Source organism: Bombina bombina, chromosome 1 (assembly GCF_027579735.1).
Source record: "Bombina bombina isolate aBomBom1 chromosome 1, aBomBom1.pri, whole genome shotgun sequence".
In the NCBI taxonomy this organism is placed as follows: Eukaryota; Metazoa; Chordata; class Amphibia; order Anura; family Bombinatoridae; genus Bombina; species Bombina bombina.
Window position 1 is genome coordinate 1,390,682,297 of NC_069499.1, and position 144,179 is coordinate 1,390,826,475.

Genomic DNA, 144,179 nt, shown 5'->3' on the forward strand with positions numbered 1-144,179 from the left:
GTTTTACGCATTTGAATTAAATATTACTAAAATGCCTTTTGTAATAAAACAGCATTTCTCTAAATATCCCCACTATGTCTTACTGCTACATTGTATACATAGGTGGGTTTGGCTGACCAGTTACCAATCAAATTGAACAGTAAACAGCTTGTAAAATCACACCGTATGGTCCATCCTAATTCTAGATCCTGCCCAATGACTGTTCTGGCCAATCAGAAGAGAATACACCTTGACGCGCCTGCGCCCTGGTAGCCGCCTGACCTCTTTCTGTTCCCCGGTAAAGATGGCGGCTACAGCCACCCCGGCAGTTCTACATGGGGCAGTAGTTAAAGTTCACCCCGTGGTGTTAGCCTCTATTGTTGACAGCTACGAGCGCCGAAATGAGGGAGCTGCGCGTGTTATCGGGACCTTGCTTGGTAAGGGTTTATGTTTGCTTGAAATCGTACCAGCTGGTGGAGAATCTCTTGACAGACTAGGCCGCAGGCAGGCTTATCAACAGAAGCTGATCTGGGGGGGATTTAGAACTCGTAATATAGTGTCAGCTTTTACTCTTTGCTGTTGTTTTTCTGTAGCAAATTGTTTATACGGATTGGATATATCAGCGACTGGATTTAGATGTTTGCAGTAGCAGATACCTCCAATTAATACGCTTACTTTTTGCTGAGGTGTTTTTTTTTACACAAGTTAACATCCATTTTATTGCAGTTAGTTTTCAATAGCCAAACTACACCCACTTATATTATTTTGAGGTGCCAGTCTGCTTTACTCCACAGATAACACAGCTGCTGTTTTAACGTTAGTATACAATGCGGTTCTAAGAATTAGAAACTACTAAATTTTCAGAGCTAAGTTACGTTAAAAGGGGCAAAATAAACAGTTAAAATTATATTGCACAGTTTCATTAAAGGGACACTAAACCCACATTTTTCCTTTAATTCCGATAGAGCATGACGTTTAAGCAATTTTCTAATTTACTCCTATTTTTTTTCTTTGTTCTCGCTATCTTTATTTGAAAAGAGTGAATGTAAATTTTGATGATAAAGTGCCCGTTTTTTAAAAATTCATTTAAAAACAGGGGCACTTTAATTCATCAAAAATTTAAATTTCACTCGTGTTGGGAAATACCTTTTAATCTAGACAGCCGTTGCATCGCTTCCTCTGCCCGTCGCAAAGCCTCTTCCTGGGTTTAAAATGAGGAATTCGGCTTCCTCCAATTACAGCTTCGAATTAGACACTCTTTCCCCTGGGGTGGAAGCCGTTATTGGAAGATGACCGATCCATCATTTCTGACATAGGAAGGGTCTTGTGACGACCGGGGAAGCTGGAGCGGCTGTCAAGATTAAAAGGTATCTCTGTTTTTAATCAAATTTTTAAAAACCGGGCACTTTGTCATCAAAATTTACATTCACTTTAAGTGGGTTTCACTTTAACAAGAAAAAATCTGGTTACGGAAATTGCTTAATGCTGCTTGTGGCTGCCATCTTCAGCATTGGGATCAGCCCAAAGCTCATGAATGTGCATCCCTAGCCATTAGTGTTAAAATTAAAAGACCCAATTATGTGACTAGCGCTGTTGATTGGATTAGCAGCAATTTCCACTTTGGACCAGCAGGGGTTAAACACTCAGCATTGCTAGTGTTATGGAATAGTCTAGTCAAAATTAAACTTTAATGATTCAGATAGAGCAGCAACTTTCTAATTTACTCCTATTTTCAAATTTTCTTCGTTCTCTTGGTATTTTTATTTGAATGTAAGCTTAGGAGCCAGCCAGTTTCAGCACCTGGGTAGCACTTGCTGATTGGTGGCTACATTTAGACACCAATCAGAAAGTGCTACCCAGGTTCTGAACCAAAAATGGTCTGGGTCCTATGCTTACATTCCTGCTTTTTCAAATAGATACCAAGTTAACAAAGAAATTGATAATAGGAGTAAATTAGAAAGTTGCTTAAAATTGCATGCTCGATCTATCTGCATGCATTAATTAATACATTTTTGTTTTGTAATATATTAAGGTCTAATTCTCTCTCTCTCTCTCTCTCTCTCTCTCTCTCTCTCTCTCTCTCTCTCTCTCTCTCTCTCTTTCTCTTTCTCTTTCTCTTTCTCTTTCTCTTTCTCTTTCTCTTTCTCTTTCTCTTTCTCTTTCTCTTTCTCTTTCTCTTTCTCTTTCTCTTTCTCTTTCTCTTTCTCTTTCTCTTTCTCTTTCTCTTTCTCTTTCTCTTTCTCTTTCTCTTTCTCTTTCTCTTTCTCTTTCTCTTTCTCTTTCTCTTTCTCTTTCTCTTTCTCTTTCTCTTTCTCTTTCTCTTTCTCTTTATCTTTCTCTTTATCTCTTTATCTTTCTCTTTATCTCTTTATCTCTTTATCTCTCTCTCTCTCTCTTTATCTCTCTCTCTCTCTCTTTATCTCTCTCTCTCTCTCTTTATCTCTCTCTCTTTCTCTCTTTATCTCTCTCTCTCTCTCTCTTTATCTCTCTCTATCTCTCTCTCTCTCTCTCTCATCTCTCTCTCTCTCTCTCTCTTTATCTCTCTCTCTCTCTCTCTCTTTATCTCTCTCTCTCTCTCTCTCTTTATCTCTCTCTCTCTCTCTCTCTTTATCTCTCTCTCTCTCTCTCTCTTTATCTCTCTCTCTCTCTCTCTCTTTATCTCTCTCTCTCTCTCTCTCTCTTTATCTCTCTCTCTCTCTCTCTCTCTTTATCTCTCTCTCTCTCTCTCTCTCTTTATCTCTCTCTCTCTCTCTCTCTCTTTATCTCTCTCTCTCTCTCTCTCTCTTTATCTCTCTCTCTCTCTCTCTTTATCTCTTTCTCTCTTTCTTTCTCTCTCTCTCTTATATCTCTCTCTCTTATATCTCTATCACACATTATCAAAATCAAGCAGTGATAAATATAACAAAAAGAGACATACTAATAAGACTGTTTTGAATTGTTTCTTTAACAACTAGTATTCTAAGGATTACCATTAGGAATGAATCCTTCTCAAGAATAACAAGGGTCATATTACTATTTAACAGTGTTCTCCGCAGACAATTTTGCTAGCCGGGTGGCATTATGAAGTAGCTGGGTTTGGGCAGTGTAATATTTTCTATTATAATATAATTTTATGATATCCAAAGCACAAATTAATTGCATAATTTAACAAATTTGTTTAATGATTAATGTCTGCTATAAAAATTGAACATTTTTAATACTGGCTAATTTTACTCACCGGATAGTCAGTATAATTAGCCGGGGGGGCTAAAAAGTTCCCGCGGAGAACACTGATCTGAGTGTGCATAAAATCTTATTCACCTTGATTTTTTTTTTCTCTATATAAGAGTAACAATTATAGTTGTCAGCTAGGTAAATATATCAGGAATCGTACATCCTAATATAAAGAGAATTAGAATGAAACCCGTACCATATTTCCTTCTAATATTATAAATGCCACTTTTTGGGTCTTTTGCCTATTTGCAATGCTGTTCTATGTTGGCTTATGGGAGTAAAAATTAAGTGTGAAATATACGCGCCGTGTTTATATGTTGTACCAAAACCGCATTAAAAAAACGTCATCACCATCTTTTGCAGGCAATGCCGCATATGTAATCTTGCCCCAGTAGTCTAACATTACAAGGTAGAGATAAAGTAATGCAAAAGGTGCATTGCTCTCAAGAACATCTGACATTTATAAGTCACAGCTTTGCAGACCAGTAAAGGCTAAGGGGCAAGGTTGCAAAAATCTTTGAAAACCAGTCAATATTAAATGCACTTCTGCTTTGCAGCGCTGCTCCGTATTTGATTGTTCTCTTCAAACAGCACTTTGCTTTGATTGCAGTGTAAGTTTTTTTTTTTGAATACTAAACCCAATTTGTTTTTTTTCTTCTTTCATGATTCAGATAGAGCATTTAATTTTAAGCAGCTTTCTAATTTTTACTCCTATTAATTTGTTTTATTTGTTCTCTTGCTATCGTTCTTTAAATAGCAGGAATGTAAAGCTTAGGAGCCAGTCCATTTTTGGGTTAGAACCTGTGTTAAAGGGACAGTAAACAAAAAACTTTCATGATTTAAATAGGGCATGTAATTTTAAACAACTTTCCAATTTACTTTTATCACCAATTTTGTTTTGTTCTCTTGGTATTCTTAGATGAAAGCTAAACCCAGGAGGTTCATATGCTAATTTTTTTTAGACCTTGAAGACTGCCTCTAATCTGAATGCATTTTGACCACTAGAGGGCATTAGTTCATGTGTTTCATATAGATAACATTGAGCTCTGTTTGGCTAAAATGCAAGTCTGTCAAAAGAACTGAAATAAGGGGGCAGTTTGCAGAGGCTTAGATCAGTGCTCGGCAAACCTTGTTCAAAATTAGGAGCCAGTAAGAATATTTAGGAGCCAGACAGTGGTAGCTATATATATAGATATATGGAGAATAACCCAAAAAGATAGGCGCCAGGGGTAAAATTCTAGGAGCCAGTGGCTCCCTGGGTTTGTCAAGCCCTGGCTTAGATACAAGGTAATCACAGGTAAAAAGTGTATTTCTATAACAGTGTTGGTTATAAAAAAAACTGGGGAATGGGTAATAAAGGGATTATCTTTCTTTTTAAAACAATAAACATTCTTGAGTTGACTGTCCCTTAACACAGTGCAGCCATAGCTGCTTGAAGAGTACATTCAAATATGGAGCAGTGGTGCAAAGTGGCAGATCATTGATTACTGGCTCTCAGGGATTTTACAAACTGGCCTCCTAGCCTTTCCCAGTCTGCAAAGCTGTGACTCCTGTGTGTAACACATTCTTATGAGCTATGCACTTTTTTTTTCATTTTATTTTTTATTACTACATTTTTACCTTATGATTATGTAATGTTAGACCAAGAGCCAAGGAAACAAAAATATTGAAGGGACATTCTAAAAACGTAGCTTTTTTTTTTCTTTTCTACAGCTAATCTTCAGTGCAATTTTCATTTGCTGCACTATATTATAAAGCTTTAAACAATGCTTTATTTTCCAAATAATAATCAAAGTGCAATTAAAGGGATATGAAACAAATGTTTTCTTTCATGATTCAGAGAGCATGTAACTTTCTAATTTACTGGGTAAATGTAGCCACCAATAAGCAAGCGCTGCCCAGGGTGCTGAGCAGGCTCCTGAGCTTACATCCCTGCTTTTTCAAATAGATACAAAGAAAAACAAGAAAAAAAATTGAGTTAATTAGAAAGTTGCTTAAAATCGCATGCTCTGTCTGAATCACGAAATAGAATCTCATCGCAGAAAGTGAAAAAAGTTCTGCCTCTGGGGTGGCATGGCAAAAAGATTTATTACATTGCATTTAGATGACCCTCTATGTTCAAAATAAGTCCTCTCTTGGACCTTAATTGAACGTATCAGCAAGCAATTATACAATGAGTGGAATTTTATATTAAAGGGGCATGAAACCCAAAGTTTTCACATTCAAATTTACTTCTATTTTGCTTCATTCTTTAGATATCCTTTTGTTTAATAAATAGCAATGGACACGAGTGAGACAATCACACAAGGCATCTATTTGCAGCCAACAATCGGCAGCTAATGAGCCCATTTAGATCATGAAAGGGAAAAAATTGGGTTTCATGTCTCTTTAAAATAGGCCACTCTTGGGTCGCAAATCTTGAGCTTCAAGACAGGTATAATACTAAAGACAACCTGGATATAGGCATTTAGCGTGGAGAAATATAGTAGATCTAGAGTATATATGGGCAGTGAACTTTAATATAGACTCAGACAGATAAAACCAGAGTATCTTATTAAAGAGGAAGTAATTCGCCAGTCAACTTTAAGTATATCTGCTGCATTATTGTAGGGCGAGCATAGACTCTTTGTATATAAGCTAATGGATAGTATGGACTATTATTCAACTGTAACGTCTCAAGGCAGCATTAGTCATAGACTGCAAAATATTAGCGTAGACTATGCTTGGATACTGTAATAAGCTAGACAAACAGCAGAAATATATCCTCATCTGGAGGCTTATATGTATAGGCACTATTACTAGTACGAGGTATAACACAGCAAAAATAATTAGTGCTGAATACAATCTTATCTAAGCCAAGAATAAAGCATAAGGGCAATGCTAACTTAAACACCTATCATTTATAAGTGGAAGTGTGGGATCCTCATTAAAGGGACAGTTCACCCAAAATTCTTCCCCCATTTAAATTGTTCCCAATGATCCATTTTACCTGCTGGAGAGTATTAAATTGTTTACAAGCAGCTCCTTTACCCCTATTTTGGCCTTTGAAATGGCTAATTTAGCTAGTGGTTTCCCAACCTATACGGAAAGTTTTGATAATGGAGTCTTAACCTTTGAATAGCCTAAGTAAACACAGTCAGCAGAAGAAATTAAACTCACAGTGGGGTGCAGGATAGTTAAAGGACCAGTCAACACAATAGATTTGCATAATCAACAAATGCAAGATAACAAAACAATGCAATAGCACTTAGTCTGAACTTCAAAGGAGTAGTAGATTTTTTTTTCTGACAATTTTAAAAGTTGTGTCTTTTTCCACTCCCCCTGTACCATGTGACAGCCATCAGCCAATCACAAATGCATACACGTACCATGTGACAGCCATCAGCCATTCACAAATGCATACACACTTATTCTTGCACATGCTCAGTAGGAGCTGGTGACTCAAAAAGTTTAAATATATAAAGACTGTGCACATTTAGTTAATGGAAGTAAATTGGAAAGTTGTTTAAAACGGCATGCTCTATCTGAATAATTAAAGTTTAATTTTGATTGAGTGTCCCTTTAAGTAATATATTTTCTATTGTTCTATCTATGTATTAAGCTTTAGTTTTCCAGTAAAATATAAGATAAGGAAGTAAGTGTGTGTACACAGTGATAACATAATGATATATTACCTGAAGCTCAACTCATTGTAATAGTCTGGTTTAAAGGCACAAAACCAGCTACTTCATATACACAAACCTAAAAATGCAATTTCTCACATTTTATGCTCTGCAGCTGGTATAACAAGTCATTGAAAATACATTCATATAAAAACAATTTTACAGTGTACTGTCCCTTTAAGGTTAACCAAATACTGAGCAACACCAAGGTTGCATGGGGTACGTCAGATAGTCTGGCCCGTAAGCAAATACCTCCAATTGTCCCAGAAGGGTGTTCTAATGCTACATTTAGAGCAAACAATGTCTCCATAGCCAGCAACCAATCTCTAGTTACAAGAGGAGTGCTTTGACCTCCATTCAGTTGCATTCCCCTCAAGCACAGGCCTGTCATGCTCTGCAGACTGAGGCTCCTCTTAGTTGATAAAAGCTCCCAATAAGCTGACAGTTTTCTCTACTGTGTTCCTTCCTCTTTAAATGTTATAGTAGGGAAGTCTGGGTTGAAGTTCAGGTGGCATAATGCTTCAGGATCTTTCTAGCTCACAAATACTCGTCTGGTAAAGTGACTCAGGATGAAGGTATGTTGTGTATATACTTTGGGTTGAGATAAGAATCGTGAGTGATTCAGTAGTATTGCTGCCTACGGAAGGTCTCCCCTTGTGTGCACTACCACATCACAGAAGCTTGCTGCTTCAGGCGCGCAGCGTGTAGATGCAGCTGTGCGCGCTCAGTGTGTCCTGCCTTTACATCTCTGAGCACTCTGCTGCATCAGGTCGCGTAGCTGAGCACTCAGAGATGAAATAATTGAACTTCAGAAGCGACGCGGTGCGAAGGTGCTGCATCGCCTCGCGCCGCATCGCTTGCTGTGTGTCACAGCCTTTAGACCACGTAAACAGCATAAAAGTAGGGTGTTTCTCTAGACTCAAGAAATGCTGAGCATTTATGCATTGCATATTCTCCCAGGCTTCTAATGTCTGGTGTATGTTATTCATCTCCCGGTACATCACTCAGTGGAAGTTCACCTTTGGCAAAGTAACGCTACAATATAGCTAAGTGGAGCTCATGTCTAGCTCTGACAGTACTACCGTGTTTTGGGGGGGTATTGAGAAATTTGTAGTGAAGCCTCTGCTGATATTCTTAATGGTCCAGACTAGGGCTTCAGGCAAGAAGATCATTACACTATTAATGCTTATCTTCTGCAATATCTAGCATTGATGGTGAAGGATATCACAGATTTCTACTAATAATTGGCAGATTATCAGAACTTTGCAAGGAGTTTTCTAGTCTTGCATTAGAAACATAGAATTTGACGGTAAATAAGAACCAAAAAGGCCATCAAGTCTACCCATATTACATGTTACTTTTTCCTTAGGATAGCCTCATGCATGTCCCAGACATTTTTGAATTCCTTTAGTCTGTGTTTACCACCTTAAATGGAAATTTATTACATGAATCCACCGCCCTTTCTGTAAAAAAAAAAAAATGCTTCCTCAAATTTCTCCGGAATATGCTACCCTCTAACTCTAGATTGTGACCCCTTGTTTTGGCTTTTTTTTTTTTTTTTTTTTTTTTTTTTTTTTTTTTTTTTTTTTTTGAAAATTGCTTTCAGCTTCTATTTTATTATGTTTAAATATTTTTTTTATTAGGTTTTTACAGCATTCATAGAACAAAACAATAATAAACTGTTATCAAAAGTAGATTGGGGTAGCAGTTATAATAATCACCTAGTTACATCTCTTAACATAACAGAGAAAGTAAAAGGGAAGAGTGTTGCCCTGAGGTGTCAAGCATCAGCTTGGGGATCACACGGGCAAGGCGAAATATAGCTATATAAAAGAGTAATGTGAGGAAATAGTCTGATAAAAAGGAAAGAAATACGAGCATCACTCCCACAACTCTGTACTATATATAAACATTGTACATCTAACAAGGCCTGATCTTCTGATACACAGGTATGGGTTGTATAATTCCTATTGCTAATAAGAAAGAGAGTTGTCATAATGTATACAAAGAAAATCAATTAACCACCAGCAGATTTCCTAACTCGAATCCGCCTATTTAAGGGTTGGATGCCTGAGACTGGCCCCACAGCCGTACGGGGGAATAGTTAAAGCCATTTCTATAAATCCAGTAGAACCACACTTCATCATTCTTATCCTTGGTACCCATTGACCATGCTGCTTGGTCATACATATTATATATGTGTTGAATCTTAGTTAATTTCTTGCCATGTCGGCACGCCTACTTTCCAATACTTCGCTATGCATGGTCTCACTACTGTGCATAGTATTCTGATTAGGGTGTTCACTGGCTTACTGTACTTTGTGTTTTTGTCATGGAGTAGTGCTTGTGTCATGGTAATTTGTACTCGTTCTTCCAATAAGTGGCTAATTAGAGAGGAGAGTGATGTCCATATATCCTGGACCTTTGTACAGTCCCAAATCATGTGTCGGTATGTACCCTGTTCTTTGCATCCCCTGTAACATAACCCCTTAGTTAGGTTGTGCCATATGTGAAGTTCTGAGTGGTGTCAGGTACCATCTAAATATTGTCTTCAGAGTGTTTTCCCAGAGGTCTGCGCTCAGTAAGCCCCTAGTAGCTTTTGCGAAAGTCTCGTGCCATACATCAGGTTCCAATGTTTTTCGTAAGTCTAGTTCCCACTTGAGTATGAGTGTTGTTTTGGTCTTGGTCCTAGGCATTTGTATTTCTAGGTATAGTTTGGATATGGAGTGTTTTGGTCTATAGCTTCTATTTCTCCAACATTGGTGTGTCCGGTCCACGGTGTCATCCATTACTTGTGGGATATTCTCCTCCCCCACAGGGAAAGGCAAGGAGAGCACACAGCAAGAGCTGTCCATATAGTCCCTCCCAGGCTCCGCCCCCCCAGTCATTCTCCTTGCCGCTCTGAACAAGTAGCATCTCCTCGGGGATGGTGAGGAGTTTGTGGTGTTTAGTTGTAGTTTTTTATTCTTCTATCAAGAGTTTGTTATTTTAAAATAGTGCTGGTATGTACTATTTACTCTGAAACAGAAAGAGATGAAGAGTTCTGTTTAAAAGAGGTGTATGATTTTAGCAGACAGTAACTAAAATCAGTTGCTGTTCCCACACAGGACTGTTGAGATGAGATAACTTCAGTTGGGGGGAACAGTTTGCAGACTTTTCTGCTCAAGGTATGACTAGTCATTTTTCTAACAAGACTGTGTAATGCTGGAAGGCTGTCATTTTCCCCTCATGGGGATTGGTAAGCCATTTTCTTAGTCTCAAACAGAATAAAGGGCTTATTATGGGCTATAAACTGGTAGACACTTTTAGGGGCTAAATCGATTGCTTTATTTAAGTATTATATGCAGTTTGAAGTTGAATTTCACACTTTTATAACATTGGGGAACGTTTTTTAGCACCAGGCACTTGTTAAGACACCTTCCCAGTCAGGAAGGGCCTTTCTCTGTAGTAGGCAGAGCCTCATTTTCGCGCCATTACTGTGCAGTTAATTTTGAGTTCAGTACATGCAGCTGCATGTGTGAGGGTCTGGAATCCACTAAAAACGTTCCTAGATGGCTTCATTTGGTATCATATACCCCCCTGGGATTGGTGAAGTTGCAGCAAAGGCTGTGGCTGGGACTGTAAGGGGGTTAAAATGAAAAACGGCTCCGGTTTCCACATTTTAAGGGTTAACAGCTTGAAAATTGGGGTGCAATACTTTGAATGTATTAAGACACTGTGGTGAAAATTTGGTAAAGATTGGATAATTCCTTCATAGTTTTTCACATATTCAGTAATAAAGTGTGCCCTGTTTAACATTTAAAGAGACAGTAACGGTTTTGTTTTAAAACGGTTTTTGTGCTTTATTAACCAGTTTAAGCCTGTTTAACATGTCTGTACCTTCAGATAGATCATGTTCTGTATGTATGGTAGCCAATGTGGTTCCCCCTTCAAATATAGTGTGATAATTGTGCCATTGCGTCCAAACAAAGTAATGACAGAACTGTCACAAATTGTAAAGTTGCCCAGGATGATTCCTCAGATGAAGGAAGTAGACATAGTTCTACATCATCTCCTTCTGTGTCTATACCAGTTATGCCCGCGCAGGCGACCCCTAGTACTTCTAGCGCGCCAATGCTTGTTACTATGCAGTAATTGACGGCAGTAATGGATAACTCCATAGCTAATATTTTATCCAAAATGCCAGCATTTCAGAGAGAGCGCGATTGCTCTGTTTTAAACACTGTAGAGCAGGAGGGCGCTGATGATAATTTTTCTGTCATACCCTCACACCAATCTGAAGTGGCAGTGAGGGAGGGTTTGTCAGATGGGGAAATTTCTGATACAGGAAGAATTTCTCAGCAGGCAGAACCTGATGTTGTGACATTTAAATTTAAATTAGAGCATCTCCGCGCATTACTTAAGGAGGTGCTATCTACTCTGGATGATTGTGACAATCTGGTCAACCCAGAAAAATTGTGCAAGATGGACAGTTCCTTGAGGTCCCGGTGCACCCTGATGCTTTTCCGATACCTAAACGGGTGGCGGACATAGTGAATAAGGAGTGGGAGAAGCCAGGCATACCTTTTGTCCCTCCTCCTATATTTAAGAAATTGTTCCCTATGGTCGACCCCAGGAAGGACACATGGCAAACAGTCCCTAAGGTCGAGGGGGAGTTTTCTACTCTAGCCAAGCGCACGACCATTCCTATTGAGGACAATTGTGCTTTCAAAGATCCTATGGATAAAAAATTGGAGGGTTTGCTTAAAAAGATTTTTGTACAGCAAGGTTACCTCCTTCAACCTATTTCGTGCATTATTCCTGTCACTACAGAGGCGCTCAGTAGGGAGACTCTGTATGAGGAAGTCATGGACAGAATTTACGCACTTAAGTTGGCTAATTCCTTTATTTTGAAATAATTTTATTAGATTTTGTGATAATAACAATAACATACTCAAGCATGTACAATCAACAGTTCAGTGTAATCAATATATTTCCTTACTAATCCGATCTCTATAGACCTTAACTTTTCTGCAGTAAGACAAGAAAGAGAGAGGAAAAAACAAAAAAAATTTAAAAAATAAATAAATATGCTGTGTACAGTATTAGGCGGTAGGTGGTAGGCCCCGGCTCCTCATTGTGTGCTCGGCTCCATATCGTAAGAACTCTTAGGGGTTGTCATTTCTCCCTACTCTAGCTTCGTGGTGCATGATGTATGGTTCCCATATTGCAACAAAATTTTCTTTAGTGTTTAATGTTTCTGCTGTCAAGCTTGCCATTTCATAATGGTGTGCTATCTTTTTTTCAATGAATCTAAAGCTAGGGGGTGTAGATTTCCAGAACTGCGCAATACTAATTCGTACCACTGTACATATTGTCATAACTAGTTTATGATGTCGTTTCGGTATTTGTGGTGATGGGAAGTGTAGTAACGCATGTTCAGGTTGTAACCTAATTTCTTTCTGGAATATGGTACTAAGAAGAGTTGATGTTCCCTCCCAAGTCTCTCTAATTTTCTCACAGTGCCACCACGAGTGTAGATATGTCCCTCTATCCTTGCATCCCCTAAAGCAAAGCCTCGGGGGAGAGTCTCCAGAGCTTCCAAACCTAGTCGGGTGCAGATACCATCTGAAAGCCACTTTGAGGAAATTTTCCTTAAGTAAAGCATTGGGTGAGAACGACAGTCCCCTGGTCAAGTTTGAGTTCCATGTCTTTAAGGGCCACGTTTTGTCAAGTTCCTGTTCCCATTTCATAATGGTCGGTGATTTTGCCTCTCTAAAATTGTTATTAAACGTGGGGTATAACAAAGAGATTGTACCATGTGTGAGTTCTTTAGTTAAACACAGGGATTCAAATATAGTGGGTGTCGGTGTCTTAAAAGTGCCCGTCGCCTCTTGGATTCTAGATTTTAATTGTAAGTAATGATACCATATGTTTCTATCATCAGGGTCTATAGCTTTGTACTGCTCATAGGAGATGAAGTTGTCGCCCACCATTACATCTGCTATTCTATAAAGCCCCTTATTAGCCCATTTCTGTTGTGTAAGTGAGTCTATTGAGGTTTGTGGTAGTATCAGAGGTGTCAATTTTGATTTCTCTTGCACCAATGGAAACTTGGTGGTCAGCTTATTCCAAATAAAGATAGTGTGAGAGATCGCTACATGTCTGTGCATCAAAGGCTGTTTGTGCTTTTTTGAGGCCCATAATAAATTGTAAATTTGTCCTGTATCAGCAACTGTCGATTCAATTTGTGTCCATAGAGGTTGGTTTGCCTCATTGAACCAATGCAGTGTTTGGGCCATACGCGCTGAATAATAATATGATGGCAGGTGTGGAAGACCCACCCCTCCATCTCTTCTGTGAGTGCTCATGATTGTTTTATTAATCCTAGCTCTTTTCCCTTGCCAGACAAAGCGCAGCAGGTCTTTTTGAAGAGCGTTAAGCTCAGCTATTGGAATAGAGATCGGTAGGGATCTAAATAAATATAGTACTTTTGGTAGGAGAGTCATTTTAACGGAGACAATCCTTCCATAGAAAGATATCTTCAGTTGTAACCATTTGTTAATTAAATTTCTAATCTGTTTGAACATTGGGAGATAATTTGCCTGGTATAAAGAGTATATGTTAGCAGGGAGGTATATTCCTAGGTACTTAAGTTTTTTATGTGCCCATTTGAAGGTGAAGTTGAGCTCTAGTAATTTTTTCGTGTGTTGGGGTAAATTGAGGCCGAGCGCCTCGCACTTGTCCTCGTTTATTTTATAGCCGGATAGCCTTCCATACTTATTAAGTGTTGCATAAAGTGGTGGGAGGGAGAGTAGTGGTTTAGTTATTGATAATATTATATCGTCCGCGAAAAGCGAAACTTTGTATTCTTTAGCTCCCACTCTCAGACCAGCTATATCTGGGTCACTTCTAATATGGACAGCTAGTGGTTCAATACTCAGAGCGAACAACAACGGAGACAGAGGACAACCCTGTCTCGTTCCATTCCTAATCTGTATTGATTTAGACTGATATCCTGAAAGTCTAACGAAGGCCGAGGGGTGCGAGTACAGGGTGGTAAGAGCTTTGTGGAAAGCTCCGTCAATACCCGTTCTCTCTAGTACCGCGAACATGTAATCCCAATTTATTCTGTCAAACGCCTTCTCTGCATCCAAGGAGAGGAACAGAGAAGGCGCTTTTTCTACAGTAGCCACATTAATCAAATCAATAATCTTTCGAGTATTGTCTGGGGCCTCTCTATTTCTTATGAATCCTACTTGATCTGGGTGAATTATTTTTGTGAGAATGGGGTTCAGTCTATTTGCTAAAATTTTTGTAAATAGTTTTATATCCTGATTTATCAAGGAAATGGGTCTATAATTTTGGCAGTGCAGTTTATTTTTTCCCGGCTTAGGTATTACTGCTATCCTGGCCATAAGCATTTCTTTGGGGATTTCTTTACCTTGCATTATAGTGTTAAATACCAGAGAGAGTTGGGGTATGAGAATATCTTGCAAAGATTTATAAAAAGTACCTGAGTACCCATCTGGTCCCGGAGCTTTAGAGCTTTTCATAGATTTTATAGCTAATTTAATCTCATTTTGAGATATAGGAGCATTCAGCTTGTTACGGTCTTCGTCTGAGATTTTAGGGAGTGTGTTGGAACCTAAAAATGTGTCTAAGTCTTCAAGGCTGTTTTTATCTTTCTTATTGGTTGGGAGGTTGTAGAGGTCATTGTAGTAATCTGCAAATCTATTTGCTATACTGAGGGGATCATTGGTATTCCTATTGTCAGGTAGCTGGAGTTGTGGTACGGTAGTATTTCTAGTGATCTCCTTAAGTCTATTCGCCAACATTTTATCGGGCTTATTCCCATATATGTAGTAATGGGTGTCGACCATTTTAATAGACCTAGATACCTCTCTATTAAGCAATTTATCTATCTCTTCATTGATATCTCTAAGTTTTTTTCCTGTTTTTCTTACTTGTGTTGTGGGTGACATGGGAGCGTAGTTCATTTGCCTCAGATTGTAATTGTGACAATTTAGCCTTGTCTTGTTTATTGCGCTTACTGGTCTCTGCTATCAGAATGCCTCTCACAAAAGCCTTTAAAGCCCCCCAAACATGCATAACATTTGATGTGCTACCTTCATTAAGCCTTATAAATTCCGCTATTTGTTGTTGGAGTCTTTGTACTACTGTGTTATCTTGCAAGAGATTGGCATTAAGAGACCAAGATTTAGTTCTGTTTGGATTTAGAATTCTAGATAGGGTTGCTTCTACAATGGAGTGGTCTGACCAAGGACAATTTAAAATCTTTGCTGTAGTCAATAGGGGTAACAGTATTTGACTCATAAAAATGTAGTCTATTCTAGATTGTGTCTGGTGCATTGGGGAGAAATAAGTATAATCCCTATCATTTCCGTTTTTGGATCTCCAACTATCAATCAGGTTATGATCTAAGGAAAAATCCTTTAAAATGTTCTGGGAGGAGCTATGGGATCTAGAGTTTACTGTCCTCACTATCGTTCTGTCAAGTGTCTGGTCCAATGAAAGGTTAAAGTCACCTCCTATGATGGTTTTGTATCGTTTCCATTGGGTCAGTAATTTGCTCAGTTTGGTTAGAAAAAAGGCTTGTCGTTCGTTGGGGGCATAAACATTAACTAGTAAAATCGGTGTGTTTTGGATTAAACCCCTTACTATTATAAATCTCCCTTCTTTATCCCTAATTATTTCTTCCTCTTTAAAATTAAGGGTGGAGTGGAGGAGTACTGTGACTCCACATTTCTTTTTCCCGCTAACTGCATGGTATTGGGTAGGATACAATCTGTCCCAGTATTTCGGTGTGTAATTTGTTGTGAAGTGTGTTTCCTGCAACATAACTATATGGGCTTGCAGTGATTTATAGGTGGTGATTGCTTTTTTCCTTTTGGTGTCTGAGTTTAAGCCTCTGGCATTGTGTGAGACTATTTTAATGGACATATTAGAAGGTTGGTGAGAGAATTATCGTGTAGGCGATGGAGTATGGATAAAAAGGCCTAAGGCCCAAGGCAGCTTTGTTGTGAACCTGCATGACAACTCAGAACATGGTTTACGTGTAGTATGAGCCTGTGGAGGAGAGCCGGGACCTACCTTATACTGAAGAGCATTAAATATAGGGACGCAGCATACAAAGCGCCTGACTCCCTGCAGTCCAGAGCCAAAGAATACAGCATCTATAGGATGTAGAACAACATATATTACACTTTGAGTTTTTTCTATAAATTGAGAACATACCTGAGTAAAAAAAGTGAGAATAATAATGGACAAAATAACTTTCTTATTTATAGTAGTGTCTTCCCACATAGAGAAGCGTAAAAACATAAGAACATGAGGGGCGGCAGGCCCCTACAACACTCATAATAATGCTTTTTCGTGTCACGCTACCTCTGAGTAGCCGTCTGGCTACAAACCTGGAGGGGGAGAGGGGTAGGGGAGACGAAGGGGGTAATAGAGAAATTGATGCTGGAAGAAAGGGGGGATGGGAAGGTATGAGAAAAAAAAACAAAAACCAAGAACATCCGCCCCTAAGTAAGGTAGAAAATGCTGTTAAACTTGCAAACATATATGGATAGGTTTACAACTCTTAATATCTTATAACTTTTAACCAGAGAACAGTAGTATAAGTAGGCTGTTTATGCTCATTGTTAAGTATAACAGTCTCTAAGTAAGGTGGGGGCTTCAGCCCAACTTACAGGTATAACTCAATAGACAAAAAGCGCAGAAGCACCCATATCCCACAGCCTTAGTCCAGGGTCATACGTGTATAGTCTCTTGTCATGGAGACCGGATCCTCATCGGTCACCTAAAGGCAAAATCAAGTTAACTTGAAAATAATACCCAACAGGTCGCTCTCTCTCTCCCCTCCCCTCCTCCCTCCCCTCTTCTTTTCCTGCGTTCTCCATTTCTATTTTCAAGTGGGAGGGGCCTCCTCTTCCCTTGGAGATCCCCCCTCCGTAGAGCTGCTTGGGTTGTTCCTCAGCTTTTTTTGCTTTTTAGAGTTTCCCACTGGTAACCACTCTCTTTGAATGGAACGTCTCTGTGAACTTGGAATGGGTGATGTGGTGGGGAGTTCAAGTTGAATTTGTAGACGCTGTAGGATGGCTGCTCCTTCTGCCAAAGTGGAGCAACTGTAAGACACATTCAGATGTGTGAAAACCAATTTGAAAGGGAAATTCCATCTATATTTTATTTGGGCTTTTGTGAGGGCAATGGTAATGGGCTTAAGCTCTCTTCGCTTCCTAAGCGTGGTAGGTGCAATGTCTGCAAAGATATGTATTGAATGACCTTCAAAGTTAATAGCTTGCTGTTGTCTGGAAGCTTTGATGATGAGTTCTTTAATGTGAAAATAATGTAGTTTGAGGACAATGTCCCTTGTAGTAGACTGTTGGGGTTTAGACAAAGATCTGTGGACTCTGTCCATTAAGAATTGATCAGGTTCTATATCAGGAACAAGCTGTTGAAAGAGTGCTAGCATAGTCTCCTGTAGATTCTTATATGATTCTGGAAGATTTCTAATTCGTAGGTTAGATCTGCGTGATCTATTTTCGAGATCTTCAATCTGTTCCTCTAATTTGTGGATGTAATCTTCCTGATCAGACATAGATTTTTGTATACGTGGGATTTCTTCAGCGATGTCATCTACTCTCTCTTCTAGTTCTGCTGTGCGAGTGCCAATGTCCTTGATATCCTGTCTTAGGTCAGACAGCGCAGACTTCAATTCCTCATGGAATACCGATTTAATTTGAGATAGAAGCTCCTTATTTTGGACATCTGTAATAGGTTGAGTGTTTGTTTCTGAGATGCTAGTATCTATGTTGCTTCCTGAAGCAGAGGGGTCTTTGTCTATTTGCTTTTGCTTAAGCTGAGATTTAGAGAGGCATTCTTTGACTGTTTGTGTTTTGTTCTTCATTTTTGGTTGATGGAGCCAAGAATTTTAAGTGCTGTGAATGTATTGAGGCAGAAATTAGCTTAGGACTTATGGAGAACACAAGGATTAGAATTCAGAGGCTACGTGTCTGTTTATATGTCCATTTCAGTGTTATATTTTTTCTTTCAAATAGCAGTCGGAAAGTATTAATCAGCCTGCCGCTCCTTACAATTCAGTACTTATAGCTCGCCCATTATAAAAATGAAAATTAAAATTGGGGGCTGTTGTGAGCTAGAGAACATTGCAGGATTTTTCAAAATTTCCTCTTCTGAAGATGGAAGGCAGTTCCCCTGTCTTGTGACTATATGCCTCTTAATGAGACTCCTGGGATAGTTCCCAAGTCGACACCAATCAGGCTGTCTCCTTAGGTCCAGGAGCTATAGTTGTTGATCTTTGTTGAGGCTAACTATGAAGGGGGAACTGCTTGTCTTTATTTTATTTCTGCTGCATATTAAGTTTATTTACTGATATATGGCCCTTTCTATCAAGTGTATTCCTGGTGCTGATACAAAGAAAAGCAGGGCCTGTGCCAAATAATATTTCTTTATGTGTGTGTTTCCTCAATAGCTTTCTGCCCCGTAGGGTTAATATGCGGCCACCAAGAGTTCCTGTAGTTACAACGTAGTGACACAGCACCCCAGTCCAAATACCCCTTTTATTCAGCTAAGCCCTTGTTGTCCCACAACAGGGGGGGTTATGTCGCTCCCTTAATAATTAAACTGAGTAAATGGTTCTGCAGCACTTGTATGATGTGTAAATATTTTGCTGTTATTAGTTTCTAATATTTAATTATTGGTGATTCAATATAGGAGTAGCTGGGCCCTGATATGGGGAGAATAAAGTTCGGATTTGTAGGGGTTGATGTATAAGATTAAAGGTCTTACCCTCTAGTCAGTGCCGTGGGTCATGAATTGCTCTCACATTAGGTGGTCTGATGGTGTTTGTAGAGCCGGGCTGTGAGTAGAGCAAATGGCGGGTGTTCGCGCCAAAGGTTAGTGGCGCACTTTAACTAAATAGTTCTCTCTGCCTCCTGTCAAGACTTTCCTCCGGTAAGTCTCTAAGCTGGATCTTTTAGGTAGCGGTGGGCCCAGAGACAGGGAGGCCGTCAGTCTTGGATGTTGCCCTACTCGATCCGCTATATCGGAAGGCCACGTGGCGGTCCGTGCTGATTAGGGACTTAGCTGATTCCTGTTGCGGTGTTGCCGAGTAGGTCTATAACACTCCGGAGCGGAGCCCCGACCCTCCGGAGTGTTGCGATTCAGCAGTCCTTTGTTCCCTTGTCCCCTGGCAGCTGGGGTATTAGTGCGCTGTTTGTTTCTCTGTGGATGGGGAACCAAGTCGCAAGTCCTCTATTCTTCTTTACCTCCGGTTAGAGGTTGTGGGTTCTTTCTCCTCTAGGTCTTTCCCTGCTGTCAGTGTGAGAGTCTTAAGACACAAAGGCAGCTTTAATTGTTAAAATAGTCCTAAATTTGTTAATTTTTAGTAAATGAAATGAGGAGCTCCAACAAAACACGTCCTCTCAGGCTAACAGTTAGCTCCGCCCATCGGCTAATTCCTTTATTTTAGACGCCGCTTTGCAGTTAGCGAGGTTAGCGGCAAAAAATTCAGGGTTTACAATTGTGGCGCGCAGAGCGCTCTGGCTAAAGTCTTGGTCGGCGGATGTATCTTCCAAGACAAAATTGCTTAATACCCCTTTCAAAGGTAAGACCCCTTTTGGGCCAGAATTGAAAGAGATTATTTCAGTCATCACTGGGGGAAAGGGCCATGCCCTCCCACAAGATAAACCTTTCAAGGCTAAGAATAAGTCCAATTTTCGTTCCTTTCGCAATTTCAGGAACGGACCGGCTTCCAACTCGGCAGCCTCTAGACAAGAGGGTAACGCTTCCCAGACTAAACCAGCTTGGAAATCAATGCAAGGCTGGAACAAGGGTAAACAGGCCAAGAAACCTGCTGCTGCTACCAAGACAGCATGAAGAGGTAGCCCCCGATCCAGAACCGGATCTAGTAGGGGGCAGACTCTCTCTCTTTGCTCAGGCTTGGGCAAGAGATGTTCAGGATCCCTGGGCACTAGAAATAGTCTCTCAGGGTTATCTTCTAGAATTCAAGGAACTACCCCCAAGGGGAAGGTTCCACATGTCTCACTTATCTTCAAACCAAGTAAAGAGACAGGCATTCTTACATTGTGTAGAAGACCTGTTAAAGATGGGAGTGATACTCCCAGTTCCAACTGTGGAACAAGGTCAGGGGTTTTACTCAAATCTGTTTGTAGTTCCCAAAAAAAGAGGGAACTTTCAGACCAATTCTGGATTTAAAAATTCTAAACAAATTTCTCAGAGTGCCATCGTTCAAAATGGAAACTATTCGAACGATTTTACCTACAATCCAGGAGGGTCAATTTATGACTACCGTGGATCTAAAGGATGCGTATCTGCATATTCCTATCCACAAAGATCATCATCAGTTCCTAAGGTTCGCCTTTCTGGACAAACATTACCTATTGTGGCTCTCCCATTCGGACTAGCCACTGCTCCAAGGATTTTCACAAAGGTGCTCGGGTCCCTTCTAGCGGTTCTAAGACCCAGGGGCATTGCAGTGGCACCTTACTTGGACGACATCCTAATTCAAGCGTCGTCTCTTTCAAAGACAAAGGCTCACACAGACATTGTTCTAGCCTTTATCAGATCTCACGGGTGGTAGGTGAACATAGAAAAAAGTTCCCCGTCTCCGTCAAAAAGAGTCCCTTTCTTTGGAACAATAATAGATTCTTTAGAAATGAAGATTTTCCTGACAGATGTCAGAGAGTCAAAGCTTCTAAACGCTTGTCAAGTTCTTCACTCTGTTCTACGGCCTTCCATAGCTCAGTGCATGGAAGTAGTAGGGTTGATGGTTGCAGCAATGGACATAGTTCCTTTTGCGCGAATTCATCTAAGACCATTACAACTGTGCATGCTGAAACAGTGGAATGGGGACTATACAGACTTGTCTCCAGTGATTTAAGTAGATCAGAAGACCAGAGACTCACTCTGTTGGTGGCTGACTCAGGATCACCTGTCCCAGGGAATGAGCTTCCGCAGACCAGAGTGGGTCATTGTCACGACCGACGCCAGTCTATTAGGCTGGGGCGCGGTCTGGGATTCCCTGAAAGCTCAGGGTCTATGGTCTCGGGAAGAGTCTCTTCTCCCGATAAACATCCTGGAACTGAGAGCGATATTCAATGCTCTCCGGGCTTGGCCTCAACTAGCAAAGGCCAGATTCATAAGATTCCAATCAGACAACATGACTGTTGCTTACTTCAACCATCAGGGGGGAACAAGGAGTTCCCTGGCGATGAGAGAGGTGACCAAGATCATCAAATGGGCGGAGGATCACTCCTACCACCTGTCTGCGATCCACATCCCAGGAGTGGAAAACTGGGAGGCGGATTATCTGAGTCGTCAGACCTTTCATCCGGGGGAGTGGGAACTCCACCCGGAGGTGTTTGCCCAGTTGACCCAATTATGGGGCATTCCAGACATGGATCTGATGGCGTCTCATCAGAACTTCAAGGTTCCTTGCTACGGGTCCAGATCCAGGGATCCCAAGGCGACTCTAGTGGATGCATTAGTGGCGCCTTGGACTTTCAACCTAGCTTATGCGTTTCCACCGTTCCTTCTCATTCCCAGGCAGGTAGCCAGGATCAAACAGGAGAAGGCCTCGGTGATTTTGATAGCTCCTGCGTGGCCACGCAGGACTTGGTATGCAGACCTGGTGAATATGTCATCGGCTCCACCATGGAAGCTACCTTTGAGACAGGATCTTCTAGTACAAGGTCCATTCGAACATCCAAATCTAGTTTCTCTCCAGCTGACTGCTTGGAAATTGAACGCTTGATTTTGTCTAAGCGTGGGTTTTCGGATTCTTTGATAGATACTCTGGTACAAGCCAGAAAACCTGTGACTAGAAAGATTACCATAAAATATGGAAAATATATATCTGTTGGTGTGAATCCAAGGGATTCTCATGGAGTAAGATTAAAATTCCTAGGATCCTTTCCTTTCTCCAAGAAGGTTTGGATAAGGGATTATCAGCGAGTTCTCTAAAAGGACAGATTTCTGCTTTATCTGTCTTGTTACACAAATGACTGGCAGCTGTGCCAGATGTTCAAGCTTTTGTTCAGGCTTTGGTCAGGATCAAGCCTGTTTACAGACCCTTGACTCCTCCCTGGAGTCTAAATTTGGTTCTTTCAGTTCTTCAAGGGTTTCCGTTTGAACCCTTACATTCCATAGATATCAAGTTGTTATCTTGGAAAGTTCTGTTTTTGGTTGCTATTCTTCTGCTAGAAGAGTTTCTGAATTATCTGCTCTGCAGTGTACTCCGCCCTATCTGGTGTTCCATTCAGATAAGGTTGTTTTGCGTACTAAACCTGGTTTCCTTCCAAAGGTTGTTTCCAACAAGAATATTAACCAGGAAATAGTTGTGCCTTCTTTGTGTCCGAATCCAGTTTCAAAGAAGGAACGCTTGTTACACAATTTAGATGTAGTCCGTGCTTTAAAGTTCTATTTAGAAGCAACAAAGGATTTCAGACAAACGTCTTCTCTGTTTGTAGTTTATTCTGGCAAGAGGAGAGGTCAAAAAAAGCTACTGCTACCTCTCTTTCCTTTTGGCTGAAAAGCATCATACGATTGGCTTACGAGACTGCCGGACGGCAGCCTCCTGAACGAATCACAGCTCACTCTACTAGGGCTGTGGCTTCCACATGGCTTCAAGAACGAGGCTTCTGTTGATCAGATATGTAAGGCAGCGACCTGGTCTTCTCTGCACACTTTGTCCAAATTCTACAAATTTGATACTTTTGCTTCTTCGGAGGCTATTTTTGGGAGAAAGGTTTTGCAAGCCGTGGTGCCTTCTGTTTAGGTAACCTGATTTGCTCCCTCCCTTCATCCGTGTCCTAAAGCTTTGGTATTGGTTCCCACAAGTAATGGATGACACCGTGGACCGGACACACCAATGTTGGAGAAAACAGAATTTATGCTTACCTGATAAATTACTTTCTCCAACGGTGTGTCCGGTCCACGGCCCGCCCTGGTTTTTTAATCAGGTTTGAAGAATTTCTTTCTCTATACACTACAGTCACCACGGCACACTATAGTTTCTCCTTTTTTTCTCCTAACCGTCGGTCGAATGACTGGGGGGGCGGAGCCTGGGAGGGACTATATGGACAGCTCTTGCTGTGTGCTCTCCTTGCCTTTCCCTGTGGGGGAGGAGAATATCCCACAAGTAATGGATGACACCGTGGACCGGACACACCGTTGGAGAAAGTAATTTATCAGGTAAGCATAAATTCTGTTTTTATTAAAGGGACAGTCAACACCATCATTTTTGTTTTTAAAAGATAGATAATCCCTTAATTACCAATTCCCCAGTTTTGCATAACCAACAGTTATAATTATACACGTTTTACGTCTACCTTGTATCTAAGCCTCAGCAGACTGCCCCCTTATTTCAGTTCTTTTGACAGACTTGCATTTTAGCCAATCAGAGCTGTCTCCATGGTAAATTCCTGTGCATGAGCTCAATGTTATCTATATGAAACACGTGAACTAATGCCCTCTAGTGGTGAAAAAACTATCAAAATGCATTTAGATTAGAGGCGGCCTTCAAGGTCTAATAAATTAGCATATTAACCGCCTAGGTTTAGCTTTCAACTAAGAATACCAAGAGAACAAAGCAAAATTGGTGATAAAAGTAAATTGGAAAGTTGTTTAAAGTTACATGCCCTATTTGAAACATGAGGTTTTTTTTTTTTTTTGGGCTTGATTGTCCCTTCATATATTTGAAGGTTTCTATCATGTCACCTCTTTTTCCCTTTTATCCTCTAAACTATACATATTTAGATCATAGTCTTTCTTTGTACATTTTTATATATTAGACTATATACCATTTTAGTAGCCCTCCTTTTGACAGCTTCTAGTTTATTTATATCTCTCTGAAGATATGGTCTCCAGAACTGTACACAGTATTCCAGATTTGGTCTAACTAATCTGTAAAGTGGCATAATAACCTTGCTATTTCTGCTACTAATACCTCTTCCAAGGCAACCAAGTATTCAACTGACCTTACTGGCTGCACTGCTGCATTGTGTACCAAATTTTAAATAATCTGAAATAATTCCCAAGTCCCCTTTTCTTCTTTAGTTACAGTCAGTAATGTACCATTGAGACTATAATTGGCCTTTGGGATTTTGGATCCTATATGCATAATTTTGCTCTTGGTAATATTAAATTTCAGATCCCATTTATTTGACCAGTCCTCTAGGTTTTTTTTTTTTAATATCACAGTTCATTTGATCAACCCCTCCAGGAACATCTACCCTGCTACAATTTTTTGTATCAGCAAACCTTCCCCTTAAGCCCACTTCCAATATCACTTATAAACATGTTAAACAAAACAGGCCCAAGAACTGACACTTGGGGAACACCTCTAGTAACTGATGCCTCATTTTGAATGTACTCCATTAATTGAAACCCTCTGTCTATCTTTAAGACAGCATTCTACCCACTTAACAATCTTAGCATCTATTCCAAGGCAATACATTTTGTGAATGTTTGTTGTGTTGGACGGTTGTCAAATGCTTTGCTTAATGGACCAGTCAACACAAATGAGTAGTAGATTTTTTTTTTTTTTTAAAATTCTGAAAATTTTAAGTTATGTCTTTTTCCACTCCCCCTGTACCATGTGACAGCCATCAGCCAATCACAAATGCATACACACTTATTCTTGCACATGCTCAATAGGAGCTGGTGACTCAAAAAGTTTAAACATAAAGACTGTGCTCATTTTAGGTAATAGAAGTAAAATGGAAAGTTGTTTAAAATGGCATGCTCTATCTGAATAATGTAAGTTTAATTTTGATTGAGTGTCCCTTTAAGTCTAGATATGCAACATCTACGGCTCCTCCCTGGTCTGTTATTTTAGTTACATGGTCAAAGAAATCAATTAGATTAGTCTGACATGATCTTCCAGCAGTGAAACCATGCTGTTTGAAGGAAAGTATTTTCTTTAAAACAGTTTCCATTAATTTCCCTGCAATTGAGGTCAAACTGACTGGCCTATAGTTAGCAGAATCTTCCCTACTACCCTTTTTATGAAGAGGGACTACATTGGCAATTTTCCAGTCTTTTGAAACTACTCCTGTTAGAAGTGACTGATTTAAATAAATCCGTTAATGGAGTAGCTATTACCGATCAAAGTTCTTTTAGAACCCTTGGATGAATATTATCTGGACCTACAGACTTGTTTACTTATTTTTGATAAAGCCCTTGAAACCTCTTCCTCTGTAAACAGAAAAGTACTGCTCACATTATTATTTACAGAATCTCACTATCTTTACCATCTGTTGTAAAGACTGAACAAAAGTAATCATTTAAACAGTTTGCTATTTATCTTCTTCCACTACTTTCTCATCATTCTTGAGTCTAACTATCCCTCTGTTAGTTTCTCTTTTTACTGATATAGCTGAAGGTTTTGTCATTTTTTTTTATTTTTTTTTATTTTTTTTTTTTACAAATTGTGCTATTTTCTGTTCCGTGTCAGCTTTAGCCTTTCCGATTAACTTTTTTTTTTGTCATCTTTTGATGGGTTCTCCATTTTTCGTTATCCTCTTCTGACCCAGTGAGTTTGAATTTTTTATAGACTGTCTTTTTTCTTAAAGGGACATGAAACCCCCCAAAAAATCTTTCATGATTCCGATGGAGAATACAATTTTTTAAACCACTTTCCAATTCACTTCTATCATATAATTTGCTTCCTTCTCTTTTTATCCTTTGCTGAAAGGTTTATCTAGGCAAGCTCAGAAGCAGCAGAAAACCTAGGTTCTAGCTGTTGATTGGTGGCTGCATATATAGATCGATTGTGATTGGCTCACCAATGTGTTCAGTTAGAAACCATTAGTGCATTGCTGCTCCTTAAATGATACCAAGAGAATGAAACAAATTAGATAATAGAAATACATTAGAAAGTTGTTTAAAATTGTATTCTTTATCTGAGTCAGGAAAGAAGAAAATAATTGGGTTTCATGTCCCTTTAACTGCATGTGCTACTTCTCTTGAAAACCATATTGGTTTTCTTTAACTTTTTACAAACAAGCGTATGCAGTGATTAGTTGCATCTAGAATATAATTTTTAAAATATTTCCACTGTTCTTGTACTCCTGTAATCTGTGCCATCCCTTTTTAGAGATTCATCTAGGTATCTGCCCATGTAAGAAAAATCAGTTCTAAAGTCTAAGGCTTTTTTTTGTTTTACTATGGTTGCACATTACCTTTGCCTGAATATTAAACCATACAGACTGATGATCACTAGAACCTAAGTTCTCACCCACAGACACCTCAGATACTATATCACTGTTTGTAAGTACTAAATCTAATATAGTTCCTTTACGTGTTGGTTCTTTTACTAGTTGCTCAAGAGATTCCCCTTGTAAAGATTCCAGAATAAATTTACTTCAAGTTGATTTGGCAACAGGTACTTCCCACCCTACATCAGGCATATTAAAGTCCCCCACTACTATAACATTGCCCTTCATTGTAATTTTGGCTATTTCATCAATTAATATATTGTCTGATGATTCATCCTGTAATGTTGGTCTATATACTACTCCTATTCTAAACACCTGTTTCCCTTCAGTTTCTATAGTTACCCAAACATTTTTGCATTATTAATTTACTTAATAAACTGCAAGCATTTGTGCACATTGCACGTAGAACATTTCTAGAATTCTCATATCCTTTTGTATGGTCAATACAACCCCTGTCTACAGTATTCAAAGTCTTATTCTTAAAAGTAATATTTTTTATTTTTTTTTATTAAAAAAACAAGAATGTAAAATTTGGTTGACTGTCTTGTCATGCTCTGGGGGACAGATTGATATGTTAACACTGTGTCCCCCTTCATTAGTTTAAATTGCTGCTAATAAAGTCTTTAAATTCTGTACTCAATACTCCTGTCCCTTTTAATGTCCAAATGCAAATCATACTTCTTATACAAGTTACTATCAAGCCAAACAGGGCTTTGATGGCTAACAAAACCATATAGTCTCTCCCTGCACCCCTCTCTAACCAAGAGTTAAATTCTATAATACGCCGCTGCCCGGACACGCCTCCCATGAGCACATTTTTAACCCAATGTCCCTTTGTGGGTTTGTGGGTTTTTTGTGTGTGGTTTTCTTTTGTTGTTTTAATATAAATGGATGTGAAACCCAAAATGTTTTTTATGATTCGTATAGAGCATATGGTTTTAAACCACTTTATAATTTACTTAGATTATCAGATTCACTGTATTTTCTTGCTATTTAGTCCTCAGCAGTGTATTGCTGCTCTTTCAACAATCTGAATACAATAAGGTGAACCAGTGACCTGAGGTTTTATATGTATAGTCTTCAACTAAGGATGGCAAGAGAATGGAGCAAATTAGATAACGTGAATTGGAAAGTGTTTTGGTTTTTTTTTAAATTGCATGCTACATCTGAATCAAAATTTAATTTTGACATTAACCCTTTGAGTGCTAAGCACTTTCCCACCTGGGTGCTAAGATTTTTTTTTATTTTTTTTAACTTTTTATTTATTTTTTTCAGACCCCCAAGACTTACACTGTTGGAAAGGTTAGGCGATTACCTTTCCAATGGTGGGTCTTGGGGGGTCTGTAGCTGCTTAGATGCCTGAGATACAGGCTTCTAAGCAGCATGCCCCCTGCTCCTATACTTAACATTGTTAAGTATAAATAAAGTTGCGCAGTGACGTCCTCACGTTATTGCGCGTCCCGGCGATACCTGTCACTCTACAGGCACAATCGCCTGGTAGGAGCAGGTGGGAGCCCCCAGATCTCCCTCAAGGTGGGAGAGTGCTAGTGACGGCTCTGAGCCGTCATCAGCACCAGAGTGGGAAACTCTGTGACGGCTTTGAGCTGTCATTAGCACTCAAAGGGTTAAAGGTACATGAAACCCAAAAAAATTTCTTTCATGATTCAGACAGAGAACATTTTTAAACATCTTTCAAATGTACTTCTATTTATTCTGCTTCCTTCTCTTGTTATACTTTGCTGAAAGGTTTATCTAGGGAAGCTCAGGAGCAGCAAATAACCTAGGTTCTAGCTGCTGATTGGTTGCATATATATACTGATTGTCATTATTAACACAACCAGATTCTGTAGCAAATTCTTTTTTTCTTACACAATTGTGCTCTTACCTGAGATGTACTATGGTTCTGGTGTTAACACCAACACTAAAGTACTAATGCATTGTCTTTTAAGTGTGCATTTAATTTATACTGCCTTTAATAACACATTGGATAATTGGGGAAAAAAATTAGGCTCTTTGTCATCAAGTAACTTGGATTGTCGCAACCATATTGTCTTGGCCATAATTTAATTTTGCCACAAAATGTATTGCTAGCGATCACTCATCTTGTTGAGAGCTGAGTGGTGGTATTTTGGTAGTTAAATTTAACCCCCACCTGTGACATTGCTGCAACCATGTTATGTCCATCTCAACATTTCGGCTACAGTAGCCTTGCAGCTGTGATGTTGTGGGAGATGCCCACAATTTTTGTTTAAAAAGATAGATAATCCCTTTAACAATTTCCCAGTTTTGCATAGCCAACACTGTTACATTTAATATACTTTCTCCAACATAGGTGTGTCCGGTCCACGGCGTCATCCTTACTTGTGGGATATTCTCTTCCCCAACAGGAAATGGCAAAGAGCCCAGCAAAGCTGGTCACATGATCCCTCCTAGGCTCCGCCTTCCCCAGTCATTCTCTTTGCCGTTGCACAGGCAACATCTCCACGGAGATGGTTAAGAGTTTTTTGGTGTTTTAATGTAGTTTTTATTCTTCAATCAAGAGTTTATTTTAAAATAGTGCTGGTATGTACTATTTACTCTGAAACAGAAAAAAGGATGAAGATTTCTGTTTGTAAGAGGAAGATGATTTTAGCAACCGTTACTAAAATCGATGGCTGTTTCCACACAGGACTGTTGAGATGAAGTAACTTCAGTTGGGGGAAACAGTGTGCAGACTTTGCTGCTTGAAGTATGACACATTTCTAACAAGACTTGGTAATGCTGGAAGCTGTCATTTTCCCTATGGGATCCGGTAAGCCATTTTTATTAATAAGAATAAAGGGCTTCACAAGGGCTTTAAAGACTGGTAGACATTTCTCCAACATAGGTGTGTCCGGTCCACGGCGTCATCCTTACTTGTGGGATATTCTCTTCCCCAACAGGAAATGGCAAAGAGCCCAGCAAAGCTGGTCACATGATCCCTCCTAGGCTCCGCCTACCCCAGTCATTCTCTTTGCCGTTGTACAGGCAACATCTCCACGGAGATGGCTTAGAGTTTTTTAGTGTTTAACTGTAGTTTTTATTATTCAATCAAGAGTTTGTTATTTTGAAATAGTGCTGGTATGTACTATTTACTCAGAAACAGAAAAGAGATGAAGATTTCTGTTTGTATGAGGAAAATGATTTTGGCAACCGTCACTAAAATCCATGGCTGTTCCACACAGGACTGTTGAGAGCAATTAACTTCAGTTGGGGGAACAGTGAGCAGTCTCTTGCTGCTTGAGGTATGACACATTCTAACAAGACGATGTAATGCTGGAAGCTGTCATTTTCCCTCTGGGATCCGGTAAGCCATGTTTATTACGATTGTAAATAAGGGCTTCAAAAAGGGCTTATTAAGACTGTAGACTTTTTTTGGGCTAAATCGATTGATTATTAACACATATTTAGCCTTGAGGAATCATTTTATCTGGGTATTTTGATATAATAATATCGGCAGGCACTGTTTTAGACACCTTATTCTTTAGGGGCTTTCCCAAAGCATAGGCAGAGCCTCATTTTCGCGCCGGTGTTGCGCACTTGTTTTTGAGAGGCATGGCATGCAGTCGCATGTGAGAGGAGCTCTGATACTTAGAAAAGACTTTCTGAAGGCGTCATTTGGTATCGTATTCCCCTTGGGGCTTGGTTGGGTCTCAGCAAAGCAGATACCAGGGACTGTAAAGGGGTTAAAGTTCAAAACGGCTCCGGTTCCGTTATTTTAAGGGTTAAAGCTTCCAAATTTGGTGTGCAATACTTTTAAGGCTTTAAGACACTGTGGTGAAAATTTGGTAAATTTTGAACAATTCCTTCATGTTTTTTCGCATTTGCAGTAATAAAGTGTGTTCAGTTTAAAATTTAAAGTGACAGTAACGGTTTTATTTTAAAACGTTTTTTGTACTTGTTATCAAGTTTATGCCTGTTTAACATGTCTGAACTACCAGATAGACTGTGTTCTGAATGTGGGGAAGCCAGAATTCCTATTCATTTAAATAAATGTGATTTATGTGACAATGACAATGATGCCCAAGATGATTCCTCAAGTGAGGGGAGTAAGCATGGTACTGCATCATTCCCTCCTTCGTCTACACGAGTCTTGCCCACTCAGGAGGCCCCTAGTACATCTAGCGCGCCAATACTCCTTACTATGCAACAATTAACGGCTGTAATGGATAATTCTGTCAAAAACATTTTAGCCAAAATGAACACTTATCAGCGTAAGCGCGACTGCTCTGTTTTAGATACTGAAGAGCATGACGACGCTGATATTAATATTTCTGAAGGGCCCCTAACTCAGTCTGATGGGGCCAGGGAGGTTTTGTCTGAGGGAGAAATTACTGATTCAGGGAACATTTCTCAACAAGCTGAACCTGATGTGATTGCATTTAAATTTAAGTTGGAACATCTCCGCATTCTGCTTAAGGAGGTATTATCCACTCTGGATGATTGTGACAAGTTGGTCATCCCAGAGAAACTATGTAAAATGGACAAGTTCCTAGAGGTGCCGGGGCTCCCAGAAGCTTTTCCTATACCCAAGCGGGTGGCGGACATTGTTAATAAAGAATGGGAAAGGCCCGGTATTCCTTTCGTCCCTCCCCCCATATTTAAAAAATTGTTTCCTATGGTCGACCCCAGAAAGGACTTATGGCAGACAGTCCCCAAGGTCGAGGGAGCGGTTTCCACTTTAAACAAACGCACCACTATACCCATAGAGGATAGTTGTGCTTTCAAAGATCCTATGGATAAAAAATTAGAAGGTTTGCTTAAAAAGATGTTTGTTCAGCAGGGTTACCTTCTACAACCAATTTCATGCATTGTCCCTGTCACTACAGCCGCATGTTTCTGGTTCGATGAGCTGATAAAGGCGGTCGATAGTGATTCTCCTCCTTATGAGGAGATTATGGACAGAATCAATGCTCTCAAATTGGCTAATTCTTTCACCCTAGACGCCACTTTGCAATTGGCTAGGTTAGCGGCTAAGAATTCTGGGTTTGCTATTGTGGCGCGCAGAGCGCTTTGGTTGAAATCTTGGTCGGCTGATGCGTCTTCCAAGAACAAGCTACTTAACATTCCTTTCAAGGGGAAAACGCTGTTTGGCCCTGACTTGAAAGAGATTATCTCGGATATCACTGGGGGTAAGGGCCACGCCCTTCCTCAGGATCGGCCTTTCAAGGCAAAAAATAAACCTAATTTTCGTCCCTTTCGTAGAAACGGACCAGCCCAAAGTGCTACGTCCTCTAAGCAAGAGGGTAATACTTCTCAAGCCAAGCCAGCTTGGAGACCAATGCAAGGCTGGAACAAGGGAAAGCAGGCCAAGAAACCTGCCACTGCTACCAAGACAGCATGAAATGTTGGCCCCCGATCTGGGACCGGATCTGGTGGGGGGCAGACTCTCTCTCTTCGCTCAGGCTTGGGCAAGAGATGTTCTGGATCCTTGGGCGCTAGAAATAGTCTCCCAAGGTTATCTTCTGGAATTCAAGGGACTTCCCCCAAGGGGGAGGTTCCACAGGTCTCAGTTGTCTTCAGACCACATAAAAAGACAGGCATTCTTACATTGTGTAGAAGACCTGTTAAAAATGGGAGTGATTCATCCCGTTCCATTAAGAGAACAAGGGATGGGGTTCTACTCCAATCTGTTTATAGTTCCCAAAAAAGAGGGAACGTTCAGACCAATCTTAGATCTCAAGATCTTAAACAAGTTTCTCAAGGTTCCATCGTTCAAGATGGAAACCATTCGAACTATTCTTCCTTCCATCCAGGAAGGTCAATTCATGACCACGGTGGATTTAAAGGATGCGTATCTACATATTCCTATCCACAAGGAACATCATCGGTTCCTGAGGTTCGCATTCCTGGACAAACATTACCAGTTCGTGGCGCTTCCTTTCGGATTAGCCACTGCTCCAAGGATTTTCACAAAGGTACTAGGGTCCCTTCTAGCTGTGCTAAGACCAAGGGGCATTGCTGTAGTACCTTACTTGGACGACATTCTGATTCAAGCGTCGTCCCTTCCTCAAGCAAAGGCTCACACGGACATTGTCCTGGCCTTTCTCAGATCTCACGGATGGAAAGTGAACGTGGAAAAGAGTTCTCTATCTCCGTCAACAAGGGTTCCCTTCTTGGGAACAATAATAGACTCCTTAGAAATGAGGATTTTTCTGACAGAGGCCAGAAAAACAAAACTTCTAGACTCTTGTCGGATACTCCATTCCGTTCCTCTTCCTTCCATAGCTCAGTGCATGGAAGTGATCGGGTTGATGGTAGCGGCAATGGACATAGTTCCTTTTGCACGCATTCATCTAAGACCATTACAACTGTGCATGCTCAGTCAGTGGAATGGGGACTATACAGACTTGTCTCCGAAGATACAAGTAAATCAGAGGACCAGAGACTCACTCCGTTGGTGGCTGTTCCTGGACAACCTGTCACGAGGGATGACATTCCGCAGACCAGAGTGGGTCATTGTCACGACCGACGCCAGTCTGATGGGCTGGGGCGCGGTCTGGGGATCCCTGAAAGCTCAGGGTCTTTGGTCTCGGGAAGAATCTCTTCTACCGATAAATATTCTGGAACTGAGAGCGATATTCAATGCTCTCAAGGCTTGGCCTCAGCTTGCGAGGGCCAAGTTCATACGGTTTCAATCAGACAACATGACAACTGTTGAACAAGGAGTTCCCTGGCGATGGAAGAAGTGACCAAAATCATTCTATGGGCGGAGTCTCACTCCTGCCACCTGTCTGCTATCCACATCCCAGGAGTGGAAAATTGGGAAGCGGATTTTCTGAGTCGTCAGACATTGCATCCGGGGGAGTGGGAACTCCATCCGGAAATCTTTGCCCAAGTCACTCAGCTGTGGGGCATTCCAGACATGGATCTGATGGCCTCTCGTCAGAACTTCAAAGTTCCTTGCTACGGGTCCAGATCCAGGGATCCCAAGGCGGCTCTAGTGGATGCACTAGTAGCACCTTGGACCTTCAAACTAGCTTATGTGTTCCCGCCGTTTCCTCTCATCCCCAGGCTGGTAGCCAGGATCAATCAGGAGAGGGCGTCGGTGATCTTGATAGCTCCTGCGTGGCCACGCAGGACTTGGTACGCAGATCTGGTGAATATGTCATCGGCTCCTCCTTGGAAGCTACCTTTGAGACGAGACCTTCTTGTTCAGGGTCCGTTCGAACATCCGAATCTGGTTTCACTCCAGCTGACTGCTTGGAGATTGAACGCTTGATCTTATCGAAGCGAGGATTCTCAGATTCTGTTATCGATACTCTTGTTCAGGCCAGAAAGCCTGTAACTAGAAAGATTTACCACAAAATTTGGAAAAAATATATCTGTTGGTGTGAATCTAAAGGATTCCCTTGGGACAAGGTTAAGATTCCTAGGATTCTATCCTTCCTTCAAGAAGGATTGGAAAAAGGATTATCTGCAAGTTCCCTGAAGGGACAGATTTCTGCCTTGTCTGTGTTACTTCACAAAAAGCTGGCCGCTGTGCCAGATGTTCAAGCCTTTGTTCAGGCTCTGGTTAGAATTAAGCCTGTTTACAAACCTTTGACTCCTCCTTGGAGTCTCAATTTAGTTCTTTCAGTTCTTCAGGGGGTTCCGTTTGAACCCTTGCATTCCGTTGATATTAAGTTATTATCTTGGAAAGTTTTGTTTTTAGTTGCAATTTCTTCTGCTAGAAGAGTTTCAGAATTATCTGCTCTGCAGTGTTCTCCTCCTTATCTGGTGTTCCATGCAGATAAGGTGGTTTTACGTACTAAACCTGGTTTTCTTCCAAAAGTTGTTTCTAACAAAAACATTAACCAGGAGATTATCGTACCTTCTCTGTGTCCGAAACCAGTTTCAAAGAAGGAACGTTTGTTGCACAATTTGGATGTTGTTCGCGCTCTAAAATTCTATTTAGATGCTACAATGGATTTTAGACAAACATCTTCCTTGTTTGTTGTTTATTCTGGTAAAAGGAGAGGTCAAAAAGCAACTTCTACCTCTCTCTCTTTTTGGATTAAAAGCATCATCAGATTGGCTTACGAGACTGCCGGACGGCAGCCTCCCGAAAGAATCACAGCTCATTCCACTAGGGCTGTGGCTTCCACATGGGCCTTCAAGAACGAGGCTTCTGTTGATCAGATATGTAGGGCAGCGACTTGGTCTTCACTGCACACTTTTACCAAATTTTACAAGTTTGATACTTTTGCTTCTTCTGAGGCTATTTTTGGGAGAAAGGTTTTGCAAGCCGTGGTGCCTTCCATTTAGGTGACCTGATTTGCTCCCTCCCTTCATCCGTGTCCTAAAGCTTTGGTATTGGTTCCCACAAGTAAGGATGACGCCGTGGACCGGACACACCTATGTTGGAGAAAACAGAATTTATGTTTACCTGATAAATTACTTTCTCCAACGGTGTGTCCGGTCCACGGCCCGCCCTGGTTTTTTTAATCAGGTCTGATAATTTATTTTCTTTAACTACAGTCACCACGGTACCATATGGTTTCTCCTATGCAAATATTCCTCCTTAACGTCGGTCGAATGACTGGGGTAGGCGGAGCCTAGGAGGGATCATGTGACCAGCTTTGCTGGGCTCTTTGCCATTTCCTGTTGGGGAAGAGAATATCCCACAAGTAAGGATGACGCCGTGGACCGGACACACCGTTGGAGAAAGTAATTTATCAGGTAAACATAAATTCTGTTTTTTCTGGGCTAAAACGATTAATTTATATGCATTTTTAATAGTTTATAGCTTTGAGGAGTTATTTTATTCTTGGGAATTATGTTAAAAAAACGGCAGGCACTGTATTGGACACCTTTTTCACTGGGGGCCTTCTCTAATCATAGGCAGAGCCTCATTTTTGCACCACTAATGCGCAGTTGTTTTTGGGAAGCAAGGCATGCAGATGCATGTGTGAGGAGCTCAGATACACAGAAAAAGCTTACTGAAGGCGTCATTTGGTATCGTATTCCCCTCTGGGCTTGGTTGGGTCTCAGCAAAGCAGATACCAGGGACTGTATAGGGGTTAAATATAAAAACGGCTCCGGTTCCGTTATTTTTAGAGTTAAAGCTTTTCAAATTTGGTGTGCAATACTTTTAAGGCTTTAAGACACTGTGGTGAAATTTTGGTGAATTTTGAACAATTCCTTCATACTTTTTCGCATATTCAGTAAGAAAGTGTGTTCAGTTTAAAATTTAAAGTGACAGTAACGGTTTTATTTTAAAACGTTTTTTGTACTTTGTTATCAAGTTTATGCCTGTTTAACATGTCTGAACTATCAGACTATGTTCTGTATGTGAGGAAGCCAAGGTTCCTTCTCATTTAAATAGATGTGATGTATGTGACAAACAATTTAGAGAAAATGATGCCCAAGATGATTCCTCAAGTGAGGGGAGTAAGCATGGTACTGCATCATCCCCTCCTTCGTCTACGCCAGTCTTGCCCACACAGGAGGCCCCTAGTACATCTAGTGCGCCAATACTCCTTACTATGCAACAATTAACGGCTGTAATGGATAATTCTATTAAAAACATTGTAGCCAAAATGCCCACTTATCAGCGAAAGCGCGACTGCTCTGTTTTAGAAAATACTGAAGAGCGTGAGGACGCTGATAATGGTTCTGACATGCCCATACACCAGTCTGAAGGGGCCAGGGAGGTTTTGTCTGAGGGAGAAATTTCAGATTCAGGGAAAATTTCTCAACAAGCTGAACCTGATGTTATTACATTCAAATTTAAATTGGAACATCTCCGCGCTCTGCTTAAGGAGGTGTTGTCTACTCTGGATGATTGTGACAATTTGGTCATTCCAGAGAAATTATGTAAGATGGACAAGTTCCTAGAGGTCCAGGTGCCCCCCGAAGCTTTTCCTATACCCAAGCGGGTGGCGGACATTGTAAACAAAGAATGGGAAAGGCCCGGCATACCTTTTGTCCCTCCCCCTATATTTAAGAAATTGTTTCCTATGGTCGACCCCAGAAAGGACTTATGGCAGACAGTCCCCAAGGTCGAGGGGGCGGTTTCTACTCTAAACAAACGCACTACTATTCCTATAGAAGATAGTTGTGCTTTCAAGATCCTATGGATAAAAAGTTAGAGGGTTTGCTTAAAAAGATGTTTGTTCAGCAAGGTTACCTTCTACAACCAATTTCATGCATTGTTCCTGTCACTACAGCAGCGTGTTTCTGGTTCGATGAACTAGAAAAGTCGCTCGATAAAGAATCTTCTTATGAGGAGATTATGGACAGAGTTCACGCTCTTAAATTGGCTAACTCTTTTACTTTAGACGCCACTTTGCAATTAGCTAGATTAGCGGCGAAAAATTCAGGGTTTGCTATTGTGGCGCGCAGAGCGCTTAGGCTAAAGTCTTGGTCAGCGGATGCGTCCTCCAAGAACAAATTGCTTAACATACCTTTCAAGGGGAAAACGCTGTTTGGCCCTGACTTGAAAGAGATTATTTCAGATATCACTGGGGGAAAGGGCCACGCCCTTCCTCAGGATAGGTCTTTTTAAGGCTAAAAATAAACCAAATTTTAGTCCCTTTCGCAGAAACGGACCAGCCTCAAGTTCTACATCCTCTAAGCAAGAGGGTAATACTTCTCAAACCAAGCCAGCCTGGAGGCCAATGCAAGGCTGGAACAAAGGTAAGCAGGCCAAGAAACCTGCCACTCCTACCAAGACAGCATGAGATGTTGGCCCCCGATCCGGGACCGGATCTGGTGGGGGGCAGACTTTCTCTCTTCGCTCAGGCTTGGGCAAGAGATGTTCTGGATCCTTGGGCGCTAGAAATAGTCTCCCAAGGTTATCTTCTGGAATTCAAGGAGCTACCCCCAAGGGGAAGGTTCCACAGGTCTCAATTGTCTTCAGACCACATAAAAAGACAGGCATTCTTACATTGTGTAGAAGACCTGTTAAAAATGGGAGTGATTCATCCTGTTCCATTAGGAGAACAAGGGATGGGATTCTACTCCAATCTGTTCATAGTTCCCAAAAAAGAGGGAACATTCAGACCAATCTTAGATCTCAAGATCCTAAACAAATTTCTCAGGGTTCCATCGTTCAAAATGGAAACCATTCGGACAATTCTTCCTACCATCCAGGAAGGTCAATTCATGACCACGGTGGATTTAAAGGATGCGTATCTACATATTCCTATCCACAAGGAACATCATCGGTTCCTAAGGTTCGCCTTTCTGGACAAGCATTACCAGTTTGTGGCACTTCCATTCGGATTAGCCACTGCTCCAAGAATTTTCACAAAGGTACTAGGGTCCCTTCTAGCGGTGCTAAGACCAAGGGGCATTGCAGTAGTACCTTACTTGGACGACATACTGATTCAAGCGTCGTCTCTGCCTCAAGCAAAGGCTCATACGGACATTGTCCTGGCCTTTCTCAGATCTCACGGGTGGAAAGTGAACGTAGAAAAAAGTTCTCTATCCCCGTCAACAAGAGTTCCCTTCTTGGGAACAATAATAGACTCCTTAGAAATTAAGATTTTTCTGACAGAGGCCAGAAAATCAAAGCTTCTAAGCTCTTGTCAAGTACTTCATTCTGTTCTTCTTCCTTCCATAGCGCAGTGCATGGAAGTAATAGGTTTGATGGTCGCGGCAATGGACATAGTTCCTTTTGCGCGAATTCATCTAAGACCATTACAACTGTGCATGCTCAGTCAGTGGAATGGGGATTGTACAGACTTGTCTCCGACGATACAAGTAGATCAGAGGACCAGAGATTCACTCCGTTGGTGGCTGACCCTGGACAACCTGTCACAAGGGATGAGCTTCCGCAGACCAGAGTGGGTCATTGTCACGACCGACGCCAGTCTGGTGGGCTGGGGCGCGGTCTGGGAACCCCTGAAAGCTCAGGGTCTTTGGTCTCGGGAAGAATCTCTTCTCCCGATAAATATTCTGGAATTGAGAGCGATATTCAATGCTCTCAAGGCTTGGCCTCAACTAGCAAAGGCCAAATTCATAAGGTTTCAATCAGACAACATGACGACTGTTGCGTATATCAACCATCAGGGGGGAACAAGGAGTTCCCTGGCGATGGAAGAAGTGACCAAAATAATTCAATGGGCGGAGAATCGCTCCTGCCATTTGTCTGCAATCCACATCCCAGGAGTGGAAAATTGGGAAGCGGATTTTCTGAGTCAGACATTTCATCCGGGGGAGTGGGAACTCCATCCGGAAATCTTTGCCCAAATAATTCAATTGTGGGGCATTCCAGACATGGACCTGATGGCGTCTCGTCAGAACTTCAAGGTTCCTTGCTACGGGTCCAGATCCAGGGATTCCAAGGCGACTCTAGTAGATGCACTAGTAGCACCTTGGACCTTCAACCTAGCTTATGTGTTCCCACCGTTTCCTCTCATTCCCAGGCTGGTAGCCAGGATCAAACAGGAGAGGGTATCGGTGATCTTGATAGCTCCTGCGTGGCCACGCAGGACTTGGTATGCAGACCTGGTGAGTATGTCATCGGCTCCACCATGGAAGCTACCTTTGAGACAGGACCTTCTTGTTCAAGGTCCGTTCGAACATCCTAATCTGGCCTCACTCCAACTGACTGCTTGGAGATTGAACGCTTGATTTTATCAAAGCGAGGATTCTCAGATTCTGTCATTGATACTCTTGTTCAGGCTAGAAAGCCTGTAACTAGAAAAATCTACCATAAAATATGGAAAAAATATATCTGTTGGTGTGAATCTAAAGGATTCCCATGGAACAAGATAAAAATTCCTAAGATTCTATCCTTTCTTCAAGAAGGTTTGGAGAAAGGATTATCTGCAAGTTCTTTGAAGGGACAGATTTCTGCTTTATCTGTTTTACTTCACAAAAAGCTGGCGGCTGTGCCAGATGTTCAAGCTTTTGTTCAGGCTCTGGTTAGAATCAAGCCTGTTTACAAACCTTTGACTCCTCCTTGGAGTCTCAATTTAGTTCTTTCAGTTCTTCAGGGGGTTCCGTTTGAACCCCTACATTCCGTTGATATCAACTTATTATCTTGGAAAGTTTTGTTTTTGGTTGCAATTTCTTCTGCAAGAAGAGTTTCAGAGTTATCTGCTCTGCAGTGTTCTCCTCCTTATCTGGTGTTCCATGCAGATAAGGTGGTTTTGCGTACTAAACCTGGTTTTCTTCCGAAAGTTGTTTCTAACAAAAATATTAACCAGGAGATAGTTGTGCCTTCTTTGTGTCCGAATCCAGTTTCAAAGAAGGAACGTTTGTTACACAATTTGGATGTAGTTCGTGCTCTAAAATTCTATTTAGAGGCTACAAAGGATTTCAGACAAACTTCTTCCTTGTTTGTTGTTTATTCTGATAAAAGGAGAGGTCAAAAAGCAACTTCTACCTCTCTCTCTTTTTGGCTTAAAAGCATCATCCGATTGGCTTATGAGACTGCCGGACGGCAGCCTCCTGAAAGAATCACAGCTCACTCCACTAGGGCAGTGGCTTCCACATGGGCCTTCAAGAACGAGGCTTCTGTTGATCAGATATGTAAGGCAGCGACTTGGTCTTCACTGCACACTTTTACCAAATTTTACAAATTTGATACTTTTGCTTCTTCTGAGGCTATTTTTGGGAGAAAGGTTTTGCAAGCCGTGGTGCCTTCCATCTAGGTGACCTGATTTGCTCCCTCCCATCATCCGTGTCCTAAAGCTTTGGTATTGGTTCCCACAAGTAAGGATGACGCCGTGGACCGGACACACCTATGTTGGAGAAAACAGAATTTATGCTTACCTGATAAATTACTTTCTCCAACGGTGTGTCCGGTCCACGGCCCGCCCTGGTTTTTTAATCAGGTCTGATTAATTATTTTCTCTAACTACAGTCACCACGGTATATGATTTCTCCTATGCATATTCCTCCTTTACGTCGGTCGAATGACTGGGGAAGGCGGAGCCTAGGAGGGATCATGTGACCAGCTTTGCTGGGCTCTTTGCCATTTCCTGTTGGGGAAGAGAATATCCCACAAGTAAGGATGACGCCGTGGACCGGACACACCGTTGGAGAAAGTAATTTATCAGGTAAGCATAAATTCTGTTTTTTACCTCTGATTACCTTGTATCTAAGCCTCTGCAGACTGCCCCCATATTTCGGTACTTTTCACAGTTGCATTTTGGCCAATCAGAGCTGACTCCTAGGTAACTCCATGGGTGTAAGCACAATGTTATCTATATGGCACGCAAACTAATGCCCTCTCGTTGTGTAAAAAAGTCAAAATGCATTCAGATAAGAGGCAGCCTTCAAGGGCTAAGAAATTAGCATATGAGCCTCCTAGTTTTAGCTTTCAACTAAGAATACCAAGAGAACAAAGCAAAATTGATTATAAAAGTACATTGCAAAGTTGTTAAAATTTGAGATTGTTTCATTGTGTAAAAAAATTGCAATGCACTATCATTTGTTTTGCCCCCTTTTTTCTATAATATAAAGGGACACTGAACTCAAATTCTTTCATGATTCAGATAGAGCATGCAATTTTAAGCAACTTTCTAATTTACTCCAATTATCAGTTTCTTCATTCTCTTATCTTTATTTGAAAAGCAAGAATGTAAGTTTAGAAGCCAGACCATTATTGATTCACAACCTGGGTTGTCCTTGCTGATTGGTGGATAAATGCTGTCCTGTGTACTGAACCAACAATGAGCTGGCTCCTTAGCTTAGATGCCTTCTTTTTTCAAATAAAGAGAACAAAGAGAATTTTTGTATAATGATACAGCAGCAAGTCTGGATTGGCTTCTACAAATAAGGCAAGCGGTGAGTGGAGTTTTGCTATTGAAAAAGAAACAATTGCAGAAAAAAAAGGTGTTGATGCATTACAAATGTTGACACTCAGAGTATTTTGTAAGGCTGCAGAAAAATCTTGTAGTAAATCTTGCTCAACTACTGCTGTAGTTTTCTGTGCACTAGATGAGGTAGCGCAGATGTCACTGAAGAGCAACCAGGTGGCTGTGTTCTCCAGACATCTTTGCCAACTGGGGGGCAATATGCAGTAGCTGGGTGCGGGCAGTGTAATACTTGGCAATATTTTAACATTTTCTGTTTATAATTGTTGCTTAAGCTATTGAAAGTACACATTTATTGCATACTATAACATAAACTGATCATTTGTGCAACAAACACTAAAAAAAAATAGTGTGTATATGAGATAATGGTAATAGCTTAAATTGTAGCTGAGGTCTAGTATGCAGTTTAAAGGGACAGTCTACGCCACAATATTTATTGTTTTTTAATATGGATAATCCCTTTTATTACCCATTCGCTAGTTTTGCATAACCAACACTGTTTACCTCTGTGATTACCTTGTATCTAAGCCTCTGCAGACTGCCCCCTTATCTCGGTGCTTTTTACAGAATTGCATTTTAGCCAATCAGTGCTGGCTCCTAGGAACTCCACGTGCGTGAAAATCTTTCAAAATGACCTGAGATGAGGCAGCCTTCAAGGGCTTAGAAATTAGCATATAAACCTCCTAGGTTTAGTTTTTAACTAAGAATATCTCCCCCCCCCCCCCCCTTTTTTCTTCTCTAGTATAGCGGGTCACCCTCCAATATCACCCTTTTTCTGTAGCGTAAGGGTCCCCCCTTCTAGACGACTTGGCTCCATAGTGTAGATCAGCAATCTGCCTTCATACAGTAAGGGAACACAATTGGTGCTCCCTTACCATTAGAGCTGCAACAACTAATCGTCATAATCGATAATAATCGATTATGAAAATAGTTGTCAACGAATCTCATAATCGATTAATCGATTAGTTGGTTTGCAATTAGTTCGTCTGTGCACAACACCAGCTGCTTCACTCCAATGAACTCCTGCATATGGTATTGTGTTTTATGGTTATGTCCTTACCCTAAAGGATGTCTACAGACGTCTACTTTTCACTTTTTCAGGACAGTATACGTTTACAACTACCCCTAGCTTATGTGCAACCCAGATATAATAGTCATCATTTGGATTGTTTATATTAAATCTGGTGATTTGGAACTATGCTTTTCATGATATAGTGCCAAGCTTGTTTACACCTTGCCACTAGATTGATGGGAGTTATTTAAATTGATGTGCACTATTATCTGTTTGCACAATTATTAGCAGATTGCTTGCTATTGCTGATTATATGTACTGTATAAATAAATGTGTAAGGCTTTGTCCTGTTATTGATATACAGTCCTTAGCGCTTCTGATTTTGTTTTTTATATTTTTAATAAATTGTGATAATATGTACCCGATTCAACCTTTATAAGTATATATTCGTTATTTTTAGAGCGGACTAGATATCTCCCCTAACCTTATAGCTGGTTATTTACCATTGCATATAGATATTCAAGACATTTTTATGTTAGAATGAAGTTAAGGGTTACTTTATTGAGAGGCCCCTTGCCAAGGTAGAAAGCACTTAGCATTGGTGAAGAGCCAACAAAGATAAATATCCCACTTTGGTGAAATTGGCAAAACCTCACTTATACACCTCAACAGCCTTTTCTCTGCTGCAGGAAATATAGTTGCAAACAGAGAACCAGCCTTAGCCAGAAGCATGTGGACATGTTGAGATTTTTGCATTTCAATGCAAAGTTTCTGAAAGAGTGAGTAACAGAATGTTATTAACAGTGATAGCCTAACTCTTTCTAGTTCTACCTCTTTTCAAACAGTTTGTGGTTTTGTTTTGTTTAATTATAAAACTGTGCTCTGCTGCTTAAAAATTGAAGAAAGAGTTGTGTTAATGTAAAGTTTCTCCAACATAGGTGTGTCCGGTCCACGGCGTCATCCTTACTTGTGGGATATTCTCTTCCCCAACAGGAAATGGCAAAGAGCCCAGCAAAGCTGGTCACATGATCCCTCCTAGGCTCCGCCTTCCCCAGTCATTCTCTTTGCCGTTGTACAGGCAACATCTCCACGGAGATGGCTTAGAGTTTTTTAGTGTTTAACTGTAGTTTTTATTATTCAATCAAGAGTTTATTTTAAAATAGTGCTGGTATGTACTATTTACTCTGAAGCAGAAAAGAGATGAAGATTTCTGTTTGTAAGAGGAAAATGATTTTAGCAACCGTTACTAAAATCGATGGCTGTTCCACACAGGACTGTTGAGAGGAATTAACTTCAGTTGGGGGAACAGTGAGCAGACTTTTGCTGCTTGAGGTATGACACATTCTAACAAGACGATGTAATGCTGGAAGCTGTCATTTTCCCTATGGGATCCGGTAAGCCATTTTATTACAGACAGTAAATAAGGGCTTCACAAGGGCTTTTTAAGACTGTAGACATTTTTTCTGGGCTAAATCGATTTATATATAAACATATTTTATACTCCATAGCCTTGAGGAATTATTTTAATCTTGGGAATTTTGTAAAATAACCGGCAGGCACTGTATTGGACACCTTATTCTCTAGGGGCTTTCCCTAATCATAGGCAGAGTCTCATTTTCGCGCCTGTATTGCGCACTTGTTTTTGAGAAGCATGACATGCAGATGCATGTGTGAGGAGCTCTGATACTTAGAAAAGACTTTCTGAAGGCGTCATTTGGTATCGTATTCCCCTTTGGGCTTGGTTGGGTCTCAGCAAAGCAGATACCAGGGACTGTAAAGGGGTTAAATATAAAAACGGCTCCGGTTCCGTTATTTTAAGGGTTAAAGCTTCCAAATTTGGTGTGCAATACTTTTAAGGCTTTAAGACACTGTGGTGAAATTTTGGTGAATTTTGAACAATTCCTTCATACTTTTTCGCAATTGCAGTAATAAAGTGTGTTCAGTTTAAAATTTAAAGTGACAGTAACGGTTTTATTTTATAACGTTTTTTGTACTTTGTTATCAAGTTTATGCCTGTTTAACATGTCTGAACTGCCAGATAGACTGTGTTCTGAATGTGGGGAAGCCAAGGTCCCTTCTCATTTAAATAGATGTGATTTATGTGACACAAAATTTAGAGAAAATGATGCCCGAGATGATTCCTCAAGTGAGGGGAGTAAGCATGGTACTGCATCATCCCCTCCTTCGTCTACACCAGTCTTGCCCACACTAGAGGCCCCTAGTACATCTAGCGCGTCAATACTCCTTACTATGCAACAATTAACGGCTGTAATGGATAATTCTATCAAAAACATTTTAGCCAAAATGCCCACTTATCAGCGAAAGCGCGACTGCTCTGTTTTAGAAAATACTGAAGAGCATGAGGACGCTGATGATATTGTTTCTGAAGGGCCCCTACACCAGTCTGAGGGGGCCAGGGAGGTTTTGTCTGAGGGAGAAATTTCAGATTCAGGGAAAATTTCTCAACAAGCTGAACCTGATGTGATTACATTTAAATTTAAGTTGGAACATCTCCGCGCTCTGCTTAAGGAGGTGTTATCCACTCTGGATGATTGTGAGAATTTGGTCATCCCAGAGAAACTATGTAAAATGGACAAGTTCCTAGAGGTCCCGGGGCCCCCCGAAGCTTTTCCTATACCCAAGCGGGTGGCGGACATTGTAAATAAAGAATGGGAAAGGCCCGGTATACCTTTCGTCCCTCCCCCCATATTTAAAAAATTGTTTCCTATGGTCGACCCCAGAAAGGACTTATGGCAGACAGTCCCCAAGGTCGAGGGGGCGGTTTCTACTCTAAACAAACGCACCACTATACCCATAGAAGATAGTTGTGCTTTCAAAGATCCTATGGATAAAAAATTAGAAGGTTTGCTTAAAAAGATGTTTGTTCAGCAAGGTTACCTTCTACAACCAATTTCATGCATTGTCCCTGTCACTACAGCCGCGTGTTTCTGGTTCGATGAGCTAGAAAAGGAGATCACTAGTAATTCTCCTTCTTATGAGGAGATTATGGACAGAATCCGTGCTCTTAAATTGGCTAATTCTTTCACCCTAGACGCCACTTTGCAATTGGCTAGGTTAGCGGCGAAAAATTCTGGGTTTGCTATTGTGGCGCGCAGAGCGCTTTGGTTAAAATCTTGGTCAGCGGATGCGTCTTCCAAGAACAAATTGCTTAACATTCCTTTCAAGGGGAAAACGCTGTTTGGCCCTGACTTGAAAGAGATTATCTCTGATATCACTGGGGGCAAGGGCCACGCCCTTCCTCAGGATAGGTCTTTCAAGGCCAAAAATAAACCTAATTTTCGTCCCTTTCGTAGAAACGGACCAGCCCCAAGTGCTACGTCCTCTAAGCAAGAGGGTAATACTTCTCAAGCCAAGCCAGCCTGGAGACCAATGCAAGGCTGGAACAAGGGAAAGCAGGCCAAGAAACCTGCCACTGCTACCAAGACAGCATGAGATGTTGGCCCCCGATCCGGGACCGGATCTGGTGGGGGGCAGACTCTCTCTCTTCGCTCAGGCTTGGGCAAGAGATGTTCTGGATCCTTGGGCGCTAGAAATAGTCTCCCAAGGTTATCTTCTGGAATTCAAAGGGCTTCCCCCAAGGGGGAGGTTCCACAGGTCTCAATTGTCTTCAGACCACATTCCATCGTTCAAAATGGAAACCATTCGAACAATTCTTCCTTCCATCCAGGAAGGTCAATTCATGACCACGGTGGATTTAAAGGATGCGTATCTACATATTCCTATCCACAAGGAACATCATCGGTTCCTAAGGTTCGCATTCCTGGACAAGCATTACCAGTTCGTGGCACTTCCGTTCGGATTAGCCACTGCTCCAAGGATTTTCACAAAGGTACTAGGGTCCCTTCTAGCGGTGCTAAGACCAAGGGGCATTGCAGTAGTACCTTACTTGGACGACATTCTGATTCAAGCGTCGTCCCTTCCTCTAGCAAAGGCTCACACGGACATTGTCCTGGCCTTTCTCAGATCTCACGGATGGAAAGTGAACGTAGAAAAGAGTTCTCTATCTCCGTCAACGAGGGTTCCCTTCTTGGGAACAATAATAGTCTCCTTAGGAATGAGGATTTTTCTGACAGAGGCCAGAAAAACAAAACTTCTAAACTCTTGTCAAATACTTCATTCCGTTCCTCTTCCTTCCATAGCGCAGTGCATGGAAGTAATAGGTTTGATGGTAGCGGCAATGGACATAGTTCCTTTTGCGCGCATTCATCTAAGACCATTACAACTGTGCATGCTCAGTCAGTGGAATGGGGACTATACAGACTTGTCTCCGACGATACAAGTAAATCAGAGGACCAGAGATTCACTCCGTTGGTGGCTGTCCCTGGACAACCTGTCACAGGGGATGACCTTCCGCAGACCAGAGTGGGTCATTGTCACGACCGACGCCAGTCTGAAGGGCTGGGGCGCGGTCTGGGGACTCCTGAAAGCTCAGGGTCTTTGGTCTCGGGAAGAATCTCTTCTACCGATAAATATTCTGGAACTGAGAGCGATACTCAATGCTCTCAAGACTTGGCCTCAGCTAGCAAAGGCCAAGTTCATACGGTTTCAATCAGACAACATGACGACTGTTGCGTACATCAACCATCAGGGGGGAACAAGGAGTTCCCTGGCGATGGAAGAAGTGACCAAAATCATTCAATGGGCGGAGACTCACTCCTGCCACTTGTCTGCAATCCACATCCCAGGAGTGGAAAATTGGGAAGCGGATTTTCTGAGTCGTCAGACATTACATCCGGGAGAGTGGGAACTCCATCCGGAAATCTTTGCCCACATTACTCAACTGTGGGGCATTCCAGACATGGATCTGATGGCCTCTCGTCAGAACTTCAAGGTTCCTTGCTACGGGTCCAGATCCAGGGATCCCAAGGCGACTCTAGTAGATGCACTAGTAGCACCTTGGACCTTCAAACTAGCTTATGTATTCCCGCCGTTTCCTCTCATCCCCAGGCTGGTAGCCAGGATCAATCGGGAGAGGGCATCGGTGATCTTGATAGCTCCTGCGTGGCCACGCAGGACTTGGTATGCAGACCTGGTGAATATGTCATCGGCTCCACCATGGAAGCTACCTTTGAGACGAGACCTCTTGTTCAAGGTCCGTTCGAACATCCGAATCTGGTCTCACTCCAACTGACTGCTTGGAGATTGAACGCTTGATCTTATCAAAGCGAGGGTTCTCAGATTCTGTTATTGATACTCTTGTTCAGGCCAGAAAGCCTGTAACTAGAAAAATTTACCACAAAATATGGAAAAAATATATCTGTTGGTGTGAATCTAAAGGATTCCCTTGGGACAAGGTAAAAATTCCTAAGATTCTATCCTTTCTTCAAGAAGGATTGGAGAAAGGATTATCTGCAAGTTCCTTGAAGGGACAGATTTCTGCCTTGTCTGTGTTACTTCACAAAAAGCTGGCAGCTGTGCCAGATGTTCAAGCCTTTGTTCAGGCTCTGGTTAGAATCAAGCCTGTTTACAAACCTTTGACTCCTCCCTGGAGTCTCAATTTAGTTCTTTCAGTTCTTCAGGGGGTTCCGTTTGAACCCTTACATTCCGTTGATATTAAGTTATTATCTTGGAAAGTTTTGTTTTTGGTTGCAATTTCTTCTGCTAGAAGAGTTTCAGAATTATCTGCTCTGCAGTGTTCTCCTCCTTATCTGGTGTTCCATGCAGATAAGGTGGTTTTACGTACTAAACCTGGTTTTCTTCCGAAAGTTGTTTCTAACAAAAACATTAACCAGGAGATAGTCGTGCCTTCTTTGTGTCCGAATCCAGTTTCAAAGAAGGAACGTTTGTTGCACAATTTGGATGTTGTTCGCGCTCTAAAATTCTATTTAGATGCTACAAAGGATTTTAGACAAACATCTTCCTTGTTTGTTGTTTATTCTGGTAAAAGGAGAGGTCAAAAAGCAACTTCTACCTCTCTTTTTGGATTAAAAGCATCATCAGATTGGCTTATGAGACTGCCGGACGGCAGCCTCCTGAAAGAATCACAGCTCATTCCACTAGGGCTGTGGCTTCCACATGGGCCTTCAAGAACGAGGCTTCTGTTGATCAGATATGTAAGGCAGCGACTTGGTCTTCACTGCACACTTTTACCAAATTTTACAAGTTTGATACTTTTGCTTCTTCTGAGGCTGTTTTTGGGAGAGAGGTTTTGCAAGCCGTGGTGCCTTCCATTTAGGTGACCTGATTTGCTCCCTCCCTTCATCCGTGTCCTAAAGCTTTGGTATTGGTTCCCACAAGTAAGGATGACGCCGTGGACCGGACACACCTATGTTGGAGAAAACAGAATTTATGTTTACCTGATAAATTACTTTCTCCAACGGTGTGTCCGGTCCACGGCCCGCCCTGGTTTTTTAATCAGGTCTGATAATTTATTTTCTTTAACTACAGTCACCACGGTATCATATGATTTCTCCTATGCAAATATTCCTCCTTTACGTCGGTCGAATGACTGGGGAAGGCGGAGCCTAGGAGGGATCATGTGACCAGCTTTGCTGGGCTCTTTGCCATTTCCTGTTGGGGAAGAGAATATCCCACAAGTAAGGATGACGCCGTGGACCGGACACACCGTTGGAGAAAGTAATTTATCAGGTAAACATAAATTCTGTTTTTAGTCTGAAGTTTATATTTGTAACACTCATTATGTGGATTTTGTTTAAAACATAGAAAACTATTATTGATTCTCTTTTTATCCGATTAGTCGATTAATCGAAAAAATAATCGGCCGATTAATCGATTATGAAAATAATCGTTAGTTGCAGCCCTACTTACCATATAAAGGCAGATGCCTTCTAAACCCCACCCCCCGTGTATCGTGACAGGTCTAATATACATGAATATGTAAAATGTCTACTTTTAAAAGGGGCAACAAACACTAAGTAAATGCTAGATATATTCAAAGCAAAGATTGCCTGAGCATTGTGGGTGTGTATGTGTGTGGTATAACATAACATTTCTATAAACTAGTGGATACTTCCATGTTGTAACCTAGGTTTCCCTGGTTTTTTTTTAAAAGCAGATTTATCTCACCTACTGAGGCCAGTAAGGGAAAGTTATACATAAATTTTCCCTCTTCAGGTTTTTAAAGAATACACATTTTGTACCATTTTATAATTCTACATATTAAGTTGTTTGTCTCTTTTAGGCACTATTGATAAACATTCCGTGGAAGTTACCAACTGCTTTTCTGTCCCACACAATGAATCAGAGGATGAGGTAGGTTTGTATTATATACAGCATGTGGTGCTCTAATGTTAATGCCAGGTCTCCTTTACTGTATATCTGTAATATCTGTTCTAAGCTAGTTTTGCTGAAGATAAGAAGGGAAGGTGGTTGGGTTATCAGGAAACGGATAAAAAAAGACATTTACAGGAAATTCTGAGTATGCAAAATATGTTCTTAATGTGATACCTAGATGTAAAAATAGCTTATGTTTTAACCTGTGCACTGGTTTGTTCCATTTTATTAGCTTTATATCGGTTACCATTTTCCGTCTTGATCATGTGAATTTTCTAATGTTACTTCAAACATTCTGTAAGATTGTGTGAACATTTCGCCTGGTGTATAAGCAAGTAACTTTACAGCATAATGGTTGTTGCTGCATTTGCTATGTGTGTGTATATACAGATATATATTTGTAAATCCCCATTAAATTCTTCCAAGAACAATGTATTCATGCCCACTTTCAGACCTAGATTTTTGATTATGTTGCTAGTTAATGTTGTGTTTTTGTTTTTAAGCAACTGCTATAAATATAGAATTTCTCCAACATAGGTGTGTCCGGTCCACAGCGTCATCCTTACTTGTGGGATATTCTCCTCCCCAACAGGAAATGGCAAAGAGCCCAGCAAAGCTGGCCATATAGTCCCTCCTAGGCTCCGCCTACCCCTGTCATTCTCTTTGCCATTGCACAGGCAACATCTCCACGGAGATGGCTAAGAGTTTTTTTTGGTGTTTAAATGTAGTTTTATTCTTCAATCAAGAGTTTGTTATTTTAAAATAGTGCTGGTATGTACTATTTACTCTGAAACAGAAAAGAGATGAAGATTTCTGTTTGTAAGAGGAAAATGATTTTAGCAACCGTTACTAAAATCGATGGCTGTTTCCACACAGGACTGTTGAGATGAATTAACTTCAGTTGGGGGAAACAGTGAGCAGACTTTTGCTGCTTGAGGTATGACACATTTCTAACAAGACTTGGTAATGCTGGAAGCTGTCATTTTCCCTATGGGAACCGGTAAGCCATTTTCTTAGTTTAGTATAAGAATAAAGGGCTTCATTAGGGCTTAAAAAACTGGTAGACATTTTTCTGGGCTAAAACGATTACTTTACTAAGCATATTTGGCAGATTATAACTATTAATAGTTATTATAATCTTGGTGATTGTTTTAAAAAAACGGCAGGCACTGTATTGGACACCTTTTTCACTGGGGGCCTTTTCTAGTCATAGGCAGAGCGTCATTTTCGCGCCACTAATGTGCAGTTGTTTTTGGAAAGCAAGGCATGCAGATGCATGTGTGAGGAGCTAAGAACCACTGAAAAAGCTTATAGAAGGCATCATTTGGTATCGTATTCCCCTCTGGGCTTGGTTGGGTCTCAGCAAAGCAGATACCTGGGACTGTATAGGGGTTAAATGTAAAAACGGCTCCGGTTCCGTTATTTTAAGGGTTAAAGCTTTCAAATTTGGTGTGCAATACTTTTAAGGCTTTAAGACACTGTGGTGAAATTTTGGTGAATTTTGAACAATTCCTTCATACTTTTTCACATATTCAGTAATAAAGTGTGTTCAGTTTAAAATTTAAAGTGACAGTAACGGTTTTATTGTAAAACGTTTTTTGTGCTTTGTTGACAAGTTTAAGCCTGTTTAACATGTCTGACCCATCAGATAACTATGTTCTATATGTATGAAAGCCAAGGTTTCTCCCCATTTAAATATATGTGATAATTGTGTCATAGTGTCCAAACAAAGTAGGGACAATAATGCCATAGATAATGATATTGCCCAAGATGATTCCTCAAATGAGGGGAGTAAGCATGGTACTGCATCATCCCCTTCTGTGTCTGCACCAGTTTTGCCCACACAAGAGGCCCCTAGTACATCTAGTGCGCCAATACTTATTACCATGCAACAATTAACGGCTGTAATGGATAATTCTATTGCAAACATTTTATCCAAAATGCCTACTTATCAGAGAGAGCGCGATTGCTCTGTTTTAAACACTGAAGAGCAAGAGGACGCTGATGATAACTGTTCTGACATACCCTCACACCAATCTGAAGGGGCCAGGAGGGAGGTTTTGTCTGAGGGAGAAATTTCAGATTCAGGGAAAATTTCTCAACAAGCTGAACCTGATGTTGTAACATTTAAATTTAAATTAGAACATCTCCACGCACTACTTAAGGAGGTATTATCTACTCTGGATGATTGTGACAATTTGGTCATTCCAAAGAAATTATGTAAGATGGACAAGTTCCTAGAGGTTCCGGTGTCCCCTGATGCTTTTCCTATACCCAAGCGGGTGGGGGACATAGTAAATAAGGAGTGGGAAAGGCCCGGCATACCTTTTTTGTTCCTCCCCCTATATTTAAGAAATTATTTCCTATAGTCGACCCCAGAAAGGACTTATGGCAGACAGTCCCCAAGGTCGAGGGGGCGGTTTCTACTCTAAACAAACGCACTACTATTCCTATAGAAGATAGTTGTGCTTTCAAGATCCTATGGATAAAAAGTTAGAGGGTTTGCTTAAAAAGATGTTTGTTCAGCAAGGTTACCTTCTACAACCAATTTCATGCATTGTTCCTGTCACTACAGCTGCGTGTTTCTGGTTCGAAGAACTAGAAAAGTCGCTCAATAAAGAATCTTCGTATGAGGAGGTTATGGACAGAGTTCAAGCACTTAAATTGGCTAACTCTTTTATTTTAGATGCCGCTTTGCAATTAGCTAGATTAGCGGCGAATAATTCAGGGTTTGCTATCGTGGCGCGCAGAGCGCTTTGGCTAAAGTCTTGGTCAACGGATGTGTCCTCCAAGACCAAATTGCTTAACATCCCTTTCAAGGGTAAAACACTGTTTGGCCCTGACTTGAAAGAGATTATTTCAGACATCACTGGGGGAAAGGGCCACGCCCTTCCTCAGGATAGGTCTTTTAAGGCTAAAAATAAGCCAAATTTTCGTCCCTTTCGCAGAAACGGACCAGCCTCAAATTCTACACCCTCTAAGTAAGAGGGTAATACTTCTCAAACCAAGCCAGCCTGGAGACCGATGCAAGGCTGGAACAAGGGTAAGCAGGCCAAGAAACCTGCCACTGCTACCAAAACAGCATGAAGTGTTGGCCCCCGATCCGGGACCGGATCTGGTGGGGGGCAGACTTTCTCTCTTTGCTCAGGCTTGGGCAAGAGATATTCAGGATCCTTGGGCGCTAGAAATAGTTTCTCAAGGTTATCTCCTGGAATTCAGGGAACTACCCCCAAGGGGAAGGTTCCACAGGTCTCAATTATCTTCGAACCAAATAAAAAGACAGGCATTCTTACATTGTGTAGAAGACCTGTTAAGAATGGGAGTGATTCATCCTGTTCCATTAGGAGAACAAGGGATGGGGTTTTACTCCAACCTGTTCATAGTTCCCAAAAAAGAGGGAACATTCAGACCAATTTTAGATCTCAAGATTCTAAACAAGTTTCTAAGGGTTTCATCGTTCAAAATGGAAACCATTCGAACGATCCTTCCTACCATCCAGGAAGGTCTATTCATGACCACGGTGGATTTAAAGGATGCGTACCTACATATTCCTATCCACAAGGAACATCTTCGGTTCCTAAGGTTCGCCTTTCTGGACAAGCATTACCAGTTTGTGGCACTTCCATTCGGATTAGCCACTGCTCCAAGGATTTTCACAAAGGTACTAGGGTCCCTTCTAGCGGTGCTAAGACCAAGGGGCATTGCAGTAGTACCTTACTTGGACGACATCCTGATTCAAGTGTCGTCTCTGTCAAAAGCAAGGGCTCATACGGACATTGTCCTAGCCTTTCTCAGATCTCACAGGTGGAAAGTGAACATAGAAAAAAGTTCTCTGTCCCCGTCAACAAGAGTTCCCTTCTTGGGAACAATAATAGTTTCCTTAGAAATGAAGATTTTTCTGACAGAGGCCAGAAAATCAAACTTCTAAGCTCTTGTCAGGTACTTCATTCTGTTCTTCTTCCTTCCATAGCGCAGTGCATGGAAGTAATAGGTTTGATGGTTGCGGCAATGGACATAGTTCCTTTTGCACGAATTCATCTAAGACCATTACAACTGTGCATGCTCAGACAGTGGAATGGGGATTATACAGACTTGTCTCCGACGATCCAAGTAGATCAAAGGACCAGAGATTCACTCCGTTGGTGGCTGACCCTGGACAACCTGTCACAGGGAATGAGCTTCCGCAGACCAGAGTGGGTCATTGTCACGACCGACGCCAGTCTGGTAGGCTGGGGCGCGGTCTGGGAACCCCTGAAAGCTCAGGGTCTATGGTCTCGGGAAGACTCTCTTCTCCCGATAAACATTCTGGAACTGAGAGCGATATTCAATGCTCTCAAGGCTTGGCCTCGACTAGCAAAGGCCAAATTCATAAGGTGTCAGACAACATGACGACTGTTGCATATATCAACCATCAGGGGGGAACAAGGAGTTCCCTGGTGATGGAGGAGCATCCGGGGGAGTGGGAACTCCATCCGGAAATCTTTGCCCAAATAACTCAATTATGGGGCATTCCAGACATGGATCTGATGGCCTCTCGTCAGAACTTCAAGGTCCCTTGTTACGGGTCCAAATCCAGGGATCCCAAGGCGACTCTAGTGGATACAATAGTAGCACCTTGGATCTTCAACCTAGCTTATGTATTCCCACCGTTTCCTCTCATTCCCAGGCTGGTAGCCAGGATCAATCAGGAGAGGGCTTCGGTGATCTTGATAGTTCCTGCGTGGCCACGCAGGACTTGGTATGCAGACCTGGTGAATATGTCATCGGCTCCACCATGGAAGCTACCTTTGAGACAGGACCTTCTTGTTCAAGGTCCGTTCGAACATCCGAATCTGGTCTCACTCCAGCTGACTGCTTGGAGATTGAACGCTTGATTCTATCATAGCGTGGGTTTTCAGATTCTGTAATAGATACTCTTATTCAGGCTAGAAAGCCTGTAACTAGAAAAATTTACCATAAAATATATCTGTTGGTGTGAATCTAAAGGATTCCCATGGAACAAGATAAAAATTCCTAAGATTCTTTCCTTTCTACAAGAAGGTTTGGAGAAAGGATTATCTGCAAGTTCTCTGAAGGGACAGATCTCTGCTTTATCTGTTTTACTTCACACAAGGCTGGGAGCTGTGCCAGACGTTTAAGCGTTTGTTCAGGCTCTGGTTAGAATCAAGCCTGTATACAGACCTTTGACTCCTTCCTGGAGTCTTAATCTAGTTCTTTCAGTTCTTCAAGGGGTTCCGTTTGAACCCTTACATTCTGTAGATATTAAGTTATTATCGTGGAAAGTTTTGTTTTTGGTTGCAATTTCTTCCGCTAGAAGAGTTTCTGAGTTATCTGCTCTGCAGTGTTCTCCGCCCTATCTGGTCCATGCAGATAAGGTGGTTTTGCGTACTGAGCCTGGTTTTCTTCCGAAGGTTGTTTCCAACAAAAATATTAACCAGGAGATAGTTGTACCTTCTTTGTGTCCGAATCCAGTTTCAGAGAAGGAACGTTTGTTACACAATTTGGACGTAGTCCGTGCTCTAAAATTCTATTTAGAGGCTACTGAAGATTTCAGACAAACATCTTCTTCGTTTGTTGTTTATTCTGGTAAAAGGAGAGGTAAAAAAGCAACTTCTACCTCTCTTTCCTTTTGGCTTAAAAGCATTATCAGATTGGCTTTTGAGACTGCCGGACGGCAGCCTCCTGAAAGTATCACAGCTCACTCCACTAGGGAGTGGGCATACTCCTAATTATTCCTCCTTATACTGCAGATAATTCTACACAGGAATTCTAGGTAATATATATATATATATATATATATATATATATATATATATATATATATATATATATATATATATATATATATATATATATATATATATATATATATATATATATATATATATATATATATATATATATATATATACGTTAAGGGCAATAATGGTTTACACAAATCAACATTTATAAACGTCCTACTCATATTTTCTTAAGACAATATATATAGAGGACATGCTGTTCAATGCAGCTTGAGAAGGTTATCAAATAGTATTATGTGTGGGAAATTCTATTTATATACACACTGTGTAGATATTTCTTAAAGGCTAATTCCTTGTCTTGTTTAATATAAGCATGTACATTCTTGTTATTTATAAGAAATATGAAAATGCAGGTGACGAATAATGTGACTTAAGCCGATGTGCCATACAATAATCTACAAATGACATATGATACGCTAGGTATTAGACCTGCTAGCGAATATTGTCTTAAGAAAATATGAGTAGGACGTTTATAAATGTTGATTTGTGTAAACCATTATTGCCCTTAACGTGTGTGTGTGTGTGTGTGTATGTGTATATATATATATATATATATATATATATAACCTAGAATTCCTGTGTAGAATTATCTGCAGTATAAGGAGGAATAATTAGGAGTATGCCCACTTCCAAAATGAAGGACTCAATACCGGATATCCGGTTTAACAAACAAGAAACATTCAAATAAGACTTTCAGACATGCGCACACCATTCCTTGAAAAAGCTCTTTTGCGAAACGTACGTCGGATACATTGTTTCTTACTCTTTGGCGTCTTTCCAAGAATCTGCACACCAGCAAGGAGAGCAACATATGCTGGACTCTTAAGGGGAAGGTTGTGTGGTTAAGTTTCTGCACTCCTTACCAAGGTCTCTAGTATTGTGTATAAGCTCAATGCGAGCAATTACTTGATTGTATTGCCAATCCTATTTGTATTTGGTGGTTCTTGCAGCTCTTGTGGCGCTTTTTTATACTTGTATTTTAAATAAATCCTTTTTTACGAAAATCCGGTTCAAGCAACTGTTTACCCAACAGTATAATATTGGGTGTGCGCATAAACCTGAGCTTGGCTATAGCTCCATCCCATGTGAGTAAGCATTTGCACACACGCATTCTGCATTCTGAATAATTAGAGTTACGCTATGTGGCATCTCTTTCTTTCTTTTTATATGAGGATCAAAAGAAAATAGAAGAGTGAAGATTCCGAAAGAACACACATATCCTTATAAGAACTTTTATAAGTATTTAGTTTATATTATAGCACACTTGGTTGATCCTTTGTTCATTACTTTATCACATTTATTTCACATTTCCTTGGTTTTGTGATATTATGGTATTTGTTATCACTCCACTAGGGCTGTGGCTTCCACATGGGCCTTCAAGAACGAGGCTCCTGTTGACCAGATATGTAATATTTAGAAATATATATAAACTGGCACTACATGGATGTGAAGTAAGATAAAGAATCCTTAGATTCCAGTGCTACCCCTTGTTAACAATTATAATACACAAAAAAGGAAAGAAAAGATAGGGGCTATTGCAGCACTCATTCTTACTTAAATTGGTATTTAGTTAGTTAAAACAAACTATACTTTATTTGAATATATTTAAAAAATATGGGGTACATACCCCTACCGTTTACCACACCTACTACCAAACAGTGATTAAACTAAAAACAAGCCCACAGTCACTTCTCTGTTTCCTGGCCGATAGCAGGATACGTCGGCATCAGGTGGCTGAAGTGACTGAAATGGCAAGATTAAAAGTATATGGAGCAAACGCGTTTCGGCTACGACCTAGCCTTTCTCAATGCTGTATTTTACACTGACATTTGGTAAAACCCGAGGCTACCGGATGCGCGGACTTTAATACTCATTGGAAAGCCCCAGTTAGCCAATCACGTTGATTACAGGAAGAACGCCCCATTATTATCCAATGGTTGTACACGGAGAACAACGCCTACTAACCCGACTGTGTTGTTTGGCTCTAGGGACTAAATGATATGCCGCGCATGCTCAGTGTTCCGCTGCTAGCGTGTAAAAAGTAATTCCATGTAATAACACTGCTAATTTAGAAATAAGAATTTATACATTATACGGACAAAGTTTTATCCAAACAAGGAAGATCTTACATTTCTAAGAAATGTTTACCATACGCTATAGGGTTTATATTTCAATGGTTCATATCAATTCACAATCTAACGGTACTTACTGGAGTAGAAGAGTATAAAAGTTTTAAAGACTATGGAAATACCATTATTAACAACCCTTTAAAATTACATGCATTATATTTACCATTATGTAAATATTGCCATACTGGCATGATTTAAGATTATGATATGGATATCCAACAAAGAGTAAAATATGTTGTCCACTTGTACCTCACTCTTGTCTGTCATATTTATAAAATCACATCCAGCATGCCTGAACATATAACGGTAGTGCAGTTTATATGTGATTTAGGATTAAGTTATAATTGTCCAATAGTCAGAGTTACAGTTCTTCTTTATGAAGTATCACTACCATTTAGAAGGATAGATTACCATGAACCCACAAAAACTACCCTATAGATGGAACTTACATTATCTGGATTATGATCTATATTGCGTAAATGCATAAATATATAATATTTCTTCTGGGTCCCAATCTTTAAATATATAATGTTAACTCAAGATCTTTAATTTACTAGATCTAATATATATATCCATTATACAACGATTGGGACATAGGAGCGGACTAATAGTCCAAGGATGTATATGCTCATTAAAATAACAGTATTCCTATAATTTTAATGAAGTGATACAAGCTCACCAAATTATAGAATTGAATACAGTAGGCTATGTTATTAACTACATGGAATAAACTCTTTGCCAGTTGTAGCAGATCAGATATACACCCAGTAATTGTTATACTCATTCATGCCATGGGGCATGACAGTATTAAGATTGAAAACCCATTTGGTTTCCATCTGTAACAATTTATCCTCAGTGTTACCCCCTCTTATTCCGGGCTTCAATTTTTCAAGACCCCAACATTTTAAGGCACTGGTTTTCCCATTATGATAGCGGAGAAAATGCCTGGCAACACTAGTAATTTGTTTGGATTTGTCTACATCTCTTTGGGCTGTTCTAATATTGCTAAGGTGTTCAGTTATGCGTGTGCCCATGCTCCTTGTAGTCATTCCAATGTAATATAAATTACAGCTACAGGATATACAGTAGATAACATTAGTACTCTGACAATTTATGTGTTTAATATTCCAGGTTTTTCCAAATCTGTCAACTATTTTTTGTTTTTTAACCATGTGTTGACATACTGAGCAGTGTCCACATGCAATAGAGCCTTCATATATAGGCAATTTTTTAGCATTTCTGTCATAATGGCTACTGACCAGTGTATCCTTAATATTCCTAGCTCGCCTATATGTTACTAGAGGTTTCTCTGTTATTAACGGTTTAAGCAGTTCATCTCCAGTTAGGACATGCCAATGTTTGGTCAGAATTTTAGTAATTTGATCGCTGTGTGCGGAATAAGTAGTAATACACCTTAGGGGGGTATTATTCTCCTTAATCTTAGGGGTAAGTAGTTCTCCCCTATCTTTCTGTAACGCTCTGTTATATGCTCTCGCAAGCAGTTTTTTTGAATAACCTCTTTCAAGTAACCTTTGTCTAAGTTCTCTAGCAGCTATTTTGAAATTTTCAACGGTGCTACAATTTCTCCTTTAACGTATATATTCTCCCATAGGTAGTCCTCTAATAGTAGCAGGATGGTGATAGCTACTAGCATGCAAAATATTATTAGTGGAAGTGGGTTTCCTATACGCTTCTGTAGCAATAGAGCTATCAGTATTTCGAATTGTTATATCCAAAAATTCCACTTTGGATTTTTGTATGTTAGATGTGAGATATAGTCCAAATGGATTATCATTTAGAATATTAATGAAGTTATGCAAGAGATTCTCAGGACCATTCCATATAAATAGAATATCATCTATATATCTGGACCAGTGGGAGATGTGTTGAGTAAGGTGTTTTAGATTATCATTGAACACCACAGTTTCCTCCCACCAGCCCAGATATATATTGGCGTAGGTTGGGGCACATGCAGTGCCCATCGCTGTCCCACAGGTCTGTAAATAAAATTTGTCATCGAATACGAAAAAATTATGGGTTAAGATAAACTCTATCATATTCAATAGAAATTGTTTGACCTCCTCACTCATACTGGCATTTTGGTTAAGATAGTATGATACCGCTCTACACCCCCACTGTGTTTGTATACTAGTGTAGAGCGATTCGACGTCACAAGTTACCAGTACTGAGTTACTGTCAATATTGATCTCATTAATTTTATTCAACAGATGCATAGTATCCCTGGTGTACGATGGGAGTGATTCTACAATATATCTCAATCTTGCGTCTATGTATTTGCTGGCCTTTTCAGTAAGGGAGCCTATTCCAGACACAATTGGTCTGCCTGGTGGCTTGCATGTGTCCTTATGTATCTTTGGCAACAAATACAAAGTGGCTGTTTTTGGTTCTTTTACTTCCAGAAAATTCAATTCCTTCTGATCTATAACACCATCGTTAAATGCTGAGCGAATAAGTGTATTATAGCTGTTGAGAAACATCTCTGTAGGGTTACATAAAAGTGATTTATAATTAGAAGAATTATTAAGCTGACGTAGTGCTTCCTCTCTGTACATAACATCTGGCCAAATAACAATGTTACCGCCTTTATCACTGCTTTTTATTTGTATACCTTTCATATTTTTCAATTGTGTCAGGGCTATAGCTTCTTCATTAGATAAGTTGTGATCAATAGCACCACTGTTATCCTGTATGTCTAAAATATCTTGGCATACTAAATTAAGAAAGGTCAGTGTGTTATGCGATGTATGGTTTGGAGGTACAAATTTGGACTTGGCTTTTAAAATTGTTCGCCAACCAATATCCTCTTGGTCTGGATTGCAGCTAATAGCTTCATCTAATAATGCAATAAGATCATTAATGGCAGCCTGATCATTAGGCTAGGTCGTAGCCGAAACGCGTTTGCTCCATATACTTTTAATCTTGCCATTTCAGTCACTTCAGCCACCTGATGCCGACGTATCCTGCTATCGGCCAGGAAACAGAGAAGTGACTGTGGGCTTGTTTTTAGTTTAATCACTGTTTGGTAGTAGGTGTGGTAAACGGTAGGGGTATGTACCCCATATTTTTTAAATATATTCAAATAAAGTATAGTTTGTTTTAACTAACTAAATACCAATTTAAGTAAGAATGAGTGCTGCAATAGCCCCTATCTTTTCTTTCCTTTTTTGTGGACCAGATATGTAAGGCAGCGACTTGGTCTTCACTGCACTCTTTTGCCAAATTTTACAAATTTTATACTTTTGCTTCTTCGGAGGCTATTTTTGGCAGAAAGGTTTTGCAAGCCGTGGTGCCTTCCGTTTAGGTGACCTGATTTGCTCCCTCCCTTCATCCGTGTCCTAAAGCTTTGGTATTGGTTCCCACAAGTAAGGATGCCGCCGTGGACCGGACACACCTATGTTGGAGAAAACAGAATTTATGCTTACCTGATAAATTACTTTCTCCAACGGTGTGTCCGGTCCACGGCCCGCCCTGGTTTTTTAATCAGGTCTGATGAATTATTTTCTCTAACTACAGTCACCACGTTACCATATGGTTTCTCCTATATATATTTCCTCCTGTCCGTCGGTCGAATGACTGGGGTAGGCGGAGCCTAGGAGGGACTATATGGCCAGCTTTGCTGGGCTCTTTGCCATTTCCTGTTGGGGAGGAGAATATCCCACAAGTAAGGATGACGCCGTGGACCGGACACACCGTTGGAGAAAGTAATTTATCAGGTAAGCATAAATTCTGTTTTTAAATGGTTTTTATAGCTAAGGTATATGGATTCATTCCAACAGATTGTGATTTTTAACATCCGTATGTTTGCTATTGAGATCAGTACCCTTAATGTTAAAGTGAATTTAAAGGGACATAATACTGATATGCTAAATCACTTGAAACTGATGCAGTATAACTGTAAAAAGCTGACAGGAAAATGTCACCTTAGCGCATCTATGTAAAAAAGGAAGATATTTTACCTCACAATCTCCTCAGCTCAGCAGAGTAAGTTCTGTGTAAAAAGTTATACTCGGCTGCTCCCAGATGCAGGTAAAAAAAAAAAGAAATAATGAACAGCAGTGCTGAGGTCATGAACTCTTTTACTGTGATCTCATGAGATTTGACTTAACTCTCATGAGATTTCATAGTAAGCTGAATAGGGAAATAATATCAGAGTGCACGATGCTCATCCCCTAATCTGTCCCAGGACAGAAACACTAATATGCTGCTTAGAAATCATTTACAATGGGAGTTGGCTACTGAGAAACTTTTGAGGTAAAATATCTTTCTTTTTTACATAGAGATGTTCAGGAGATATTTTCTAGTCCTCTTTTTACAGCTATGCTGCATCACTTTCAAGTGTTTAACCATTTGGGTATTATGGCCCTTTAAGTTAGTCCTTTTTTATTGACTTAAAGTGATTGTAAACCCAATAATTTAAAATAAAAATAATTAAAAAAAAAAAAAAGATTTACCGTTCCTAAAAATAAATGGGACGTTCAGTGATCAGCTGGTTAATATAAAAATAATAGGCTACTAAACTTACTCTTTCTGTGCCGATGTCTTCTCGCTCAACTCAGCGGCTCTGGCTGCCCATGGCAGAGTGTCCTTTTCTCAATGAGGTGACGTTTCCACCTCTAAAAGTTAACTTGCAAGAAAAATTGAGAAAATAAATAATTGCAAGGGTTTTTTTGTTTTTTTTTTATATATGGTGCTAAGCACTTTCCCAACTGGGTGCTAATATTTTCTATGGGTTTTTTTTTTTTTTTTTTTTAATTTATTTTTTTTACAGCTCCCCAAGACTTACACTGTTGGAAAGGTTAGGCAATTCCCTTTCCAACAGTGGGTCTTGGGGGTTCTGTAGCTGCATAGATGCCTGATATACAGGCTTCTAAGCAGCATGCAGCATGCTCCCTCCTCCTATACTTAACATTAAGTATAAATAAAGTTGCGCGGTGACGTCCTCACGTTATTGCGTGTGACATCACCGCACATCACATGAAGCCCCGGCGATGCCTGTCACTCTACAGGCAACGATCGCCGGGGTAGGAGCCCCCAGATCTCCCTCAAGGTTGGGAGAGTGCTCATGACAGCTCTGAGCCATCATTAGCACCAGAGTGAGAAACTCTGTGACGGCTCAGAGCCGTCATTAGCACTCAGTGTTTAATAATAAACATTTCCTGGGGAATTACATTTTGAGTTTTTTTTTTTTTTTTTTTTTTTAAATTAGACATCTGCATTCCACTGTGACTGCTACATCCATGCCTCCTGGTGCAGAGCTTTTTTTTTATTTCACTGTCAAGAATAATTAAAGCTGACAGATCAAATGTACTTTTGAATGCTTTATTGGGGTACAGCCCTGCTTTTAAGTTGCTTCTAAATGTAAAACTTTCTCCTAGGTGGCTGTTGACATGGAATTTGCTAAAAACATGTATGAACTTCACAAAAAGGTTTCATCCACAGAACAGATCTTGGGTTGGTAAGTCTTTATGCATTTTAGCACGTTCTTAAGCTCCATAGTATGTTTTAGCCATGCTTGATAGTATGTAATTTGCATAGATGCATTCTACAGCAATTTAAATGGCCAGTAAACGCCTTATTACAAGACATTTCTGTTGGCTGATGTTATTCTATTTCTATATCGACACAAGTCCAAGGTGTTTTTTTTTTTTTACAACAAATTAACATCCTTTTTGTCAGCAATGATTTAATAGTCAAACTCCACCCCCCATTGGCCTTGTTTGGAGGAGCCAATCTGTGCTTTAGTCAGGTTAGCCACTTTCATAAAGTTTGTATAAAAAGCTTTTTTTTTTTTTTTTTTCCAGTTGTTATCAGTTGAAGCCATTTAGGGACAGCTATCTAGCAGTTTGCCTTTATAAGTCAGCAGGTGCATTTCATGTTCTGCACTGTTTTCAGAGCTAAATTACTTAGAGTGGGCAACATTATGAAAATATATTGCAAAGTAAGTTTCATTATGCATAAAGATTTTATATACAAATATCAATGTGTTTACTGTCCCTTTTAACCATATCATTAAAGTGAGGGTAAACCAGGCCTGTACTGAATGTAAATATGAATTTGTTGTCGAAAAACATGGATATGGGCACCTTTTACTTTATATCAAGATCGTACCTGGAAGGGTGAAAAATAGTCTTAATTACACTTGCTGCCATCCCACTGACAAAGACCTTTCTTTCAAGCAGTGACTTTCACTGCTCATTCAATGTTTGTGCAAGCCGCACGGCAAGAATTCGATTCTTGAAAGAAAAAGGTGGACGACAGTAGTGGGAGCTTGTGTAATAAAGTAAAGATGCCCATATCCATGTTTTTCAACAACAAATTAATATTTGCATTCCGTAAAGGCTGTGTTTACTATCCCTTTAATATTTGACAATATTCTAGCTTAAAGCACCATTCTAGTTGTAAATTTACATGCTACAATAAGAGCATGCACTTTTTATTGATAGCAACTCTGTAATTAGCCCCCACACAGGGGTTAAACACATAATTTAAGTACTTCTCGGGAGCCTCAGAGCACTGCTGAACCCGTGCAGAATCTAACATTGATTATTCTTTTTAGGTACGCAACAGGAAATGACATAACCGAGCACTCTGTGCTGATTCATGAGTATTACAGTCGAGAAGCCACCAACCCAATCCATATGACAGTGGATACCAGCCTGCATGGAGGACGCATGAACATCAAAGCATACATCAGGTAGAATGAGGGTATCTGGTTTCTGGAAAAAGTTACAGTGGATATAAAAAGTCTACACACCCCTGTTAAAATGTCAGGTTTCTGTGATGTAAAAAAATGAGACAAAGATAAATAATTTCAGAACTTTTTCCACCTTTAATGTGACCTATAAACTGTACAACTCAATTGAAAAACAAACAAATCTTTTAGGTGGAGGGGAAAAAAAAACTAAAATGTGGTTGCATAAGTGTGCACACCCTCTTATAACTGGAGATGTAGCTGTGTTCAGAATTAAGCAGTCACATTCAAAATTATGTTAAATAGGAGTCGGCATACACCTGCCATCATTTAAAGTGCCCCTGATTAACTCCAAATAAAGTTCAGCTGCTCTAGTTGGTCTTTCCTGAAATTGTCTTAGTCGCATCCCACAGAAAAAGCCATGGTCCACAGAGAGCTTCCAAAGCATCAGAGGGATCTAATTGTTAAAAGGTATCAGTCAGGAGAAGGGTACAAAACAATTTCCAAGGCATTAGATATACCATGGAACACAGTGAAGACAGTCATCATCATCAAGTGGAGAAAATATGGCACAACCAAGAACTGGACGTCCCTCCAAAATTGATGAAAAGACAAGAAGAAAACTGGTCTGGGAGGCCACCAAGAGGCCTACAGCAACATTAAAGGAGCTGCAGTAATATCTGGCAAGTAGTGGCTGTGTGGTACATGTGACAACAATCTCCCGTATTCTTCATATGTCTGGTCTATGGGGTAGAGTGGCAAGACAAAAGCCTTTTCTTACGAAGAAAAACATCCAAGCCAGGCTACATTTTGCAAAAACACATCTGCAGTCTCCCAAAAGCATGTGGGAAAGGGTGTTATGGTCTGATGAAACCAAGGTTGAACTTTTTGGCCATAAATCCAAAAGATATGTTTGGCGCAAAAACAACACTGCACATCACCAAAAGAACACCATACCCACAGTGAAGCATGGTGGTGGAAACATCATGCTTTGGGGCTGTTTTTCTTCAGCTGCAACTGGGGCATTAGTTAAGCTAGAGGGAATTATGAACAGTTCCGAATACAAGTCAATATTGGCACAAACCTTCAGGCTTCTGCTAGAAAGCTGAACATGAAGAGGAACTTCATCTTTCAGCATGACAACAATCCAAAGCATACATCCAAATCATCAAAGGAATGGCTTCACCAGAAGAAGATTAAAGTTTTGGAATGGCCCAGCCAGAGCCCAGACCTGAATCAGATTGAAAATCTGTGGGGTGATCCGAAGAGGGTTGTGCACAGGAGATGCCCTTGCAATCTGACAGATTTAGAGTGTTTTTGCAAAGAAGAGTTGGCAAATCTTGCCAAGTCAAAATGTGCCATGCTGATAGACTCATACCCAAAAAGACTGAGTGCTGTAATAAAATCAAAAGGTGCTTTAACAAAGTATTTGTATATGCAACCATATTTTATTTTTATATTTTTTCTTTCCTCTACCTAAAATATTTCAGTTTGTTTTTCAATTGAGTTGTACAGTTTATAGGTCACATTAAAGGTGGAAAAAGTTCTGAAATGATTTATCTTTGTCTCATTTTTTTACATCACAGAAACCTGACGTTTTAACAGGGGTGTTTAGACTTTTTATATCCACTGTATCTCATCAATGGAGTCTTAGTACTGTAGAGTGAAGCTGGAAGAGGAAATGTAGTAAAGATAAGTCAAACATTTCTGATCTGCTGTAATCTTAGCTGCATTTTAAAGGGGTGTTTTATAAAAGGGGTATGTTTCTTTTATAAGGTGAGTTTGAAGATCTTGCAAACACTACTGCTAAAAAGTGCTCAACATTTTTATTGAAACATCCGGTGCCCATGTGCACTCTTCTGACCCTAAATCAGTATGTTGTCAAGGAAAAGAGCTAAGTTTCAATAAAGAATGCCAAGAGAACAAGGCATATTTTATAATACACCTAAATAGGACATTTTTTGTTAAGTGTATGCTCAATCTGAACCATTTTAGTTTTGACTCCTATGTCGCTTTTCAGTTAGGCCATTTCATTGTAGCAACAGTAATTCATTGTACAGTCAGTGAGTTTTTTTTTTTGTTTTTTTTTTTGCTTGTTTACATTTATGTTGTCACTTTCAGCACACCGATGGGAGTTCCAGGGAAAACCATGGGGGTGATGTTCACTCCACTTACTGTTCAGTATGTTTATTATGACACAGAACGAATAGGAGGTGAGTGTTATGCTTTGTGGTAAAGGGGATTTGGAACATATAGCTTAAATTTCTGTTGCTGTAAAATATGTGCTAGCTAAGATTTTGTTTTATTGCAGAGTGCAAACTATTTGCCCCGCACACCACCCCCCCCCCCTATTTTTTTTTCTTTTTTTCAAACACCAAGATTGCCTTGTTGCAAGCCTATGTCTGCAAAAAAAGTTAAAAGCACTGCTATATGGATATTATTCATGTCTTAAGTGAAATTACTTTTCTGATGCTCCTTAGAGGCCAAAAAGCAGATTTTATAATTTGTTTTCTCCAAATTGCCTAAACCAGCAATTGGCAGTTTTGTGAAAAAAATAGTTGAAGGGATTTTTCTTTTTGGCCTTTCTAGGGAGTGAGGTAACAGCACTTTTTAAACAAAGGAATATGTAATTTTTATAGTGAGCTCTGGACTGGTCCAGAGCATCAACCATGGACATTATACATGTGTAGCCTCCAATAACCAGGTCTGGCAGTGCTGTAGTCTGTGTATTAGAGTATACTGTAGAGACCAGCCTTTTTACTTTTGAATCTCTCTCTACATGTTATGCTAATAATCATTTCTGTTTGACAGTTGATCTTATGGCAAAAACGTGCTTCAATCCAAACCGTTCCATTGGCCTGACTACTGACTTACATCAGGTGGGCACAGCTGCCAACCGCCTACAGGACTCGTTGAGCACAGTCCTTCAGTATTCTGAGGATGTCCTGGTAAGAATCTGATCCCTATGTCTTGACATGCAACTCTGTGAAAATAGAAACATGCAATCCCTTCCTTCAGAGTGGATTCTGTAAGGGCCTGATAAGTTTATCCTGCTTAGAGAGAAATTGTAGTGCAGTCACTGAATTCTAAAAGAAAAAGGAGGAACCATCCAGTACTCTAAGATTTCTCACAATATTTCAGGCAGGCAAGGTTTGCTAAACGTGTCTAACTGGTGTTTTCTGCATTTCTGTATGTAATGAGAGACCAGCCCAGTGAAATATAGCACTGCATGACATAGTTCTGTTACTTACATTTTGTGCTTTGTATAGTTTATTACTTTACATTTCAGATTGTGTCCTTTAATTATTATATTTAAGCTGTGTACTTTCTATTTGCTATTTTAATTCATTTTAGATTTAGATCCAGCAGTTATTTTACAAATTTTTAATGTTTTGAACGTTTGTGGTACATAAACAAAGTAAGGATCATACTTTGTATATTTGTGGTTTCTTCCATGTCGAGGAGAATTGAGTCTGTCATCAAAAATAAAGAGGGGCATACGAAGTGTTGGGAAAAAAAATGAGATTTGAATCTCCGTAATGAAAGGTGTACTGACTTTTGTTGTTCTTACTGTGCGACCTGTATTTTTAATATTGTAAATCTAAACTTAAAAAAAAAGAAAGAAATTTAACAGCAAATGCCCTACTGTTCAACTTAGAAGCTATTAATAATAACAGGTATTTGTAGAGCGCCAAGAGATTCCTCAGCGCTATAAGCATAGTTGGTATACAGGGTAACATTTATAGGGATCAAATGGCTAGAGGGCCCTGCCGAGAGTTGCACTGTTGTAGTCAGCTCTTATGAAGGCGATCTGCAAACAGCTGGGCTCATAGGCTTACATTCTAAGGGGTTCAAGGGGAAATCAATGGAGTTAGGAAAGGTTAGTGTTGGTTGTAAGCATCCCTGAATAGTAGAGTCATTAGGGAGCACTTGAAGCTGTTACAACTAGGGGAGAGTCTTGTGGAGCGAGGCAGGGAGTTCCACAAGATGGGGCCAGTCTGGAGAAGTCCTGTAAACGGGAATGTGAGGAAGTTACAAGAGAGGAGGAGATTGTGAGCGAAGGGGACGGGATGGAGAGTATCTGGAGACAAGGTCTGAAATGTAGGGGGGAGCAGTGCAGTTTTGAGGGCTTTGTATGTCAGAGTGAGGATCCTGGAGGCAACAGGAAGCCAGTGAAGGAATTGGCAGAGAGGCGCAGCAGATGAAGAGCGACGAGTAAGGAAGATGAGCCTGCCAGAGGCATTCACTATGGATTGTAAAGGAGCTATGCGGCAGCTAGGTATACCAGAGAGGACGGAGTTGCATTAGTCGAGACGGGAAAGGATGAGAGTGGATTAAAATCTTAGTTGTGTCTTGTGTAAGGAAATTTCTAATTTTAGAGATGTTATAAAAAAAAAAATGTTTTCTTTTTTTCATTACTATTTTTAACAAATTGTCCATAGAGGTAAATTAATAAAAGTAATTTATTTATCCATTACCGTTTTTAGAAATATTGAAATCATGGTTTGCCAATATCTTAAAATTGTCTTGTTACCCTACAAAGGCAATTCTCCAAAGGAGGTATCTCATTCCCTAATATCTTTCTATATTATGGGGCATCTAGGTTATTCCACATTGCGGCCTGGTGCCCGGCAGGTGAAATATCAGGGTGGTACAGTTTAGAGGAAATGTCATTACCACAAGGATTAGATCTAGCCAACGCTATCTGGGTCCCGAAACATAAATCTTTAAAGGGACACTGAACCCAATTTATTTCTATAATGATTCAGATAGAGCATGCAAATTTCTAATTTACTCCTATTAAATTATTTTCATTCTCTTGGTATCTTTATTTGAAATGCAAGAATGTAAGTTTAGATGCCGGGTCATTTTTGGTGAACACACTGTTGTTCTTGCTGATTGAGTAAATTCACCTACCAATAAACAAGTGCTTTCCATGGTCTGAACCAAAAAATAGCTTAGATGCCTTCTTTTTCAAATAAAGAAAGAGAACGAAAAAAAATAGGAGTAAATTAGAAAGTTGTTTAAAATTGCATGCTCTATCTGAATCACGAAAGAAAAAATTTTGGTTCAGTGTCCCTTTAACTAAACATTATTAATCCCAGTCAAACAAAACATTAATCTTTGGCACGATCAGACATCACACAGATGTATTGCCACACCCATCACCTATTCATAAACTGAATGATCTTTTTTTGGGACTTTCCAAGTATTCATACAGAATACTGGAAGAATTTGGATAAAATTCAAATGTCAGATATGTTCACTAATGGAGGCCTAAATAATGTATCCCAATTAGTCACTTATTTGGGTGGAACCCCTCTTTGGTTCTGCTTTGAATGCTTTAAGGTATTGAGCCTCATTAAATTGTGGGGCTTCCCTAAAAACACCTTAAGAGATACTACTAAATAGGAAAAAAGATGGAATAAGGGCAGAAGCAAAACTAGACCTCTCACATTTCATTATGACATTTTACTAAATGACCAGTCTGAGGCTCCCTTGGCAGATAAAGGCCTGGAGCCATGAACTTGGTATAGTCATATGTGAACAAGACCTTTTTTTAAGGCTTTCTCTGACGAACTTTGCACTGTGGGACAGTACTGGAAATTTATATCAAGGTGTTATTGAAATGTCATAGAGTACCTTCAAGGTTAGCTAGAATGTCTAACAGTGGCTCCTCACATTGTTGGAGGGCCTGTGGACAGCAGGGATCAGATCTATACATCTGGTGGTCTTGCCCGAGGTTGGTACTGCTCTGGCAGGATATCAGGGTGCTTCAACATTCCATGAATATTAATATATTTATATCACCACAGCTAGTCTTGCTACACATGTTTGAAGATAAAACTCCAGTACATACCAGAAGACTACTAATTGACACTCTGGCGGCAACTAAAGTCTGTATAGCGAGAGCTCCTAATCTTAACACTGTGTGTGACTTGACCACTTTCCAGGGACAGACCCCAATGGACAGGAAATTGATAACTTCCCATAGCACAGAACCTCAAGGCTGAATTTCAATTGTATATATCTGGATTTTTTTTTTTTTTTATTTTTTTTTCCCTCTCCTCTGACCCCTCTTACCCCCTCTTCTTCCTCTAGCCTTTTCCCAATTACTCCCTTTCTCCTGGACGCCAGTTTTTTAGAACATGCCTGATTGAAGTATACCTTGAAAAAGTAGCTTCATAAACTATTTTCCACTTCAACGGAGCTCAAATAGTACTCCTACTCATAGTTGGTTAATACACTTATCTATGTAAGGCTATTAGCCTTTTACATTAGTTGTTATACGTATAAATGTTTTTTCTATGTACCACATATAAACAGAAAAATGAATTGAGGTCTAACTTTTACCACACCATGAGGGCTACAACATGGAATGTGACAACACAAAGGGTGTTTTATTTGATATGTATTGCAATTCCATTACGTGTATGGCATATTAGGCTAGCCTTCAATTGATGACTGTATTTTGTAACAGATATAAGTTGTATTTTTTTTTTATGCGATTCCTCAATAAAATAAGTTAAAAATAAAATAAAAATTGTCTTGTGTTGTACAGTCTGGAAAGGTAGCAGCTGACAATACAGTGGGACGCTTCTTAATGGATCTTGTGAATCAAGTACCTACAATAGACCCAGAAGACTTTGAGACTATGCTGAACAGTAACATTAATGTATGTATATTAGTTTGAATTATATTTTTTTATTGATTTTAAATATCACATACTTATCTTATCTGCAATGTTAATTTTGGGTTTTCTAATGGGAAAACAACTCTGTACATAATGCTATAAAATGCTTTAAATATACGCCCGATCATACATTTACACCAAACATTTGTTCTGGTGCCTAAAATAACTTTTGCTTTTACCTTTGTCCCATTATTTCTTGCTGATATCTTTGTATGTTTTGGGTTTGGAAGATTTATATTCATCTGTGGTAACTAAACTTGTACTTTTTGCCTTTCTTTTTAGGATCTGCTGATGGTCACTTATCTGGCAAATCTCACACAAGCACAGATAGCATTGAATGAAAAGCTTCTCAATTTATGAAGAAACTAGATGATTTATGCTGGGAATTTGGATTTACTCCTTATGCTAATGGTCTTCATACCCATACAAAGATCCTCTGCCCATGTGCATTAATTGCCTAAATTACAGTTTTGGTCATCTCTGTAGACAGTTTTATCCCAGCACTGTTTTATATTGTGATCAGTTGCCTGCATATTTTAATTGAAGCAAGAAGTCCACACGCTGTCCTATTTGGGTATTAAAATAATTTGAGGTATACATCCATAATTTTTAAAAAGTATGTGGAAGAGTTCCTGCATAACTTGTCCCCACTATACATTTATCCCTTGTATTAAATTGATGGAATTATTCTGTGTAAATCATCATTAAGTTAAGCCCTCAGCAAAATTAGTTAGAAAAATAAAGTGTTAAAAACATAATAAAAATGTAACAGTGATTTTTACTTTCTTGGTATGTTTTTATTTATTTTTAGTCGCATTTAAAAAAATTAAAAATAAAATGGTACTCACATTGTAGCATTAAACATACAAACATTTCTAGGTATATAGTAAGAAGGAATGGAAGCAAAATTCATATTATCCCAGCTTGAAATGACAAACATCAGAAGCTATAAACTGTCCAATCTGAAGCTAACCATCCTCTTTGATGTGAGGAGACGAAACAAATGTTTGCAGAAAAAGACTTATACATGCAGAAAATTACGATACATAGGAAAATCTGAAACTGTATTGATTTTAGAAATTTAAGAATCCAGAAGGTCTTGAAGCTGGTGGAAAGAAGATTGTAATTTGTTTAAAGTCTGCTTAGATACATGTTTAATATCCTGGGTTGGAAGGAGCTGGAGCTGAAAAATATAATTTTGTATTGGTAATATATTAATAGAAAAGTGAAAATTTAGCTAAATGAATAGGTGGACAAATATTAGTCTTTCACAAAGTTAAGATAATTTGAATAGATTAAAGCAAAGAAAATCATGATCCACTTGCATCACCTACTGATAGTAGTAGAAGTAACAGGGAAATGAGAAGATGATGAATATTAGAAGATCTAAGCTTTCTAGATTCATATTCTTTTAAGCGATACCAGACAATGTCTGTTCATAGAAATGGGGATAGAGAAGTTTTTGTTTTTTTTGTTTGTTTTAGTTCTCAGCGAAAGGGAGACTGATCTTCGTTATAATCAATGGCTCTAACATTAGAAACTCTTCTAAAGTACAATAAACAGAGCAACGTGGCTAATTTAAAAGTTAAAGTTATGGTAAACAGATCAGGAATGTTATCAATATTTTAGATGGTGTTTAATTCATCAGTTGTAATGAAGATATGCTAGAACTTTTTAAAATGGCACTGAAATTCAAAAACCCCGTGCTCTGGCAGCCCACTTCGCCTTTTTTTTTTTGTGGGTGCCAGCAGTTTGAACTGTTCTCCAATTGGCGCTCTAGTCATATGGCACAACTTCTTTTTTTTTTGTGTGTGTGGCTAGAGAGAAATTCAGGCCAATTTAAAAAAAAAAAAAAAGTCTAACCTGATCCAACATTTTAAGTGGGTATGTTCTAGTTTTATTTTTTTTAATTGAACATTTACGCTTTCTGCTAAAGGAAGTTTTGGCTACTTTAGAGGTTCTGGAGCCTAAATTGCCTGAGGAACCTTGTATTCCTAAGTTAGATAAGGTCTACGAGGACAGGGTTGTACCAAAGACTTTCCCGGTTCCCTTAAAGATGGCAAACATTAAGAATGCATGGGAAAGACTTGAGTCGTCATTTTCCCCTTCTTCCTTTTTAAAAAATTCCGGTTCCGGACTCGCAATTGGAGTTGTGGGGTTCCATCCCCAAGGTGGATGGCAATATCTCCATGCTTGCTAAGCGCTCTACTATCCCGCTTGAGGATAGATCGTTGTTTAAAGAGCAAATGGATAAGAAGATACAAACTCTGAAAGATTTTTCAACATACAGGATATTTGTTTCAACCGGCCTGAAGTCCTGGTCTGCAGACATGACTTCAAAGTCAAGACTTCTTTCCCTCCCATTTAAGGGAAAGATTCTGTTTGGTCCAGGCCTGGACTCCATTATCTCCATGGTTTCTGGAGGCAAAGGTGCCTTTTTACTGCGGGATAAGAACAAACCTAAAGGACAGGGTCCTAATTTTCGTTTGGATAAACCCCAACGTCAGCAGCCCTCTGCAAAGCCTGAGCAATCCAAGGGGACTTGAAAGCAGTCTCAGTCCTGGAATTAGTCCAACAGAACAAGAAACCCGCAGAGTCAAAGACGACATGATGGGGCGGCCCCCAATCCGGCTCTGGATCGTGTAGGGGGCAGACTGTCACTCTTTTCAGAAGCTTGGTTTGGGGACGTGCAAGACCTGTGGGTCCTGGAGGTCATCACTCAGGGATTCCGGATAGGTTTCAAGTATAATCCACCCAGGGGCAGTTTCCTCTTGTCAAACCTGTCTTCAAGGCCAGAAAAGAGAGAGGCCTTTCTGGGGTGTGTGAGGGATCTCTCCTCCCTGGGAGTCATTGTCCCAGTACATCTTGCAGAAAGAGTTCTGGGATACTACTCTAACCTTTTTGTGTTCCCAAAGGAGGGAACTTTCTGCCTGATTCTGGACCTAAAGTGCTTAAACAAATTCCTATCTGCCCCCCTTTCAAGATGGAGACAATAAGGTCTATTCTTCCCTTAGTTCACGAAGGACAGTTCATGACCACGATAGATCTGAAGGATGCTTACCTTCACGTTCCAATATACAAGGAACACTTCAAGTTCCTAAGGTTTGCGTTCCTGGACCAGCACTTCCAGTTTATTGCACTTCCATTTGGTCTAGCTACTGCTCCAAGAGTTATTACCATTGTTCTGGGGGCTCTGCTTGCAGTGGCTAGAACCAGAGGTATAGCAGTGGCTAGAACCAGAGGTATAGCAGTAGCGCCATACTTGGACGATATTCTGATTCAAGCACCATCCTGTCATCTGGCAGAAGATCATTCGAAAGCCCTTCTATTTCTTCTTCGATCTCATGGATGGAAGATAAACTTAGCAAAGAGTTCTCTTATTCCCAGTACCAGGGTGGAATTCCTAGGTACTATAATAGACTCCATATCCATGAGGATATTCCTTACAGACCAGAGATGTTTCCAACTGACTTCCGCTTGTCTTGCCCTCCAGAACTCCTCAAGGCCCTCTGTGGCTCAGTGATTGGAGGTGATTGGTCTCACAATGTCCAGCATGGACATCATTCCTTGCGCCAGAATCCTTCTCAGACCACTTCAGCTGCGACAGTGGAACGGCAATCATTCAGATCTGTCAACAGATTTCTCTGTACAATCGGTCGAGAGAATTGCTCTCCTGGTGGCTCGCTCTAGATCACCTGTCCCAAGTGACATCCTTTTTGAGACCATCCTGGGAGATTGTGACTACGGACACGAGTCTCTCAGGATGGGGAGCTGTTTGGGGTGCCAGGAAGGCACAGGGCCTGTGGACTCAAGAGGAATCTCTCCTCCCGATCAACATTTTAGAAGTATGTATCATTATTTTAAGACACTCGGCTATGGTTGGCGCTTAATATATTTATATAAAGTTCTAAATATATGTTTACTTATATTTGCCATGAGTCAGGTCTATGTATATTTCCCTTTGTAGTCTAGCAGTCTCAGTATGGGAATCATGTTTTAGGAAGTTATACATTTTTGGCTCGAATGTGTGTGTGATGACGCAAGTTCGTAAATTCTTAGTCTGTTATGACGCGAATTGTAATTTCCGGATGTTTGTTGGCGGCAAACATTTTTTTATACTTTTGTGTCGTGCGTCCTACTTGCTGCCAAAAAATTTATTGGTTTTTATTTTACCCCACTTTTATGCTCAGAGGGCTATGCTATTTGCTTTTTTGCCTATTTTAGCATTTGCATTTTTTCCCATTCCTGAAATTGCTATATGAGGAAATAAAATATTTTTTTGTTTAAACATTATTTTTTCTTTTACATTTTTACAAGATGTCTGAATCTGATCCTGTTTCAGAAGCTGCTGTAGGAACCCTGCTGCCTGAACAGTTCTAGTGTATCTGTTATAAACTAGCTGAGATATCTCCGGCTGTAGTATGTAACAGTTGTCGTCATGATAAGCTTTTGCATGCAGAAAATGTTTCTATTAGTACTAGTACAGTATCTGTTGTTCCTTCAACACCTAATGTACATGACATCAATGTTGATATGAAAAATTATATTGCTCATGCAATACAGAAGGCTATGTCTGCTATTCCACCTTCTAATAAACGTAAAAGTTCTTTTAAAACGTCTTATGATGATGGAGCCTGGCTGAGCTTTAAGATGGAAGCTTAACTTTGGAGCTCCGTGCAGTGATAGAGATTTATTTGGGGAAACATGCCACACTGATCTGCTACCATACCGCTAACCAGAGCAAACACCTTCCAGAGAGCAGAGTCAACCCAGTCTGAAATATTTTTATGGTTGGACATGGAGGTACAGTCCATCCGACCTAGAGGCCTAAACTACGACTAAGCACAGATTGCTAGCGAGCACACACAACACCAGGAGCGCTTCACAGCCAGCAATTCATCTTGCCTGAGGCCACACATAGTTGTGGTAAAGATCTACGCTAGACAAGGCAGAGGGACCACAGGCCAGCGGATTGTCAGAGGCGGTAAAAGAAAGACGGGAAGGTAGGCCAGGCCATATGTGACGCAGCAAAGCTATATAGATAGCGGTGGAAGGCTCTGCTTTAGATATACAAATCCCACCACAATCTATAGCATTTTGTCACTATGCCCACGCAAACAGCACAAGATACTTCAGACTACACAGGGGTGCCCAGACGTCCTGCTTTAAAAAGCTCCAGAGGAGGAGTACAAATTGACTATCGGGCAGCAATGTTATAAAAGGGGTGTATTTTGTAAGCACAGAGCCAGGACACTCTAGAACCTTGACAGCTAGTAGGAGGTCTTGTGTGAATAAGCAAACAGATATACAAAGCTACAGTGCAGTTGGGAGTCTATTCTTTCATATAACTCACTACTTTCACAGACCAGGTTTGTCATTAGTCCTCTGGTTCTGTAGATGCTCCATTGCCCTTGTGGAGTCTAAGACCAATATAATACAGACATGACAGCAAGAAAGAACACTAAACTTGATAAAAATCTTAAATCTACAGCTATGGATACCTTTTTAAAATCATCTAAGGGACTTGTCATAACGGAGACAAGTCCACTGATGATGAATCTGTTTTGGCTAAGAATGTTCAAGGCACATTGGAGACCTTGACAGCTATAATAAATGCTGACCTTCAAGCACTAGTATACAAAGATGATATGACCTTCAACTTTGAAAAGTTAATAAATAAAATCAAAAACCTCCATTCCTCAGTCACAAATAGCCTTGCGGAAATCAAATGGGACATATCTGAGCTAGGAAACAGAGTTGAGGCGGTGGAGAATGACCATGAGACACTAATTGAGGACATGGCAGCAACAACTACTGAGTCCATATCAAATCAACAGCGACAAGATAGAGGATCTTGAAAATAGAAATAGAAGAAATAACATTAGACTCAAAGGTATTCCGGAGAGTGTAGAAGCCTCTGATCTATTCTCTTACCTTGCACAACTCTTTAGAGCTATCACTGAAGACGAGGGAGAATCCGATTTCCTGATGGAAAGGGCCCACAGGGCCTTGAAGCCTAAACCAAAGGAGAGCCTCACACTCAGAGATGTCATCGTCCAGATGCTACGATTCCCTGATAGAGAATTCATCATGTCCGCTTCCAGAAAACATCAAAACCTTTAAATTTCAGGGAAATGTTATTCAATTCTATCAAGATTTATGCATACGCACCCTCCAGCGAAGATACACCCTACGTCCTCTTCTCTTTTGAGAAAGCATAAAATCCTTTTATAGATGGGTTACCCCTTTGCCTTACACATCTCTCACAACAGCAAGCCGTTCAACTCTCAAGTCAGACCAAGATATCCCAGAGATATGCAAGTATTTGAACATTAAACTGCCAGAGATGCATCAAAACTCCTCTCCCCTACAACATCCTGGACGCAAAGATCCCCACAGGCCTTCGCACGAAAGTCCAGGTGGACCAGGGTAACGAAAAAGAAAAAATTCATAACCTGAACTGATCTGGGTAATGTGTTGATGGTTCATTGAGAAGTGTGAGGCCCATTAGTGGCTAGTGTCCGATCTTTTTTATTGATTTAATATGGTTTGCACCTTTAATGTTAGTATGCTGTTTAACTTTGACATGTTTAGATTAGATATAATGCACTTACCTGCATTGAATTCATTTAAATGCCTGGGCATCTAGATGCCCAGACTCTTGTTACTGTTCAATTTGTATACATATTATGTTTATTTAATTTTTACTATGTAAGCAATGGTTGCTGTGAGAGTAATGTCCTATCCACTACTTTATCGTTCAGTCCTAGATAGTTCACATCTTACCCCTAAGACTATGTTGCAGTTTTATAAGATAGTAATTAGCGATGACACAAGACCCCAACATCACTGCTCGTCTACGACAAAAATGTTTGCGGACATTATCCAATGACCCCACTACATATACATATGGCTCTCCCAATGCTCAATGTAATCTCACATAATGTGAGAGATCTAAACACAGATAACAAAAGACGCACAGCGCTAAATCACTATAGAAAATTACATGCAAACGTGATCTTTTTTTACAGGAAACTCATCTCACTAGACCACACATACCTAAATACTGGTCCAGAGAATTCCAACAGAGCTTCCATGCCACTGCTGGCACGAAGAAAAGGGGGGTGTCAATATTACTACATGCCTCACTACACTTTATGCACACTAAAACAATTGCGGACAAGCAAGGTAGATATTTACTAGTTCAGGGTCAAATACAGGGAGTGGATGTTTTGTTTTGCAATGTCTATGCCCCGAATGAGAGGCAGGACGTATTCTTCCGAGATATTACACATCTACTGACAGATTGGTCACAAATGAGGATCATATTGGCAGGAGACTTTAACATTGACCTCACCAAATATACATCTTTCCAAAAAGCAAGCTCGGTTGAGAACAACAGCCAATACTATCCTAAATGCACTCTCCCCACATACCCTCACTGACAGATGGAAATCCTTGTATGGGGTTACAACCGACACAACATACTTTTCAGCAGCTCACAACAGTTACTCTAAACTCGACTATATCCTGATTAGTCAGATTCTATGTCCCTTACTATTATTTGCCAACATACACATCTGCACATGATCAGACCACTCTATCACACAGATATTACTCAGGGGAATAAAAGATACAAATAGAACCCAGACCTGGACCTATGATCCATCCTGTCTTTGAGACCCACAAATAAAAAAGAAACAGGTTATGGGGGAGTACTGGAATATTAACCTAGGTACCACAGAAAGTCTGATCTCGGTATGGGCGGCCCATAAGACAGTTCTTAGGCGGTATATTAATAAAAAAGAAAGCGACACTTAAAAAGAAAAGGAACTCCATAGTAGCTGGTCTTAAAGGGACAGTCTACACCAGAATTTATTGTTTTAAAAGATAATCCCTTTATTACCCATTTCCCAGTTTTGCATAACCAACACAGTTATAATAATATACTTTTAACCTCTGTGCTTATCTTGTATCTAAGCCTCAGCAAACTGCCCCTTTCTCCAACATAGGTGTGTCCGGTCCACGGCGTCATCCTTACTTGTGGGATATTCTCTTCCCCAACAGGAAATGGCAAAGAGCCCAGCAAAGCTGGTCACATGATCCCTCCTAGGCTCCGCCTACCCCAGTCATTCTCTTTGCCGTTGTACAGGCAACATCTCCACGGAGATGGCTTAGAGTTTTTTAGTGTTTAACTGTAGTTTTTATTATTCAATCAAGAGTTTGTTATTTTAAAATAGTGCTGGTATGTACTATTTACTCAGAAACAGAAAAGAGATGAAGATTTCTGTTTGTATGAGGAAAATGATTTTAGCACCGTAACTAAAATCCATGGCTGTTCCACACAGGACTGTTGAGAGCAATTAACTTCAGTTGGGGGAACAGTGTGCAGTCTCTTACTGCTTGAGGTATGACACATTCTAACAAGACGATGTAATGCTGGAAGCTGTCATTTTCCCTATGGGATCCGGTAAGCCATGTTTATTAAGATAGTAAATAAGGGCTTCACAAGGGCTTATTAAGACTGTAGACTTTTTCTGGGCTAAATCGATTCATTATTAACACATATTTAGCCTTGAGGAATCATTTATTCTGGGTATTTTGATATGATTATATCGGCAGGCACTGTTTTAGACACCTTATTCTTTAGGGGCTTTCCCTAATCATAGTCAGAGCCTCATTTTCGCGCCGGTATGGCGCACTTGTTTTTGAGGACAGCATGGCATGCAGCTGCATGTGTGTGGAGCTCTGATACATAGAAAAGTCTTTCTGAAGGCATCATTTGGTATCGTATTCCCCTTTGGGCTTGGTTGGGTCTCAGCAAAGCAGATTCCAGGGACTGTAAAGGGGTTAAATATAAAAACGGCTCCGGTTCCGTTATTTTAAGGGTTAAAGCTTCCAAATTTGGTGTGCAATACTTTTAAGGCTTTAAGACACTGTGGTGAAATTTTGGTGAATTTTGAACAATTCCTTCATACTTTTTCGCAATTGCAGTAATAAAGTGTGTTTAGTTTAAAATTTAAAGTGACAGTAACGGTTTTATTTTAAAACGTTTTTTGTGCTTTGTTATCAAGTTTATGCCTGTTTAACATGTCTGAACTACCAGATAGATTGTGTTCTGACTGTGGGGAAACCAAGGTTCCTTCTCATTTAACTATATGTATTTTATGTCATAAAAAAATTTAGTAAAAATGATGCCCAAGATGATTCCTCAAGTGAGGGGAGTAAGCATGGTACTGCATCATCCCCTCCTTCGTCTACACCAGTCTTGCCCATACAGGAGGCCCCTAGTACATCTAGTGCGCCAATACTCCTTACTATGCAACATTTAACGGCTGTAATGGATAATTCTATCAAAAACATTTTAGCCAATATGCCCACTTATCAGCGAAAGCGCGACTGCTCTGTTTTAGAAAATTCTGTAGAGCATGAGAACGCTGATGATATGGTTTCTGAAGGGCCCCTACACCAGTCTGAGGGGGCCAGGGAGGTTTTGTCTGAGGGAGAAATTTCAGATTCAGGAAACATTTCTCAACAAGCTGAACCTGATGTGATTACTTTTAAATTTTAAGTTGGAACATCTCCGCGCTCTGCTTAAGGAGGTGTTATCCAATTTGGATGATTGTGATTATCTGGTCATTCCAGAACCACTATGTAAAATGGAAAAGTTCTTAGAGGCCCGGGGCCCCCCGAAGCTTTTCCTATATCCAAGCGGGTGGCGTACATTGTTAGTAAAGAATGGGACAGGCCCGGTATACCTTTAGTACCTCCCCCCATATTTATAAAATTGTTTTCTTATAGTCGACCCCAGAAAGGACTGATGGCAGACAGTCCCCAAGGTCGAGGGGGCGGTTTCTACTCTACACAAGCGCGCCACTATACCCATAGAAGATAGTTGTGCTTTCCAAGATCCTATGGATAAAAAATTAGAAGGTCTGCTAAAGATGTTTGTTCAGCAAGGTTCCCTTCTACAACCAATTGCATGCATTGTCCCTGTCACTGCAGCCGCGTGTTTCTAGTTTGATGAGCTAGGAAAGGCGATTATTAGTAATTCTTCTTCTTATGAGGAGATTATGGACAGAATTCGTGCTCTTAAATTGGCTAATTCTTTCACCCTAGACGCCACCTTGCAATTGGCTAGGTTAGCGGCGAAAAAATTCTGGGTTTGCTATTGTGGCGCAGAGCGCTTTGGTTAAAATCTTGGGCAGCGGATGCGTCTTCCAAGAACAAATTGCTTGACATTCCTTTCAAGGGGAAAACACTCTTTGGCCCTGACTTGAAAGAGATTATCTCTGATATCACTGGGGGCAAGGGCCACGCCCTTCCTCAGGATAGGTCTTTTCAAGACCAAAAATAAACCTAAGTTTCGTCCCTTTCGCAGAAACGGATCAGCCCCAAGGGCTACGTCCTCTAAGCAGGAAGGTAATACTTCTCAAGCCAATCCAGCCTGGAGACCTATGCAAGGCTGGAACAAAGGAAAGCAGGCCAGGAAACCTGCCACTGCTACCAAGACAGCATGAAATGCGGGCCCCCGATCCGGGACCGGATCTGGTGGGGGGCAGACTCTCTCTCTTCGCTCAGGCTTGGGCAAGAGATGTTCTGGATCCTTGGGCGCTAGAAATAGTCTCCCAAGGTTATTCTCTGGAGTTCAAGGGGCTTCCTCCAAGGTGGAGGTTCCACAAGTCTCAGTTGTCTTCAGACCACATAAGAAGACAGGCATTCTTACATTGGGTAGAAGACCTGCTAAAAATGGGAGTGATTCATCCTGTTCCATTAGGAGAACAAGGGATGGGGTTCTACTCCAATCTGTTCATAGTTCCCAAAAAAGAGGGAACGTTCAGACCAATCTTAGATCTCAAGATCTTGAACAAGTTTCTCAAGGTTCCATCGTTCAAGATGGAAACCATTCGAACACTTCTTCCTTCCATCCAGGAAGGTCAATTCATGACCAAGGTGGATTTCAAGGATGCGTATCTACATATTCCTATCCACAAGGAACATCATCGGTTCCTAAGGTTTGCATTCCTGGACAAGCATTTCCAGTTCGTGGCGTTTTCTTTCGGATTAGCCACTGCTCCTTGGATTTTCTCATAGGTACTAGGGTCCCTTCTGGCGGTGCTAAGACCAAGGGGCATTGCTGTAGTACCTTACTTGGACGACATTCTGATTCGAGCGTCGTCCCTTCCTCAAGTAAAGGCTCACACGGACATTGTCCTGGCCTTTCTCAGATCTCACGGATGGAAAGTGAACGTGGAAAAGAGTTCTCTATCTCCGTCAACGAGGGTTCCCTTCTTGGGAACTATAATAGACTCCTTAGAAATGAGGATTTTTCTGACAGAAGCCAGAAAAACAAAACTTCTAGACTCTTGTCGGATACTTCATTCCGTTCCTCTTCCTTCCATAGCGCAGTGCATGGAAGTGATAGGTTTGATGGTAGCGGCAATGGACATAGTTCCTTTTGTGCGCATTCATCTAAGACCATTACAACTGTTCATGCTCAGTCAGTGGAATGGGGACTATTCAGACTTGTCTCCGAAGATACAAGAAAATCAGAGGACCAGAGACTCATTCCGTTGGTGGCTGTCCCTGGACAACCTGTCACAAGGGATGACCTTCCGCAGACCAGAGTGGGTCATTGTCACGACCGACGCCAGTCTGATGGGCTGGGGCGCGGTCTGGGGATCCCTGAAAGCTCAGGGTCTTTGGTCTCGGGTAGAATCTCTTCTACCGATAAATATTCTGGAACTGAGAGCGATATTCAATGCTCTCAAAGCTTGGCCTCAGCTAGCGAGGGCCAAGTTCATACATCAACCATCAGGGGGGAACAAGGAGTTCCCTAGCGATGGAAGAAGTGACCAAAATCATTCTATGGGCGGAGTCTCACTCCTGCCACCTGTCTGCTATCCACATCCCAGGAGTGGAAAATTGGGAAGCGGATTTTCTGAGTCGTCAGACATTGCATCCGGGGGAGTGGGAACTCCATCCGGAAATCTTTGCCCAAGTCATTCAACCGTGGGGCATTCCAGACATGGATCTGATGGCCTCTCGTCAGAACTTCAGAGTTCCTTACTACGGGTACAGATCCAGGGATCCCAAGGCGGCTCTAGTGGATGCACTAGTAGCACCTTGGACCTTCAAACTAGCTTATGTGTTCCCGCCGTTTCCTCTCATCCCCAGGCTGGTAGCCAGGATCAATCAGGAGAGGGCGTCGGTGATTTTGATAGCTCCTGCGTGGCCACGCAGGACTTGGTATGCAGATCTGGTGAATATGTCATCGGCTCCACTATGGAAGCTACCTTTGAGACGAGACCTTCTTGTTCTAGGTCCGTTCGACCCACTCCAGCTGACTGCTTGGAGATTGAACGCTTGATCTTATCAAAGCGAGGGTTCTCAGATTCTGTTATTAATACTCTTGTTCAGGCCTGAAAGCCTGTAACCAGAAAAATTACCACATAATTTGGTATATCTGTTGGTGTGAATCTGCAGGATTCCCTTGGGACAAGGTTAAGATTCCTAAGAGTCTATCCTTCCTTCGAGAAGGATTGGAAAAAGGATTATCTGCAAGTTCCTTGATGGGACAGATTTCTGCCTTGTCTGTGTTACTTCACAAAAAGCTGGCAGCTGTGCCAGATGTTCTAGCCTTTGTTCAGGCTCTGGTTAGAATCAAGCCTGTTTACAAAATTTGGACTCCTCCTTGGAGTCTCAACCTAGTTCTTTCAGTTCTTCAGGGGGTTCCGTTTGAACCCTTACATTCCGTTGATATTAAGTTATTATCTTGGAAAGTTTTGTTTTTGGTTGCAATTTCTTCTGCTAGAAGAGTTTCAGAATTATCTGCTCTGCAGTGTTCTTCTCCTTATCTGGTGTTCCATGCAGATAAGGTGGTTTTGCGTACTAAACCTGGTTTTCTTCCAAAAGTTGTTTCTAACAAAAACATTAACCAGGAGATAGTTGTGCCTTCTTTGTGTCCTAATCCAGTTTCAAAGAAGGAACGTTTGTTGCACAACTTGGATGTAGTTCGTGCTCTCAAATTTTACTTAGCAGCTACTAAGGATTTCAGACAAACTTTGTCTTTGTTTGTTGTTTATTCTGGTAAACGGAGAGGTCAAAAAGCAACTTCTACCTCTCTCTCCTTCTGGATTAAAAGCATTATCCGATTGGCTTATGAGACTGCCGGACGGCAGCCTCCTGAAAGAATCACAGCTCACTCCACTAGGGCTGTGGCTTCCACATGGGCCTTCAAGAACGAGGCTTCTGTTGATCAGATATGTAAGGCAGCGACTTGGTCTTCACTGCACACTTTTTCTAAATTTTACAAATTTGATACTTTTGCTTCTTCTGAGGCTATTTTTGGGAGAAAGGTTTTGCAAGCCGTGGTGCCTTCCATTTAGGTGACCTGATTTGCTCCCTCCCTTCATCCGTGTCCTAAAGCTTTGGTATTGGTTCCCACAAGTAAGGATGACGCCGTGGACCGGACACACCTATGTTGGAGAAAACAGAATTTATGTTTACCTGATAAATTACTTTCTCCAACGGTGTGTCCGGTCCACGGCCCGCCCTGGTTTTTTTAATCAGGTCTGATAATTTATTTTCTTTAACTACAGTCACCACGGTAACATATGGTTTCTCCTATGCAAATATTCCTCCTTAACGTCGGTCGAATGACTGGGGTAGGCGGAGCCTAGGAGGGATCATGTGACCAGCTTTGCTGGGCTCTTTGCCATTTCCTGTTGGGGAAGAGAATATCCCACAAGTAAGGATGACGCCGTGGACCGGACACACCGTTGGAGAAAGTAATTTATCAGGTAAACATAAATTCTGTTTTTTTCAGTTCTTTTGACAGACTTGCAGTCTAGCCAAGCAGTGCCTGCTCCCAGATTACTTCACGTGCACGAGCACAGTGTGATCTATATGAAATATGTGAACTAACACCCTCTAGTGGTGAAAAACTGTTAAAATGCAATCTGAAAGAGGTGGGCTTCAAGGTCTAAGAAATTAGCATATGAACCTCCTAGGTTAAAGGGACACTGTACCCAAAAATTTTCTTTTGTGATTCAGATTGAGCATGAAATTTTAAGCAACTTTCTAATTTACTCCTATTATCAAATTTTCTTCATTCTCTTGGTATCTTTATTTAAAATGCAAGAATGTAAGTTTAGATGCCGGCCCATTTTTGTGAACAACCTGGGTTGTCCTTGCTGATTGGTGGATAAATTCATCCACCAATAAAAAAGTGCTGTCCAGAGTACTGAAACCAAAAAAAAAAAATCTTAGATGCCTTCTTTTTCAAATAATGATAGCAAGGGAACAAAGAAAAATTGATAATAGGAGTAAATTAGAAAGTTGCTTAAAATTGCATGCTCTTTCTGAATTACAAAAGAAAAATTTTGGGTTCAGTGTCCCTTTAAGCTTTCAACTAAGAATACCAAGAGAACAAAGCAAAATTGGTTATAAAAGTAAATTGGAAAATTGTTTAAAATTACATGCTCTATCTGAATCATGAAAGTTTATTTTGGCCTAGACTGTCCCTTTAACAAATATATTGAGACATTAGAAAAACAACACAAATTAACACTAGCTGCAACTACCCTTAAACAATTACAGGAAAAAAGACAACAGCTTAACACGATTTTTAATGATCAATCAATAAAATATGCCCATAGAATGAAAACGCACAACTTCTTGTACACCAACAAGCCAGAAAAATATCTGGCCAAAAAAATAGGGACAATTACATGGCTACGTCCATTCCCACATTACACAAAGGCGACGGCAGGGAAACATCTAATCCCCAAGAGATTGTGGATGCCTTTGGCAAAAAAGCCTCCCATTGTTAGCAGGTGGGAAACGGATTTAGGGATGGACATATCGGCGGAGGAGTGGAATTTGATGGCATATGAGGCTAGCTAGAGGGGGTTATTGAGTGCGGATTTGAGGGAAAACTGTATCAAATCGGTGTTCAGATGGTATCTGACCCCTGAGAGGACGGCATATTCCATTAAAGGAAGTTCAAACAATTGTTATAGAGGGTGTCAGACTAGAGGAATTTACATACATATGTGGTGGGAGTGCCCCAAAGTCAAGGACACTTGGATGAGGGTATCGGACTTCCTGTCCAGACTATTAGGAGACCAAATTACAGTCACAGCCCCACAAGCTTTATTGAATATTAGAAACAAAAAATACAATACACATATTAATACATTCCTTAGGATAATATACACCATTGTCAGAATTTCCATTGCTAAGTATTGTAAGACAGGGGTTCCGGAGTGGTCTGAGATTATGATTAAAATCAAAAACATGTATGCAATGTATGAGACAGCTGCTCACCTACAGAACACTGTGGATACCTTTAGCAAGATCTGGTTTTACTGGATGCTGGAAGGGGCAAATATCGACCAAAACTAAAACTCAGATTTTGAGGAGATTAGGGGACTAGACTGTATCTGATACATTACATGGACTGAGACATATAAGAGTTATACAAGAGGAGATGGGGGGATGTTGCGAACACAGTGACCTATATTGTTTGTTATTGTCGTTTCTTTTTTTTTTTTGTTTATTTTACACTAGTTAAATATTATGTTTGAAAACTGTAATGTATGAAACATGTAAACTTGAAACATGAGTCGCAACTGTCTGAAGCAAAAGAGGGAAAACGATGGCACTACTGAGGTTGTTGCCCTAAATAGTAATAAACAATTAAGCCACGTATTGTGGGATAAGGTATAGAGAGCTATAGGGCGGGTGCTGTACATAAGAAAAGAGAAATACATGTAACAAATTCAGTTGAAAACTGGACAAGAATGTACGGGTAGCACTCAAAAACCTGTATTGCGGAAATAATGTACATAGGAACAGCAAAATACAGGTGTAAATATCTGGTTAAGGACAAATTAAAACAACTTTTATTACTAATTTTAATAAAAACAGGTGAAAAAATGAAGAAAAAATGGCCTAAATCTTAAAAACACAGTAACGAGGAATCCACTGGGCCTCAGGGATAGGTCAGAATAAGAGCAGCATACATGGGTGAAGCTGGATCTCGGGGTCTCGACACGGACACCCAATAATGGGGCTGTAATGCAAGAAACCTACAAGGTGGTCCGTCCAGAGGGATAGGGTCTGGAAAGGGTCTATGAATATATAGCACCGAAATGATGGTTCAAAAATGAACAAATGAGAGGATGATAAGTGACACTAGTAGTGTGGAAAACAACAGATAATCATCTACTTCCAGATCAGTACTAAATATGGCACTCTCAAAAGGGCTGGATATATAATACTATATTCAGTGTATTAATTAGCCAGGGTTATATATTGCTTCAATATGCTAATCGTTTTCTCTGTGATGCTATTTTTGATATCCTTAAGCTTGATGTTAAAAATATTAATACATTTTTAAAAGTATAATACAATGACTCAAACAGAAGTAAACCGTTCCCACTGACAATCTATAACTCTAAAGAACAATCAACTGAGGAAACTTTAATTAGGATAAAGTCATCACATCAACTATCATCATCATTCCCATTTGGTAATGGGATCTTCTATGTCTAGCACTGACATATTTCAAAGGTTTGTAATGTACCAACAACACAGGAATGTAAAGGAACTTTCTCATCATGTTCCCTGTGGATGTTTCTGTCTAGCTTCCCAATACATAATCCAGGGTTCCAAAATTGCTATAACAGGATCTATATTGGAGAGTAGTTCTGCAGCTGCCTTAGACATTTTATAAATATGTTCTATTTTTTGTTCAATCAGGTAGAAACCTGGTGGTTCCGTTTTCCAAAATTTAGCTAAAGTTGATCTTACTGCAGTGTTTGTTATCGCTATAAGTTTGTTTTGCCTTAATGTAAACCCTTCAATTGGGAAATGCAATAGCCCATTTTCGGGAAGAAGCTCAACCTTTTTCTCAAAGACTGCACTTAATAGGGTAGCTGCATCTTTCCAGAATGGCTGTATTTTGGGGCAATACCACCACATATGAATATAGCTGCCTTCCTCTCCGCACCCTCTGAAACAGCAACTAGTGTCCCCTCCCCCCATCTTCTGAATCTTGGAAGGGTAAAGATACCAAATTTTCTTGTAGAGATGTGTTGATTGAAAAGGAGGTACCCTGTCTGAGTGTTTTAGTCCATTGTTGGACTGTCCATTCTTGTCCCAGATCATTTTCCCACTTGGCCATAAGAGAGGTTTTAGTGTCGGGTTTAGTTAAATGTAAGGTATAGTTTAGCAATGGCACCCTTCATTCTTGTTTCTGCTAAACACATCATGTCAAACAAAGAAAGATTACGTGGAGGGGAATTACCCAGGGCCTCCATTTTTTTAGCTATTAATTGAAAATAGTGGAACCATGTGTGTTCGTCTGTTGGATTTAGATCTCTGTATTGTTGGTTAGTAAGAAACTTCCCATTAATAAAGGCATCTGCTATTCTATATAAACCTCTATCCATTTGCTTTGTACCATTTTATTTATTGAAGTATTGAGATTTAGTAATGGAGCAACTGTCGACCTATTGTTGAGTAATGGGTATTTCAATGTAATTTTATCCCATATGAATAGTGTATGATAGATAGCTATGAAATGTTTGCCTATTTGAGGCCTGTTTATTTTAGGCGTCCACAATAATTTGGCTATATCATTCACATCATTGATATCCGCTTCTAGGTGTACCCATTGCAGGTCACTAGTTATATGATGCCATAGAGCAGTTTGTGCCATTCTAGCGGCATTGTAATAGGAGATCAAATGTGGTGTGCCTAGTCCCCCTCCAGTTCTATGTCTTGTCACTTTGTGTTTATTTATTCTGGCCCTTTTGTTGTTTCATAAAAAATTAAGAATGTCTTTCTGTAGGTTATTAATTTCTATAAGAGGCACTGAAATAGGTAATGACATAAACAGATAAAGAAGTTTGGGCAAAATTGTCATTTTTGTTGTTACTATTCTTCCCAGGAGTGATAATTTGTATTTTGACCATTTAGTCATGAGGTGTCTTAAGTGTGTTAGCATGGGTTTGTAGTTGTACTGGTAGAGGGCATGTACATCAGTTGTCAGATGAATTCCTAGATATTCCTAGATATAGATAATTTTCTTTTTTGCCCATTTAAACGTAAAGTTCAGTTCTAGAATTTTCCTTGTTGTTACTGGGATATTAACACTTAATGCTTCACACTTATCTTCGTTTATTTTATAGCCCGATAATGTGCTGAATTTTTGTAGTATGGAGTATAGGGGAGGCAGGGATAATAAAGGTTTTGTTAGTGTTAGGATGACATCGACCGCGAACAATGCCATCTTATATTGTTTCTGGGCTATAGGTATACCTGCAACATCTGGGCAGTCCCTAATCTTAATAGCCAATGGCTCTATACATAGGGCAAATTGTAATGGTGATAAGGGGCATCCTTGCCTTGTCCCATTTCGAATATTAATATTTCTAGACTGATAACTTGCCAGTCTTATGTATGCTGCTGGTGTAGAGTAGAGGGATCTGATATTATTGAGAAATTCTCCCCGCATTCCTATACCTTTCTGCAGGGCAGACATATAACTCCAGTCCACTCTATCGAATGCCTTCTCTGCAACAATAGGAACAGAGAAGGCACTCTCTCCAGAGATGCAAAATTCATCAGGTCAATGACTTTTCTAATAGTATCAGGTGCTTCCCTGGCTCGGATAAATCTCACTTGATCTGAGTGAACTAGTGCAGTAAGGGGGCCATTTAATCTATTAGCTAGGATCTTTGTAAATTATTTAATATCCTGATTAATAAGGGAGATGGGCCTATAATTCTTACAATGTTGTTTGTTTTTATCTGGTTTGGGTATGACTGATATTCTCGCTAATAACATTTCTACTGGGATTGTTCCTCCTTGCATGATGGAGTTAAAGATTATTACTAATTGAGGGGTTCACTATATTTCTGAAGGTTTTGTAAAATGCTCCTGTGTATCCATCTGGGCCTAGCGATTTATTGGACTTTAGATTTTTAATAGCCAATAACACCTCCGCCAAAGTGATTGGTAAGTTTAAGGTACTCAATTCTTCGGGGGCTAGTGAGGGGAGCTTACTATTATCTAGGAATTCATTTAATTCTTCTACCTTATTTCTCTTTTCCGAATGGAGAGGAAGATTATAGAGGTCATGATAAAAATCTGCAAACAGATTTGCTATTTCCATCGGGTTATTAGTTTGTTGTGCCTCTTTTGGTTTGTAATTGGGGGACAGTCGTTGCCCTTGTGATTTCCTTTAGTTTATTTGCCAACATTCTGCCAGGCTTATTTGCGTGTACAAAGTAGTGTGTGTCTAACAATTTGATGGCTCTAGTGGCATCTTCTGTTAATAAACTGTCTAGTTCTTTACTTTTCTGTTTTAAAGATTGTGCTGTTTTTCTATTTGGACGATTAATTTCACTTCGTCGCAACTCTTCAATTTCTTTTTTAGTGTCTCTAAACGTGTTCTATGTGATTTATTCTGTTTGGACTCCTCTTCAATTAGGTTCCCTTAAATTGTAGCTTTAAGAGCACCCCATAGATAGTGGGTTATTAGTGGTCCCTTTGTTATCTTCTATGAAGTGGGCTATATTTGTGTGTATTTTTTGAACCAATTGGTCACCTAGTAGCCTGGGGTTAAGGACCCAGTTCCGTAATCTGTTATGAAGTATAACTCCAGTAATGGTTGCTGTTACTAGTGCGTGGTCCGACCATGTACAGGTATGTATACTAGCATTAGGAGTGAGACTAGTATTTGGCTAAGTAGAATGTAGTCTGTTCTGGAATATGTTCCATGCACTGGTGAATAGAATGTATAGTCCCTCTCGTTTTTGTTTACAGTCCTCCATGCATCTATGAGGTTATGGTCTAGATGCATGGAGTCCCCTAGAATTTTCTGAGAAGGTTCAGATCTTTGTGGGAATTGTGTTACAACTTTAGTTCTGTCAATTTGATTGTTAAGAGTTAGGTTAAAATCTCCCCCTATTATCATTTTATATTTTTTCCAGAAAGTTAATTGCTTATTTACTTTAGATATGAAAGAGGATTGTCTCTTGTTTGGTGCATAGATGTTTCCTAGAATTACGGGGGTATTGTGAATAAGTCCTCTAACTATCAGATACCTTCTGTCACTGTCTGTAATTACTTCCTCCTCCTTGAAGTGATGTGTGGTGTTGAAAATAAACATTCTCCCCAGGTTTCCATAAGTGGTTAATAGTGATGTACTATATACTGTAATTATATGTTCCTTATTGTGAGTTAGAGATAAAATAACAAGTTTCCTCTGCTGGAGCATAAAGATTAACAAAATAACGGTAACAAATAAGTGCATAAACAGTTAAGTGATCAAACCGCAGTAATGTAACATTTACTGTTAACTTAATAATCAAAGGTATAGGGAAAGGATGGGAATTGGGTGAGGTCAGTAGGGAGGGAGCAGGGAAATAGGGTAATTAGTGGAGGACCCTTCTAGACATTTCAAGTAGGATATGAGGAGAAGGAGGGGAGTTAGTAAGGCATATGTGAATTACACAGAACAGACCTTATCTCAAAGCGCTTATTATTAACAATGAGTAACAATAATCCAAAGGGAGTTCAGATTAATTCAAAAGCTCAATCCTCTGGAGCTGAGTTCAGGTAACCTGTGACTGAGTCTCTTGATCCTGATCTGCCCAGTCCATGGTTCTAGCATCTCTTATGTCTCTTTTTTGTTTTTTCTGTCTTCCAACTTGTGTCCAGTCACGCTGGAGTGATTTCCTTTGCGGCTTTGGTTGTGGTCCCGGAGCCGATTGCTAGGGCAGTAGCCTCAATTTTTGAAGGATATAGTTGCCTTCCTCTAGAGTGGAGCAGGAGTAAGTTGTATTGTGGTAGGAAAACACAAGTTTGAAGGGGAAGTTCCATCTGTATTTAATCTGCACGTTTGTAAGGACATTTAGAATAGGTTTCAGTTCTCTCCGTCTCCGCAAGGTAGTAGGCGAGAGATCGGAATAAATTTGCAAATAGTGCCCTTCAAATGAGATTGCCGAAGTGGATCTTGCCGCTTTAAAGTGAAGGTAAACTTTGGTGAATGAAAGTCCGTTTTTTAAAAATACTAATAAAAAAGGGGCACTTTCATTTAGCAAAGTTTACAAATCAGCCGGTTTGATTAAAAACTTAACTTTCTTTCTTTTCACAGCTACAGCAGCTTTCCCCTCCTGGAAATCCTCTCTTCACACGTCAGCAATGACTAATCCGGCTTCCTCCAATTATGGCTTTCCCCCCAGGGTGGTTATTGCCTGAGGCCATGCTGTGATTGGAGGAAGCCGGATTAGTCATTGATGACATGTGAAGAGAGGATTTCCAGGAGGGGGAAGCTGCTCTGGCTGTGAAAAAAACAAAGGTACGTTTTTAATCAAAATGGCTGATTTGTAAACTTTGATGAATGAAAGTGCCCCTGTTTTTAATAGTATTTTTTTAAAAAAAATTCTTTCATCAAAGTTTACCTTCACTTTAATTATCTGATCTTTAATGTGGAAATAATGCACGTCTCTGGCCAGAGATGCTTGTGGAGGTTTAGATAATCCCCTATGTGCTCTGTCCATTAGGAGCATAGTAGCATCTGTTTCAGGCAATAGTTGAAGAAATATTTTCTCAAGTGTAACTGGAAAGTTAGAATAGCTTTCAGGTAAATTCCTGATACGTAAATTAGATCTTCTAGATCTGTTTTCCAGATCTTCCAGTTGGTCTTCTAATTTCTTGATCTGTGAAGATTGTTCTTCAATTGTATTATGGATATATGGAATCTCTTCCACCACCTCGCCGAGTTTCCCCTCAAAATCAGTGGTGCGCCCTCCTATCTCTAGTATGTCCTGTCTCAGGTCAGCTAATGCTGTTTTAAGTTCTTCTTGGAAGAGGGCCTTTATTTGTACTAGTAATTCTTGGTTTGGAGTGGTTGCTATGGCAGGCTCACCAGACTTTTCAGGTGTTGCTGAAGCTTGGCTGCCTGCTTATGATAGTGAAGCATCCATTGTCCTTTGAGCAAAGATGGCAATTTTCCAGCCTTTCTTACCCTGAAGGTTCAGTCTCCTCTGTGTGTTCCAGCTGTTATCTCTTTTGGTGGGGGAATAAACCTTTGTTTTGCGTGTGCTGCTATCCGGGCTGTGTTCCGCAACTTACACAGCGGTATTGAGATGTTTTTGCGCTGCTTAACTACTGCCTTCAGTCCCGTTGTAAGCCGCAGCCGCGGACTTTCCTGATTTAGCCCTGGAAGTGTCTGAACCGGGCGTCTTCGTTTCGGCTCTAGATGTCACATTCCAGTCTCAGATTTTCTGTCTCCATATCCTACTGATGTATACCACTATTTACCCCCGTTCAAAGTAGGCATTGTGGGGTTCGAAGGGGTTTTTATCCGATGTTATGGTGGAGTTCTGACAGAACACTACCTTTCTTTATGGCGGTTAGCTCCGCCCCCCCCTGGATCTGAAATTTTTGAATCACTTTGTAAGGGTCCCAACTTCCAAGATGGTGATTATAAGGACTATTCTGCCTTTTGTTCAGCAAGGTCATTATATGTCCACAATAGACTTCACATTCCGATTCATCCAGACCACTATCGGTTTCTGAGATTCTCTTTTCTAGACAAGCATTACCAATTTGTCACTCTTCCATTTGGCCTAGCGACAGCTTCAAGAATCTTTTCCAAGGTTCTAGGAGCCCTTCTATCTGTAATCAGAGAGCAGGGTATTGCGGTGTTTCCTTATTTGGACGATATCTTGGTACTGGCTCAATCTTTTCATTTAGCAGAATCTCACACGAATCAACTTGTGTTGTTTCTTCAAAAACATGGTTGGAGGATCAATTTACCAAAAAGTTTCTTGATTCCTCAGACAAGGGTCACCTTTTTAGGTTTCCAGATAGATTCAGAGTCCATGACTCTTTAACAGACAAGAGACAAAGGAAATTGGTTTCTGCCTGTCGAAACCTTCATTCTCGATCATTCCCTTCAGTGGCTATGTGCATGGACGTTTTAGGTCTCATGACTGCAGCATCGGACGCAATCCACTTTGCTTGTTTTCATATGAGACCTCTACAGTTTTGCATGCTGAATCAATGGTGCAGGGATTATACTCCGATATCACAATTGATATTCTTAAATCCCAACACTCAACTTTCTCTCTGACTCGGTGGTTAAACCATCACCTTATTGTTCAAGCGGCCTCCTTTGTTCATCTTTCCTGGACTGTGATTTCAACAGATGCAAGTCTCACAGGTTGGGGAGCTGTCTGGGGGTCTCTGACAGCACAAGGGGGTTGGAATGATCAAGAGACGAGGTTACCCAACAATATTTTAGAACTCCATGCTATTTTCAAGGCTCTTCAGGCTTGGCCACTATTAAAGAGAGAGTTATTAATTCGTTTTCAGACAGACTATCACAACTGTGGCATATGTTAATCATCAGGGTGGAACTCGCAGTCCTTTAGCGATGAAAGAAGTATCTCAAATACTTTCTTGGGCAGAATTCAACTCCTATCTAATTTCTGCAATACATATCCCGGGTGTAGACAATTGGGAAGCGGATTATCTCAGCCGTCAGACTTTACATCCAGGGAGTGGTCTCTCCATTCAGATGTATTTTGTCAGATTGGACAGATGTGGGGTCTTCCAGAAATAGATCTGATGGCGTCCATCTAAACAAACTTCCCAGGTATCTTTCCAGGTCCATGGATCCTCAGGGTGAGATGGTGGATGCGTTAGCAGTTCCTTGGTCTTATCAACCTGCTTACATCTTTCTGCCTCTAGTTCTTCTTCCAAGGGTGATCTCCAAGATCATAATGGAACAATTGCATGTGTTTCTGGTAGCACCATAAAAGACAAAATACGGATGGTGCTAAAAAGCTGTGGGGTCAATTTAGATATTTAAAGTTCTCATTCACTATCTCTTTCATAGTGTCTTCTAATCGCGGCTACCCTTACTTTTAACTCATTTACCACACATTGGATATATCTACAAGGTACTTATATAAAGGATACTATCTCCTCTGTCTTCACCTTAAAAGACCAGACATTCGATGTTAAGATTTAACAATTGTATTCACTAAACCTATACACACATTTAAAATTTCCTAAATCTTATACATTATTAGTCAGCTCACCTGCTGATACAATGTTTCCCCTAAATTGTACAATTTCTTAAAATATATACTTTCCAACTTTGTATACAAAGTTAAACACAATCCGCATTCACTCCTATTATCAATCTTACAATCTCACAATCAAATTTTGACTTCACCTTAATAAGTAAAAAACAATATATAAAATCGCTATAACATGTAAAAAACAATTCATAAAACCAGCATTGTATAAAGAATATGACTGACTATGTCCCACAGGTTGTATGTTATTTTTTAATATGGGCTGGGAGGCTTTCTTACCTCTCTCCCACCTTCAGGGTTGTGAGCCTTCACTTTGTATTTGCCGTTTTAGAGTGCTCCTCTGTTCAGCTATAATGAGCCGTTACCGTCCGAGACTTTCACGCTGCTGTTATGCGTGTGACGTCTCTTAGCCTCCGGCACCTCAATTTACTTGCGCAAGTAATTTTTCCGTTCCTTCCTCCTCTGACCGTCCTCCGGCTCCCAGATCAGGTCGTCTCTGCACTTTAGTACCTTGTACGTAGAGTGGGAACTTTCTTTCAGGCCTTATCGCCTCCTGACTGGTACTTTAGTTGCGATGGTCTTGGCAGGATCTGTGAAATATCTCTTGTGACTCTCAGTACCTCTTTACACAGTTCTTCTGTAAAGAGGTACTGAGAGTCACAAGAGATATTTCACAGATCCTGCCAAGACCACCGCTACGAAAGTACCAGTCAGTAGGCAATAAGGCCTGCAAGAAAGTTGCCCCCTCTGCGTAGAAAAGGTACTAAAGTGCAGAGACGACCTGATCTGGGAGCGGGAGGACGGTCAGAGGAGGAAGGAACGGAAAAATTACTTGCGCAAGTAAATTGAGGTACCGGAGGCTAAGTGATGTCACACGCATAACAGCAGCGTGAAAGTCTCGGACGGTAACGCCTCACTATAGCCGAACAAAGGAGCACTCTAAAAACGGTAAATACAAAGTGAAGGCTCACAACCCTGAAGGTGGAAGGAAGAGAGGTAAGAAAGCCTCCCAGCCCATATTAAAAAATAACATACAACCTGTGTGACATAACGTATGTAAAATAGGGAGGATCAGATCCTATAAATCAAACTAAAAGGAGGAAGCGGAACAAATTTAAATTAAATTAAATTTAATATATATATATAATCCCTCATTGTGATATTGACAACGGGACTATTGAACTACCACTTTAAAGTTTGGTGCAAAGTTGATGTTTATGGAAACAACACCACTATTGTAAAAAAGTTGTTATTGTTCGGTCATATTCTCTATACAAAGCTAGTTTTATGAATTGTTTTTTACATGTTATAGCGATTTTATATATTGTTTTCTCCAACATAGGTGTGTCCGGTCCACGGCGTCATCCTTACTTGTGGGATATTCTCCTCCCCAACAGGAAATGGCAAAGAGCCCAGCAAAGCTGGTCACATGATCCCTCCTAGGCTCCGCCTACCCCAGTCATTCTCTTTGCCGTTGTACAGGCAACATCTCCACGGAGATGGCTTAGAGTTTTTTAGTGTTTAACTGTAGTTTTTATTATTCAATCAAGAGTTTGTTATTTTGAAATAGTGCTGGTATGTACTATTTACTCAGAAACAGAAAAGAGATGAAGATTTCTGTTTGTATGAGGAAAATGATTTTAGCAACCGTAACTAAAATCCATGGCTGTTCCACACAGGACTGTTGAGAGCAATTAACTTCAGTTGGGGGAACAGTATGCAGTCTCTTGCTGCTTGAGGTATGACACATTCTAACAAGACGATGTAATGCTGGAAGCTGTCATTTTCCCTATGGGATCCGGTAAGCCATGTTTATTACGATCGTAAATAAGGGCTTCACAAGGGCTTATTAAGACTGTAGACTTTTTTTGGGCTAAATCGATTCATTATTAACACATATTTAGCCTTGAGGAATCATTTTATCTGGGTATTTTGATATAATAATATCGGCAGGCACTGTATTAGACACCTTATACCTTAGGGGCTTTCCCAAAGCATAAGCAGAGCCTCATTTTCGCGCCGGTGTGGCGCACTTGTTTTTGAGAGGCATGGCATGCAGTCGCATGTGAGAGGAGCTCTGACACTTAGAAAAGACTTTCTGAAGGCGTCATTTGGTATCGTATTCCCCTTTGGGCTTGGTTGGGTCTCAGCAAAGCAGATACCAGGGACTGTAAAGGGGTTAAAGTTTAAAACGGCTCCGGTTCCGTTATTTTAAGGGTTAAAGCTTCCAAATTTGGTGTGCAATACTTTTAAGGCTTTAAGACACTGTGGTGAAAATTTGGTGAATTTTGCACAATTCCTTCATGTTTTTTCGCAATTGCAGTAATAAAGTGTGTTCAGTTTAAAATTTAAAGTGACAGTAACGGTTTTATTTTAAAACGTTTTTTGTACTTTGTTATCAAGTTTATGCCTGTTTAACATGTCTGAACTACCAGATAGACTGTGTTCTGAATGTGGGGAAGCCAGAATTCCTATTCATTTAAATAAATGTGATTTATGTGATAATGACAATGATGCCCAAGATGATTCCTCAAGTGAGGGGAGTAAGCATGGTACTGCATCATTCCCTCCTTCGTCTACACGAGTCTTGCCCACTCAGGAGGCCCCTAGTACATCTAGCGCGCCAATACTCCTTACTATGCAACAATTAACGGCTGTAATGGATAATTCTGTCAAAAACATTTTAGCCCAAATGAACACTTGTCAGCGTAAGCGCGGCTGCTCTGTTTTAGATACTGAAGAGCATGGCAACGCTGATACTAATATCTCTGAAGGGCCCCTAACCCAGTCTGATGGGGCCAGGGAAGTTTTGTCTGAGGGAGAAATTACTGATTCAGGGAACATTTCTCAACAGGCTGAACCTGATGTGATTGCATTTAAATTTAAGTTGGAACATCTCCGCATTCTGCTTAAGGAGGTATTATCCACTCTGGATGATTGTGACAAGTTGGTCATCCCAGAGAAACTATGTAAAATGGACAAGTTCCTAGAGGTGCCGGGGCTCCCAGAAGCTTTTCCTATACCCAAGCGGGTGGCGGACATTGTTAATAAAGAATGGGAAAGGCCCGGTATTCCTTTCGTCCCTCCCCCCATATTTAAAAAATTGTTTCCTTTGGTCGACCCTAGAAAGGACTTATGGCAGACAGTCCCCAAGGTCGAGGGGGCGGTTTCCACTTTAAACAAACGCACCACTATACCCATAGAGGATAGTTGTGCTTTCAAAGATCCTATGGATAAAAAATTAGAAGGTTTGCTTAAAAAGATGTTTGTTCAGCAGGGTTACCTTCTACAACCAATTGCATGCATTGTCCCTGTCGCTACAGCCGCATGTTTCTGGTTCGATGAGCTGATAAAGGCGGTCGATAGTGATTCTCCTCCTTATGAGGAGATTATGGACAGAATCAATGCTCTCAAATTGGCTAATTCTTTCACCCTAGACGCCACTTTGCAATTGGCTAGGTTAGCGGCTAAGAATTCTGGGTTTGCTATTGTGGCGCGCAGAGCGCTTTGGTTGAAATCTTGGTCGGCTGATGCGTCTTCCAAGAACAAGCTACTTAACATTCCTTTCAAGGGGAAAACGCTGTTTGGCCCTGACTTGAAAGAGATTATCTCTGATATCACTGGGGGTAAGGGCCACGCCCTTCCTCAGGATCGGCCTTTCAAGGCAAAAAATAAACCTACTTTTCGTCCCTTTCGTAGAAACGGACCAGCCCGAGGTGCTACGTCCTCTAAGCAAGAGGGTAATACTTCTCAAGCCAAGCCAGCTTGGAGACCAATGCAAGGCTGGAACAAGGGAAAGCAGGCCAAGAAACCTGCCACTGCTACCAAGACTGCATGAAAAGTTGGCCCCCGATCCGGGACCGGATCTGGTGGGGGGCAGACTCTCTCTCTTCGCTCAGGCTTGGGCAAGAGATGTTCTGGATCCTTGGGCGCTAGAAATAGTCTCCCAAGGTTATCTTCTGGAATTCAAGGGACTTCCCCCAAGGGGGAGGTTCCACAGGTCTCAGTTGTCTTCAGACCACATAAAAAGACAGGCATTCTTACATTGTGTAGAAGACCTGTTAAAAATGGGAGTGATTCATCCTGTTCCATTAAGAGAACAAGGGATGGGGTTCTACTCCAATCTGTTCATAGTTCCCAAAAAAGAGGGAACGTTCAGACCAATCTTAGATCTCAAGATCTTAAACAAGTTTCTCAAGGTTCCATCGTTCAAGATGGAAACCATTCGAACTATTCTTCCTTCCATCCAGGAAGGTCAATTCATGACCACGGTGGATTTAAAGGATGCGTATCTACATATTCCTATCCACAAGGAACATCATCGGTTCCTAAGGTTCGCATTCCTGGACAAACATTACCAGTTCGTGGCGCTTCCTTTCGGATTAGCCACTGCTCCAAGGATTTTCACAAAGGTACTAGGGTCCCTTCTAGCTGTGCTAAGACCAAGGGGCATTGCTGTAGTACCTTACTTGGACGACATTCTGATTCAAGCGTCGTCCCTTCCTCAAGCAAAGGCTCACACGGACATTGTCCTGGCCTTTCTCAGATCTCACGGATGGAAAGTGAACGTGGAAAAGAGTTCTCTATCCCCGTCAACAAGGGTTCCCTTCTTGGGAACAATAATAGACTCCTTAGAAATGAGGATTTTTCTGACAGAGGCCAGAAAAACAAAGCTTCTAGACTCTTGTCGGATACTTCATTCCGTTCCTCTTCCTTCCATAGCTCAGTGCATGGAAGTGATCGGGTTGATGGTAGCGGCAATGGACATAGTTCCTTTTGCGCGCATTCATCTAAGACCATTACAACTGTGCATGCTCAGTCAGTGGAATGGGGATTATACAGACTTGTCTCCGAAGATACAAGTAAATCAGAGGACCAGAGACTCACTCCGTTGGTGGCTGTCCCTGGACAACCTGTCACAAGGGATGACATTCCGCAGACCAGAGTGGGTCATTGTCACGACCGACGCCAGTCTGATGGGCTGGGGCGCGGTCTGGGGAGCCCTGAAAGCTCAGGGTCTTTGGTCTCGGGAAGAATCTCTTCTACCGATAAATATTCTGGAACTGAGAGCGATATTCAATACTCTCAAGGCTTGGCCTCAGCTAGCGAGGGCCAAGTTCATACGGTTTCAATCAGACAACATGACAACTGTTGCGTACATCAACCATCAGGGGGGAACAAGGAGTTCTCTAGCGATGGAAGAAGTGACCAAAATCGTTCTATGGGCGGAGTCTCACTCCTGCCACCTGTCCGCTATCCACATCCCAGGAGTGGAAAATTGGGAAGCGGATTTTCTGAGTCGTCAGACATTGCATCCGGGGGAGTGGGAACTCCATCCGGAAATCTTTGCCCAAGTCACTCAGCTGTGGGGCATTCCAGACATGGATCTGATGGCCTCTCGTCAGAACTTCAAAGTTCCTTGCTACGGGTCCAGATCCAGGGATCCCAAGGCGGCTCTAGTGGATGCACTAGTAGCACCTTGGACCTTCAAACTAGCTTATGTGTTCCCGCCGTTTCCTCTCATCCCCAGGCTGGTAGCCAGGATCAATCAGGAGAGGGCGTCGGTGATCTTGATAGCTCCTGCGTGGCCACGCAGGACTTGGTATGCAGATCTGGTGAATATGTCATCGGCTCCACCTTGGAAGCTACCTTTGAGACGAGACCTTCTTGTTCAGGGTCCGTTCGAACATCCGAACCTGGTTTCACTCCAGCTGACTGCTTGGAGATTGAACGCTTGATCTTATCGAAGCGAGGGTTCTCAGATTCTGTTATCGATACTCTTGTTCAGGCCAGAAAGCCTGTAACTAGAAAAATTTACCACAAAATTTGGAAAAAATATATCTGTTGGTGTGAATCTAAAGGATTCCCTTGGGACAAGGTTAAGATTCCTAAGATTCTATCCTTCCTTCAAGAAGGATTGGAAAAAGGATTATCTGCAAGTTCCCTGAAGGGACAGATTTCTGCCTTGTCTGTGTTACTTCACAAAAAGCTGGCAGCTGTGCCAGATGTTCAAGCCTTTGTTCAGGCTCTGGTTAGAATTAAGCCTGTTTACAAACCTTTGACTCCTCCTTGGAGTCTCAATTTAGTTCTTTCAGTTCTTCAGGGGGTTCCGTTTGAACCCTTACATTCCGTTGATATTAAGTTATTATCTTGGAAAGTTTTGTTTTTAGTTGCAATCTCTTCTGCTAGAAGAGTTTCAGAATTATCTGCTCTGCAGTGTTCTCCTCCTTATCTGGTGTTCCATGCAGATAAGGTGGTTTTACGTACTAAGCCTGGTTTTCTTCCAAAAGTTGTTTCTAACAAAAACATTAACCAGGAGATTATCGTACCTTCTCTGTGTCCGAAACCAGTTTCAAAGAAGGAACGTTTGTTGCACAATTTGGATGTTGTTCGCGCTCTAAAATTCTATTTAGATGCTACAAAGGATTTTAGACAAACATCTTCCTTGTTTGTTGTTTATTCTGGTAAAAGGAGAGGTCAAAAAGCAACTTCTACCTCTCTCTCTTTTTGGATTAAAAGCATCATCAGATTGGCTTACGAGACTGCCGGACGGCAGCCTCCCGAAAGAATCACAGCTCATTCCACTAGGGCTGTGGCTTCCACATGGGCCTTCAAGAACGAGGCTTCTGTTGATCAGATATGTAGGGCAGCGACTTGGTCTTCACTGCACACTTTTACCAAATTTTACAAGTTTGATACTTTTGCTTCTTCTGAGGCTATTTTTGGGAGAAAGGTTTTGCAAGCCGTGGTGCCTTCCATTTAGGTGACCTGATTTGCTCCCTCCCTTCATCCGTGTCCTAAAGCTTTGGTATTGGTTCCCACAAGTAAGGATGACGCCGTGGACCGGACACACCTATGTTGGAGAAAACAGAATTTATGTTTACCTGATAAATTACTTTCTCCAACGGTGTGTCCGGTCCACGGCCCGCCCTGGTTTTTTTAATCAGGTCTGATAATTTATTTTCTTTAACTACAGTCACCACGGTATCATATGGTTTCTCCTATGCAAATATTCCTCCTTAACGTCGGTCGAATGACTGGGGTAGGCGGAGCCTAGGAGGGATCATGTGACCAGCTTTGCTGGGCTCTTTGCCATTTCCTGTTGGGGAGGAGAATATCCCACAAGTAAGGATGACGCCGTGGACCGGACACACCGTTGGAGAAAGTAATTTATCAGGTAAACATAAATTCTGTTTTTTACTTATTAAGGTGAAGTCAGAATTTGATTGTGATATTGTAAGATTGATAATAGGAGTGAATGCGGAGTGTGTTTAACTTTGTATACAAAGTGGGAAAGTATATATTTTAAGAAATTGTACAATTTAGGGGAAACATTGTATCAGCAGGTAAGCTGACTAATATTGTATTAGATTTAGGAGATTTTAAATGTGTGTATAGGTTTAGTGAATAAAATTGTTAAATCTTAACATCGAATGTCTGGTCTTTTAAGGTGAAGACAGAGGAGATAGTATCCTTTATATAAGTACCTTGTAGATATATCAAATGTGTGGTAAATTAGTTAAAAGTAAGGGTAGACGGGATTAGAAGACACTGTGAAAGAGATAGTGAATAAGAACTTTAAATATCTAAATTAACCCCACAGCTTTTTAGCGCCATCCGTATTTTGTCTTTTATTGTATTACTTACTACCTAGGAAGGAGGTAGTTATCTCTGATTGGCAAGGTGGGAATAGTATAGCGCTTCATTTCACAACCCACTTTACAATTGTTTATGGTAGCACCAGCATGGCCTCACAGATTTTGGTTTGCGGATCTTGTCCAGATATCAACTTGCCAACTGTGGCCACTTCCGTTAAGACCAGACCTTCTGTCTCAAGGGCCATTTTTCCATCAGGATCTCAAATCGCTAAATTTGAAAGTATGGAAATTCAATGCTTAGTGTTTAGTCATAGAGGTTTTGCAGACTCAGTGATTAATACATTACTACAGGCTCATAAGTCTGTTTCAAGGAAGATTTATTATCGGGTTTGGAAAACCTATATTTCATGGTGTTCTCATAAATTCTCTTGGCATTCTTTCAGAATTCCTAGAATTGTACAGTTTATTCAGGATGGTTTAGATAAAGGTTTGTCTGAAAGTACTTTGAAGGGACAAATCTCTGCTCTTTCTGTTTTTTATTTCATAGAAAGATTGCTAATCTTCCTGATATTCACTGCTTTGTTCAGGCTTTGGTTCGTATCAAGCCTGTTGTTAAATCAATCTCTCCTCCTTAATTTGGTTTTGAAGGCTTTTCAGGCTCCTCCTTTTCAGCCTATGCATTCTTTGGATATTAACCCCTTAATGACCACAGCACTTTTCCATTTTCTGTCCGTTTGGGACCAAGGCTATTTTTACATTTTTGCGGTGTTTGTGTTTAGCTGTAATTTTCCTCTTACTCATTTACTGTACCCACACATATTATATACCGTTTTTCTCGCCATTAAATGGACTTTCAAAATATACCATTATTTTCATCATATCTTATAATTTACTATAAAAAATATTATAAAATATGAGGAAAAAATGGAAAAAAACACACTTTTTCTAACTTTGACCCCCAAAATCTGTTACACATCTACAACCACCAAAAAACACCCATGCTAAATAGTTTCTAAATTTTGTCCTGAGTTTAGAAATACCCAATGTTTACATGTTCTTTGCTTTTTTTGCAAGTTATAGGGCCATAAATACAAGTAGCACTTTGCCATTTCCAAACCACTTTTTTTCAAAATTAGCGCTAGTTACATTGGGACACTAATATCTTTCAGGAATCCCTGAATATCCATTGACATGTATATATTTTTTTTTAGAAGACATCCCAAAGTATTGATCTAGGCCCATTTTGGTATATTTCATGCCACCATTTCACCGCCGAATGCGATCAAATAAAAAAAATTTTTTACTTTTTCACAAATTTTTTCACAAACTTTAGGTTTCTCACTGAAATTATTTACAAACAACTCATGAAATTATGGAATAAATGGTTGTAAATGCTTCTCTGGGATCCCCTTTGTTCATAAATAGCAGACATATGTGGCTTTGGCTTTGCTTTTTGGTAATTAGAAGGCTGCTAAATGCCACTGCGCACCACACGTGTATTATGCCCAGCAGTGAATTGGTTAATTAGGGAGCATGTAGGGAGCTTCTAGGGTTAATTTTAGCTCTAGTGTAGTGTAGTAGACAACCCCAAGTATTGATCTAGGCCCATTTTGGTATATTTCATGCCACCATTTCACCGCCAAAAGCAATCAAATAAAAAAAAATTGTTCACTTTTTCAAACTTTAGGTTTCTCACTAAAATTATTTACAAACAGCTTGTGCAATTATGGCACAAATGGTTTTAAATGCTTCTCTGGGATCCCCTTTGTTCAGAAATAACAGACATATATGGCTTTGGCGTTGCTTTTTGGTAATTATAAGGCCGCTAAATGCTGCTGCGCATCACATGTGTATTATGGCCAGCAGTGAAGGGGTTAATTAGGTAGTTTGTAGGGAGCTTGCAGGGTTAATTTTAGCTTTAGTGTAGAGATCAGACTCCCACCTGACACATCCCACCCCCTGATCCCTCCCAAACAGCTCTCTTCCCTCCCCCACCCCACAATTGTCCCCGCCATCTTAAGTACTGGCAGAAAGTCTGCCAGTACTAAAATAAAAGGTATTAAAAAAATATATATATATTTTTTTAGCATATTTAAATATGCTGCTATGTAGGGTCCCCCCTTAGCCCCCAACCTCCCTGATCCCCCCAAAATAGCTCCCTAACCCTCCCCCTTTGCCTTATTGGGGCCATCTTGGGTACTGGCAGCTGTCTGCCAGTACCCAGTTTGCAAATAAAAAATTTTTTTTTATTATTTTTTTTTATTTGTTTCTGTAGTGTAGCTTCCCCCCCACAGTCCAATACCCCACCAGCCAAACCGATCAACAAATAAATATATAAACCCCTTTGATCCCCACTTCTAAGAAAAAACTTTCTGTAGAGTAGTGGTTCCCACCCGCTTCCTCCCCATGCACGCGCCCGCCCGGCCTCCCCGTGCACGTGCGCGCGTCCGTGCGCGTCCCCCCGGTCGTCCCCACCCCGATCCCGCCCCCCTCCGCATCACAAAGGCCATCGATGGCCGCCACCCACCTCCCACACCGGCTCCCACCCACCAACGAACATAGCCGTTAATGTCCGGTGCAGAGAGGGCCACAGAGTGGCTCTCTCTGCACCGGATGGCTAAAAATGGTTATTGCAGGATGCCTCGATATCGAGGCATCACTGCAATAACCGGAAAGCAGCTGGAAGCGAGCAGGATCGCTTCCAGCTGCTTTCCACACCGAGGACGTGCAGGGTACGTCCTCAGGCGTTAACTGCCTTTTTTTTGAGGACGTACCCTGCACGTCCTCGGTCATTAAGGGGTTAAACCACTTTCTTAGAAAGTGTTGTTTCTTTTGGCTATCTCTTCAGCTAGAAGAGTTTCTGAATTGTCTGTGTCTTGTGATTTTCCATCAGGATAAGGCTGTTTTGTGGACTTCATTTAAATTTCTTCCTAAGGTTGTGAATTCTAACAATATTAGTAGGGAAATTGTTGTTCCTTCATTGTGTCCGACTCCTAATCCTAAGAATACTCTTGAAAGATCTTTAAAATCTTTGGATGTTGTAAGAGCTTTGAAATATGTTGAAGCTTCTAAAGATTTCAGTAAGACTTCTAGTCTATTTGTTGTTTTTTCTGGTCCTAGAAAATGTCAGAAAGCCTCTGCCATTTCTTTGGCATCTTGGTTAAAGCTTTTGATTCACAAGGCTTATTTGGAGGCGGGGCAGTCTCCACCTCAGAGAATTACAGTTCATTCTACTAGATCAGTCGCCACTTCTTGGGCTTTTAAGAATGAAGCTTCGTTTGATCAGATTTGCAAAGCTGCAACTTGGTCTTCTTTACATACATTATTTTACCATTTTGATGTATTTGCTTCTTCTGAAGCAGTCTTTGGTAGAAAAGTTCTTCAGGCAGCAGTCTCAGTTTGATTCTTCTGCTTATGATTTAAGGTTTTTTCTCGAAATTTATGTGAAATTTATATGAGAGACAATTTTTTTTGTATGGATTTATTTTTTTTCAGTGGAAATAGCTGTTTTTATTTTATGCCTCCCTCTCTAGTGACTCTTCTGTGGTCTTCCACATCTTGGGTATTTCTATCCCATACGTCACTAGCTCATGAACTCTTGCCAATTACATGAAAGAAAACATAATTTATGTAAGAACTTAACTGATAAATTCATTTCTTTCATATTGGCAAGAGTCCATGAGGCCTACTTTTTTATGGTGGTTTAGATTTTTTGTATAAAAGAACAATTATATTTCCAGTTCCTCTTTTTTGTATGCTTTTTTACTCCTTATTTTATCACCTCACTACTTGGCTATTCGTTAAACTAAATTGTGCGTGTGGTACAGGTGTATTTATAGGCATTTTGAGGTTTGGGAAACTTTGCCCCTCCTGGTAGGATTGTATATCCCATACGTCACTAGCTCATGGACTCTTGCCAATATGAAAGAAATTAATTTATCAGGTAAGTTCTTTCATAAATTATGTTTTTCTGGGGGGCGGAGCTACGCCGTGCTGGTGCATGGACGCACAGTAAAGGAGCTCCGGAGCTGTTTGGGGCCTTTGGGCAATTAGAATGGCATTTCAGCTACCAACTACCACTATTATTATGCCTTAACCAGTACCCTACTATCCTGGCACATCACTCACTATGCGGATCTAGAAGGAGAGCTCTAGGCAGAGATTTTCCGAAGTCACTAACACAGAAGTTACGGCCGCCATCTTGCCATCACCCAGACCCATCTCGCAGAGCCTCAGTCAGCGAAACTCATCGCCTTCTCTGTTAGACCTGAAAGACTTTTCTTCAGACCCCACACAGGATCCGATCTTCACAGACTACCGGGCGGACCCGGAGGCTTACCTGCTATCTTCTCCGCAAGCAGCCATACTCGCAACGGCCTCCCACGTGGCAACAGGTATCAAACAAAAATGAACCCAGCCTGAGCTCTGTGTTATCCCTGGGGACAGACCCTACTCTCCTAAACCCCTTTATCACCGGGGGCAATCTTATCTCACCCACACATACACCGTTTACATAACGTTCTAAAACGGATCTGTTTCCTTTTTCATTCTCTCAGTGTGGCCAACATACTTTGACTCTCTCTGGGGACACGCCACATCTTATTACTACCAAGACCATCTATATACTTGTGAAACATTACGGCACCACATTTGACTATTACACATGTTCTAGCCTTTGTTTATTGGGTCCCTGCGTCAGACCTTTGCTTACACTAAACGGGCCTGTTCCGCAGCCTGCGGCCCACCTGACACCCTAACACAAAGGGCTGCTCCTATCCGCAGACAGCGGGTACTAGAGATTGCTGATTAATAAGGCACCCACTGGTGAGGCCACACTATCCCCATATACCTAACATCTAAACCGTGTTCTGTTGTTCTGTGTGGGGGCTACCAGGAAAACGTTCTCTCATCCCAAGCCTATACTACTATAGACTCTCCATCATTACAATATGCTCTCTCGATATGGCAAGCAGGAAAGGGAGTAAATCTGATAAACCTATAAAACCACTACCTCTGGGCCCCTCAGTAACATCGTATTTTCACCCTCATGAGGCTGTGACTATGGACAATACAAAATCTCCAGAGCCACCCTCCACCAACCTTAATCCCACCTCATCCCAAGATTCTCTGCAATCTATTCAATCCCAGATAGCGGGACTCCCCTCTAAATCTGACATAGAGTCCTTGAAAAATTTTATTAAGGATGAGATTACGGATCTTAAAAAAGACCTTAATGAATTAGGCTCCAGAATGGAATTTCTAGAAGATGGACAGGAGCATCTAAACAACATGGTCAGCACCAACACTCAACAATTATCACTGCATGACTCCATGATCCAGAACCTAAACGACAAAATTGAGGACCTCGAAAATCGAGGAAGAAGGAATAACCTACATCTGAGAGGGATCCCAGAGGATATTTCTACTGAACAACTCAGGGCCTACGTTACAGAGTTTTTTCATTTCCTCTTGCCACAAACTCCACCACTCCAGAATGAGGAAATTGAGAGAGTCCATAGGGCTCTTAGACCCCCAGCTAAACCTCCCGCCCCACCCAGGGATGTTATCCTCCGATTCCTTAAATACACCACAAAAGAAGAGATCTGGCAATCCGCCAGAACCAGACGGTCCATTCAATTCCACAACCACTCCCTGCAGGTATACCAAGATCTTTGCCCACAGACGATCCAACGCAGGAGAGAAGTCCGCTTTATCACCAAAACACTGCAAGAAAACAACATCAAGTACCGTTGGGGCTTTCCATTCAGCCTTGTCATCTCTCATAATGGTGGCCAAATTGTTTATAAAAACTTTTCGGACTTGGATCACATTTCCAAGAAACTCAACCTTACATTTGAACATCCTCCTGAGAAGATCATCAATGCCCCACGCCGCCTGATGCAATCGGATGAAGAGACACCAAAAGAACAAAAACCTGGATGGTCCAGAGTGGAATCTAAGAGAGTGGAATCTAATTATGCACCACCGAAATCCTCCTATTTGCCCCATTCTCAGGTTCACCGAACCTTGGACACTCTCCTTGCCATGTAGCCTTTGAAGTGCTCTTTTTGAGTCCTCTCCTTCGAAGACAATTCGCAAGTGACTTTCACACTGGACTGGTATAGTATAGCCCCATTACACCAAGGCTTTTAGTTATCTACCCTTCAGCCTTTCATCATATGCTGATTAGCCCATGTGTGTTATGTTTATGTTATAATATGCCATCAATTTATGATTACAAGTCAAAGTTTCTCCCCTTAGGTTCCCTAACATCATTCCACCCCCCTGGATGATGTGTATAACACCCTCCCCAGGCCACAAGGTTTACTGCTGTGGCCTGGATCAGGTTGTTTGTTTTTTCTTCTTGATGTTTATTCAGTTTACTTTTCCAAGATTTACTGTAAATGTTTATGTCTGTTTTTGCATGCCTTGTTCTAGAAGTACTATGTTCAATTCCACTCGCATTCACTGTATTATTATGGGTCATTATGGTTGTGTCATTATTACCTCTACCCAAGTTCCTACCAGATACACCAGGGTGGTAGAGATTCTCACATATCATTTTGTTTTACATTATAAACCTAACCCCTCTTTCACCACCTTCCCCTCCTTACGTCATCGGCTCCTTGTAGCCTTCCTATATTGCTTTTACAACAGACTTGTCCCCCTGGGCCCAATTCTCCTACTTTTGACTTCAGCACATATCTTTACTCATAGACATGGATAAGACCCCCAGATCCATTACTATCGTTTCCCACAATGTCAAGGGCCTTAATATCCCCCAGAAAAGGTCAAGGGCTATGAGAGAATTTCAAAAACTCAAATCTGATATCATCTTGCTCCAAGAAACCCACTTCAGGAAGGGTAGGGAACCCTTGCTATCCCTCAGGAAATATGGCCAGGTATATCTATCCTCAAACACGACAAAACATAACGGGGTGGGCATATTGATAAGAAAACAAATCCCTTTTACCCCCTCCAATGTCTACAGGGATAAAGAAGGTAGATTGGTGATTATCACTGGTCGGCTCTTTAATAAGGTTGTCACCATAGCCAACATGTATGCCCCCAACTCCAACCCTACCAGGTTTTTCCATCAGTCCTGTAACATCATATCAGAACTATCCAGAGGCACCTTGATAGTGGGAGGTGATTTTAATATAGCTTTTGACCCCAGTCTTGATTGCTCGTCTGGCCTCTCATCAATACCCCAGAAAACCCTAAAATCCGTGAAGTCCTCCCTGTCAAAACTTAACTTACATGATACGTGGAGGATCTACCACCCCCAAGAAAAAGATTTCTCATTTTATTCATACCCCCATCAAAGCTACTCACGTATCGACTATATAATGATTGACGTCTCTAGTTTGGCATTAGTGCAATCCACTAAAATCTCCCCTATAACTTGGTCCGATCATGCTATGATTAGCTGCACATTGTCATGGCCCACCTCTCAGAGACAAGACCGCACTTGGAAAATAGATGAGTCTCTATTGTCCGACCCTATGGCTAAGATACAAATACAAGATAAACTTGAAACCTATTTTAGATTAAATTCCACACCCTTACTATCTGGGAGGCACATAAGTGCGTCATCAGAGGTGACCTTATTGCGCTTAAGGCAGACAAAAAGAGACAATACTCACTAATTCTCAAGAATTTACTAGAGGAGCTGACAAAGCTTCAAGACTCCCATAAGAGACACCCCAAATCCCACTCCCTCCTCGAACATATTCAACATAAACAAAAATAGCTAGACCTTCTTTTGGGAGGTGAGGCTAAACGTAGGGCCCTCTTCCTTAGGAGGAGATTCTATGAGGGTGGGAATAAACAAGGTAGAATGTTAGCGAGGCTCCTTCGTAATAAATCCTCTAAGAAATATATCATGCACATAAAAGATTCTAGAGGACATACTTGGCACACCACTTCTGACATTGCTGACAAATTTACAGACTGTTTTTTGAGTTTGACTGATACCTTTATTCACATTGTATCAAATCAAACATATGCAAAATACCTTTTTTAAACATTTTAAGGTGGTACTCCAGTCCCTTTTTTAATATTTTTAATATCAGGGAGACGTCCCTTTATTTTTTCTTATTTTCTCTTATGTATTGTATTGTAATAAATTTGCATTTTAATTTTATCCGATAGTAAAGTTGTTACCCTTAATCCATTGTGTTTATTTCCATAATTGACTAAATGTGGTGGAGAACTTAGCTTTTAGCGCCCTCTATATTCCTTTGCTTTTGACAAATTTAGAGCTTACTATGAGAAGTTATACAATCTACACAGAGGGACTGAGACCCCTCCACAGGAAGCCATCATAGAATATTTACAATCCATTGGTCTCCCCTCCCTTTCTACAGACCAAAAATCTGACCTAGACTCCCCTTTTACTTTGAAAGAACTACAGTCGGCCATTCGCTCCTTCCCTTCCGGTAAGGCTCCTGGCCCAGATGGATTTACACACTCATACTACTCTAAATTTATAGATATCCTGGCCCCTCCCCTTCTGGCTCACTTCTTAGATATTGACAACGACGCCTCCTTCCCACCCCTGTCCCTCCAAGCCCACATCTCTGTTATCCCAAAACCTAATAAGTCCCCTGACAGCATTTCCAACTATAGACCAATATCCCTATTGAATGCAGATATTAAAATATATGCGAAATTGATAGCCACTAGATTAAATCACTATCTCCCAGACCTAATCCACCAAGATCAGGTTGGCTTCATCCCCCACAGAGAGGCAAGGGACAATACTGTCCGTAACCTCTTCCTCCTTTGGCACACTAAAAAACAAAATCTCCCCTCAATATTTCTCTCCACCGACGCGGAGAAAGGTTTTGACCGCGTCGGTTGGCCGTTTCTCAGAGCCACCCTCCAATCCCATTGGAGATTCTATGCTTCATAGAATCTTTTCCCTATACAATCGCCCAAGTGCCCGAATATCCGTCAACAATACCCTCTCCTCCCCCTTCCAGATTTCAAACGGTACCAGACAAGGGTGCCCCTTGTCCCCCTTATTATTTGTTTGCCTCTTGGAAACATTTGCAACCAGAATTCGGCAGAATCCAAATATCCAGGGTATTACGATCAGAGATGAAACATACAAACTTTCCCTGTTTGCGGATGATGTGCTATTCACCCTCACTAATCCTATAACATCCATCCCCGCCCTCCTAGAGGAACTTACACTCTTTAATAATCTGTCCAACTTCCTGATTAATCACTCCAAATCGGAATATATAGGTGTAGCCCTCCCACCTGTCCTTAGTCAACAACTTAGTTCATCCTGCCCCTTCCGCCACTGCACAACTCACCTAAAATATTTAGGCACCTTCCTCACCGATGAGATAGACTCCATATACGACTTAAATTTAGCCCCTTTAAAGATCTCCTTAGAACGTGAACTATCATCCTGGCACTCCAGACACCTCTCCTGGATAAGTAGAATCAATGCCATAAAAATGACTGCCTTCCCCAAAATTCTTTATTTACTGCAAACCCTTCCTATTCCTCTCCCTCCCCGATTTCTCACCAACCTACAAAAATTATTTACTTCCTTCATCTGGGGGGGAAAACATTCAAGAATTAGTGAGAAAATCATGTTGAATCCCCGTATTCACGGCGGCCTGGGAGTTCCAGACTTAAGTCTATATAATCATGCCATTTTTATCCAGAGAATTCTAGACTGGAGACTCCACAGATCCCAGAAAAGATGGGTTGTTCTGGAGGAACTCATTAATACTGGGCTTAACTTACAGTCTTGTTGCTGGGACCCGGGTGGCGGGGTCGGGCTGGGGGGGATTGTTAACCCAATTACCAATGAGACCCTGACCCAATGGGAAAAGGTCAATAGACTCAACCCCTACCTTTCTTCTAGGCCTTCTCCGCTGACCTCCATACTTTTTAATCATGAGTTTTCTCTGACAAATTGTGAAAGACTCTCAGTGACCCCCTTTCCCCCGGCAGATGTTTCCATACACCACATTTCTGAAAACGAACACCTTCTGTCACAAGCACAACTTATTGATTTGGGTCACACCTGGGCCCTAAACTGGTTCTCCTACAGGAGACTCCAGCATTACATTATGACTCACAAACACCACCTTAATATGCTGAGACCCCTGACCAACTTATAAAAATTATTCTCTGCTACTTCTACACTCAATCACACCCTTTCTAAAATATACTCCATTTTAACCTACCCCCCCCCCGGGCAGCCTGCCCCCTCTGTGGAATCCTGGGAGAGGGAGTTGGGGGTCATTATCCTCCCGCAGATGGCTTCCTCTATGTTTATTAATACTAAATCTTCCTCCTCATCTGCCGGCTTATTAGAACTGAATTATAAAGTACTTCATAATTGGTATCTCACGCCACGTAGACTGCATAAACTGTACCCCACGACCTCTAACCGCTGTTGGCGCTGTGGACATGTAGGCAGTGGCATGGGTCACATGTGGTGGTGGTGGTGGTGCAGTGCTATCAACTCCTTTTGGAGATCTATCATTAGGGAAATAGAGTCAGTTCTCCAAAAAGTACTACCCTGCGACCCATTACTATTTCTCTTAAATAAAAATATCAAGCTTCCCTCCAAATCACACATTACCCTGTTTCGCATCTTCACGAACAGTGCCAAATCCCTTATTGCTAAAAATTGGAAGTCCCCAGACCCACCCACTCTTAGACAATGGAGAGCTAAAGTTTCAGACCTTTTAGAACTAGAGGAATACAGGGCATACATACTAGACAACAGAGACCATTTTATAATCGCTCAAAACATGTGGGAACAGTACCTTAATCCCATTTTTGACACAACAGTTGCACACAATGACACGGCTCTACCACCCTCCAACAATCCAAATATTGAGACCTAACCATGATTTTACATTTTTTGATTCAGACACAATCTTAACCCCGACCCCAACAACTTTGTATGACCTTTGCTGATACAGATGTGAACTAATAACATCTATAACTTATTTTATTTAATCTTGTGTATACTTTTCCTCCCTTCCTCCCTCCCCTATCCTCCCCCTCCCTATTTTCGTTTTTATCCATCTAACCCCCTCTCTTTTTTTGCCAGCCTCACATATATATTGGTTATTTGTATTCTGATATTGTACATGATCCAGACTGTTTCTACCAATTTTATATTGGCTGATTATGTTATGTATGTTTTTTCTAACTTCCTTAATAAAAAAGAACTTGGAATAAATTATGTTTTTCTACTGGCTATTGCCTTGTTGCGCAGAGTATCTGAGATTGCTGCCTTGCAATGTGAGCCTCCTTACCTACTATTCCATGCTGATAAGGCTGCTCTTCGTACTGGGTTCTTCCCAAGGTCGTTTCAGATCGCAACATTAATTAGGAGATTGGGGTCCCTTCCTTGTGTCCTGATCCTTCTTCGAAGGAACGGTTACTTCGTAATTTGGATGTGGTTCGGTCCTTAAAGGGACACTAAACCCAATTTTTTTTCTTTCGTGATTCAGATAGAGCATGACATTTTAAGAAACTTTCTAATTTACTCCATTTATCAAATTTTCTTTATTCTCTTTGTATCTTTATTTGAAATGCAAGAATGTAAGTTTAGATGCCGGCCCATTTTTTTGCGAACAACCTGGGTTGTCCTTGCTGATTGGTGGATAAATTTATCCACCAATAATAAAGTGCTGTCCAGAGTCTGAATCAAGAAAAAAAGCTTAGATGCCTTCTTTTTCAAATAAAGATAGCAAGAGAATGAAGACAATTTGATAATAGGAGTAAATTAGAAAGTTGCATAAAATTGCATGCTCTATCTGAATCACGAAAGAAAAAAATTGGGTTCAGTGTCCCTTTAAAGTTCTATCTTCAGGCTAAGAAGAAATTTAGACAGACTTCTTTGTTTGTTGTCTGTTCTGGGAAGCGTAGGGGACAGAAAGCCTCTTCCACTTCCTTATCTTTTTGGTTAAGGAGCATTATTCGCTTAGCATATGAGACAGCGGGACTTAAGCCTCCTCAGAGGATTAAGGTCCATTCAACTAGAGCTGTGGCTTCCTCTTGGGCCTTTAAGAACAAGGCCTCTATGGATCAGATTTGTAGGGCGGCTTCCTGGTCCTCCTTATATACTTTTACAAAGTTTTACAAATTTGACGTTTGCTTTGGCTGAAGCAGGTTTTGGGAGAAAGGTTTTGCAGGCTGTGGTGCCCTTAGATCTCTTTTTACCCTCCCGTTTCATTCAGTGTCCTCTAGAGCTTGGGTATATGTTTCCCACAAATAAATGAGGAATGAAGCCATGGACTCTTCTCATATTAAGACTGAAAACATAAATTATGCTTACCAGATAATTTCCTTCCTTTTGTATGAAGAGAGTCCACGGCCCCCACTTGTTTTTCTCCTACGGACGGGCCAACATTTTTGTTTTTTATTCTTCTGGCACCATTTATACCCTGATATTTCTCCTACTGTCACTTGTTCCCTTGATAGAATGACTGGGATATGAGGGAAGTGGGGGAGGTATTTAAGCCTTTGGCTGGGGTGTTTTTGCCTCCTCCTGGTGGCCAGGTTCTGAATTCCCACAAGTGAGGAATGAAGCCGTGGCCTCTCCTCATACAGAAGGAAAGGAAATTATCTGGTAAGCATAATTTATGTTTTTGTATAGCACATACAGGTTTTTTTTTTAAATGTATAGTTTTGCTTATTTTTTAAAAATATTGCTCTGATTTTCAGACTCCTAACTAAGCCCCAAAGTTTTAGGAGAATACAGAGGTATACCTACTCCAGCTTGCTCATGTTTGTGTAAAGAGTCTTTTCATATGCAGAGGAAAGAGGGAGTGTATTATTTCCCACTTAAAGTGGGTGTTCTTGCTACCTTTTCAATAGAGCTAAACTGGGAGTTTTTTGTAAACAGTTTTATACTGGATTTTTTATATCAGTATCTGTGCATATTATTCTTTATAGTAGTGTCTATTACATGCAGATATATGAAAATTGGTGTATACTGTCCCTTTAAGCCATCCCAGCAACAAATAATGAAGAAAGATAGTTTATCACTTAATTGAAGGAACTGAAATGGGATCCAGGTCCTTGACGCACCATATAGACTAGAGGTTCTTAAACCAGTCCTCAGGACCCTACAACCAGTCCAGGAATTTGGTATTACTCAGGCATACCCCCAACTATCCCGATTTTTGCGGGACAGTCCCGATTTTAGGGGTCTGTCCCCCTGTCCCGGGTTGCTAGCCATCTGTCCCGATTTGCCCCATGCATGGGCCCATACTCAAAAGCAGCTGGCTTTGCTCTCACAGGGTTAGATACCTGTTCGATTCCATGTGGAAAAGGAATGGTGTGTGGGTTAAGCAGGAGTAAGAAGGCTGTATACACTCTGACCACGGGTAATGGTGACCTCTCTAACCTACCTCTGGTAGTGATGATGTCTAACCCCTGGTGATAATACTAGCATGCCTTCAGTTTTATACTATGAGCAGTGCTAATACCAGGGTAACGAACAGTGGCAACCGCAGACTGCCAGCTTATGTGCTTGCCAACCCAAGGACCCCATACAATGAATTATAGATACCCCTATATGATGTAGTGTGTGTGTGTATCTGTATGTATAAGTTTATGCTATGTAGTGTGTGTGTCTGCATGTATAAATGTAAGCTATGTAGTGTGTGTATGTGTATCTGCATATATAAGTGTGTATCTGCATGTATAAGTGTATGCTATGTAGTGTGTGTGTATCTGCATGTGTAAGTGTATGCTATGTAGTGTGTGTGTATCTGCATGTATAAGTGTATGCTATGTAGTGTGTGTGTATCTGCATGTGTAAGTGTATTCTATGTAGCGTGCTACTGTGCATTTCTTTTACAAAGGTATGACGAGTCCACAGATTTCATCCTTACTTGTGGGATATTAACCTCCTGCTAACAGGAAGTGGCAAAGAGCACCACAGCAGTGCTGTATATATAGCCCCTCCCTTCCCCTCCACCTCCAGACATTCTCTTTGCCTGTGTTATACTAGGAAGACATGGTAAAGTGAGGTGTTAGTTTTAGTTTCTTCAATCAAGAAGTTTTTTATTTTAAATGGTACCGGTGTGTACTATTTTCCTCAGGGGGATATGGAAGAAGATTTATGCCCTGCGGTTGATGATCTTTGCAGTTGTAATGAAGATCCACGCTGGTTCCCACAAGACTTCTGAAGGTAACCATGAGACATCTTCAGTATGGAGACCGGTTTCATGCTACACACATGCTAGTGTGTGTGTCTATCTGTATCCATAACTGAGTGTGTATCTGTATGTATAAGTTTATGCTATGTAGTGTGTGTATCTGCATGTATAAATGTAAGCTGTTTATGTGTATCTGCATGTATAAGTGTATGCTATGTAGTGTCTGTGTATCTGCATGTATAAGTGTATGCTATGTAGTGTGTATCTGCATGTGTAAGTGTATGCTATGTAGTGTGTGTGTATCTGCATGTATAAGTGTATGCTATGTAGTGTATGTGTGTATCTGCATGTGTAAGTGTATGCTATGTAGTGTGTGTGTATCTGCATGTGTAAGTGTATGCTATGTAGCATGCTACTGTGCATTTCTTTTACAAAGATATGACGAGTCCACGGATTTCATCCTTACTTGTGGGATATTAACCTCCTGCTAACAGGAAGTGGCAAAGAGCACCACAGCAGAGCTGGTTATATAGCCCCTCCCTTCCCCTCCACCTCCAGTCATTCTCTTTGCCTGTGTTATACTAGGAAGACATGGTAAAGTGAGGTGTTAGTGTTAGTTTCTTCAATCAAGAAGTTTTTTATTTTAAATGGTACCGGTGTGTACTATTTTCCTCAGGGGGATATGGAAGATTTCTGCCCTGAGGTTGATGATCTTAGCAGTTGTAACTAAGATCCACGCTGGTTCCCACAAGACTTCTGAAGGTAACCATGAGACATCTTCAGTGTGGAGACCGGTTTCATGCTACAAGCAGCATTAAGGTATGTGCAGCCTTTTTTTCTGAGGAGACTTGATATATCAGAACTGGCTGGCATTTATTTCCCTGTATGGGAATGGGTTAAGCAGTATTCCTATGTTATATAAAGGGTATTACTGGAATCCCTAATTTCTCTTGTAAGGTGTATCCAGTCCACGGATCATCCATTACTTGTGGTATATTCTCCTTCCCAACAGGAAGTTGCAAGAGGATCACCCAAAGCAGAGCTGCTATATAGCTCCTCCCCTAACTGCCATATCCAGTCATTCTCTTGCAACTCTCGACAAGCATGGAGGTAGTAAGAGAGAAGTGGTGAAACGTAGTTGTTTTTGTTCTTCAATCAAAAGTTTGTTATTTTTAAATAGTACCGGAGTTGTACTATTTTGTCCCAGGCAGAAAATAGAAGAAGAATCTGCCTGTGATTTCTATGATCTTAGCAGGTTGTAACTAAGATCTATTGCTGTTCTCACACATAACTGAAGAGAGAGGTAACTTCAGCGGGGGAATGGCGTGCAGGTTATCCTGCTATGAGGTATGTGCAGTTAATTTTTTTTCTAGAAGATGTGAATGCTAGAAAATGCTGCTGATACCAGATTTATGTAAGGTAAGCCTGAATACAGTGATTTAATAGCGACTGGTATCATGCTTACTTTCTGAGGTAATACTCTTATAGATTTACAATATAAAACGTTTGCTGGCATGTTTAAACGTTTTTATATATACTTTGGTGATAAAACTTTATTGGGGCCCAGTTTTTTTCCACATGGCTGGCTTAAATTTGCCTAGAAACAGTTTCCTGAGGCTTTCCACTGTGTTACTATGAGTGAGAGGGGCCTAATTTAGCGCTTTATTGCGCAGTAACGTTTACAGACTGAGACATCCAGCTTCCTCCAGGAGTCCCCTGAATGCTATAGGACATTTTTTTAAAGGGCTCTTAGGCTTTCCAAAGTCGTTTGTTTGGGAAGGTAGGCCCACAGCAGGGCTGTGGCAGTTTGTTGTGACTGTTAAAAAACGTCTATATCGTTTTTTTGATCCGTTTTTTGAACTAAGGGGTTAATCATCCATTTGCAAGTGGGTGCAATGCTCTGTTAGCTTATTATACACACTGTAAAAATTTCGTTTGATTTACTGCTTTTTTTTCACTGTTTTTCAAATTCTGACAAAATTTGTTTCTCTTAAAGGCACAGTACCGTTTTTATTTTTTGCTTGTTAACTTGATTTAAAGTGTTTTCCAAGCTTGCTGGTCTCATTGCTAGTCTGTTTAAACATGTCTGACATAGAGGAAACTCCTTGTTCATTATGTTTAGAAGCCATGGTGGAACCCCCTCTTAGAATGTGTACCAAATGTACTGATTTCACTTTAAGTAATAAAGATCATATTCTGTCTTTAATAAATTTATCACCAGAGGAATCTGACGAGGGGGAAGTTAAGCCAACTAACTCGCCCCACGTGTCAGACCCTTTGACTCCCGCTCGAAGGACTCACGCTCTAATGGCGCCAAGTACATCTAGTGCGCCCATAGCGTTTACTTTACAAGACATGGCGGCGGTCATGGATAATACCCTGTCAGCGGTATTATCCAGACTACCTGGGTTTAGAGGAAAGCGAGACAGCTCTGGAGTTAGAAGAAATACAGAGCATACTGACGCTTTAAGAGCTATGTCTGATACTCCCTCACAATATACAGAAGCTGAGGAAGGAGAGCTTCTTTCTGTGGGTGATGGTTCTGACTCAGGGAAAAAGATTCAACCTGATTCTGATATGTCTACATTTAAATTTAAGCTTGAACACCTCCGCGTGTTGCTCAGGGAGGTTTTAGCTGCTCTGAATGACTGTGATACAATTGCAGTGCCAGAAAAATTGTGTAAATTGGACAAATACTATGCAGTGCCGGTGTGCACTGATGTTTTTCCAATACCTAAAAGGTTTACAGAAATTATTACTAAGGAATGGGATAGACCAGGTGTGCCGTTCTCTCCTCCTCCTATTTTTAAGAAAATGTTTCCAATAGATGCCACCACACGGGACTTATGGCAGACAGTTCCTAAGGTGGAGGGAGCAGTTTCTACCCTAGCTAAGCGTACTACTATCCCTGTCGAGGACAGTTGTGCTTTCTCAGATCCAATGGATAAAAAGTTAGAGGGTTACCTTAAGAAAATGTTTATTCAACAAGGTTTTATTCTACAGCCCCTTGCATGCATTGCCCCAGTCACTGCTGCTGCGGCTTTCTGGTTTGAATCTCTGGAATAGGCTTTACAGGTAGAGACCCCATTGGATGACATACTTGACAAGCTTAGAGCACTTAAGCTAGCCAATTCTTTTGTTTCTGATGCCATTGTTCATTTGACTAAACTAACGGCTAAAAATTCTGGTTTTGCTATTCAAGCGCGCAGGGTGCTATGGCTTAAATCATGGTCAGCTGACGTTACTTCAAAGTCTAAGCTGCTTAACATTCCCTTCAAGGGGCAAACCCTATTCGGGCCTGGTTTGAAGGAGATCATTTCTGATATCACTGGAGGAAAAGGTCATGCCCTTCCTCAGGATAGGTCCAAAAGGGCCAAACAGACTAATTTTTGTGCCTTTCGAAACTTCAAGGCGAGTGCGGCATCAACTTCCTCTAATGCAAAACAAGAGGGAACTTTTGCCCAGTCCAAGTCGGTCTGGAGACCTAACCAGACCTGGAACAAAGGTAAGCAGGCCAAAAAACCTGCTGCTGCCCCTAAGACAGCATGAAGTATCAGCTCCCTATCCGGTAACGGATCTAGTAGGGGGCAGACTTTCGCTCTTCGCCCAGGCTTGGGCAAGAGATGTCCAGGATCCCTGGGCGTTGGAAATTGTATCCCAGGGATATCTTCTGGACTTCAGAGCTTCTCCTCCAAAAGGGAGATTTCACCTTTCACAATTATCTGCAAACCAGATAAAGAGAGAGGCATTCTTACACTGTGTTCAAGACCTCCTAGTTATGGGAGTGATCCATCCAGTTCCAAAGGAGGAACAGGGACAGGGATTTTACTCAAATCTGTTTGTGGTTCCCAAAAAAGAGGGAACCTTAAGACCAATTTTAGATCTCAAGATCTTAAACAAATTCCTCAGAGTCCCATCATTCAAGATGGAGACTATTCGTACCATCCTACCTATGATCCAGGAGGGTCAATACATGACTACAGTGGATTCAAAGGATGCTTATCTTCACATTCCGATACACAAAGATCATCATGGGTTTCTCAGGTTTGCCTTCCTGAACAGGCATTACCAGTTTGTAGCTCTTCCCTTTGGGTTAGCTACAGCCCCAAGAATCTTTACGAAGGTTCTGGGGTCACTTCTGGCGGTCCTAAGACCGCGGGGCATATCAGTGGCCCCTTATTTAGACAACATTCTGATACAGGCGTCAAATTTCCAAATTGCCAAGTCTCATACGGACATAGTTCTGGCATTTCTGAGGTCGCATGGGTGGAAGGTGAACGAAGAAAAGAGTTCTCCATCTCCTCTCACAAGAGTTTCCTTTCTGGGAACTCTAATAGATTCTGTAGAAATGAGGATTTACCTGACAGAGTCCAGGTTATCAAAACTTCTAAATTCCTGCCGTGTTCTTTATTCCACTTCTCGCCCTTCGGTGGTGCAGTGTATGGAAGTAATCGGCTTAATGGTAGCGGCAATGGACATAGTGCCGTTTGCACGCCTACATCTCAGACCGCTGCAACTATGCATGCTCAGTCAGTGGAATGGGGATTACACAGATTTGTCCCCTCTACTAAATCTGGATCAAGAGACCAGGGATTCTCTTCTCTGGTGGCTATCTCGGGTCCATCTGTCCAAGGGAATGACCTTTCGCAGGCCAGATTGGACAATTGTAACGACAGATGCCAGCCTTCTAGGCTGGGGGGCAGTCTGGAAATCCCTGAAGGCTCAGGGATCCTGGACTCAGGAGGAGACACTCCTTCCAATAAACATTCTGGAACTAAGAGCGATATTCAATGCTCTTCAGGCTTGGCCTCAGCTAGCGACAATGAGGTTCATCAGATTTCAGTCGGACAACATCACGACTGTGGCTTACATCAACCATCAAGGGGGAACAAGGAGTTCCCTAGCGATGTTAGAAGTCTCAAAAATAATTTGCTGGGCAGAGATTCACTCTTGCCACCTATCAGCTATCCATATCCCAGGTGTAGAGAACTGGGAGGCGGATTTTCTAAGTCGACAGACTTTTCATCCGGGGGAGTGGGAACTCCATCCGGAGGTGTTTGCACAATTGATTCATCATTGGGGCACACCAGAACTGGATCTCATGGCGTCTCGCCAGAACGCCAAACTTCCTTGTTACGGATCCAGGTCCAGGGACCCCAAGGCAACGCTGATAGATGCTCTAGCAGCGCCTTGGTCCTTCAACCTGGCTTATGTGTTTCCACCGTTTCCTCTGCTCCCTCGTCTGATTGCCAAAATCAAGCAGGAGAGAGCATTGGTGATCTTGATAGCGCCTGCGTGGCCACGCAGGACTTGGTATGCAGATCTGGTGGACATGTCATTCTTTCCATCATGGACTCTGCCGCTGAGACAGGACCTTCTACTTCAAGGTCCTTTCAACCATCCAAATCTAATTTCTCTGAAACTGACTGCCTGGAGATTGAACGCTTGATTTTATCAAAGCGTGGCTTCTCCGAGTCAGTCATTGATACCTTAATTCAGGCATGAAAGCCTGTCACCAGGAAAATCTATCATAAGATATGACGTAAATATCTTTATTGGTGTGAATCCAAGGGCTACTCATGGAGTAAGGTCAGGATTCCCAGGATATTATCTTTTCTCCAAGAAGGATTGGAAAAAGGATTGTCAGCTAGTTCCTTAAAGGGACAGATTTCTGCTCTGTCTATTCTTTTGCACAAGCTTCTGGCGGATGTGCCAGACGTTCAGTCATTTTGTCAGGCTTTAGTTCGAATCAAGCCTGTGTTTAAATCTGTTGCTCCGTCTTGGAGCTCAAATTTGGTTCTTAAAGTTCTTCAAGGGGTTCCGTTTGAACCTCTTCATTCCATAGATATCAAACTTTTATCTTGGAAAGTTCTATTTTTGGTAGCTATTTCCTCGGCTCGTAGAGTTTCTGAGTTATCTGCCTTACAATGTGATTCCCCTTATCTGATCTTCCATGCAGATAAGGTAGTTCTGCGTACCAAACCTGGGTTTTTACCTAAGGTGGTATCTAATAAGAATATCAATCAGGAGATTGTTGTTCCATCATTGTGTCCTAATCCTTCTTCAAAGAAGGAACGTCTATTACACAATCTTGACGTGGTTCGTGCTTTAAAGTATTATTTACAAGCTACTAAAGATTTTCGTCAAACATCTGCTTTGAAGAAGGCTTCGGCAACCTCTCTTTCGTTTTGGCTAAGAAGCATAATTCGCTTAGCTTATGAGACTGCTGGCCTGCAGCCTCCTGAAAGGATTACAGCTCATTCTACTAGAGCTGTGGCTTCCACTTGGGCCTTTAAAAATGAGGCTTCTGTTGAACAGATTTGCAAGGCGGTGACTTGGTCTTCGCTTCATACCTTTTCAAAATTCTATAAATTTGATACTTTTGCTTCTTCGGAGGCTATTTTTGGGAGAAAGGTTTTACAGGCAGTGGTACCTTCCGTTTAAGTACCTGCCTTGTCCCTCCCTTCATCCGTGTACTTTAGCTTTGGTATTGGTATCCCACAAGTAATGGATGATCCATGGACTGGATACACCTTACAAGAGAAAACATAATTTATGCTTACCTGATAAATTTATTTCTCTTGTGGTGTATCCAGTCCACGGCCCTCCCTGTCATTTTAAGGCAGGTATTTTTTAATTTTAAACTTCAGTCACCACTGCACCCTATGGTTTCTCCTTTCTCTGCTTGTCTTCGGTCGAATGACTGGATATGGCAGTTAGGGGAAGAGCTATATAGCAGCTCTGCTGTGGGTGATCCTCTTGCAACTTCCTGTTGGGAAGGAGAATATCCCACAAGTAATGGATGATCCGTGGACTGGATACTCCACAAGAGAAATAAATTTATCAGGTAAGCATAAATTATGTTTTTATTTAATTTTATTTAAAGGTTGAATTATGGAATTATGGGCATTGTGTGACACTATGGGCATTATAAAAAAAGAAAAATGATACATAACGTTTTTTTTTTATATTTATATATTTATTTACTGGTGCATTTGAGGGGTTGTATGGCACTAGCTGATTTTACTTAGGTGTGAAACAGCTTTCCATGCGGTTGTGTTTGGGCCTACTTCGGCATCGACCTCAAGGGGCGTGGCCTATTTTTCGCGCGCTCAGATGCGCACTTCCTTCAGGCTAGGCAGCAGCAAGCAGTAACTCCGGTGGCTCCTGGACTGTGCAAGCTGGTCTGAAGGATATTTTTGTCTATAAATTGGCTAAATGTTAATAATAGTACTTTAAAGCCTTATTTCTGCCCTTGCTTCAGGGTGCAGTAATTTTTGGATAAACCAACAATCTTAGGTTAAATTTTGAGATAATTTAACGTTATTTGATCATTTTTGGAAAAATTGTTCACTTTTTCTTTTCTTAAAGGCACAGTACACATTTTTCCTAAAGTTTATTTTATGCTATAAATAAGTGTTTAAACGACTTTTGTGGTATTACTAGTCTGTTCAACATGTCTGACATTGAGGATTCTCATTGTTCTATGCGTTTAGAAGCTATTGTGCAACCCCCTCTAACATTGTGTAACGCTTGTACTGAAAAGGCCTTACAATGTAAAAAGCACATTTTAAATAAAGAAAGTGTGCCTAAGGATGATTCTCAGTCTGAAGAGAATCAGGATATGCCATCCAATTCTCCCCAAGTGTCACAACCTTTAACGCCCACACAAGCAACGCCAAGTACATCTAGTGCGTCTAATTCTTTTACTCTGCAGGAGATGGCTGCAGTTATGTCAACTACCCTTACAGAGGTATTGTCTAAATTACCAGTGTTGCAGGGTAAACGCAGTTGGTCAGGTATTAATGTAAATACGGAATCCTCTGATGTTTTATTAGCTATTTCCGATGTTCCCTCACAGTGTTCTGAGTTGGGGATCAGGGAATTACTGTCTGAGGGTGAAATTTCTGATTCAGGGAATGTTTTACCTCAGACAGATTCGGCTGCTATGTCATTTAAATTTAAGCTTGAACACCTCTGCCTGTTACTTAGGGAGGTTTTAGCGACTCTGGATGATTGTGACCCTATTGTGATTCCTCCAGAGAAATTGTGTAAATTGGATAAATATTTGGAAGTACCTACTTACACTGATGTTTTTCCGGTTCCTAAGAGAATTTCGGAAATTATTAGAAAGGAATGGGATAGACCAGGCATACCGTTTTCTCCCCCTCCTAATTTTAAGAAAATATTTCCCATATCAGATACCATTCGGGACTCATGGCAAACGGTCCCTAAGGTAGAGGGAGCTATATCTACCCTAGCTAAGCGTACTACTATACCCATTGAAGATAGTTGTGCTTTCAAAAACCCTGTGGATAAGAAATTAGAGGGTCTACTAAAGAAATGATTTGTTAATCAGGGGTTTCTTTTACAACCTACGGCTTGCATTGTTCCAGTAACTACTGCAGCAGCTTTTTGGTTTGAGGCTCTAGAATACCAGAGTCTCTTAAGGTTGAGACTCCATTAGATGACATCTTAGATAGAATTAAGGCTCTCAAGCTAGTTCATTCTTTTATTACTGATGCCGCTTTTCAAATTGCTAAATTAGCGACAAAAAATGCAGGATTTGCTATTTTAGCATGTAGAGCATTGTGGCTCAAATCTTGGTCTGCTGATGTGTCATCAAAACATAAGCTTTTAGCTATTCCCTTTAAAGGTAAGACCCTTTTCAGCCCAGAATTGATGGAAATCATTTCTGATATTACAGGAGATAAAGGCCATGCCATACCTCAGGATAAGTCGGTTAAAATGTGGGGTAAACAGAATCATTTTTGTTCCTTTCGGAACTTTAGAGGAGGACCCCCCGCTTCTTCTTCTTCCTCAAAGCAGGAAGGGAATTTTACCCAATCTAAGTCAGTCTGGAGACCTAATCAGAACTGGAATAAGGGTAAACAATCCAGAAAACCTGCTGCTGCTTCTAAGACAGCATGAAGGGGCGGCCCCAATCCGGGACTGGATCTAGTAGGGGGCAGACTCTCTTTCTTTGCTCAGGCTTGGGAAAGAGATGTTCAGGAACCCTGAGCACTAGAAATAGTGACCCACGGTTATCAATTGGAATTCAAGGATTTTCTCCCAAGAGGGAGATTTCATCTTTCAAAGTTATCTGTAAACCAGATAAAAAGAGAGGCGTTCTTACACTGTGTAAAAGACCTTTCTACTATGGGAGTAATTTGTCCAGTTCCAAAATTGGAACAGGGACAGGGGTTTTACTAAAACCTATTTGTTGTTCCCAAAAAAGAGGGAACGTTGAGACCCATCTTGAACATCAAGTGTCTAAACAAATTTCTAAGAGTTCCATCATTCAAGATGGAGACAATACGAACAATTTTACCAATGATCCAGGAGGGTCAATATATGACTACCGTGGATTTGAAGGATGCTTACCTTCATATTCCAATCCACAAGGATCATCATCGGTTTCTAAGGTTTGCCTTCTTGGACAAACATTATCAGTTCGTGGCTGTTCCTTTTGGGTTGGCCACAGCACCCAGAATCTTCACAAAGGTTCTAGGGTCTCTTTTGGCGGTTCTCAGACCGCGAGGAATAGTGGTGGCGCCTTATCTGGACGATATTCTGATTCAGGCGTCAACATATCATCTGACAAAATCTCACACGGACACAGTGTTGTCTTTTCTGAGAACTCACGGCTGGAAGGTGAACATAGAGAAGAGTTCACTTGTCCCACAAACAAGGGTTCCTTTCTTGGGAACTCTGATAGACTCGGTAGCCATGAAAATATTTCTGACGGAGGTCAGAAAATCAAAGATTCTAAATACTTGCCAAGCACTTCAGTCCATTCCTCGGCCATCAGTGGCTCAGTGTATGGAAGTATTTGGATTAATGGTAGCGGCAATGAACATCGTTCCATTTGCTCGCTTTCATCTCAGACCACTGCAACTGTGCATGCTCAGACAGTGGAATGGGGATTATGCGGATTTATCTCCTCAGATAAATCTGGATCAAGAGACCAGAAACTCTCTTCTTTGGTGGCTGTCGCCGGATCATCTGTCCCAAGGGACTTGTTTCCGCAGACCCTCGTGGGTGATAGTGACAACAGATGCCAGCCTTCTGGGCTGGGGTGCAGTTTGGAACTCCCTGAAGGCTCAGGGTGTTTGGATTCAAGTGGAGTCTCTTCTTCCAATGAATATTCTGGAACTGAGAGCAATATTCAATGTGCTTCAGGCGTGGCCTCAGTTAGCTTCGGCCAAATTCATCAGATTCCAGCCGGACAACATCACGACTGTGGCATATGTCAATCATCAGCGGGGAACAAGGAGTTCCTTAGCGATGATAAAGGTATCCAAGATAATCAGTTGGGCGGAGGCCTAATCTTGTCATCTGTCAGCGATCTACATCCCAGGAGTAGAGAACTGGGAAGCAGATTTTCTAAGTCGACAGACTTTTCATCCGGGGGAGTGGGAACTTCACCCGGAGGTATTTGCCTCATTGATTCTCTGATGGGGCAGACCGGAATTGGATTTGATGGCATCTCGACAGAATGCCAAGCTTCCAAGATACGGATCCCGGTCAAGGGATCCTCAGGCCGAACTGATAGATGCCTTGTCAGTGCCTTGGTTGTTCAGCCTAGCTTATGTGCTTCCGCCGTTTCCTCTCCTCCCAAGCGTGATTGCTCGAATCAAACAGGAGAGAGCTTCAGTGATCCTGATAGCGTCTGCATGGCCACGCAGGACTTGGTATGCGGATCTAGTGGACATCTCCTCTCACCATGGAAACTTCCATTGAGACAGGACCTTCTCATTCAAGGTCTTTTCCAACATCCAAATCTAATTTCTCTCCAGCTGACTGCGTGGAGATTGAATGCTTGATTTTATCGAAGTGAGGATTCTCTGATTCGGTTATCAATACTTTGATACAGGCTAGAAAGCCTGGCACTAGAAAAATCTATCATAAGATATGGCGTAAATATCTTTATTGGTGTGAATCCAAGGGTTACTCATGGAGTAAAGTTAGGATTCCTAGGATTCTGTCTTTTCTCCAAGAAGGATTGGAGAAAGGATTATCAGCAAGTTCCTTAAAGGGACAAATTTCAGCTTTGTCAATTCTGTTTCACAAAAGTTTGGCAAATGTACCAGATGTTCAGTCTTTTTGTCAGGCTCTATCTAGAATTAAGCCTGTATTTAGACCTATTACTCCTCCCTGGAGTTTGAATTTAGTTCTTCAAGTTCTTCAAGGGGTTCCGTTTGAACCTATGCATTCCATAGATATTAAACTAGTATCTTGGAAAGTTCTGTTTCTGGTTGCTATCTCTTCTGCTCGAAGAGTTTCTGAGCTTTCAGCGTTACAGTGTGACTTGCCTTATCTCATATTTCATTCTGATAAGGTGGTTTTACGTAACAAACCTGGTTTTCTTCCTAAGGTTGTTTCGAATAAGAATATTAATCAGGAAATTGTTGTTCCTTCATTGTGTCCTAATCCTTCTTCTAAGAAGGAGCGTCTGTTACATAACTTGGACGTGGTCCGTGCCTTAAAGTTTTACAGGTAACTAAGGATTTCCATCAATCATCTTCATTATTCATTGTTTATTCTGGAAAGCATAGGGGTCAGAAAGCTACGGCTACCTCTCTTTCTTTTTGGCTGAGAAGTATCATCCGCCTGGCATATGAGACTGCTGGACAGCAGCCTCCTGAAAGAATTACGGCTCATTCTACTAGGGCTGTGGCTTCCAAAATGATGCCTTACAGATTTTTAAGGCTGCGACTTGGTCGTCCCTTCACACTTTTTCCAAATTTTCCGAATTTGATACTTTTGTTTCTTCTGAGGCTATCTTTGGGAGAAAGGTTCTTCAAGCAGTGGTGCCTTCCGTTTAGGTTCCTGTCTTGTCCCTCCCTTTCATCCGTGTCCTATTGCTTTGGTATTGGTTTCCCACAAGTAAGGATGAAATCCGTGGACTCATCATATCTTTGTAAAAGAAAAGAAAAGTAAATTTATGCTTACCTGATAAATTAATTTATTTTACGATATGACGAGTCCACGGCCCACCCTGTTATTTTAAGACAGATTTATTTTATTTTTTGAAAACTTCAGTCACCTCTGCACCTTTTTAGCCTTTCCTTTTCTCTTCCTATAACCTGCGGCCGAATGACTGGAGGTGGAGGGGAAGGGAGGGGCTATATATACAGCTCTGCTGTAGTGCTTTTTGCCACTTCCTGTTAGCAGGAGGTTAATATCCCACAAGTAAGGATGAAATCCGTGGACTCGTCATATCGTAAAAGAAATTAATTTATCAGGTAAGCATAAATTTACTTTTTTGCTGACTTTAAAGGACATAATCTAGAATATTAATGGGGAATGCAGAGAGCAGTTTTAAAGAATGTATTATTAAATGTCCAATTAAGATAAAAATATTTAGCAATGTCTTTGCAAAGGCTAATTAAATACATAGCTCACATAGCCATACGAGTGGTTTGAGCTTGTGTTTGATTTGCTGCCTAAGTGTATTAAAATATATGACTTTATTTAGAATTTTATTTATATTACTTTGGTCTTATGATTTTTTTAAGCCCCGCCCACCAAATTTCAAATGTTGGGAGGTATGCTCAGGTGTGCCTAAGGTGATTTTCAAAAAACAAACACAACTGGGCAATCCCTAAATCCTGGACAGGTTGTTGGGTCCTGAGGACTGGTTTAAGAACCACTGATCTAGACTTGGAGGAAAAATAGCATTTCTTTCTTCCTGGGACCAAAGAGTCTTGAAGGAGGAGTTCCTCTGAAATCATCCAAGAAATGAGTTGAGACTTTTAAAGGACAAAATTGTGAAATTCTCTGTTTGTATTTAGTTGTAAGTTTTCTGGAGGAATGTGAGGGAGATAAAGAATTCTAGCAGAGCTGGAAACCAGGATTGCACTGTTTACCAATGAGTTAGAAGAATTGAAATAAGGTTTTTTCTGATAAGAGAGGGTCTGAGGAAGGGGAAAGTATAAGATGCCTGAGTTGGCCACGGTTGGAGAAAGGCAAAAATATCCATCACAAAACGACCCTTCAAGTTTTGAAGCTGATGAAAAAATTAACTTGTTCAGTTTCCTATTGCTGGAATCAGAACGATAAACGAGAGCGCCAATCAGTTACCGTATTGTTCAGACCCGTGATGTACTCTGCCTGAATAAAAATATTGTGAGACAAAGATGAATAAATTCTTTGGTAAGGTCTGACAATATCTTTGATATAGTACCTTCTAAAACTATTTAGATACTTCATGGCAGAAATATAGTCCATCCGGAGTAATACAGAAATAGGACAAGTGTTAGTCAAAATAAACCGCTTTACCTTCTACTTTTCATTCAAACAGAATATTTTAACGTTATACCTGGCCCTTAAAGGGACAGTCTAAGCCCAAATTTTTAAAAAGATAGATAACGCCTTTACTACCCATTCCCCAGCTTTGCACAACCAACATTGTTATATTAATATACTTTTTATATCCTTTAAACCTCTACATTTCTGCTTGTCTCTAAGCCACTACACAGCCTCTTATTTTAGAGCATTTTTATAACTTCTCGCAGCAAGACACTGCTAGTTCATGTGTGACATATAGATAACATTGTGCTAATTTCCGTGGAGTTATTCATGAGTCAGCACTAATTAGCTAAAATGTAAGTTTGTAAATACCCCTGAGATAAGGTGGCAGTCTGTAGAGGCTTAGCTACACGGTAATCACAGAGATAAAAAGTATATTAAAGGGACAGTCTACACCAGAATTTATATTGTTTTACAAGATAGATAATCCCTTTATTACCCATTTCCCAGTTTTGCATAACTAACACAGTTATAATAATATACTTTTAACCTCTGTGATTATCTTGTATCTAAGCCTCTGCAAACTGCCCCTTATTTCAGTTCTTTTGACAGACTTGCAGTCTAGCCAATCAGTGCCTGCTCCCAGATAACTTCTCGTGCACGAGCACAATGTTATCTATATGAAATACGTGAACTAACACCCTCTAGTGGTGAAAAACTGTTAAAATGCAATCTGAAAGAGGTGGGCTTCAAGGTCTAAGAAATTAGCATATGAACCTCCTAGGTTAATCTTTCAACTAAGAATACCAAGAGAACAAAGCAAAATTGGTGATAAAAATAAATTGGAAAATTGTTTAAAATTACATGCTCTATCTGAATCATGAAAGTTTATTTTGGCCTAGACTGTCCCTTTAATATAACAGTGTTGGCATAGACTGTCCCTTTAAGTGTGGTAAAAACCATGTGCATATCTGCTGTATTAAGGAGATGCCTGGACAACGGTTAGGATTCTTGAGGATTCTTGTAGATTTGATTGCAATCTATTCAGTGAGTAGCCCAGTGCAGATGACTGTGAGTAGAAGTGCTTATAAAATGCACGGTATGCTCCTCTATGTGTAAACAGGGGTAAGGACATATAGAGGCATCGCTTATCTGAAGTATTGATCCCCCTCTGGAACTTAAAGGGACAGTGTACTAAAAAACGTCTTGCCTTTTATGTGTTCCTAATGATCCCTTTTTACAACTGGTGTGTATTCATTTGTTTACAAATAGCTACTTTACCTTTATTTTGTCATTTTAAATAGCTGATTTTGTATCCCCACCTATACTGAATATTTCGTAATGGCTATAGACAAGCTATGTAAACACAGATAGCAGAAGAAATTACACTCTCAGTGGGGTGAGGGAGAGATAATGTTCTAAAATGTTCATTGTCAGTTGTTCTTTCTAAGCATTGTATACAGACCAAGGTAACAAATGGAAGCATTTGAGTGATCAGGCAAGAATCTCTCTACAAGCTAAGCCAATTTTGATGGGTTGTGCTTTGAAAGAACAAATCCAATTATTTAATTTACAAAGATAAACATAAAGGAGCAATTTCTCATTAATTTTATACTCTGCAGCTGGTATAACAAGTAATTGGGAACATATTAAGGGGAAACCAATTTTGCAGTACACTGTCCCTTTAAGTGTGTGTTCTGCACTTTGTTTTTGCAGAACAGACTTGCGCTATACCTATTATGTTTGGGGGCCTACAGTGATGTGTTTTTCACATGTCCGTGCAATATGGTATATAAAATTGTGTTAGCGGCTTCACAATAACTGATTGCTACACTAATATTTTGTGGTACCACCATTTTAAGTGTTTTTTAGATTCTAACCCTTTGTAGCTGTGCACTTCATATGTATATACATGTCTCTGATCCACAAAGAGTTTTAATAAATAAAAGGCCTAATGCTTTTAATCATTTTTATAAGTCTTTATTGAGGGTTTACTACTTTATTTTTAACTTAGGTTGTCAGTGTTTATACAAACAAATTATGTCCATTGCATCATGTTTTACCCCCCGGTAATGCAAAGCCCATGTCTGTAAAGCAGTTTGCTTTGAAAAGCGGAACTGAAAATTGTTACTAATGTCTGTTTTCAGCATAAGATATTGTATTCTGCATCTGTTGGTTGAAGTAACCATGTCTACACTCTTCTGGGTAATCCTGACTGGTAAGATTTAAAAAAAAAAAAAACATTTTCCCTATTTTCTCAGAAAAAATTATTGGGAGACATAATCCTTTCATTTATTTTAAATGCAAGTACAGGTAGAAAAACATTTATCCAAACTGCTTGGGACCAGAAAAGATTTTGATTTTGAAATGGCTTGAATTTTGGAATATTTGCATCTGTAAAATTGGGACAGTTTAGAGAGCAGGTGGGACCAAGTGTAAACAACAATATCTTATGTCATTTAGGCAATACTTACATGTCATAATACTGCTTATACCTGCAACCTAAAGGACATCATCTTTAATACTTTTGTATACATAGTACCCTCAGAAAGATATTTAGAAAGGTAATATTTATTGTTTTAGATTATAATTTGCATTTTAGAACACAGTTCAAACAAAAGACACAAGCAGAGAAGATTGTGACTTACTTGCTGGGGGAAAATAAAGTAATTTTGGATAATTTAATTAAAAACAAATTTAATTAAAAGGTTTGGATTTCAGAATAAGTTTTTGGATTTCTGATTTTGGGTATTTGTACCTGTGTGACTTTTTTTATTGTATTTAAATGTTGCTACATTTTTATTTTATTCAATCGCTTCGTAACCAGTGCTATGGAATTATGCTGCGCTATACTAATTTATGTGCTGTCTCTTTAATTAATAAACTAGTTTTAGTTATGTAATATATGTAATAGATGTTTCATAATGTACCAAAAGATTACAGTAACTTCACTACCTTTGAAGGCAAACATGCTGTCATGTTAGTGTAGAAAGCAGCGTCTATCTGTCTGTCCTCAAAATTATTATACAGAGCATCATGTATATTTTTACTATTGATTACTAATGAGGGGCCAAATACATGTTTTGCACCTGGGTCCTCTGTTGAGTAGCTCCGCTAATGGTAGAAAGGTTCAAATAGTGTTAGGGCATTTTTGCACTATTGCTTGTATAACATCACCTAGCTGAACACATCTAGTGAGCCAATGACAAGAGGCATATATGTGTAGCTAGCAATCACCAGCTAGCTCCCAGTAATGCTTTGCTGCTTCTGAGATTACATAAGTTTGCATTTTTTACAAAAGATGCCAAAAGATTGAACAAAGTATATTTGCATGCTCTGTCTAAACATGAAAGTTTATTTTTGATCCTTTCCCTATAAATCAGCATTTTATCTGACAGGAAAATTGAAATGATCAATTTCTCTGTAACATCAGTAAAATCGTTTAACCCAGTTTTTTTCACATGAGGAGATATCTTCCATGTCTTTATTCCTTTTGTGGCACATTGGGTACTTTTTTTTTATTGATAGACACCTTTTTTATGTGACATAATATGACACATTATGTCATGAGATATATGACAGATCTAGAAACCACTCATTCAAAATGTTTGGAGCCAGGCAAGTTTTTTTCATGAAAATATATTTTTAAAATTCAGGTTAGTTTAATATCAATGATTACTGATTTCTGTCCTATTTACTTAAAGGGATTCAGATAGAGCATGCAATTTTAAGCTACTTTCTAATTTACTCCTATTATCAATTTGTTTTTGTTCTCTTGGTATCTTTATTTGAAAAAGTAGGAAAGTAAGCGAAGTAGCCTAGCGCTTGCTGATTGGTGGCTACATTTAGCCACCAATAAGCAAGTGCAACCCAACTTCTGAACCAAAAATGGTCCGGCTCTTAAAGGGGCATTACGTTCAAAATGTAAATGTTCATAGATGAATTACATCTTTTAATAGAAACATATTTGCAATATACATGTATTGGCAAAATTGTTTCTAATAAAAGTTATCACTGGTTTAGTGTTAACATTTTTCTCTGCACGTGCATGTGAAGCACAGCTAGATATTCTCAGTGCACCAGCATTTTATATACAGCTCAGAGCGCCAGTGGGATTTGTATCATGTCAGCAATTAACAAATGGAGTCATTACCAGATGGTAAAAGCACCTTAGGCTCTCAGGGAAAGTGCTGTTTTTAAAATGCTGGTGCACGGTGCATACTTAAATACACTTTTAAAACAGCAATTTTGCTAATAGATGTATATTGCAAAAATGCTGCTATTCAAAGCTGAAATGCATCCATGTAAATTCCAATTTTGGCTGGAATGTCCCTTTAAAGGGAATTATTTCATGATTTAGGTAGAACACACAATTTTAAACAACTTTCCAGTTTACTTCTATTATCAAATTTCCTTCATTCTCTTGGTATCATTTGTTGAAGGAGCAGCAATGCACTACTGGTTTCTAACTGAACACATGGGTGAGCCAATGACAATCGGTATATATATGCATCCACCAATCAGCAGCTAGAATCCAGGTTCTTTGCTGCTCCTGAGCTTTCCTAGATACACATTTCAGGAAAGGATAAGAAGAGAATGAAGCAAATTAAATAATAGAAGTCTATTGGAAAGTTGTTTATAATTGTATGCTCTGTCTAAATCATGAATGTCTAATTATGACTTTACTGGCACTTTAAGTGTTTCATTCTTGCTTTTCAAATAAAGATACCAAGAGAAGGCAGAAAAATTGATAATAGAAAGTAAATTAGAAATTTGCATACAATTACTGCTCTATCTGAATCATGAAAGTTTAGTTTTGACTTTACTGTCCCTTTTAAATGTTGTAGACAACATATTGGGATCTCTTAATCTTATTACATTTACCTTAATTAAAATAGCTAACCATAGTGATTTACATTTTAATCCACTAATCAGTGTTTGTGTTTGATGATTTGTTTGCTGGCGGTTTTAGTGCCTATGTAACCTATATACATTTAGCCACAATCAGCAAGTGCTACCCAGTTGCTGAACCAAAAATAAGCCGTCTCCTAAGCTTACATTCCTGCTTTTCAAATAAAGATACCAAGAGAATAAAAAAAATTGATAACAGGAGTAAATTAGAACATTGCTTAAAATCGCATGCTCTATCTGAATTGGGTTTCAAATTCCTTAGAAATTATTTACCTGTGACATTTACACAAATGCACAGTACAACTATAATCAAAGGAACATTAAACATCTCTTGTCTTTGTTTAAACATTGTGCTTTGTCCAACACTCCCTAGAAAAGTTAAAAAAACAAATCTGTAACATAGGCTTTCAGCTTGCAGCAAATTTTCTAAACCAGCTGTTTTATTTGCAGCGTTTGCAGGTTACAACATTTGCTGTTTAGCCTTTGTAAGGGAGCAATGTCCTTTTAAGTTAGACAAATTTCACCTGCTCCAAACTATTTATATATTGTATACTTAAAGGGACAGTCTACACCAGAATATTTATTGTTTTAAAATATAGATAATCCCTTTATTACCCATTCCCTAGTTTTGCATAACCAACACAGTTATATTAATGCACTTTTTACCTCTGTGATTATCTTGTATCTAAGCCTCTGCAAACTGCCCCTTATTTCAGTTCTTTTGACAGACGTGCATTTTAGCCAATCAGTCCTGGCTCCCAGGAACTCCACGTGCGTGAGCACAGTGTTATCTATATGTAACATGTGAACTAACACCCTCTAGTGGTGAAAAACTGTCAAAAAGCCCTGAGCAAAGAAGTGGCCTTTAAGGGCTTAGAAATTAGCATATGAACCTCCTAGATTTAGCTTTCCACTAAGAATACCAAGAGAACAAAGCAAAATTGGTAATAGAAGTAAATTGGAAATTTTTTAAAATTACGTGGTCTAGACTGTCCATTTAAACATCAGATACACTCTTTTCCCCCCCAAATCAACTGTATGTTGGCTATATGGCCAGGCAGTAGACAATAGATCAAAAATACTCCTCAGCAGCCAGTAGAGGGCAGTTATTCCCAAGTAGTCCCCATATCTAATACATGTGTCCTTTATACAAAATATGCGCCCAAAAAGACAAAGTTTTACAATAATTTGACATTACTAGTAAATGTCATAAATTTGATACAATGAACATTTGTATAAAATCTCCGCCCACCCCCACCTCCTACTACAACTTCTCTCTTAGCTCAAGATTTTGCCAGCTACTTCAATGACAAAATAGACTTCATCAGAAATTAAATCAGCTCTCAACATGCTACCGGTCTCAAACCCCCTCAAAACCTCACTATCATCCAAAACCCACATAGCCATACATTTATCTATTTTGCCCCTGTTACAGAGGATGAAGTTTAGGCCCTTTATACTTTCCTCTCATCTCACTACCTGTCCCCTCAATCCCATCCCCTCAAAGCTACTCCCCGCCCTCTCTTCTACCCTTACTCCTATACTCACACATATCTTCAACCTCTCCCTCACACCTATCCTCTAAAAACCTTTCGATCCAACCTACCCCATCCAACTACTGCCCTCGTTCCCTAATTCCTCTTGCCTCAAAGCTTCTCGAAAAGCTAGTATATGTACGTCTATCCCATTTCCTTACACTAAACTCCCTCCTTGACCCACTGTTATCTGGATTTCGCCCCACCACTTCACTGAGACAGCAATTGTTAAGGTTACCAACAACAACAAACAACAACAAAAATAAAAGTTAATAAGGCTGTGGGTCCAGATAATATTCATCCAAGAGTTCTAAAAGAACTTCGATCCGTAATAGCTACTCCATTAGCTGATTTATTTAATCAGTCACTTCTAACAGGAGTTGTTCCAAAAGACTGGAAAATTGCCAATGTAGTCCCTCTTCATAAAAAGGGTAGTAGGGAAGATTCTGCTAACTATAGGCCAGTCAGTTTGACCTCAATTGCAGGGAAATTAATGGAAACTCTTTTAAAGGAAAGACTTGTATCTTTCATTCAGACAAACAACTTAGAAGACAAAGGACAGCATGGTTTCACTGCTGGAAGATCATGCCTGACTAATCTAATTGATTTCTTTGACCATGTAACTAAAATAATAGACCAGGGAGGAGCCGTAGATGTTGCATATCTAGACTTTAGCAAAGCATTTGACACCGTCCCACACAACAAACTTATTCACAAAATGTATTGCCTTGGAATAGATGCTAAGATTGTTAAGTGGGTAGAATGCTGGCTTAAAGATAGACGACAGAGAGTTTCAATTAATGGAGTACATTCAAATGAGGCATCAGTTACTAGTGGTGTTCCCCAAGGGTCAGTTCTTGGGCCTGTTTTGTTTAACATGTTCATAAGTGATATTGGAAGTGGGCTTAAGGGGAAGGTTTGCTTGTTTGCTGATGATACAAAAATTTGTAACAGGGTAGATGTTCCAGGAGGAGTTGATCAAATGAACTGTGATATTAATAAACTAGAGGACTGGTCAAATAAATGGGATCTGAAATTTAATATTACCAAGAGCAAAATTATGCATACAGGATCCAAAAACCCAAAGGCCAATTATAGTCTCAATGGTACATTACTGACTGTAATTAAAGAAGAAAGGGATTTGGGAATTATTATTTCAGATGATTTAAAATTTGGTACACAATGCCGCAGTGCAGCCAGCAAGGCCAGTCAAATGCTTGGTTGCATTGGAAGAGGTTTTATTAGCAGAAATAGCAAGGTTCTTATGCCACTTTACAGATCATTAGTTAGACCAAATATGGAATACTGTGTACAGTTCTGGAGACCATATCTTAAGACAGATATAAATAAACTAGAAGCTGTCCAAAGGAGGGCTACTAAAATGGTACATGGTCTAAAATATAAAACATACAAAGAAAGACTCTATGATCTAAATATGTATAGTTTAGAGGATAGAAGGGAAAGAGGTGACATGATAGAAACCTTCAAATATATGAAGGGACTTAATAAAATAGAAGCTGAAAGCATTTTTCACAAAAAAATAAATGCCAAAACAAGGGGTCACAATCTAAAGTTAGAGGGTAGTAGATTCAGGAGAAATTTGAGGAAGCATTTTTTTACAGAAAGGGTGGTGGATTCATGGAATAAACTTCCATTTGAGGTGGTAAACACAAAGACTGTAAAGGAATTTAAAAATGCCTGGGACATGCATAAGGCTATCCTAAGGAAAAAGTAACATGTAATATGGGTAGACTTGATGGGCCTTTTTGGTTCTTATCTACCGTCAAATTCTATGTTTCTATGTTTCTATGTTTCTAACCTACTTACAACAAATTCCAAAGGCCACTTCTCTCTGCTTATCCTCCTTGATCTTTCTGCAGCCTTTGATACTGTCGACCACCCTCTTTTGCTCCAAACCCTCCAATTCTTCGCCAATTGCGACACAGCTCGCCCGTGGTTCTCTTCTATCTGTCTAACCGTACCTTTAGTGTAGCCTTCTCTGGGGCATCCTCTGCCCCGTTACCATTTTCTGTTGGGGTACCACAAGGCTCTGTCCTTGGTCCCCTTCTCAATCTACACATCATCTTTAGGTTCCTTAATAAAGTCCCATAGGTTTCAATACTATTTGTATGCCGGTGATACCCAAATCTACCTCTCTGCCCCAGAGCTATCTTCTTCCTTGCAAACCCGTGTCACTAACTGTCTTTCTCATGTCTCCTCTTGGATGTCTTCTTACTACCTTAAGCTAAATCTCTCCAATACTGAGCTCCTTGTTTCCTTCTTATATGAGGAGAGTCCACGGCTTCATTCCTTACTTGTGGGAAATACTGAACCTGGCAACCAGGAGGAGTCAAAGACACCCCAGCCCAAAAGCTTAAATACCTCCCCCATGTCTCATCCCCCAGTCATTCTTTGCATTTCATCACAGGAGGTTGGCAGAGAAGTGTCAGAAACTACGGAGTAGTTCCTTATGGAGGGTATGTACCCTTCGTAATGGGACTGGAGTTTTAAGTAGTCTTGTCAGCCTCTCAGTGAGAGCATTGATGAATGTTAGAGTCTGGAGATGCAGAGAGATTTTTTCTGCAAACCCATCCAGACTCGTATTAACAGCTCCTAAGCAATCATTGTTGAAGAGTTTCACTGCCTGCTTTTTTCACTCAAGTCCATGTCAGGTGCGATGCTACAAGACTGTCAAACTTGAGAGGCTGTGTTTCTGTTCCACGGTATAGATTCCGGTAAGATCGTTTAATTTTTTTACACATATGATAACGCAAGAAGACAGGGTCACAGTGTGGCACCTTTTATCTGTATGGAATCAAGGGTTAATGTCCCCGGAAGGGGATTATTGAACAGGGGTGATTAATCACATAATGTAAATATTGTGTTTATGCTGCGACATGTGTGACATGTGGATCAAGCAGATGTTGGAACGTACAGGTTTTACTTTCATTTTGGATAAGCTGCGCAGCCTATTATGTTTGGCGTGATTTTAGTTACAGCAGGGGCGGTCCTGCATGGCGCACCATGTGACCAGGTGTGGTCACACTGATTTCCTCTTCTTCCTGACCGTGCGGTTTACCGGAGACAAAGCGGTTTCTCTGTTTGGCCTGGGTCATAGGAGGTGGTGAGTGCACCAGCCATTGGGGGTATAAAGGTGCCATTTATTTTTTTCTATTGTCCACTTTATAAGCGCAAGCTATGGAGGGCTCTGATACGTTAGAGGGTACTCCCTCTTTACCTAAATCTAATGCCTGTCTATATTGTGAGGGGGCTACGGTATACCCACCTGCTCAATTATGTTCCATATGCCTTGATAAAGTAATTATGTCAAAGAAAGCTAATATATTTAGTACTACTGAGCCATCCACCTCTGAGGAGTCTCTGGCCCGTGAGGTGCGCAACCTACAGTCATCTCCTAATACACACGCAGCTTCCCATAGCACTCCTAATCCTCCATCTGGAGGGGCCCTTTTACCGCCAGACTTTTCTGAGCAGTTACAAACGACAGTGTCTGCGGCCTTCAGTGCTTTACCTCGCCCTGCTAAACGATAGGTCAAATATTGCTATCCTTCCCAGGGGTAATCTACTACCTTATTGGAGTTATCTGATACAAGATTATCCGCTGATGAAGACACCTCTGATACTTCAGTAGATGTTCTTTCTGGGTCGGAATCTGCTGCCTCTAAGCCTCCAGCTGCGGAGGAACCAGACTTTAGATTTAGGATTGAACACTTACGCTTACTGCTAAAGGAAGTTTTGGCTACGTTAAAAGTTCAAGAACCTAAATTACCTGAGGAACCTTGTATTCCTAAATTAGATAAGGTCTACGAGGACAGGGTTGTACCACAAACTTTCCCGGTTCCCGTAAAGATGGCAAACATTATTAAGAATGAATGGGAAAGACTTTTTCTTCTTTTTCCCCTTCTTTTAAAGAATTATTCCTGGTTCCGGACTCTTAATTGGAGTTGTGGGGTTCCATCCCTAAGGTAGATGGCACTATCTCTACGCTTGCTAAGCGCACTACTATCCCGCTTGAAGATAGTTTGTTGTTTCCATGGATAAAAAGCTGAAAACTCTATTAAGAAAGATGTTTCAGCATACAGGATATTTATTTCAACCGGCAGTGGCAGTTGCTGCAGTTGCTGGAGCGGCTACCTACTGGTGCAACTCCTTATCTGAGTTGATCAAGGTGGAGGGTCCCCTCGATGAGATCCAGGAAAGAATTAAGGTCTTAAGGGTAGCTAATTCTTTTATTTGTGACGCTAATATGCAGATTATTCACCTGAATGCTAAAGCTTCAGGTTTTTCTGTGCTAGCTTGTATGGCACTCTGGCTGAAGTCTTGGTCTGCGGATATGATTTTGAAATCTAGACTTCTTTCCCTCCTATTTAAGGGACATATTCTTTTTGGTCCAGTCCTGGACTTAATCATCTCCACGGTTACTGGAGCCAAATGTGCCTTTTTACCGCAGGATAAGAAGAACAAACCTAAGGGACAAGGTCCTAATTTTTGTTCCATTCGTTTGGATAAATCAGCAGCCCTCTGCAAAGCCTGAGCAGTCCAAGGGAACTTGGAAACCGACTCAGTCCTGGAATAAATCCAAACAGAACAAGAAGCCCGCCGAGTCAAAGTCGGCATGAAGGGGCGGCCCCTGATCCGGCTCTGTATCTGGTAGGGGGCAGACTGTCACTCTTTTCAGAAGCTTGGTTTGGGGACATGCAAGACCCGTGGGTCCTGGAGGTCATCGCTCATGGAAACAGGAAAGGTTTCAAGTCTCATCCACCCAGGGGCAGATTCCTCTTGTCAAACCTGTCTTCAAGACCAGAAAAGAGAGAGGCTTTTCTAGGGTGTGTGAGGGATCTCTCCTCCCTGGGAGTCATTGTACCGGTACCTCCAGAAGAGAGAGGTCTGGAATACTACTCAAACCTTTTTGTGGTCCCAAAGAAGGAGGATAATTTTTGCCTGATTCTGGACCTAAACGGCTAGATTACAAGTCTTGCGTTAGGCTTAAAAAGCAGCGTTGGCCGGTCCCAACGCTGCTTTTTAACGCCCGCTGGTATTACTACGAGTCTTGCAGGTACAGGTGTACCGCTCACTTTTTTGTCCAGACTCGGAAATACCGCAAATCCACTTACGTCAATTGCATATCCTATTTTCTCAATGGGACTTGCATAGCGCCGGTATTACGAGTCTGCCAAAAAGTGAGCAGTAGACCCTCTCCTCTCAAGCCTGGTACTGCATTTTAAAGTCAGTAAAGAGTTTTACATTACAACGCCGTAGCATAAAACTCTTAACTAAAGTGCTAAAAAGTACACTAACACCCATAAACTACCTATTAACCCCTAAACCGAGGCCCCCCCCCACATCGCAAACATTTAAAAAAATTAACCCCTAATCTGCCGAACCGGACATCACCGCCACTATAATAAATATATTAACCCCTAAACCGCCGCACTCCTGCCTCGCAAACACTAGTTACATTTTATTAACCTCTAGTCTGCTGTCCCTAACATCGCTGACACCTACCTACATTTATTAACCCCTAATCCGCCGCCCCCAATGTTGCCGCCACTATATTAAAGTTATTAACCCCTAAATCTAAGTCTAACCCTATCCCTAACCCCCCCTAACTTAAATATAATTTAAATAAATATATATAAAATAACTATCATTAACTAAATTATTCCTATTTAAAACTAAATACTTACCTATAAAATAAACCCTAAGCTAGCTACAATATAACTAATAGTTACATTGTATTTAGCTTAGGGTTTATTTTACAGGCAAGTTTGTATTTATTTTAACTAGGTATAATAGTTATTAAATAGTTATTAACTATTTAATAACTACCTATCTAAAATAAAGACACATTTACATGTAAAATAAAACCTAACCTAAGTTACAATTACACCTAACACTACCACTATAATTAAATTAATTCCCTAAATTAAATAAAATTCTAAAGTCTAAAGTACAAAAAAACCCCCACTAAATTACAGAAAATAATAAAAAAATTACAAGATTTTTAAACTAATTACACCTAATCTAATCCCCCTAACAAAATAAAAAAGCCCCCCCCAAAAAAAATAAAATAAAAAAAAAGCCCTACCCTACACTAAATTACAAATAGCCCTTAAAAGGGCCTTTTGCGGTGCAATGCCCCAAAGTAATCAGCTCTTTTACCTGTAAAAAAAAATACAAATCCCCGACCCAACATTAAAACCCACCACCCACACAACCAACCCTACTCTAAAAACCCACCCAATCCCCCCTTAAAAAAACTTAACACTAACCCCCTGAAGATCACCCTACTGGGAGACGTCTTCATCCAACCAGACAGAAGTGGTCCTCCAGAAGTCTTCATCCAAGCCGAGCATCCTCTTCTTTCCACGGCTACGACTGAATGAAGGTTCCTTTAAATGACGTCATCCAAGATGGCGTCCCTTAAATTCCGATTGGCTGATAGAATTCTAGCAGCTAATCAGAATTAAGGTAGAAAAAATCCTATTTGCTGATGCCAATAGAATGCCAGCTCAATCCTATTGGCTGATCCAATCAGCCAATAGGATTGAACTTCAATCCTATTGGCTGATCCAATCAGCCAATAGGATTTTTTCTACCTTAATTCCAAATGGCTGATAGAATTCCATCAGCCAATCGGAATTGAAGGGACGCCATCTTGGATGACGTCATTTAAAGGAACCTTCATTCAGTCGTAGCCGTGGAAAGAACAGGATGCTCTGCGTTGGAGGTCTTGAAGATGGACCCGCTCCACGCCGGATGGATGAAGATAGAAGATGCCGTCTGGATGAAGACTTCTGCCCATCTGGAGGACCACTTCTGCCCGGCTTGGATGAAGTCTTCTGCCCGTCTGGAGGACCACTTCTGCCCGATTGGATGAAGACGTCTCCCGGTAGGGTGATCTTAAGAGACTGAGAGAGACTCAATGGACTACAAACTTAACACAGTCTACAATTGGAAACAGGAAAAGTCAAAGAAAAGATCATCCAGATCCAAGAACAGGAGAAATAGGAGACGTGTTACCTTTTCTGACACGGATGGAGAATCAGGAGGGGAAAAGGACACTCGTATTAATTCTGTCATACCCCCAGAGGTACAAAGTAGTAATCAGGGAGCATGTGACAATCCATCTAATGCTTATAATGCTTACATTGAATCTAGCTTTGCATCTAATGTAGTTTGCAGTGACCAACATATTGCTGGGGCCGTGGAAGGGATTTTGAGATCTAATGATCTCTCCACAGCACCCATAGTAAGCCAGAACAGATACCAACAACAATCCCACAACATTACGTATGTAGCTAGTACACCAGCAGAAAAACATGTTTTTCAGAGGGACCAGCAGAACCCAAAAGGGGGAGGCGACCCCACAAGAGGGGGGGCAAACGTAGAAACAAACAGGTACACACTGAGGCCCCAGTCACAGCAGCAAAAGTACAAGAACAAGTACAAGATTTAACTATTTTAAATCTTTCTTCTGTGACTTTAGATGCAAAGGAAGAGAAAGTATTAAAATATGGGTTAGGCTTTGTTCCTTCAACCAACTTTAATCTTTTTGAAACACTGCTTGACCTCAATAAATTCGTGAGGAACTTAACTTTAAAGAAATGTTTTAAAGATAATGATATGAGCGGTGTTATTCCAGCTCCTGATAATCAGTATGGGGACACTGATATAAACAAAGTACTTTTCAGTGAGGCAACAGATTATTTAACCTTGCTTAATCTTGAAATGGAATCATGTAGAGATGAGGAGGTAAAAGTTAAGTTTAAACCTACTTCAGAATTTTATCCCACCAGAAAAAGAGGGGTATACTTAGAATCTTTTCACAAGCGAGTAGAAGCAGAATTATACAAGTTACAAGAATCTCTCACAAAACAATCTGTCGGATCCAATAATCTCACTAAAAATGAGCAAGATGCCATTCAAAGGCTTAAATCTAAACAAGATATTGTCATACGTAGAAGTGACAAAGGAGGAAATATAGTGGTCTTAGACAAACAAGACTATATATCAGAAGCAGAAAGACAGTTAAATCAAACAGAGGTATACCTCAAGTTGAGCTTTGATCCCACCAATGTATT

General features: G+C 40.5%; 1 protein-coding gene across 1 annotated transcript; it reads left to right on the forward strand.

Annotated features, from left to right (window-relative positions):
• The first annotated feature begins 250 nt into the window (after positions 1-250).
• On the forward strand, positions 251-71,273 carry EIF3F (eukaryotic translation initiation factor 3 subunit F). The gene is made up of 8 exons (XM_053704711.1): positions 251-416; positions 49,065-49,135; positions 62,483-62,562; positions 63,664-63,801; positions 65,920-66,011; positions 66,610-66,746; positions 70,361-70,474; positions 70,775-71,273. Exons 1-8 carry the CDS (start codon positions 284-286, stop codon positions 70,850-70,852), a joined length of 843 nt encoding a protein of 280 aa, XP_053560686.1. The 5' UTR covers positions 251-283; the 3' UTR covers positions 70,853-71,273.
• The last annotated feature ends 72,906 nt before the right edge of the window (positions 71,274-144,179 follow it).

Bases quoted from the DNA above. Each gene is read 5' to 3' on its own strand.
- EIF3F (XM_053704711.1), top strand. From the start codon at position 284: ATGGCGGCTACAGCCACCCCGGCAGTTCTACATGGGGCAGTAGTTAAA. The intron at 49,136-62,482 runs GTAGGTTTGTAT...ACTTTCTCCTAG, and splicing joins ACAATGAATCAGAGGATGAG to GTGGCTGTTGACATGGAATT. The intron at 66,012-66,609 runs GTGAGTGTTATG...TCTGTTTGACAG, and splicing joins TGACACAGAACGAATAGGAG to TTGATCTTATGGCAAAAACG.